At 39.9% G+C, this 144179-nt stretch overlaps 3 protein-coding genes across 7 annotated transcripts in view; 2 read left to right on the top strand and 1 right to left on the bottom strand.

The window, feature by feature from the left end:
- The window catches only part of arhgef9a (Cdc42 guanine nucleotide exchange factor (GEF) 9a), a 70173-nt gene extending 34724 nt beyond the window's left edge, over positions 1-35449 (top strand). For all 3 annotated transcript variants that reach the window (XM_018728605.2, XM_018728606.1, XM_018728607.2), the window contains 10 exons: positions 10716-10895; positions 11455-11544; positions 18518-18718; positions 20898-21077; positions 23355-23587; positions 24870-24999; positions 30773-30904; positions 31468-31711; positions 32138-32206; positions 34751-35449. In XM_018728605.2, the coding sequence (XP_018584121.2) occupies positions 10716-10895; positions 11455-11544; positions 18518-18718; positions 20898-21077; positions 23355-23587; positions 24870-24999; positions 30773-30904; positions 31468-31711; positions 32138-32206; positions 34751-34932 (1641 nt within the window). In that variant the 3' untranslated portion in view covers positions 34933-35449. The remainder of the gene's footprint in view (positions 1-10715; positions 10896-11454; positions 11545-18517; positions 18719-20897; positions 21078-23354; positions 23588-24869; positions 25000-30772; positions 30905-31467; positions 31712-32137; positions 32207-34750) is intronic.
- A 14402-nt stretch (positions 35450-49851) lies between these two features.
- On the bottom strand, positions 49852-91728 carry gab3 (GRB2 associated binding protein 3). Of its 2 annotated transcripts, none has more exons than XM_029257785.1 (10): positions 91637-91728; positions 68192-68495; positions 59348-59567; positions 58650-59017; positions 57819-57874; positions 57196-57457; positions 55348-55438; positions 53810-53894; positions 52888-53007; positions 49852-52586 (listed from the first exon to the last, which is right to left on the bottom strand). In XM_029257785.1, the coding sequence occupies exons 1-10, from the start codon at positions 91703-91705 to the stop codon at positions 52470-52472; spliced, it is 1692 nt and encodes a 563-aa protein (XP_029113618.1). In that variant the 5' UTR covers positions 91706-91728; the 3' UTR covers positions 49852-52469. The 2 variants fall into 2 exon arrangements, with proteins under 2 accessions (XP_029113618.1, XP_029113617.1); XM_029257784.1 differs by lacking the exon at positions 91637-91728 and adding an exon at positions 80294-80575.
- Positions 91729-91844: 116 nt separating this feature from the next.
- On the top strand, positions 91845-107224 carry smarca1 (SNF2 related chromatin remodeling ATPase 1). 2 transcript variants are annotated; one of them, XM_018728529.2, is made up of 25 exons: positions 91845-91881; positions 91982-92082; positions 94206-94289; positions 95010-95176; positions 95373-95473; positions 95719-95819; positions 95966-96145; positions 96862-97017; positions 97199-97330; positions 98999-99067; positions 99248-99357; positions 100753-100979; positions 101469-101590; positions 101856-102008; positions 102106-102238; positions 102544-102692; positions 102785-102913; positions 103038-103148; positions 103274-103387; positions 103997-104119; positions 104420-104552; positions 104723-104841; positions 105370-105582; positions 106175-106285; positions 106639-107224. In XM_018728529.2, exons 2-25 carry the CDS (start codon positions 92026-92028, stop codon positions 106705-106707), a joined length of 3063 nt encoding a protein of 1020 aa, XP_018584045.1. In that variant the 5' UTR covers positions 91845-91881; positions 91982-92025; the 3' UTR covers positions 106708-107224. The 2 variants fall into 2 exon arrangements, with proteins under 2 accessions (XP_018584045.1, XP_018584044.1); XM_018728528.2 differs by lacking the exon at positions 91845-91881 and having other exon boundaries at positions 91883-92082.
- The last annotated feature ends 36955 nt before the right edge of the window (positions 107225-144179 follow it).

Below are 144179 nucleotides of genomic sequence, written 5' to 3'. Positions count from 1 at the left end.
AGCACAGGAGGTACTGTGGACAGAGTGAGGGTAGAAGAGGTAGAAGAGAGAGGCCGGAAAGAGGTCTTACATGTCAGTCATTGTTATTGGGTGTGCAGCAATTAGCCGATGAACACGCTTTACGTTAGTTTTTAGTATGACAGCAATGTCAGTCAAAGGAGCAGACACCTGGAACACCAATGCTTACCCTTTTCTGTGATAAAAATGTCAGGGCCAATATGGTGTCAGTCTGCCGTTTGAGAATTATGACAAACAAAACGAGCATTTTTTTCCAGTATCACAGCAGAGTGAAATATTCAGTTTGATCCCCCTTTATTTACCAGCATACAGCTTTTTTTTCTTCTCAATTCTATCTTGATTATATCCTCATTAATTATTCAGGAATGTTTATTTCCATGCTAACAGGAAATGAAGCCAGCATTCCTGTCACAATTTAATTAAATAATTTCTTGGTTCTGTAACAACGGCAAAAACATCAAAGTATTCATTCCGGTCCTTGTTTTTTTTTGAACATCCATATCCAAAACACTAAGTCAGTGAGTCTCAACCAATTTAAATCCCTTGCCAATTGTTCTTTAAATCTTGCATGCAATTTGGATGTAGGTCAGTAACACTTGAATAGAATATATATTTTTTAATTTTTCAGATGATGGTATCATTTTTGAGCATGTGCAAGATGTATACAGGCAGTTCCTAGATAATATTAGGTATAACTTTAAACCGTTTTGAGATGTATTCCCTCAGCATTTGTTCCTGTATTTTTCATAATATGCTTAAATAGGAAACCAGCAGATCAGTTCCTGCCAGTCATCTTAGATATACAGTCAGAATGTTCTCTCAGTCTTCTTGACGTTAGCGTGTCTGGCAGAGGAGACCTCGGTGACTTTGAACTGGGTGTAATTGTTGATGCATGTTTGGTGGCTCTTGACGGTGACAAAGCTGGCGGAGTTTCTGAATTGTCACAGGAAATTATCTCAGACGTGATGTTTGCCTGGGAAGAAAATGAATACGGCACCATCTCAGGTGTGGCAAATGGTACCAGTATACGAAAGGCACGTAGTCAGATACGTTTGCTGAATGTATGAGTTCTAGTCTTTATTTTTGTCATTTCTTCTAGATGTAGTTGACAGCTGTTGGCACATAACATGACGGTAAGGGGGATACCACATCAGAGGTACACAGTCGCATGTTACATTGACCACAGGATAGGTGCAGTCAAGACAGTTGGTTGAAAAGTAAGTAGGAGTCATAATAGAGAAGAACCAGAAGATAGTTCATGCATGTTTCCTGCAAAAACTGAGAATTTTGTTTGGCCAGATTGTTATTTCACCAAAGTGACATGTAAGTTTAGATTTGTATACTGGACTGTTTCTTGTTTTTTTACCAATTTGTCCAATTTGTATAGCTGGGTAAAATTAATCGAGCAGTTCAGGGTATTCATCTCGTGCAAGAGTTCTGTAGTGGGAACCGGATCAAAACCTGGGTTCTTTGAGAGGAGCGCCACGCTACCCCTGGGATAGGCAGATGTGACCCATTTTAAGACAGTAGAAGAAAAGTACTCAATGAAGTTGTTTTTTGGCACCATCGATTGCACTGCGGGTTCATGAAGGCATGGTTCAGCATTTCCTAGGAGAGTTGCTTCATGCAAAGACATCGCTCTTCTCCAAGGGCTGCGTGCTCTCACTGCTGTTTTGAAGGGAGCACATGGACAATACCCGTAAACCATGGCCATTCTAAATAGAGAATGGCTTTTCCTGGATTATCTGCAGCAAGGCCGATGGCAGCTGAGCGCTGCGATCAATCCACAACAAACTGAAGGACATTGTGGGAGAGCAATGACACATTGCAAATAGAATTTCACAGGTTTTTCACATAAATGCTGCCATCTTCTATTTCACTAATTTACACAGATTGCAAACCAGAATGGCTTTGTGCAGTAAATGAAGTCTGACAACACCTGTTTCCGAAAAAAATTAGATTAGAAAGCTGTGTTCTCCACCCAAATCCAGTCTGATTTCTCATGTATCATTTTATTAGCTACATTTATTATCCTTGATTGATTGTAAGTTTTAAAGAGCTTACACTTTGGCTGTCTTAAGATTCCCGCATCTGAACGACAGTAAGACACACAAAGACACACAAAAAGTTCCGGTAACCTTTGCAGACCAAAACCTGTACAGAGCCATAACAGCTATATATGTAGTGTTCCTTGATGGATGATTTTCCTTGTACTGCTCGTTCTTAGAAGCCCTGTCTCGTCACTGCGTGTTTGTAGCCATGAATGACATCTCCAGTTTGAATAGGTGATTTGTATTCATGTTCAGATATTCTTCTGCTACTTACGATTGGCCCCATTTCAAATGTATGAGGCTCAATATACAGGAAAGGACTTCCTTGAAAAAAAAGATATTTAGTTAATTTTGTCCAGATGATTTTCTACTCATTCAGAGACAAATGTGCCTCATGTACTTCGAACTGAGAAGTGCCTCTTTTATTTTTTCTGATGTCATCAAAGTGCATATCTGTTAAGTCTTGCATTTTGAAGGATATAGAGATCAGTATTTATATTTTCAATTGTCAGTATTTCTGATACCATTATCAATGGCCACTCCATTCTTGTACAGGAGTCATAGTACTGTAGACTATATTTTGTGAATCCATGTGTTAAATAGTGCATATACTTGTAGTAAATCCACAGTAAACGTAGCCTCTCCACACTCATTTCTGGGGTGTAACCCTTACATGGATTCTTTGTGTTTTGAAAAGAAAAGAGCAGTCTAAATTGTATGAAACACCGACTGATAACTTCACAGACCTCTCAATTACCAGATGATGTGCTCATGCCAGGAAGAGCAGAATAGAACTGCACAGCTCATATTTACAAAAAACACAATTGTGGTTATTTGCTGTAGATTCCTACCACACTGAATTTGAAATACTGTTCGCTAGTTAAGTGAGTTTGAGTGAAATTCCCAAACTCAGTTACAATTTTAATGGAACCCTCCTTAGTTATGTTAATAATTTCAATACGCTATTAATCCATTTGCTTCTTCCGTAAAACACATAGTAGATTGGAGGTTAGGTATTTGTTGAAAATCATGGGAGAAACGTATATTTGTAGCAGAAGTGGAACATTTGCTTTTTTACAAACGTTTGTATATTGCATTTGCATTTAAGACCCAGTTTGTCTTGTGTAAAAATTGGATGGGGAAGCATGAACAGAAGGATCTGGAGACGGTGTACTATGCCAGTAATCGTTCCAGAACTGGGCATCTAACTTTTGATCCATATTTCATTGTCATTTCTGCAGTTACATTTACATTTTATAATCAAATTATCTTACTATCAAATGAATCAAATTACATCAAAATATTGTGTGAGGTGCACTGTATGGGATACAGGAACAGGTAGTAATTAGGTGAAACATACTGCGATAATGTTGGCCGGACAAGAGGACACCAAGTCAGGGTTCCGAATTCAGTAGTCCTTATTCTGAAACCCTTTGGCTGGATGAGGAAGGGAATCAGAAAAGTCTTGGTCTCTGGTCCTCCTCTGTCTCTTGCTCCATGAGAAGTTCCTGCTCACTGTCCAGCAGGGGCTTAAACAGGGGAGTCATGGCAAGAAGGTGTCAGCTAACACCAGCGATGTGTGTGTTAAGGTGGTATGCTTACCAGCATGGTAAGAAGGTGTAGGTGTTGGTCTGTGTAATGCTCCGTATATGGTTAACGGCAATGTGTTCTGCTCTATAGTGAAATATTCATGTGCTCTGTATATGTGTGTTCTGTATACTGTATAAGTGTGCATGCTCTGTCTTTCTGCTTGTGTTTTGTAGGCTGTGTATGTGTACGTGCTTTGCCATCCCGTGTGCCAAACACACATAAGAAACCCTCATGTTATACACTTTCACTGACACACTCACTTTCAGTTCTGCTTGTCCTTGTCAGGGTCATGGAGGTCCAGAGCCTATCCTGGAATTGGTGGGTGGGAGGCTAGGAGGGGTACACTTTGGATGGGATGTCAGTGGCTAAAATCGCAGTTTTTGCACAGTTAAAAAATCTTGTCCTGTTTTAATATGAAAAAGTATTCATATAAAGGGTCCTTTACTTCGTACGGTTTTTCGCCTACTATTGAAACGCTAACCAAAGAGATTGTCCAGCCCATGTTAAATTCAAATATTCACATATTAATACCTATGTTATTTGTCACGTGTTTTTTTTTGTCCCAGTTCAGGCTTATCCTCAGCCCATTACAGGATTTTCAAAGTGAAATAGTAATTTTGTGTTTTGCTGAATGTAGCTAAAGGGACAATCTGTGAGACCGGCACGGGGGACCAGTTCAAAGCCTTCTGTACATGCATAATGAGAGCAGGCAATTTCTTCAGAGGAACACCAAGTGTTTCTTCAACAGACCCCTCTAATGAGGCCTGACATCCCAAACGTCATGTCAGTGATGTGCGGCAAAGGCTCCCTTTTTCCTTTATGAGTTTTACAGACTTGGCATGTTTGCTGTGGATAATTTACAGTGCTTATAATTTCAGAGTTAAGTTTATCCTAGAGGCACACTCCCAAGCTGATGCTCCCCAAATCTTTTTCTAATGTGTCCAGATAATGGCCTCTGAATTGATGAGGGATAGCGCTTTCCTGGACGTCTCCCTACCATCTCCGCTGCACATAAGTTTAATTTGTTCTTCGACATTTAAGTGCTGTTGTTTGAGGATGCTGCTGAAAGGGCACAACACTGCTTAGGGGCCTCCAGAGTGGAATTACACCAGGTGGCAATGAGGTCACCGAACAGCCATTGGCGCATATACAGTTTCTTGTAGCATCATCAGGATTTCCTTACCGGACTTCATCTTCAGATTTTCTGCGACTTAGATGCGTGTTCTTGCTTTGACACCAAGATGCACGACTCCCATTCTTTCCTTGGTTCGGGCCCTGACTGTACGCCTCACTGCTCTACCCCGTTTCATTACCTTATTTATAAAGTTAGGTGCCTGAAAGCCTTAAATGGCATTTTTTACTCAGCGAGAGCAGTGGTGCAGATCATGGACCAGAATGGGCTTGCGAGGTAAATGCAGCGTCTGACATCTTGCACGAGATACACAGAGATCGCCCCGTTTATTCTTATCGCGCAGCTGTTTGGATGTTCAGCCTGAGGGAGAAAGCCAATGAGCACCCCTGGCTCGTCTGATACTGCTTGTCAGTGCGGCTCACAGCCACATATCTGATCACTGCGGTGAAAAACACATTTGTAGCTGTTTTGAGATATCATAGGGTCCTGGTTTAAATTCTGCTGCCTGGAACTCTATCACATGGTTTTCAGCAGTGATTACCCCATGGTCCTGTGGGAGGAAATGTTAGGTAGCAGCACATGTTCCACACATGATGCACACTGGAGAGGAGTAGCATTGCATGTGTTTTTAGATGCGATCGGTAATGATGTGGTCAATTCTCTGTCACACAAGAGGTGAAAAGAGGCATATGCACTATAGATTTGTAGTCATGAGATACTTTGATCGCTCAAGAAAGCTCAGAACCGGGGTAGAAGTGGAGTGGATGGATGTGAAGGCTACAAGTTCAAATCCTGCCTATTGCTGTAGTACCTTTGAGCAAGGCATCTACCCTGAATGACTCCACTAAAATTTCCTAGCTGTGTAGATAATGGTAAGTAGCTTTACCTTGTTAGTTGTTTTGGAGAAAAGCATCAGCTCGACGTATAAATATTTCACGGTATGTTCAGTGTTTCCCATGTGTTGCATTAATCATCATTAAAACTAATATTCAGGTCTCTTTGTGAATAATTTAGCATGTACAACGTGGTTTTCTGGATGGCACAGTGGTGTAACAGGTAGTGCTGGTGCCACACACGTTCTTGGCTCTGTGTTTGAATCTGACTTAGTCTGTTGGGAGTTTGCGTGTTGACATGTTTTGTCCATGTATTCCGTTTTCCTCTTTCACAGTCCAAACATGTGCTTCGGATGAAGGGGCGACACTAAACTGCCTGTAGCGCGTGTTGGTTTGGGTGAATGAGTGCACATGATTGACTTGTGATGGACTGGCGTCCCATCCAGGGTGCACCCTGCCTGATGCACTATGCTTCCAGGATGGGCTCTGGACTACCATGACCTAGTGCTGGACAAGTGCTTCTTGATGACGGATAGATGGAAATTTGTTTTCCATTATAGGGTGTGAACTAGAAAGTCTTTAACAGTAATATAACACAACACTCATTCAATCAAATCATTCCGGTCAGTAAATTCAGATACACTGATTAATAAACTGGGGGTGCGGTGGCGCAGTGGGTTGGACCACAGTCCTGCTCTCCGGTGGGTCTGGGGTTCGAGTCCCACTTGGGGTGCCTTGTGACGGACTGGCGTCCCGTCCTGGGTGTGTCCCCTCCCCCTCCAGCCTTACGCCCTGAGTTGCTGGCTTAGGCTCCGGTTCCCCACGACCCTGTATGGGACAAGCGGTTCTGAAAGTGTGAGTGTGTGTGTGATTAATAAACTGATATCTGTTTTCACAGTTCCTTTTGCCTTCTGAGAGGACATATACACTTCATTCTGAAGAGTGTGTTCATAGCTTCAGATTTGTGTACATGTGCATTAAATAAAAAAAATTTTACTTTTCAAAAAGAAAAAATCTATCTATATAAAATAGGAGTCTATTGATGTTTTTACACAAGTTAACTCCTGGTAATTCCAATGGCCATCTGATAATATTTTCCCAGATCTCTTTAGAATTTTCAACCTTTTCCGATAAATATGAACAAAGTGTAGATTTCAGAACTTCCTGTTTCACCAAGACATGTTCCTTGTCACATTTACGAGATAAAAATGTTGATGTCTTGGCATCACCCACACAGTACTGTGCTGGAATAGGGAGGATTTCTAGTTTGCAAAATGGAGAGCTTTGGTTGTTTACTGCTATGGTTGAGCACTAAATCAGCAATTCTGGATCCTTGACTCAAATATGTTTAATGGTGTTCAACAGCTAAGCAGCTAAATCATGTATCCTGTTGTGTCAGTACACTCTTACGAAACTATTTCTGTTGAATTCCTCTTTCAAAATGGAAATATAAGTGGACTTTTACTCATTAATTCATTATTATGTACAAATTAATTCAGTATCATTAATTTTATGATGAATATGTGTGTTTAGTAATGATAGCGATAATGTCAGGTGAATTTATATTTTAAAACCTCTTGATAAATGTCCTATATTTAGTAATCTACTGTCCTTTTAAAAGTGCAGACCTATTGTTCAAATATTAACCACCTATTAATATTAAGCTGGAATTAAGTATTTTTTAAGGTTTTTCCTCTTCCTTTAAATAATACATGCATTTGATGTGCATATTTGTGGAAACATCTGAAAAATTGAAAATGGAAAATGCTTTATCACACTGCAGTATATTTTTAAAAAAGGAATGTCAGTTTTGATGAGATAATTAGAAGTATTATACGTCTAAAGCCCAAGTTAGCAGCTTTGATCAATGTCCTCCTGAAGTGCTTGTTCACTTTTCCACTGTTCACCTGAGATTAGCAAATCCTGGAAACTGATAGGAGGCTGATAGATCTTTCAGTAGAAAATCAGTGCTGGATGTCAGTCAGTTCTGCCAGATCCTTCTGATTTCCCTGTCATTTCAGGTTTTGTGAATTTGCAAAATTTTCATCATGCCATTTTCTCAAGAAATGCATTACCCATAAGTATACAGTTTGTCCCTAGCTTATCTTAGCTCCTTCCCAACAACAGTCAGAGGTCATCATGTATCTACAGGCAGCCCCCGGGTTACGAACTTCCGACTCACATGCAACCAGTAGTTACAAACCACCCCCGTAAAGCCTATTAAATTAAAAATTCAAGATTCTGTACATGCAATGATTTGTAATAACAAAAGGGCACTACTTTGCGACGCGCATCGAAACTTGCACGTCTACAGTGGTTCGTTGGCTCGTGGTCGCATGAGCCCGAGGTAGGACAAAGACTTCATTCTTTTCAGTCAGACTGTCACGCCCACACACACAACCTCACTCCGACTGTCTGCACCTGCCCGAAATCAGAGCAGTGAGGTATAAAGAAGCCGCACCTGCACACCCTGGTTGCGGATTCTTGTTTGAGAAACCCGTCCCTATCGCGCTATCGAGTGAACCAATGACAACGTGCCCATCAAACTAAGTCCCTCTGTAGTCAATCACTCGTTCCCGCTCCCGACATCCATGGCTCCTGACACTTGTATTGCCTCCTTGACTACGACAACGGATTCTCCCCAAAAACTACATTTGTACATCGACCAAACCGTGCCTGTCCCCCCCGGCCATGAATCTCACCTGCTCCCCCTGCGTACCAACAATACAGATCCCGTGACTGGGTCCATACACACCTACCTCAGTCTCCTACCTGCTCAGTATGACAGGGACCACGTTGCTGTTAACAGTGTCTTGTGTGTGTTACTGTATTTGCCTTTAATTTTTTTGTTTTTACCCTCTTAACCATGGCACCAAAGTGTAAATGTGATGCAAGTGATGATGATGCATCAAAGAAAAGGAAAACGATCACGATTGAAACTAAAGTGGAAATAATAAAGTGATCCGAAAAAGGTGAAACGCCAACAAATGTTGGAAACACAAATATTACAGTTTGTTTGTGTTTTATACCTACACACACATTCTCTCTCTCCTCCTCCTCTTCTCTCTCTATTATAAATACTGTAGTAACATTTATTATTATCTCTTTCTATGTCTCTCTATTATAAATACTGTAGTTACATTTACTATTATTATCAGTATTATCATTACTTGATTACATTGTGTTATTGTTACTGTATTGCTATATTAAATATGTTTTAGTGTATCCGGAAGGGTTTCTTTATTTGTTTTATGCATAGAAGGGTACATGATATACTGTATGCTAAGACAAACATTTGACTAACTGACGTTAGACACAAACCGTACCGAACTATTCCGACTTTCGTAAAAATCCGATTTAAAGACAAACTTAGGAACGAAACTCGTTCGTAATCCGGGGACTGCCTGTACATGTTTCAGTGCCTGTCCACAAATGTAAGGATCTCTTACATTTCCCTACGGTAGCAGATTTGAAACTCTGACGTTTCCCTCTTGGAGTGTTAGGATGCAGACATCAGTGAGAAGTCGAGCATCCATATTATGCTTGCAGGATGTGCTCTGGTCAGTATCCTGGTCAGTATCAGCAGGACTGAATTTTTTCAACATTACAAAAAGAATATTTTTATTTCTTTTTGGACATGCACAATACTTCTTGTGGTTTTGTTTTTCATTAACATAGCCTCTGTATTTCCTTGGTCGTTCAGGTATGACTTGTGCTTAAGGCAGAGCTGAAAATGTTGGCACGTGAGGTCTGTTTATTACTTTAACTGCCCTGGTAATAATGGCTAGCCAGCTGGAACCAGTGACTTTGGCTTTTAGTGCCGTGTAGCTTGTACAAGCTATATTTCGTATTTTAATTCGACTGGTAGGATTTGTAGTGAGAACTTTTTTTCACAGAGATATGCAATTATATTTTCTCTATCATGCAGTTATATAAGTGGACCAAGATATTTTTTCTTTTTAACATGTTCCAATAGATAGGTTAACATTTAATCATTTACTGCACTTAATATTGACAGGGTGGCCACAATGTCTGTTGGTACATTTATTAATAAGGGAGTGAGTTTGAGAGGCTATAAGCCGGTGCCCCTAGTCATAGGGCAGAGTTACTTTACCTGTATTGATTATGCAACAGCTATACAATATTCATTAATTAATTTCACATTACAGAACTGCACAATGTAGTATGATCTTTAAGATCACAGCATAATGTATTAATGAATAATGTATATTAGCAGCCTATTATTTTATATGCCTGGGTGATATCTTACAGTTTGAAAAATAAGTGTAGCATATTTTTCTCATTTGAGAAGTCTAAATGGTTTCGTTAGAATTGTAAAAACTATGCCGGAAAACTAAAGTATAAACTGAATTAAACTAAACCATAAAAACTATGCCGGAACAGAGAACTATAATAATGTGAGGAATAAGTAAGTTCACAATTAAAGGAAAAAATATCCATTGTAGGAAGTGTCGTTCACTAGCATTTTTATAAACGAAACAAAACTTTTCGTTGTTCATAAATAGGAGTTTTATGTAGCTGGTGAGATGTGTGTTTAGATCATATTCATGATAAGCCTGGTTTTTGCTGAACCGCAAATTTACTGTGTTTTGTCGGCTATATGACGTTGTTTTGTTATGCCATTTTGTTCTTCTGCCATTCACAGTGATTGTCATGTATGACTTACTGTTACGATGAAGCATGGCCGTCCCACAGTTCACTGGGATTTAATTGAGCATGAAGAGTTCTTGTCTGTGTGCCCTTTAAAACTAAATGTAGATTTCTCATGCAAAGGAGCGTTTTCTCCATCTTAGACTAATCCACCATGTTAACCTTTTATAACATTCTTAGTCCAACTCAACAGACACCTCTATTGAGTGAGCACTACTGTAATTCCAGCAGCTTGTCCAGCATGGAAAAATGGTTTTTTGAGTTATCCCTCCCAGATAAGAGCAGCGATCTGTGCCGACATTAGCCAGCCTATGTTAGCGTTAGTGTTATAGCTGGGCATCGTGCAGGGGAGTAACGAAAGAAGTCTTAAAGACTTGTTAACCTCATAAGTGCTTTCTCTGTCTATGCTTTCTCACGCAGCTTACTAGTGGAGGTTCAATTGTCAACGCTGAGGCAGTATGGGACCACGTCACCATGGCCGACCGGGAGCTGGCATTTAAGGCAGGAGACGTCATCAAAGTCCTGGACGCCTCCAACAAGGACTGGTGGTGGGGACAAATTGATGATGAAGAGGGATGGTTTCCCGCCAGCTTCGTAAGGGTAAGCGCTATGTAGATGTACGTACATGACATCTTCACAGTCACTAGTACAAAATCATTCTCTGGGTACGACCAATGCCATCAGTCACTCTCATGTTCCACCGTCATATACCGGGATGATACCAGTTTTTAAAATTTTTTTTTTTTTTCAAACTGGGGTTAATTTGAATTACCTAGAGTTATTTTAATTATTACTTATTTATTTTTACATTAGGCAGAATGCAGTAGTCACAAAAGTGAAATTTAAAAAAAGAAAGAAAATCTACCAGTGGCCATCTTGGAAGTACAAAAGTAGCGATTCTTATAGTTCAACCAAAAATACTTTAAAACCATAAAAAATCATTTTTATAAACATTAGTGTACAAATATGACACTCTGCTTATGCTGGCTATTTTAAATGAATAGCGATGATAAAGTCATGGATATGTGTACAATTTTTTTTCTTTTTTAATGGGGTGTGGGTTGCAATTATCACTTACCATCTTCATTTAGAAAGTAGAACATATTTGGTCATATTACATGGACTCTAAACCACAGTGGTCTTGTTGTTCTTTTCCAAGGTTGAACCCCACCCTCCTCAACCCCAAACAAAACAAGTTTTCTATATCAACCCTATAGCAACTCCAGGGGTCCAAAACACAACTTCCAAGGTGCGTTTTAGCCCATAAATCATCAGCTCCACCAAGTCTGTCCAAGTCACCTCCCCACAGCAATCTCCACACATCTGCCATTTTTTCTTTCGAGTTGCACACGACCGCAGCCGCATCTACTTGGTCACATTTCATCTCAAATGCAACATCTAACTGTGGGAAATCTTGCAGCTCAATTAAGTGTTACATTTTCATCAATGCATATGGATGGCATGAGGGTGCAGCAGGTAATGCTGGTGCCTCACTGCTGTGGATTAAAATCGTGCTAGGACTTTGTAGAATTCCCATGTTTTACCCATGTTTTCGTGGATTTCCTCCAGGTGCTCAGCTTTCCTCCGCAGTTCAAAGATACGAACCGGTAACTTTAAATTGCCCTTATGGTGTGTGTGTGGAAATCAATGAGTAAGTGTGCATGATTCCCCTTAGTTGGACTATCTGGGAGGTACTGTGCCTCTTGGCCAATATGTGTAACTGGTAAAAGTGGTTACATTATTTACAGTACATGCAACATTTAACGGCACAATGAAACAGAACTTGTATTTATCCACCTTAGTTTAGAGATGAAGTCTGGATTTTCGTCTTTAGTTACAGCCATCCCAGGCTGCTAAAGTATATCCAATTTGAAGTCGTTCCTGTAACAGTCTACTTAAGCGATAGCAGGTGCATGTTGTGTAATAAAAAGTAATGTTGATTAATTTGAACTCAGAAGTAGAATACACTTTGGCTGTTCATCCTGCTCTGATTTTTCTGTTTTAGTTTTATTTCCTCGGAATGTCATTACGGAAAAAACTTGTAGAATTTAAACTAGGTATGTGGGAAAGTAGCATATTTTGATCTCACTTACAATTTTACTTAAATTATCAGAATTTTGTCGTGTTTAATATGAGTGGTCATTAATTCCCAGTGTTGCAAACAAAATATTTTTTGAGAGAAATGCTTATTTAATAATATTTTTATTTGCCAGTACAGCGTTATTCATCTCTTTGATGCTTGTGCCACTGCTGAGATTGTGAGCGGAGAAACACGGACTCTTGGCTGTCCGCCACACCGAAGATGCCAAGCGGGGTCTGAGGGGTGGCAGGAGGGAGGTGTGAAAGCTGTTATCACAAGGCCGTGGGGCCTTTCCCTGCTTCGTTGTCTTTATGGCTGACCTGTAAAACAATGGAGCCACTGGCTGGCTTTCCTGCGACACAATGCCAAGCAGATTAGAGAACAGATTGGGAGCCCACTCCTGTGTGGGACTGCCCGTGCCTTCGTGGCGGACTGCGCTGTAATGAAATTTATCTTCTTTGTGTGTGACTTTTATAGGTTGTGATTTAAAGGGGAAGAGTTCCCCTTGATACTTTTTCAGAAGCTAGATACAGACATTGCTATTCTTAATGTCTTAATGCCGTCAGTACAGTCAGTTCTTCTGTACCTGTACTCTGTGTCTATCTCAAAGCAAAATAATCCACAAACTTTATATTGAATCGCCTTTTTTCAATGCGCTGTTCATCACCCTGATATTCTTTCTGCACACAAACCTTTTGTCAGGCACTGTTTTCTAACGGTCTGGGAATAATGTTGAGCTTTCCTTTTACCTACATTTTTACTGTTATTTCGTTTTTTATGCTCTGGAAAAAGTGGCTATGGTGGAAGGGTTTACTCATGTAATTTGACTGTTGCAGTTGCATTTGTGTGTTTTAGTGTTAAACTGCAGATATTGTTTCATTTGGGTCATTCTTTTTCATTTTATCACATCATTTAAATATTTATATAGGTCCTATACACTGCCTGTTAAGACTGTTTTATTTTTTTTTTTTCTCTGTTTCATTTGAGATGGGGGTGCGGTGGCGCAGTGGGTTGGACCACAGTCCTGCTCTCCGGTGGGTCTGGGGTTCAAGTCCCGCTTGGGGTGCCTTGTGATGGACTGGCGTCCCGTCCTGGGTGTGTCCCCTCCCCCTCCGGCCTTACGCCCTGTGTTACCGGGTTGGCTCCGGTTCCCCGTGACCCCGTATGGGACAAGCGGTTCTGAAAATGTGTGTGTGTGTGTGTGTGTTTCATTTGATTTTATTCATGTCTGTGTAATCTGCAGCAAAAACTGATGACATGGACAGGCTGCAGATATTTTTGTTTTGAGAAATAAGTTGAGGTCACAAAGATGATTCTGTCTCATCTTTTTGTGCTAAGTGCTTTCTTTAGTACGACATGTGGAGTTATTCCCATATGGAGTAATTCCCGTGGAGGAGCTTTTGCTGCACTAGAACGAAAACTGCATGTTTTCAGAATGATGTACGGCCAACTGAGTGTCACGCTGATCTGTGTGACGTGTCTTTTGATTTCAGGTTGACCTGTGTCTTGGTTTCTGTATGGATTTTGTTGCAGCTTGTGGAGTAAATGGTTAGCTTGCCTGTGCTTTGTTGACATTCCAAGCCATTTTGGTGCTGGGCATCACCTCTCCCACTCTTGGAGTTTTTGAATTTAGATGTCAGTTATGAAACCACATCTGAGATGACATCGAGCAATGAGGCAGGACCTACTGAGAACAGGAAAGAGACGAGCAGGGCTGGATACATGCAGCATGGAGATAGCTTTAAAAATAACAATAATAAAATATATTAGGATCTTTTTTGCAAAAGAAAAGCTATTTAAAGTCCACTTTTATATTACTGCCAGCAGGCATTAAGTAAGTTGATTTTTGCAGGTCCAAGTGCTTTTCATGATTTGTTTTCTAATCCTATCAAATTATCAAAGAGCTTTATGTGAAACACTCTACTGCCCGAGACCTTAAAATAGTTGTTCATACTGTGTCTCTTATTCTTGATATGTATTCTGTCATACAGGATGACCAGGGTCATGAAAGAGCAATGGACAATTTCTGAAATTCAGCTTCTCAGTGTATCCATTTCATGTAATAATTAACTCAATTATTAATTCATTGATTTTATCTATATATTAGCATTTTAAATAAGAAAATGTTAGTAATCAGTTCTGCCTTACAGTTAGTGTTCTGCACTTTGCCATTGGCAAGTGTCTGCAGAATGTGATTTACTCGCACCTCTCTGACTTCCGTTTTGTTTTTGGATCTATATGGTTGCTTATTGGTTTGTTACACTTTAAAATCCCACGCTAGTATGTGCTTTGCTTTGTTATGCCTCACAATGTATGCTTTAAGCATCATCAGTGTTAACTGTATCAGTCATTTGCTTAGGTTTGAATAGAAATGAATAGGTCTTACGTTTGCTTCTCATTTTCTAACTTGCAGTTCAGATCACTGTGACCCTCACTGGATAAGCAGTTGATTAGACTGGATAGGTTAACACAACCATACTCTTTGAGTGTAACTAATTCTGAGACTTTTGTGGCTCCTTGCACAGAGCTGCTTGCAGGTTGAGCTCTTGAACTGTTGAGCCAAAACTGGCGCTCTTCGAGAGGCCAGGTGCTCGAGCTCAGCCCATAGCTCTGATCTGAGCTATGTCATCCACTGAGTATGAAAGGAAGCTGCACGTTGACAAGGGAGGGATAAGCCTGTCAGGATATCCTGGCTGGTCGCTGCTTAGGAAGCCCTGTGGATTCCGGCTGGTGCCTGTCGGTTTCAAGCGGCGGGAGAAGGCTATGCTCCAGTAATCGGCTGCGGTTCACATGGGATGACGGTGTCTGACCCAAAGAGCGTGCAAAAAAAGGCAGTCGTTCAACTTCAAAGCGTCTGGCTTGGCATTCAACGGACAGTGGAAGTTTTCAGAACCTCAGAACTGTGAAAAAAAGAACTGCGAGTAAAAACCAGAGGAATTTAAAACAAGGGAAGGAATAGGTCAAAGAACAGCTTTAATATTCAAAATTAATTTAATTAAAAATCACAAATTAATGAATAAATTCAATCAGTTGAAATTGTTCAGAATTTTTTTGGTTTCTCCACTGCTTAGAAAGTGGATTATTGTTGTGTTCTTGTGTGCTTAGTCGCCTCGCATCTAGACATTGAATGAAATGACAGGAACAGTTATCACTAGTCCTCCATCAGTAGACCCGAATTTTAATTTGTAATGAATGTCACATATCTCTCAGAAGCAGGCCTAAAAACAGTCATGAACAGATTTTAGATACAGCCCTAATGAACATAAGCAGCAGCTGTAGCCTTAGACACCAATAATAAGCATTTACTTAAATGCTTTATATTGTACAATTTCCAATGATATGCCAGATATCAACTTACTCTTGGTTGCTCACAAAGGCCTGATATTAACGAGGAAACTGAGGGCATCAGATGTGCGCTCCTCCAAGTCATGTGTTCATCTGCTACACCTTCCCCTCATGCTGCAAATGATCTGGTGTCGTACTGTGGGCTAAGCACTACTGGGAAGGGACACTCGCTAAATGGAAATATACTAGAAACCAGTGACTGGATGGAGCGGCATACTGCAGGCAGCCAAGGATGGCACCCCATCCGATTCCCTTCTGTCCCTCAGCTGAACTAGTCCAATTTATATATGACTTCAAAAATCTTAGGGAAGAAATAGCTTTGTGTAGATGGACAGCATCAGATAATGGTGAGGATGCGATTTTGAGTTATTTTTGCCCAGCCATGATGTCATGTATCAGTGCGGAAGGTGGAAGACTAATAAAAGGCACAAACTTGTAACATACAGGTTACCAGCTGAGTCCCAGTCTAAACTCAGGTAAGTCTTCCACTTAAGACAGAATTCCGTTACAACAACCTCATCATAAATCGACTTTGTCATTATTCATAAACCCCCTTATGCTGTCCTGCATAAACCATAAGGATGTGAAAACAATTAACATGCATGAATGCTACATTGTTTAATACAGCTTTGTTATATAGTTTACTTACTTCACAAACTATTCATGCTAAAAAAAAATACCGATATAGAATAATAATAATATAAATACAGTAATGTTGTATGTATATTCATGCAGCTCTATTATATTTGCTTTCATTTCTAAATATATTTTCTTTCACTTTTTATTTTTTGAACCACCAAAATAATCATGTTTTTGCTTGCTTCTTTTGTAACAAAGTAACTTGAATGGAATCACAAAAGAAACAAATAAAACAGTGTAAATGAAACAACAGTGATAGGCACACTGACTGAGTCAATAAAAACTGCGGGTGCCTTGTGGCAGTCTGCCCAGCTGATGCTATCGTACAGCAGATGGAGTGGTCCACGTTAGACATTATGTTCAAACATTGGCACTGATTTATGATAGAGTAGGGCTTATGGAGCGGCCATCAGAAGTTGGAGACCTTGTAGGTGGTACATCTTGTAAGTTGAGGACCACCTCTACTGTTCTAGTACCTTTGAATATAATACCTATTCTCAGTTGATACAGTATAAAAGTGTCCTCTAAATATGTAAAAACTGTAAGTTGCTTTGGTTAAAAAATAAAAAACACCTGCTGTATTAAGTGTAAACAACCTCACACACATTGTCTGAAATCGCTTGTCACAAGTTGGGGGAGGGCAGTGAGCCGGAGCCTAACCCAGCAACACAGGGTGTAAGGCTGGAAAGGGAGGGGACACACCCAGGATGGGATGCCAGTCTGTCACAAGGCATCCCAAGCAGGACTCGAACCCCAGACCCACCAGAGAGCAGGACCTGGCCAAACCTGCTGGACCACCACACTCCCCTTGTAAAGGGACCTGACTTTACAAAATGTTTCAGACTGTGTCTGCATAAAATTGAGAAAGGGGAACATATTTGCAATGACGACAGTGGACATATGGGTCTAGTGACAGGTCAGAGAGCATGCTGTTGAGCCTGAGCATATTCAGGGCAACAAAACTGTCAGAATGCCGTTGATCCAAGTTCGGTTTGGATTTCATGAAAATAAAAAAGTGTGATTGTTTGGATTTCGGAGACCACACCTACCCATCCTAGGAGTCGAAACAATGACCTCCGGCAGCAAACACCAAAATTAGTTCCGTTTTGAGGATTACACAAAGTGACAGTTTCATTTTCTCGGGCTGCCGTCACGCTTCATTGCATTAATGCATTTCCGGCTGTAGCATCTCTTCAGACTTGGGAAATGTCTTGGACTGTAATTACAGTACATGCTAAGAGGCTACCGTATCCATTATCGTTTGTTGTCTGTAAAATTTATTCATGGAAGGCCATTTAAAGGCTACAGACATGTCTGGAACCTCTCCTGCCTTTTTCAAATTCATAATTAAAATATTTAAATTGTAATTTGTTTGCTACTTGTTTGTTCCAAAATTTCCTGTTCCAAAATGTTTTTATGGTGTCCCTTTCTGTGTTACAAAGTTAGGCGTTGGCCTCTGGTTCACCTAATTTCAGTATTACAAGTGCGATGCATCAAAGTTAACTGCTCATATCTGCAGTTTCTCACACTAAGGCAAGACGTGATCAATGACATTTGGTGTTGATAATTGTAATGATGTGTTTCTTAACTTTTTTACATGTTGACTTATTAAGACAAAACTGCTGAGCAATAAGTCTTTTGTTCATATTTATTTGACAAGAACGTGACTTTTGATGTATTTGGAAAAGCATCAGTTTGGCACTCATTATTTATAATGTACCTGCGCTATTGTCCTTTTAGCTTCCATGCTTTTTGTGTGCTCCGACTTGATTTAACTAATATTTCGCTCCCTGTTTGTCTGCAGTTATATAGCCCATTTGACTGAAAGTACGTTGCTCTGGAATGTCGTATGTCAGTTTATCTTTAGTAAGAGGTAGTAGTGGTAAAATACAAGGCATAGCATTGTTATTTCTGGATAGGAAATGATTATATTATTTATTGTGAGAGCATCCTTACGTCTGATCCAGTCTAATTTAGATGATGCTGATTTAATTTGATAAGCAAATAATCAATCTTAATATGTAATTACTTTAGAGATTATCACTGGGCCAAGATGTGTAGCACATACCATTGCTCCTGACCTACGGGGGTAGTGATGACATCCACGGTGCTTTTGCAAGCGAGTCCCTACTCAGGTTCGATGTTCTGTTGCCACCAGCTATGGGCCAACCAGGAGGATGGCGCTGTGGAAGCGGTGGAGGGCTCCAACGAGGTACAGAATGGCCACCTGGACCCCAGCAATGACTGCCTGTGTCTGGGCCGCCCACTCCAGAACCGAGACCAGATGAGGGCCAACGTGATCAACGAAATCATGAGCACAGAGCGGCACTACATAAAGCACCTGAAGGACATTTGCGAGGTAGCTAAGCAGCTCTCTCATAATTAGCAAATACAGCTAATGGCTTTAACAGCATGTGCACTGGATATTTCTTAAAGTAAAACTATGCAGCCAGCTCTTACTTTTTTTGTGTGTTTTCTTGGCACCATCAGAACTGGAGTCCTCCATGCATTAATTTATTTTTAAAATCATATTTCATTTGTATTATTTTTAAACTTGATTCCTGTTATTTACAGTGTGTTTTTTTTGGGTGAGATTCCCACCTGGCACATTTGAAATTACTTTCCCAAGCATCCCCTTCAACCATGATGCTTAACTTCAATTCTTAGCCCTTGTCACCTAAGCAATTATCATGTTTGTTGTAAACTCCTGACTTGAGAAATGATTTGCTATAATAAGCAAATTATGAAAAACTACAGGGATTGAGGAGCTGCACACAGCTCACTTTCTTACGGCAGCATAGGTCCCACTGGGCATTTCACTTCAGACTGACTCACTCTCAGGAAAGTGTGGCTTTTCACACATTATAGTCACTGCAAGTGTACTCTCTTGTATGAGTATCCATTGCAAAGTTGAGATTCTTTTCAACATTTCTGTTCATCATCATGTCTAATGTTTAGTAGTAGTGCTTTTGTTACTAATGTAAATTATGTTATTATTAAGCATTATTATTGATATTCTTAAACATGTACATTTTGCTTAAATTGTTCTTTGGAATAAAGAAGTAGCTGAAATGTAGCCTAGCCACATCGTTACCACAAATAGCGTTGTGTATGTCTGTGTACAAAGAATGTTTATTCATAAAATTATGGACTGCATATTGACCACTTTATTTTGAATCACTGTTTCATCCAAGAAGCTCTTGATGCTCTCTAAGCAGCCAAAGCTACAGTCTTCGGAAGATTTATTTTTTAAAGTAATAATCTGTGATTCTGAGAAGGATGAACCTAAAGTGCAGAACCACTGCAGAAATAGCAACTTCTCCATCCCAACGGGTCTCAACTCAATAGATACTGTAACAGACACTGTGTTTTCAGTCTCTCCTGAGCTGTGCACACAGCAACGCACATGAAAATATACCTGAACATATTTCATAGATTTTTGTTTATTTCAGCATCTCCCCCCCTTTTCCCAGTTTCTATTTCAGTCCACCTTTGTATATGGACATAGTGTTCATGTCTGAACCCTCAGCCAAACACCAAGTGGTTAGCAAGCTTGTAGAAAAAACACATAATAAGCCTATCACAAATAAATACACCGTTAATATGACTGGAACTGTAAAAGGAGTGTGAAGTGTCCCATGAGTTATCCCGGTTTTTCTACAAGGTTTGGAGTTTTATTGTAGTGGTGAATTCCGACTGAGAAAATGAGCCACTAAGTGGCTAAGACTGCTGCATGGAGGACGTACGACGTGCAGATCCCCTGTAGACCAAGCAGTCCTCCAGCTGCAGAGCTGCTTCGTACTGGAGCAGCTGCTCAGATCATTTTTTTTTGGGAGATCATAGATGCTTCTGTGTTTGACTTAGTGGAAAATTTACAGTAAATAGTTATGCATACCAAGCAAACCATAGCATTGTGCTCTGTTACGTGACTGAAATGAGATAGCAGGCTTTGCTCCACAACTGCAGCAGAAATAGAGTTTTGCCCTTGAAGAGGTTCTCAATTTTTTGCAGTTTTACTTATTCTGTGTATATAGCAGCTGTTGGTGAATTACACACAACCACAGATACACACAAATTGAGAAACAAGCACAGAAGTTTTGGTTTTCATGTCTACCATTCATGAAATTTTAAGCACTCCTGAAACACTTTTCATTTTTAAAAAAAAACAACCGCTGTCAGAATTTATTAATACAAAGATACCTCTCAGTCTATCTCAATTTGCATAATCCCTCACTTTTTCAGTTTTATACTAGAATGTAATGTACAACAGATTTTCCATTACCAAAGACTTATTCACATGAAGCACCAGCTTCCACTTATTACTTGACTGAAACGCATTCTGTGACTCTCTACAAAAAACCTTTGCACACATATTTCAATAAGTGCTTGTGTCCATGTAGAAACTTAGAAAAAAAGAGAATATAATTCTAATTCCTGGAAACATTCTTCATTTTTGGAAAAATCTGTAAAAATGTATCTGTTAATCTGTGACATGGTGCCTTAGTTTGGTTTTATTGCTTTTGTTATTTTGATTTCAGGGTTATCTGAGACAGTGCAAGAAAAGAAGAGACATGTTTAATGACGACCAGCTCAAAGTCATATTCGGAAATATCGAAGACATCTACAGATTTCAGATGGGGTTCGTTCGAGACCTGGAAAAGCAGTACAACACAGAGGAACCGCATCTCAGTGAAATTGGCCCATGCTTCCTCGAGCATGTGAGTAGCAGTGCTCACTTACACTGTATGTCTCGTGTTAAAGGCAAGGTAATGTGAGATAAGCACATTAAATACAAGAGAATTTACTTGGTGTAATAGTCTTTAAGTCCTAGTCTGTCCTTATCTGACAATATTGTCAGTGTTGCTATGGTCGACATAAAATTTTTTCAGATGAACAGTTGAAAGCAGATACTTTTTTTCATCATTACAGCCAAAATTTAAATCTTAGCAACATTACTTTAGTCTTGTATCAAAAAATGTACTGGAAGTGACATGAAATGACTGTATTGTCATGACTGTATTAGCAGGGTTTAGCAGATTTTGAATTTCGTGCCTTTTTCGTACGTTACCCTTATTTTGGCCAACATAACACTACCCATACATGGAAAATGAATGATGTTTCAAAATTTCAGAGGTGACAAATAAACCCACAGTAACCTTCACAAGGTACTGGCAATGAATAATAAGTTTCCTGGGTTTGGGACAGATAGATCATGGACCAGGAAGCTTTCTGTTACAGGTGTTGTGAACACTGCTGTGGGGAGCGGTGCTGGTGCCGCTGATTTAGTTGCAATGCCTCTTGTGAGTCTTGGGTCAAATCTGGAAACAGTGAACTGGATGGCCGGCTCATAAAGACCCACGATTCTCACTGAACATTAGCAACAACTGGAAAATAGAGACTGCAGTGATGGGTTCCGCCATCATGTAATTTTATAGTTCATTTGAACCAAACCACACAGCCATGCTCATTCAGTTAACACTTTTTTTTAATCATTTCTTCTTTCACATAGCTCTAGCGGTATGTAGTCAAATGTGGCAAATAATTTGAAGCTATAATCTAATGCTAAATATAAGGGCTTTTTAAAAAGCAAATTTATGTGGCTTTTTAGCATCCAAATGAGGTCAGTTTTGAACATCTAAACAAGCGTATGAATAAATGTGAATTAATTTATGAAGTCATTCCAGCAAATGTTCCTGAAAATGTATGCTATTAAAAAGCATGCTATGGTGTTAATCACTAAAATAAAGGCCAGATTTGGTATTACACACATTTAACACAAAGTAAAGTCTAAAAGTATCGATCTCAATTTACAAATGACTTTTATGTAAACGAGAGCATAAATCTGTGCATTACTATCTCACCTACCTTGTCTTGACAGATACAGATTTGAAAGAGGGATGGGAAGTTTCCATGAGAAAATGTGTATTATTCAGTTTTATTCAATATAGGCTGCAGAAAACTGTGAGCCAGCTTCACTGTGTGGCCCACAAGTGGCACTTTGTGCGTAATTATTCATGAATTGATTTACAGGGGTTTTCACATTTTGCCACATAAAGATGATTGCACGGCTTGGAGGCTGCATGGTTAGATCAGTAATCTCTCGAATGTGTCTTTATTCAGAAGCTGACAAAATGCTAAGAGGGTTATTCAAAGCTCCAGCACCATGGCTCCCAACTAGCTGGTCTCATAAATTTAGTATCTGAGCCAAATTGTGATTAAGACCCAGTAAGAAAATTTGATTTGGAATTCTGACGCCTTGATGCATGAACGCCGGCCTTGGGGCCCGTGCTTTTGTTTGCTCATGTGAGACTTCAGTAAATGGAATCAGTTTGGGTTTACCTTACTGTTAGATGGGAAAGTGCCACATCAGCTGAAGAAATTGAGCTCAAGATGGACAAAATATTTTATGTTGTTGGTATTTATTTAGAGTTGTTAAATATTATTGATGTGTTTTTGTCAATTTTGTTTCTTTTTCAGTGATTCTCATTCTTAATTTTATTTCATGAAATAAGATTTGGCTTCTTTGAAAAATGTGCTTCTCATCGGTTGCAGGGAATAATTTATTCAAAAATACTAATTATAAAAAAATGAAATAAACCTATATTAAACAAGCATGCTCTAAAGAAGAGAATTAAGAACATGAGCATGCAAACTATTATCCACTTACAGTATACCAGTATTGACCTGCTCAGATTAATCAGTCATTTTCTATTTACGCATACATTATAATATACCTGCTTTTATTTGGTTTGTCTTTCTTTTTCCCTAAACATAGATTAGTCATCAGTTGACAGTAAATTAATTTTGAGTTTTTGTGTATACCCAAGTAATATAAAAATTCTTCATTCACTCTGTGACTCCATTTAATGAAAAGGTGATGGGTTGTGGTGTCCTGACACATGTTGAATTGCAGAAATTGTATACAAACATGGGGACATCTGGTCAGTGTCCGTAGTCATGCCGAGGGCAGCATTGTGCTGTATGTTGTTTTACAGCAAGATGGCTTTTGGATCTACTCTGAGTACTGCAACAATCACCTGGATGCATGCATGGAGCTGTCCAAGCTGATGAGGGATGGCCGATACCAGCACTTCTTCGAGGCTTGCCGCCTCCTACAGCAGATGATCGACATTGCCATCGACGGGTTTCTGCTCACACCTGTACAGAAGATCTGCAAGTACCCCCTGCAGCTGGCAGAGCTGCTGAAGTACACAGTCCAAGAGCACAGGTGGGACAGCCTCGAAGCTTCGCTGATGCCTGTTCGTATAAGCAAAATGTACAGTTATACATGCAAAATGGCAAGCGGAACGGCTGTTTGTGGCTTGAGGAGTAACGCATCTCTAAATTTTGACCTTTAGCCGCTGTAGGCTCACCTGACAAGTCCGTACATGTAGATGTCTTGGCCAACATAGTCAACCTTCCAACCCACGCCCCCTCCACCCCGTGATGTTACTGTATGATCCACCGTTGAGCCCTGATCAAAATCTGTACACTGTGTGGTTCCCAACTGAACCATGGACAGAGCTATATGGTTTGGCGTTCAAAATAGACCAGGTCAATATGAAGCTCTTTTCCCCTCATTTAAATCATGTCATTTGTGTTCTTGATTGAAAAAACTCAAATATAAATGTTCCAATTGCATGAAATGTACATAAATACAGTTATAAACTGATAGTCCTTTGATTGTAGTTCTCTTTGCCCTTTAAGGCTCCAGTGACAGGAGATTTTGTTTTGGACTCATGTTTGCAAGTCTCTGCTTTCTGTCTGCTCAAATGGATGCAGCAGGTTGTCGTCATGGTTACTGTACTTGATGAGTAATGCCAAAAATACCGGCACTGTTGACCCTGCTGGCTAGCGTCAGTGTAAATGTCATTTTGAAACAGTCATGCTTTTACAGACTTAAGAGCAAAATCACTAACAGTTGCATGCACCTGTTTCTACTCAGCACAAGTTACCGCGTTTCTGTGCCCAAGTACTAAATGTACAAATGTGTATTATTCTAATGGCAGCACTGCAGTCTTTCATGTGCATAAGGATACTGTGCTACATCTTTTTGCCTTAATCTGGTCTCATAAAATGAATCCTGAAGAGTATTCAAAATAGCTGGATGAGAACAAAGTGCATATTCAGTACGTCTCCACAGCATTTGAAGAAAAGCTGATGTAAATGAAAAGGACCGATGTTCAGTAGTAAAGGTAACAATTCAAGGCATGAAAATGAATGAACGCGTGACATTTTGAAGAGTCTTTGTAAATGTTCATTTTATTTTTCAATTTCTTTTAAGAAATACAATATTTATTGTGGGGCGGAGTGCATATAGAACCCAAATAAACCCACAACTGGTGACATTTTTAGCTCCTCTGGTTTGGCGGGTAAGATTGATTAAAAGTCTCACATACCAAGGAAACAGAATATACAGAAAGAAACTGGCGAGATGCAATGACATCACCCCCTCGGCAACCCCACCCCCGAAACTACTGGTTGACTCTCGGCCTGCGTGTCTCCTGCAGTGACTACCGCTACGTGGCCGCGGCTCTGGCTGTCATGAGGAATGTCACTCAGCAGATCAACGAGCGCAAGAGGCGGTTGGAGAACATTGACAAGATCGCGCAGTGGCAAGCCTCTGTCCTAGACTGGGAGGTAAGGGTGACACGTTGCCTGTGGGGGATGGGGAGGGGAGGGGGCTGTTGGTTCCAATCAATGGAAACGCACTTGCTTGTCTTCTGGCTGCCTGCTTTCTGTTGTCTGTCTATCATGGTAAATGTTCTCCAGCCCTGCTTGTTTATACACAGCCCGTAGCAGCAAGGAACAGGGCCGGCCTATAACCTTTGCCAGGTCTTTGTAAATGACATGTCAAACATTTGTACACGTAAATACCTAAATTTCCACCAGGCTGCAAGGTAGCACTGCAGCACTTTCATGAAACCTTCATATTCGCTGTGTCAACCCTTCACGAGCAACTCGTAAACATTCATAAATCATGCATACCAGATGAAACTGTAGCCTTTATTAAAATTCTACTTTTCTCCTCACATTATTAGCATCTTTCTAACAGCACATCATCAAATGATTCAGCAGTACAATATGAGACTCTAATACATGGATTATATCACTGGTGCTGATGTTATTCACCACCCATTGTCTGTGATTTAGATGACATCAGATGCCTAAATTAGAGACCTTAAGTAGTAACAGGTGCCTATAGTAAAGTGACACTGGTAAACGCAGTAAGGGCCCATTCCAAAGCTCAGTGTTTTGCTTATCTAGTATATATTATTTTTTTCAGTTTTGTTCAAGTTTCTCTGTTCAGTTCAATGTATAGAGCAATCTTGTGACCAGAGTGACAAAAATGAGGCTTGTTTAAAGATTTCAGTTAGAACTTCTGTAAAGGAAAATTAGAAAAGGTTAGGATCAAAGCAATGCACATTTAATGAGAATGAAAGAAAAATACAGACAGATATACCATTATACACCTCACCTGTGCTCAGGCTTTGCTTTGGGCCAAAGAATAGTATTGACCCTCTTTTGAGTTGGCAAAAGCATATGGCCAATCTCTTTGAAGATCAAAATAGATACTGGTTAGTCTTTACGATGGGCATTTTAATGAGCATTTTTGCCTGCAGCATCTTTCATGTCTTATTAGTCTCTGTGCCATGAAACCTGCTCCTCGTTTGCATCTAATTAGAATGTGGCACCATATGGTAAATTGTCTAGCCAGAGGTGACCTCAGTGTTTTTTAGCTGTTCCCAAAAAAGGTATTCCAGTGGTAATTAGGCAGTGGCCTTTTTTAAGTTTACACTTGCAGAAACATTGCATTCCAGAGGATGCATTTTATTATTATTATTATTTTTTTTTTAAAGCAAGGAGTATTTCTGTCAGCCAGGAGAGCTCTTGATGTTTGAGGTTCTGCATTCGTGACTTGCTGCAGGAACATCAAAGACTACAGTTGAAATGATGTGGAAGCTATGGCCTTGCTTTTTAATGGGAGTTAAACCTCAGGAAACTAGTATTGCATGAATATGTTTCTAAATTAAGACTGTAGTCTTTGAAAAAAAGACACTTAATGACAATTTTTTTTCTTCCGTTTGTACCCTTTCGTTTTTGTGTCAGAATCATTCTCAATTCGTGTGTACAGCAGGGTACGTTACTGGCCTTATACATAAGATACAGTAGGGTGTGTATCAGAAGCTGGTTTAGAAGACATAAAAGTGTCACAGAAGATAAACCAGGTGCCATGCTCATGCCCTAGTTGGTGTGATGATATTACAGGGTCATCTCTTTCAGTCCCATTTCTCTCCCAGTCTCCTGACAGCTGTGCAAATGAGTCCAACACCATCTGCTATGATCATCTACGTATTTGCTATTTGAGTGTCACTTCGATAGGCACCTACTTGAGTGATGTGAACCAGCAACATAGTGGTATCAGACAGACAAGCTGTGCTTTGATAACCGTGTTTCTGAATCCAAAGCTCATTAATGGCCTGTTGTAATATGAAAACTCGTGTTTACCTCAAGGTGATTTGTGGCTCTGGAGAATGGTGTCCCTCAAATGCATAAATGTGAATGCAAACGTGAAATTCTGAGTGTAAAAAGGTGTTAAAATCCAGTGCAGGAAACAATAGTGGTGGAACTGAACTCATGACTGTTGGTTTATGTCATTTCCCTCAGAATTTAACTGGAAAACAAATGACGGTTTTAGCATTGCTTTCATCAACAAATACATTTAATGCATTTAATACGATTAATTAAAATATTTCATTTTAATCTCAAAGTTGCCAGAACAGAACATTAGATTTTTTTTTAAGCTCTCAACTGAAAATGTCTAAAATTAGCACATCTTTGATGTAAGGAAATTATTCTGTGCACTGCAGCATGGCTTTGTGCTCAGATTCTAGTTGTCATTGAATCGGTATCCGGCTCTGGAGTAGCTGCCTGTTTCTCTGCTTTCTCAGCAAAAATAGACCCATTTGCATAGCAAGATCAAGCACGGTCTGCTTCCTACTGCTCTCCAGGCTCCTCTTTAATTCAAGGCACAGGGAAACAACTAGAGGTTACTTCCAGATTACAGAGCGGGGATGGGGCACAGTTACGCAATAATGTGTCAGAATTGCCAGAGGTCGCCTCCCATCATGCCGCATGCCTTTTCTTGCTGAGTTATTAAAGCGTCACCAGTGTTGCGTAATCGTAAAATACGTGAGGTGCGGAAGTTTTCTGACCGCTCCCGCTTTGGTCTTGCTTGTAGCATGAGGGTACGTGAGAATACCAAAACAGCAAATGTGACATTAAAGGTCACTTTTGTTATGGCTTTCTTTGCATTTGGCAAAAATGACTGCTTCCGAGTGATCCCAGTTAGGTAATTTCACCAAGTCCACAGTGCAACATTGACTGTAATATAAAAGAGGAAAGATACTCAACAGATCATGTCAAAGTGAAGACTACACGATGATGATGCAATAGATGATGACATGATGTTGCCCAGGGAGCCTTTTGTATTTTTCACTTCACCTTCAGCAGGATGAACAGCTGCAATGGTGCCTTTCATAGTCATGGAGTAGTTACAGGGCTTCTTTAAGTAATTCCAGGAGACAGATTTCAGATGAGCAGATGAAGCCAATCAATGAGCATCTCTTGAGTCCAGCGGCACAAGCAAGCAGTGAAGGTGACCTTTCTACAGTAATTAGTGGGGAGGGCCAAAGCCTTGTAGGAGAGGTCTTGATGACGGATAGCCTCATCAATCACTCCCAATCCCCGGCGAAACTGCGGCGCTTTCTCTGGTGCTAATGAGGGACCCAGGTCTTTGGAAAGATGAATGGAGTTCTGCAAAGCACACCGGAAAAAGATAGATGAGCGCATTCATCCACGAGTACTTGGTCTTAGAGCAATGGGTTGCACCGTGGTTGTTAGAGGAGCAGTCATAGCAGGTGCAAGGAGGCTTACAGATCACGAACAAAAGCTACTTCAGTGAAAGATGCTGCCTGCACCCTGACTGTGTAGTGAAAGCTGTTTATACAATGCTAGCGCTTTCCCTCCCAGTGTAACGTTAACAGGGTTGGACACAAGTTGACCTGAGGCCCTCAACATTTTCATTCCCACTTTCAGTCTTGTTTCCTCTCCTAAAACTATGGTCGTTTTTTTTTAAACTCCCAACCATTGCCGTTTTTATCAGAACTGCTTTTTCTTGCCTTTCATATTTGTTCAGGGCTTAGAGTTTCCTGTTGGGTAGGGCGCTATATCGGAACAAATTGAAAAATTGACACTTTGTCACCACCTGGTGTTCATGTGCTCTCACGTTTTAGCTAAACAGCTAATAATGTGGTCTTTTAACCGTAACATTTTAACTGTGCTGTCATATTTATCCACAGTGTGACATAACAGTTTATTTTTTTGGTGCTTTTCTATTTATTTATTTATTTATTAATTTATTCATTCATTCATTTATTTATTTATTTATTCATTTACTCACTTATTACTTATTGTTGTTGATTTGAGAGAACCTCTGCATTCTATGCTTTGAAAACATTGCTCTTTTTGGTTTGCCTGATAAATAGATCCTGACATATAGTTGACTGTGTGAGCAGTTTTAAAAATGGATGGGCAGAGAAATAGTTATCTATATACCAATTTAGTGTAGAAACTCTCCTTTTTAGAAGGTAGCCTTGTGGGGAATGGAAGGCAGTGGTTAGGGAGCACTGTGGTCTGTGATAATCAGTTCTGATTTGATTCTCTCAGGGAAAGAGCATTATTGTACTTTTCACTGTACAACCTTACCAAGGTACTTGTTTAACAGTGAAACATTTATTTTAATTGGTAAATGGTTAGAAGAACAAGCAGTGTGAACTGCTCCACACAGTTGACATAGTGTAGCATTGAATTTTTTGCTTAATTTTTAGTCTTTCTCACTGACTGTACCATAGTGGTGAAGAGAAAACTCACTTGAATGCTGAAACGAATTCCTCATGCATCTCGAGCAGCAGTTCTTAGCTTGCAGTCTGTGGATCGGGGGTCTGTGAAGCACAGGCTTGCTTCAGAAAGAGCACTAAAATATGACATCAGAGTAAAAATATGAGAAAAATATAACTGTTTTGTCATTATCTCTGACATAACTACGTAAAGATAGTAAATTATCAGTGGAATATCAGTGAAATATGTTTAGTGCAATGTTTTCTCTTAATTTCTTTGTGGACGTTTTTCTAAGAGGGGGGTCCTTTCACACACTATCATTAACCACTTGTACAAGTCAGGGTCGCACAGGTACGGAGCCTATCCCAGAAACATAGGGTGCACGGCTAATTAAGTACATGATGGACAGGACATCAGTCCCTCACAGGGTGTCCTTAGCTTTCATCACATTCTTAAAGGGGTTCGTGAGCTAAAAAAGGTTATGTAAAATTATGTTAGTTATGTAAATTTTCCCCAATACGTGTTGAAAACTTGCAACATGATCTGTCTACAAGTGTCGGGCCAAATCCATCAGACCCAAATCGCACATTCCTCCTAATGCACAGTGCAAAAAATATTGCACATCTGATATTATCTTTGATATTTAGTTCCTCTTAAAAAACTGCCTTGATTTAGACACCAGAATGTTTTACGAAGTTCCTCCGTAAAGAAATTAACACTCTAAATCTCATGTGCTCCCCCACATATTCCATCCATATCCGAAAATATTTGATTTAATAGAATTTTAATAATTAAATACGGTATAAATCATTCCAAAATCCTTGTCACCGGGCTGCTTGCGGAGAGCTCTGCGTCGGTCTAGGCTATAGAGTGACTGAAAACATAGGGAGGTTGAATCTGCTCAGGTGTAATGCACAATAAAGTTCAGGTGTAAAGCACAATAAGGCTGGACAATTAAGCAAAGCAGGAGCTTAGCCTCTGGCATTTGGCATGAATATTTTAAGCAAGCATAAAAACGCGTCACTGTCTCCTAACAATGATGAATTTCCCCAAGTCACGCGATCAGAATGAATCGCCCTGGCAAACCCATCTAAATCGTTTGTCACGCTTATCGGAGCCCACCTCTCGAACGTAGCGAATGTACAGTGCTATAATCGCCCCCTCGGGTCCTCGTTGTCCTCCTCTGTGCTAAAGCAGCATACAGCAGATAATGCCTCTGGAAGTATTCCTATGTTTGCACATTTTCATATTGAGGGTTTTGCAGAATCCGTGTAGAATTAATGCAGCTATTCTGTTGCTTCGCAGCTCGATAATAACTGGACGACGCAAAGTCCGTAGTTTGATTATTCCTGCATGTAATGGACAATTTCTAACCATAATTTTTTTTTCTTTCATTAGTTGTTTTTTATGCTTTTTCTGCTTGCTGCTGTGCTTGAATGAAGCTGTCTATTACATATGCACTTTTAACTGGGCCTTACTGACGAAAGGGCTGTTGCTCTTGTTTCGTCTGCAGGGTGATGACATTTTGGACAGGAGTTCAGAGCTGGTCTACACAGGCGAGATGTCGTGGATTTACCAGCCCTACGGCAGGAGTCAGCAGAGGGTCTTTTTTCTGTTCGATCACCAGATGGTCCTGTGCAAAAAGGCAAGCCACACAATATATAAAAAAAAACAAAATAAACACACATGAACAATGTGGCTTTCCTGTTTCTCCAAATATCTTTCTACTCCATAGCAATGCTTTGTAAATGTATTAATCGAAAGATTATACGCTATTCTACATGTCTTCAGTTTTGTTTCACAACTGACTTTCTGGCTTCGTGTAAACAGTATTAGATAGACAAAAGATTTTATATGGTACACTTAAAGCACTTTGAAAATACTAATAAGATTCAAATTTGTAGCTCAGCTTAATAAGCTTTGATTTTTTTTTTTATTGTAAAGTGTCAGGGAAGCTCTCTGTGCAGATTAATTATGGTTTCATGCACCTGAACTGGATTATTTAAAGCATTTGTAAATATTCTGAGCTTTTTATTATTCAAAATAAAGGAGTTAAGCAGCCTTAGAGAAGTACTTGGCGTAGAAAGGATACGGTATGAGAGAACTGCTAAGAGCAAACGCAATGCTTGCAGCATAATAGCCTGTATGTGTTTGTGAGTCATGATCTACTGGGTCAAGAGTTTGCACATTTGATTTGGTTTTCCGCAGGACTTGATACGCAGGGATGTGCTTTACTACAAGGGCCGCATCGATATGGACAGGTATGAGGTGATCGACACGGATGACGGCAGGGACGACGACTTCAACGTCAGCGTTAAGAACGCCTTCAAGTTGCACAACAAGGACACAGAGGAGATCCACCTCTTCCTGGCCAAGAAGCTGGAGGAGAAGATGCGATGGCTCAGAGCTTTCCATGAGGAGCGCAAAATGGTGCAAGAGGATGAAAAAATAGGTAATGAAATCCCTTTGAGACGTTGTCTGTGTGCGTTTGTGTTACTTCTCCTGAAGACTCCAGCTATTTCAATGGCGTTCTGCATTTCACTGCTGCAGCTTTGGAGAAAACCATATGTGGAAGCAGCAGTAATTATCTAATAAATAGCCTAATTAAGACAGTGAATAGTTTGTAAGGAAACCCAGTGAACATGTTCCTCAGGGGGTGCAACAACAAACAGTTTTTAAGATGTCATGTGTCGATCTTGTTACCTGAACTGGATCAAGACAGTGTGTGAGTTTATGTTTTGATTTTTTTTATTAATTTAGGTGTGAGGAATGTCCTTAGTAACAAGATATATAAACAAACGTCAAGTGAATAATGAAGCAGACTGCTAGCTGGCGTTCTTATCGTGTGCTTCTCCCTCTTTTTGCTTTTCGGTTTTAGGTTTTGAAATTTCAGAGTATCAAAAGCGGCAAGCTGCCATGACAGTGCGAAAAGTGACCAAACAGAAAGGTGAGGCAACAAAGAGACACCAGGTGATCCCTGACACTTTTTTCTTCTCTTAATCTTTCTTTAGAATCGCACCGCTCTGTCTCTCCATCGTTGCTCGTGGGCTGCGAAAAAAGGCACCTCTGCAGTCTGCTCAATTTTACGCTCTCAACAGGCAGCCGGCCAGATCTGGTCTGACTCCCGACTCGGAGCAAACGCCGCAGCCATTGTTTTTTGCAGTTCTTAATTGACACTGATCTAAGCTCTTTAATAAGAGGCCCGCACTGCGGACATATTGACAAGGCCTCATTAAAGATTAATAAAGCTGCATGAGGATGCTGCTTGGTGCCTGCTGTATATAGCACACTGATACAAAGTCTGGGTACAAAATTGATTTTGAGTAGGGCTCTATACATCTCTGATGCTTTTACATTAAGATCTTTGTTCATCCAGACTTTAATTTGGTTTATGTAACACTTGCGTTTGTTTCCCAAGGGCATTTGAAATACAGATTCTGTCACAGACAATTTGACGAACGGGACAAGCATGGGAGCTTGGACTGGTAAAAGTTTCGTGGAGCTGGTATTGGTGATGATCAAACTTTGCACTGTAACTGTATCAGAGCTTTATGAATTATAATGGTGCTTGTCGCGGACGAGAAGCTGTGCCTTACAAGGAGAATAACAAGAGAGCAATGATGTTAACGGCAGCCTGCGGTTTCAGCGGTACTCATTGTGGTATTAGAGCTGTCACACGGGTCCTCTGTGAACAGTGCATCATCACTGAAGCAGCAATGGAAAGACAGAGCAGGAAGTCTTTGTACTTGTTAACCTATATGCAAATGTCCAAGTGCAAGTGTTTAAAGCAGGGTGAAAGATTAATTATTCATGGCTACTGCCTGTTATCCAGTTACTTTCATGTTAAGCAGTAGTGTTATTAATGCAGACTGGTAGTCTGTCACTGCAGTGATATTTATCTGTATAAATACTAATATGCTGTGTGAGTTATAATACTATGCTTTCGTGTTTATAAATATGTACGTTTTTTAATGAAATTATTTGCACATTCGTACATGGGCACCTCAAGATGAAGTATTCTTTTGGATTTTCAGATTCATTTATAGATATCATCTTGAGAAAGATGGACATTTTATATGGACATGGTATGAAAATGATAAAGGTATATTCATTTAAAATGAGAGTATTATTATTACTAGAAGGGGTCGCCAGCATATCAGCAATGAGCTACCATGACTTTTAAAACATGTTCACCCCCTTACTTTGAAGTAAGGAAAAATATTCAGTTTTTGGGAAAAGAAAGTTTTTGTACCCATTTTTAACGAAAGACATAGATGCTTTTCAGTGTTTCGGAGGAATAATATTCAGTGTAAATTGGAGTAAGTGAACGATTCCATTTACTAGTTTACATAATATTTCTCGTTAATTGTATTTGTCATTTTATAATTTCTTTGCACAAATATTATCAGAACACAAATGTTATCAGACACATGTCATATGATGCCACAGGTGCAGGATACAGTGAGATACCCTACAAGAAGAGGAACAAATAAAAGAATTTAGGTTTTTTTTTTTTAAAACCAAATTCTACAGCTCGAAATAGTACTTTATGTACGCATTTGCCTGTTAATGTAACTTCTGCTCTGTGGTGTACCATTATGGTGATATAAATTAATCTCTGCACTCTCTGGGCCTAATAAGATCTCCCAATTGTTTCTATATCTATATTCTAACTATTAAATGCGATTACACATAGGCACTTACAGTGCTTTAGGCATCAGTGGTTCCCAGAGCAGTTGCTTGATCGGAAGTAGCTCTTAATAATGAAATGTTTGGCGACCCCTGATGTAGACTCTGAACTATTTTGACAAGATGCCATGGCAACTGCAGCTTTTTTCAATGCGCTGAGCAATGCATAAGCTTGCTTTTGAAAATATATTTCTAAAAATGACAGTAATGACTCAGTCTGGCCTTAGAGAGAAGAATACCTGGGGTTGTATTGTTTACACAGGGAATTTTCAGTACTTTACTGTTCTTTACTGTCCTCAAGAACATGCGTACAGTAAATCTGAAGTTTAGAAAACAGATCTATTGTACTGTGAAATAATACTTTTAATATAAAACTCATCACATGATGCCATGGCAACTTTTTAATATACATTTATGAATGAATTTTCAAACGCTTCTTTTAAATGGTTTTTTTTTTTATTTTTATGTTTGCTGACAAGTAGAAGTAGCTCAGCAGTGATTTTAAGTGATGTCAAGGAAATACTCAAAATACAGCAGGTAAAAATCATGTATTATAGCACTGCTTATTACTGTGTTTATAGAGATAGTGATCAGATGTAGGGTAACTTCTGTTTGATGGCAGCCAGTGCACTTGCACTTTATTTTGTGTTTTGCAAATCTGTTCCTGTGATGTTCGCTCTGAGCTGAATGGTTCCAGTGTTCCTTGTAGTAACAGTGCACTGTCCTTCTACCTCCTTCTTCCTCTTTCTGGTTCTCTTTCTGTCTCTTCTCCTGCGTGTCTGTATTTCTTTTTGCTATGTAGGTGTGAGCCAGAACAGGTCTTTGCCCCCATCCTACCCCCCACCTCTGGACCCCATGAATCCTGGACAGTACATGGTGGCAGACGGCTTAGCACAATCCGAGGTTTTTGAGTTTAGCGAGCCCAAAAGGAGCCCGTCTCCCTTCTGGCAAAACTTCAGCAGGTTAACACCATTCAAAAAATAGAGCAAGTAGGATCTTTTTTAGAAGGACTACCTTATTTTCGCTGAAGGACTATGCTACAATTAATTAAGGGGAAGTGGGAACAAAAACGGACCAAAGCTATTTGGTTGGAGAGTTGTTTGCAAGCATCAGATGACTGTACTACTGATTAACCACTACTGTTACCTGCATTACTGCTACCACAATGACTAAAATGAGTAGACCCTCCCGGAGCCTGTTGGAACCCTTGACCAAAACACTCGCATTTCTTCTATTTCGTGAGACTGTTTTTTTGTGTGAACTGTACCCTTTGGACATTAGAAAAAAAGGATACTTGAGAATTATTTTCTTGAACACGTAGCGTGAGATTCCAGCTGGAAGACACAAGAAGCACTAATCCTCCAAATGGTCGTACCATTCTGATTGTGCACTGTGAAACCGTCGGGCATTTTGCGTTGCTCCTCCGTTTGTTCTTGCTCTATGTTGGAAAGCATTACAACTTTCATTTTGTAAAGGCTGTTTCTGGCTGATAGGTTTTTGACTGGTGTTATTTTAAGTGTATATTGATATATTGATATTTTATTTATATATACAGTATATATATATTATATATATATATACACACACATATATATATAAAGGGATTATAGGATTATATATATAATGTTGAGTTTTAATCATCACAGCATAAAGAGGTCCAGTAATTCAAAAGTTCTGTATAAAAATCATATTCTTTAAATCATGTTCTTAGATTACAAAAAATCTGCATTGGTAACTCCCAATTTATTAAAGATATGTTTTAATATTGACAGTATTCCACTGAGGTATTTTAAGTAATTCAAAGTTTTTTAATTTACTTGGCACAAAGTTTTATCCAAAGTGATGTGCAGTGCTTACATTTGTGCTCCTGCCTTCACAGCGGCTTGCTTATTTTGAGCACTCCTGCAGTGTCCAGACTCAAGTCTTTTGGCACAGATCATGGGTCTGGACTCTTTCCCAAAGCCATCATAGCATTGTGATGACTGCTGTTCTGTGGAAAGTCAACAAACATAATGTCATTGTGCCAGAACGATGGTTTTGGGGAACAGAACCCAGATCCAGACTGCATCATTCACCAGTAGTGACTGCAAGACCACTGAGGTATTCTTGGCAATCACATTGGTTTGGTAACAAATGGTCAAATAGTATATGTTATGGCACCAGAATGAGTTTTGTTTTTTTTTGGGGGGGGGATTTTCTTTTTTTTTATAATCACACAAAGACAGAGGCTGTCATTTGTTGTCATCACTGAAAAGTCTTAATTTCTGTAAGAACCTTCCGGAACTATCATAATCCATGTTTAAGCATAATGCATTCATCTTTTTAATAAATAGTTTTAATTTGCTAGCTCTTCTAGGCTTATTTTCAAATTCATTTAAGTTCATTCATCATCATTCAGTTGCCACCAAGTTGATCTTTTTGAAAACTGTTACTTCTAAAAATATAGGGTTATACCCTCACTATCGCTGTTGCTATGGCACCACTTACCAATGCGTAGACGTCAAAGAATGAACTTATGAACTTAAAGTGGGTTCCCAGGTGAAACTAATAGAAGTATGTGTAGCTAATCTCCCCTACAATTCTTTAAAAGCAATATTGTACAGTATAATAGATACTGTATAATAGTGGTTTCTTAATATTTAGGTTGTCGCATATTATCTCTTATTTGTGTTTTCTTCAATTTTTTTTCTCTCACTTTGTTCATGGGAATTTTTGTAGGATTTAAATGTTCATTTTTTCTGTTAGTTTGTAAAACATCAGAACTCATGATGGAAATTAGTCTTTTCAATTTCTTATTCTGCCTTAATTTTCAAAATTCAGTCAAATTTTACAGTTCCATTCAATAAGGTCATGAGAGTTATATTTTCGCATAAATACATTGAGATTAAGTCAAAATTAGTGGGAAGACAGTTCTGTGCCCAGTATAGTATTGAAGAGAAATATCACCTCTTATTTTCATTGCACAGACAAAAACACTGATACCTTCTACAGTGCCTTCTGACTTTTTGCTTCTGAACCAAGTTTGTGGGCAACGCCAAAGCAATTGACACCAGATACTTAATGATCATCTGGCCGTATATGTTCCCAATTTTACGTTCTTTTTTGACTAAACTAAGACTATATTCAGTCAGCTACTGCAACCCGATCCCTTTAGGAACTTTGAGGGAAAGGGGCATTATGATGGTAAGTCAAAAAATATCTGCCATAATCTTTTTAAAGAAGGTAAAACATTATTGCAGAAACTTTTTGATTTTTCACACACTTGGTAGTACGATGAAAATCGGATTACTAGGAAATGGTTTTGTTTTGAGAAGCAGCTGTCACCCGATTTAATTTAATTCACGTCAATGCTAGAGACTATCAGTAAGGAGATTGATTGTGTCAAATGTAATATGTAATATCTTATCCACCAGTGTTTAATCAAATATTTCAAAAGCCTTTTTGTTTGTGCTTTAATATCAATTAAAAATTCAGCTCTGCATTTTTCAACATGTGGATTTAAGGAAATATATGATTTTATGTAAATTTTAACAAAGGTTGTAATATGCAGTTAGCATCCTACCCCTCCGTTTAGATGTTTGAAAATATGTTAAAAAAATGGTAAAATATGTATTTTCATTCGCTTCTAATTGTAGACATACACTGTAATAAAAGAACAAGATGTTTAATCTCAGTGACAGCACACTGAGTGTCAGTTATACACTGCAATAATATGGCTAAAATGGAGTGACTACATTGGATCATTGGGTCTGGGTTTAAGTCTCTTTTACTGTGCTTATTTATTAATGTCATCATGTTTTTCTATATTTGCAGTATATGTGCTGTTGCTTCATTTTTGTTTCAGGATCTTTTCCAATGACCTTTTCTTTTAAAATATTTTCTATTTTTTTCTGAATGATTAAATGTTGAGTTGAAGGTTAGTTAACCCCATAGTTGTTGCTGAATTTCCTTAAGTTGAAGGTAGAATTGTAGTTTTAACATATTTCATGCAGGTTAAACACATATGATAATACATACCAATCTTAGCTCCAAAGATGGATATTGCTGACATTCCTTGTTTGCGGTTTCACTTGTACGGTCTATCATTTACAAGTGTATTTGTGTTTGGGAGTTACTGAGCTGATATGTAAAGAATCACTTGAAAGCTAATTGTAATCACAGCTAAAACCTTTTACACACATCAGTTTTAAATTACAAAACAAAAATCAATGCATAAAGCATTCAAAGTTTATCAAACTGGAACTTTGAAATGTTATGTGAAAACAGATTTTCAGGTTTAAGTTTTATCCTTGGGTCACATTTTTGCTGCAGTGATATAATCTGCCACATTTATTTGTTATTTTTTACCATTTTGGAATATTGGTTGAAGTTTCTTCTTTGCCACGTTTTTCACTGCACTGAGACCTGAAATCTGTTTGTCTTTCGTTATATCAAATGCAACGTACTTTGCAGTTAGCGATATAAAGGGTATTTCGCTGCTGGCAACCTCAAAAGAATAACCTTTCTTTTGCTTCATAATGAATAATTAAGTCAGCCAGTCTGTTTTGAACTGGGTTAAGGAAAATCATGTTCTTATTTTTCAGCCAGTATCATACAAATATATCTAAGTTGGTCTTTGAAACAAAAGATAACTATCATGTGACCCACCCGTATTTTACTTTATTTAAATGCACCAGCTTATTCTACCAAATGAAATTTACAAACAGAGGTCAATGTACTATTTATTTATTTATGACATTTAGTTAGTCAATTACAGAATTGTCATTTTCAGTTGCATTGCATTACAAAATATTTTTAATCATTTTGGAGACATACACATGCCTCAGAGTCTGAAAGAAAAGTTTGGTACAATGTACATAGTCTTATATAGAACTCTATATGCTCTGTGCTTTAATGTTATGAAAAATATATATTTTTGTTTCTTTTCTTTTTTGGATTTCAGATATAGAAATTTGTAACTTGGTGAAATGTTAAGTGTTGTATACTAAAACGTCTCCATATTTTAGCCGGACACTGAGTTGACTAAAATAAATTATGCATTACTGAACTGTTTTTATTTTTGGTTTTTTAATCTACATACTGTATGACTCCTAAAAGTTTTGCTGTTATAACATTGTGTTATTGTGAACCTGTAGTTTTAGACATAAAACTGATAGGCCATATTTGAAACATTAAATAATTTTGAAGTTTTTGAAAATTCAGTCAAGTTGGATTATTTAGATACCACATCTAAAGCTGTTACTTTAAATTAATAAAGAATTACTACGTAAGGGAAATAGAAACAGATTAACTGGTTATTTAACATTGACTATTTAACTGTTAATTTACAGATAGCTTGGAAAGTGCATAAAAATGATTTAAACCTCAGGTTCATCTGCTTGGAAGCAACGAGTGTCAGTTAACACTATGTTATCAATGAACCCCAACTGTGATTGCTGATAAAGTATTAGCCAGTATAAAGTATTTGTTCCGATATGCAAAACAGATTATCTGAAGTTTAAATGTGGACATTATTTCACATATTCTCACTTGCCTTGTATGAGGGTTCAATGTGTTTGTATTTCCTCATGTCAATGCACAAAAAATAAATAAAAAATAGCTGAATAAACAACACAATTTAAGATTCATGTTTCTATAAAACATTACTCCTGTCATCTTGAGTAATGATTTATTATTTAATGATACAACATATGATTTATACTTTTAATGATTTAATTTCATTTAATTAAAAAGTCAGTAAAACCTTTACATATTATTTACAAAATCCAAATGTATTTATTTATGATGCTGTGTGAATCAAATACTGTATGTATGAATGTATTTATTTTTTTAATGATTTCTATTTTGATAGATCTATTTTCAGTTAAAGACTAATATTTTGAATGTTAGTATGTTAAATGAGGTCCCAGAATCACAGAGGACAAAATGTAACACAGATGTATCACTGATGGGATGAATGAAAGGTTTTACCAAACCTTTAATCGTGTCATTTTGGATACCGAATGAGTTCATTTGACTTGCCACAAAGAATATTCAATGTAACAGAATTGTTGTATACATATGAAGTTATACAAGATTGAACAATCAAATTTATTGCTATATTTTTAGAAATGTTTTAGTTCAGCAAAATAATCTTTTCATCATTATTTAGATATTGAGAATATGTCCATTTTTGTAATAGTCATTTTGCAGTGTACACACAACTGGACAGTGCTGAATAAATAAGTGGCCTTTTTACACATTTACACATTTCAGGTTTTAGCTGATAGTCACTGCAGCCCAAATTCAGCCAGTTCCAATGGCTTTTTAGTCAGTTGTCTTTGGAACAGTTATCAGCTGTGAATTTTTGAACAGTTTAATAATTTTTTTCTGTGACCACATGATTATATGATATGATATATATCTGTACAATTCATGCACACATTTCACAGTTATTATGGAGCATAGAGGCTGGGACATGAACACGTTCTTGATGTTACAGTGGTTTAGTACTTGTATTTTGACATTATTAAGAATGATTAATGTCCAGCTCTTTGTTTGTAAGAGGCAAGCTTGGTATGGATGTGTTTTTCTGTGAACCTTGGTCTTTTTCCCCTGCTTATTCTAAACAATTACAAGAGTAATAAAAAGCCCTAATATGGGAAAGGAACCTCAGGTCTTCATTATAGAGGTTTTATTTTCTTTTTAATTATATTTTGTCCTTCCATTTGCCTTGTTAAGACTAAAAAAGAGGTTACTCTCCATCTCATGTTCTAAACTCAAAGTTTCACATCAGAACAAAATGTTGCTTGAAGCATCTGTCATTTTAATATTTGTTGAACAAAGTAAAAATGTGGGGATAAGTTAACCATTTTCACTAACACATTTTTTTCATTTTCCTGGATTAAATTTTTTTCCCCTCTTTTCACTGCTTGACATCTCCTGTTAGTATGTTTTTTCTTCCATTATCTGTGTATGAGCATTTAAGATTAAGTGTATGTAAGCAGGCAAGCTGTAATTATATTTTATATATATTGTTCTTCTGTGGTTTATAATTTCAATTGTGTAAATATGAGTAATTTCAGATAGTTTCGGTGTTGATTTAAGTGATTCTCTAGTGGTTTTCAGGTATGTGTACATCTGAGTATGTAAGCAACTAAATTTCACGTTTGTTTTGTTTTGTAAATGTATTTAAATTGTTGCATTTACAATAAATTCCTGTTTGAACCAATGTTCTCTAAATGAACTTTTCTGCCCTCTCTCCAACAGAACATGTCAGAAATGTTTTCTATACTCAAAAGGTTATGTGCAACAAAAAGTCTTAAAATTTATGATGGGGTTATTCTTGTCTTTTGGGGTTAGAACATTTTTTCGAAGATGCACTGCAGACTGTTGACACTTAAGATTTTAAAAATGCACCAGCCACTTGAATGGAGAACAACTTTACTGATATATATCCCAGAATAAGGTGTAAATGATGCCCCTGTAAACTACCATATTATCAGTAACTGGAAATGCAGTAACGAGTAAACACAATGTGCAACTATTGTATACCAGCGCTGCTGATGAGGGATTTTAATTTCAGTATAGAGTATTGTTTTTGTTATCCAAGACACTTACCTTTAAGCTAGTTTTAGCACATACTGCAGTTGGATTATAATTCAGTACACCCAGCTGTATGTGCGTAGAAAATATGCTTTCATATTATTCTGAAGTAAAATTTAAAGGAAAAATATTTTCATCCGCCATACATTTTTTCTATAATTTAACTTTTCTCCTGTCAAAAAGTTTTTCAGTGCCGATAATAAGGTGCTCTACTAATCCCAGAAAAGAAGGGAGAGGAGAGTGCTGAGAACATTGCATGAACCTGGTAATCAAAAAAATCACAGCGAATGACAATTCTTACCTATATTTGCAGAAACTATTATATAATAAACTAAATTTGCAGAGGCATACTGAATACAATAAACTGAAAATGTGTTGCAAAGTGTTGCTTGCATTTGCCAAGGATGATACTCTGGCATTCAAAAGCTCAACCTCTAATTAAAAAATGTCATATAGAGAAGAGATGGCAGCTGTATGAGGGTTAAAGCAACTTAACTATGAAGCCAGTTAAAGAGCTAAAGCAAATCAGCCTGCAGGTCATGCTAGCTGTTAATTAGCTAGTTCACTCTATCGAAATGTACTTAAAGTTGAGATACACAAAGACAGAGCTGTCAGCTTTTGAAAATTGTCAAGTACGAGACATTCATTATTTTCTGGCCTCTATGGCTCGAACCCTGACCTCCCACACTGTAACTACTGCGAATCTCACTTTGAGCTCAGTGTGACGCTAAAACGTTGAAGCCAAAGTGAATTAACAAAGCAACTTGGAGACCCAGGTAAACCAGATTTAATGCTGGATTAATTTCATATTGTTAGGATTAAATTTAAAGCTACGTGGACGTGCACATGTCAAACTCCGTGAAAGCTGTGCTAAATTGTACAAGTAGGCTATCTTCTGCTGTGAAAATCTCCCTCTAGAAAAGTACCAGTTGTGATTTTCAAGTCCCCAGATTTAAATAAAATAGGAATAGGCAATACGTTTTCTACTGCACTTTTACATTTTATGTTAAAAGAGATTTTACAATTTCGGTCAGAAATGAGAACACGTGGCCTCACCAGGTGTTTGTAACATGCATGACCTCTGCTCTGATTTAATCGTACCAGCTGAAAAAAACGTGCTGGAATGTTCTGGCATGCCCCTTTTCAATAATACATACAAAACATGGCAGTCATTTTGAAATGCTGTTCAAAATCAGAAAGAACTGAACAACATAACCTTTGCCATCACCACAGATGTGTGTGCTAATATGTGTTTGACACAGGCGGTCAGAGAATGATCCCTCATCACACATTTCTCAGCCCCAAGGCATCACCAAGACTTAATATCCATTCGCAGCAACACACAGAAACTGGGATTGTGGTGTACTCAGGTGCAGAGTTATTTATTGTGACGCATGCAGCCAGGGACATGTGAGACATAAAGTATAAAGTCAAGGAAACTTGGTAACATGACAGGGTAGCAGGACAAAGATGCTGAAGATGATGCTGAAAGACTGGATGAGGACACATATATGGACCAGGACTTGGACATGGACTTACACTTGGATGAGCATGTATACAGGAAGTTGGACCAGGGCTTCCACTGCTCAAATTAAACTACATTACATATTAAAAGTGTAAGACAGTAATGAACTGTAATGTCCCACCACAAAGCATGCTGGGAGACCAGCAATCAACCTCATGTACCAATTCCTGCACAGCAGGTGACATGGTTTGCCACGCTTTTTATGCAGTCTTATTTTGTCAAAAATATATTATTAGTGATTTAGTCGGCTGGAGTTTCTCTCCCAGATAAATGTTGGCTTGTACGCCAAGCGACTTAGGATGATTTTCCTATTTATACAGTGTGGTTATTTTTAAGGGGCGTGCAGCGGAGCGGTGTGCTTGGCTGGGTCCTGCTCTCTGGTGGGTCTGGGGTTTGAGTCCCGCTTGGGGTGCCTTGCGATGGACTGGCACCCCGTCCTGGGTGTGTCCCCTCCCCCTCCAGCCTTACGCCCTGCGTTACCGGGTTAGGCTCTGGCTTGCCGCGGCCCAGCTTGGCACAAGTGGTTTTGGACATTGTGTGTGTGTGTGTGTGTGTGTGTGTGTAAGGGGGTTATTTTTAATGTATCAGTTCAGGGCCTGTTCAATACCCAGTTCAGTTCAGTTCTGTACTCTAAAGGGTGCTACACCAAAAAAAGCAGGATTCCAGCATTGTGCCCCCTTCACCCTGAACTGCAGTGTATTTTTTTCCAAGACCCGTGATGACGTAGCGTTCTGACAGTCTTCCCTGCGAGTGTCCAAATGGGTTAGTGTACAAACAAGGCACAAAAAGAGAACAGTGGGTTCATCCTCTACTGTGAGGTGGGGGGGGGATTCTTTTTCAAAGGCCTCGGCGGGAGACCGAGCTCTGAATCTGCTCTGGCTTTGATGACTCACTGCCAATGGATGTCTGACGCAAAAAAAGCAGTGCAGAACAAAATTCCACATTCTTTAGTTTTGTCTGACACATAAATTTATATTTGGCAGCATTTTCACCTGGGGTGAACTAACAAGTGTTTAAACAGCATGCCTTACTATAGTACTTTGTTTTTTGCTGCTGCAGTTAATTTTCATGCAGGTTTTCCATGGATGTGTGTGTCCTTTACTTACCATCCTTGCCCTCCTCTGTCCACTTTTCTCGGATTCTTAAGAACGTTAAATAAAATGGATGTTTGGAATATCGATGTTTGATATTATGGACGCAGACCAGATCAACGAAAAACTCCCAATCAGAGCCAAAGGGGAAAAAATAAAACTCTGGGGGTCCAAGTACCAGCAGTTGCCCACCCTTCCTTGGGATTGTACTATGGTGATAGATGACCCGTGTGGGTATGTCTTGTAAGTATAGCTGTCAAAACTAGGCTACAGTCCATTGAAGCTATATTTTGTGGTCAAAGCGCCAAATCACTGTACCTGTCGGTCAGCCAGCAGAGAATTACACTAAACTTCAGGAGTTAGGGTGCAGGTAAAAGAAAAGAAAAAGAGGAGAAATGCGTCTGAAGAAGAACACAGAGCCGTTCCTTCGCACGGCTGAACGTGTTCACAGGGAACGGGGGGGTGAAGGTGTGGGGCTGGGCAGAGGCGGGAGGGATGACTGGTGAGCGTGTGACAAATTACCCAGTGACTATTTTCAGTTTTCATTCCATTTCTGTATCTGTCTTTTTGTGTCTGTATGTGTCCTGTTTTAGGACTTCTTGACTTTGACTTGCGTTCCATTTTTCTCCCTGGTGTTCTATAAAAGCTCTTTTCTAAAATAAACCCTTGGTCCTCAGCCTTAGTTTGTGTACCATACTTCAACTCCCTGTCCCTGATTTCCAGCTGTGCCACATGAGACATACCGCACAGCCAGTGTCAGTTTCCGCGAGAAAATTTTGACATTTTGACAATTTTGACACGGTATTTATAACATGATGCTGTCTGAATTTAACGACTCTTTGAATAAAATGTACAGTAAATATTAACAAGCAATTTGATGCCAACTGACAAGCGGCACTTAACTTGAGCTACTGTATCATTAGCCACATGTTCATTACCAGTGCTTGTTATTCTGAATATATTTCTGTACGTAATGAACACTTTGTCAGTGGAAATTTAGGGGGATGGAGAGTTTCAACAACAGACAAACTGATGCAGCTGAATACTGGCATTTCCTTCTTTTTGCATACGCTCTAAGGAATATGCACATACATAGTACAAATATACACTTGTTGGCCTCATAATTAGACACACCTAGCTGGTGCCAGGCGGGGCCTCCCTTTGCCCCAAGAACAGAATATAAGTTACAATTTACGGTTCATTAAATCTTATTCTTATACAGTGTTCTATTTTGAAAAGAGACCCAAAATGTATTCGAAGGTTACAAATAGAGCAGATGAGAAACCATCACATACAGCACATTTGCAGAAGCCAACATCTATTAAAGTAAGAAGTACAACTGAAATAACAGGAACAATGTAAAAAATAAATGAATACGTACTTCAATATGCATAAGGAAATGGAGACTGGCATCCAAATCGAATGGGTGCAGGGCAAATGGAATCCCCCCGGAACCAAATTTAGTATATAAGTGTCTGATGCTACCTTCCGTCGTGTCTTGAGATCTCTTGTGTTCACAGCTGAGATTCCAAAAACCTCCCATGGCACATAGGCAGTGAGCAATGTGTGTAAATGGCCAGCTGTACCTAATAAAGTGGCCGGTGAGTGCCGGTTGCTCTCTAGATGAGGAGATGGCAGAATACCATTTGAAGGAAGGCTCAAAGAGACTTTTTTTTGCCATTGCGCTGGTCCCCGATGTGCTGCTCTTCGCTTTAAGAGCTGGACAGCTGAAGGAAGAATAAGAGCCTGCTGCAAACTACTGTCAAAGCTGACAGGAGAAATAAAAAGATCACACTGTATATTCCAGCACACCCCGGTATGTCAAGAAGTAGTCAGGATATTTTGTTCTACCTGGAACTTCAAAAGCGGTTGTGAACAAAACTTTATAATACCTTAAGAGAGCCTCTTAAATCTTAGTTAGGAACGAGGTCTTGGACAAGATCCTAAATGGAAGCAAGATTGTTTCATTTATACTCTATATTGACCTATTTGTTTTGCTGCTTGTCTCATTTGTGTACTTGTGCAACTTGTGTACCAAAATGTTAGAGCCTCTTTGTGCTCCGTTTTTAACTTTTTCTCAGTGTCAGACACACTGAGATCATCAAAATGCTGCAGCTACTGTGGCTCAGTGTTGTATCTTACTTTTTCTTATAAGAAAAATGACTTCTTACATTGCAGATGTGAAAATTAACTCAGATGCCTGTGTTCTTCCAATATAATCTGTGCCAACCAGCATTAGGTTCATTGGCAGGATCTGAATTTGAGATCTGCTCATCAGTGGGATCAGCCAGGCTTCTCAGAAGGACTATGTGTTCACATCAATAAAATATGGTTTATACTTTTAAGTTCAAGGGAAAAGATTCAAGATCTTGTATAAAATCATAGAATAAAGGTCTGTTTCCTGCGTCCGCTGTTAATAATGTCTGGGGTTTATTCATTATTCTTCTTCTGCACAATAAACTAAAATTCATGTGTTCAGGGCATGAAAGGGGTTCAAAGAAAGGTTGAAACTGTCCTGTTTTCCAGAGAAAAACCCACTATCACTAGGCAACAGAGTGATTTGAATCCCTTCTCCTGTTGTGGCGCACCTTCAGTATAGTACACACACACACACACACACACACACACACACACACACACACACACACACACACACACACACACTTTCAGAACCGCTCATCCCATACGGGGTCACGGGGAACCGGAGCCTACCTGGCAACACAGGGCGTAAGGCCGGAGGGGGAGGGGATGCTACTTACCCTAAAAACTTTTCCAGCAAAATTTAACCAAATAGGCAAATCACTGTAAGTAGCTTAACATTGTAAATTAGAGAGAAGCATCATCAAATGAATAAATGTAAATGTAAGAAATCCCACTTGAAGATATTGTTGGATCAAGGCCATCTTGGTGTATGACTTTCTACTTCCCATTTTATTGCAAAAATTGTGTGGGATCCAGTAACTTGATAAAAGCTCAATGTATCACGCAAGTGAGCAGAAATTACATTATTTTACAAGCCTACTGCACAAAGACACATGACACAGCTTCTGTGGATTACCCGCCAACTCACCTATTACATTTTATACAAAGAAATGAGTCAACAATCCATTAAAATTATTAAGAACATTTGTGAAAACTGTAGCATTTGTTAAGCCTTATTAAAATGCTAAAATTATGTTCAGTGAACAGTTTCGCTTCAAAGCATCAGCAAGCTGACCCTTAATGTTCACAGCTCTAATTATTCTGAGAGCACTTCAGCACTTCAGAACAGCAACCATGCATGGGTTTCTCTTCAGCAAGCTTACAATACTTAGTCGAAAGACAGATGACAAACCTGGAAGTTCTTTGGTAGTTTGGTAACATGCATTTCGACGAAGATAGACCACAATCCTTTCCCAGGACCTCATGACTAATCTCTCCAATTCATATTTATTCAAGGAAAATGAACCATGAATGTATTTCGGCCAAAGGCCTTCGTCAGCATTTTGACAGACATTAACAAAGCATATGGAAAGGGAACGTACAATCTCATGTGACTTTGTCCTGCTATGTAATGAACTCCCTATTCGGTAGCTTTGTCACTTGCCCAATCAGGTGTCTCAATGTCTATCAGTCTTGTCCAATAATTTCCGTTGTTAACGTAACATTGTGCGTCTCAAAAGATTGTGTCCTATTTATACGTCATATTTTTCACAACTTTTCTCTTGAAAATGCCATGGTACAGCAGCATACAGGTCTCCCTCTAATTGTATGATGCTTGTATCAATCCAGGATAGTCAACGAGTCCTTCAAACTTCCACCAATGCATGTGTCATCAGGCAATGGGTTCTCATCCCAAGCTGTACATGTAGACCCCAAACAATTGCTACCTCTGTGGCTTCCTTCTATGGTCTAAAACATATCATGTATTGATTATGAGCTCTTTGCATGAATGTAATGCTTTGGTGGCTGTTTAGCATCATAAACATTTAGGAAGATACCTTTGGTAGGGTCTTCAAAATCTCTCTAGGATGTGTAGGGTCCAAGATTACAAGGATTTCTGCGGTATTCCGTTTCACATTTAATTTAGTTGAAGACCAGGTTTAATTTCTGTCCAATAAACTTTACATTCTTGCTGCATCTTAGAAAAGACATCTTCTTATTTATTAGATTCTTTCTCCAATGAAGACTTCGTTAAAAGATTGAAAAGATATCGTTTCATTCTGAATTTCTACTTAACTGATGATGACTGTCAACAAACCAAATTGTGTACACCAGAATTTGACAAAGTTTACAGTTTATTGTTTTTTTTCCAAAAGAAAAATTATTAGAAAAAATGGGCAGTTGTTGCCAGTTGATGATTGAAACAACTTTCTGTATTCATTATAACATCATATAGACAGACGCATCATTCAACAATGGAAACTGAAACATTTTGCAGTCGATATGGTTTAAGAGTGAGAGTTTTATGGAGTGTGTATATCTGCGTGTGACAGAAAAAGAAAAGAAAGATGATCTGTATAGGCAATACAATTTCAGCACAGTATTATTAATTTTTGCCAGAGAGACTGCACATCTTAAATTATGATACCATTTTTATAGCTCCATACGTGTATAAGGTGAAAATGAGCAATGAATACAACTGAATACTTCCTTCTGATCCCTGCTGTATTTAGTTCATTGTCCTAACTTTTGCAACAGAACATTGCAGCACTTGTAGAAATAAAAATAAAAAAAAAAAACTGTTCAAAAGTCCTGAGGAACATTGTAAATGTAACAAGTAGAATAGTTTTAAAGCAAAAACAATTCAAACAGTAAATGATAAATAATGCTGACAATGGACTTTAAAAGCCCTCTTTCTCACCAGCCTAAGAGCAAGAGTAGACAAAATGAAGTTATTAAAAATAGAATAAAGCCTTCATCAACATCAGAAAGTGCACACATATCAGCTGTAGAATCCACTGAGTCCATTAAGGCCAGCAAACAGAAAGCGCTTTAACCATCTAAATGAAGTTCTTGAAGAACATTAGCATACCTCTGGTGTTCTGCAAGTGGTTCACCTTTCAGACGATTTAAAAGTAGCATTAGACGTCAGAAGTACCCAGCTCAGAGATCTGAGCTTCTCCACACTAACATGTTATAAGCAGACTTACCCCTCTGACCTTCATAATACGTTCTGCATTTAGAGGTTGCACACAAGTGACACATGTAAATTCTGTCTAATTACACTAATTATACAGGGATACAGCTATATAAGGTCAGATTTTAAATATCTGTAAAATCTATCACACTTGAAAAAATATAATTTACCAAATTTACATTTGCTACACAATGAATCTGAAAACATAGCATTTCATAATTTATAAAGTACTGTCATGGTTTAAAATATAACTTATGCAACTGCCGTCTGTAACATGTTACAGAATAATTTAATTAAGTGTAAAACAAACAAGTGTCTGTAAATAAAAATGGTATACTGACTGAGGCTTACTATGGCTAGAAGCATATCCTACGGGCATAAAATCCACATTTTGAATCACAGAAATGTTATATTCAAGTAGTCAGTGAAGAGAAAATACACATACCCTGAATATTTACCCTGAAATGTATACAGCCTCACATTTTGGACATTAATAACTGCCATTGTTCAGATGAATTCACAAATAAAGTAAAAATAAAGAAGAATAATATTCTGGTTAGTGTATAAGCAGTTTTTTTCTGAGCCTATAAATCAGTTAAATTAATCTAATTTAATCTTAATTAATTAATTCATTCATTAATTAATGAGTGCAATAATCATCTTTTAGGTATTGGCATTTTACATAAAAGTGACTAACCAGACTTTGTTCTTAATTCATGCAAGGAAACGAGGAATACCAACCATTTTGATCACTTTTGCATTCCTGTCACTTTTTTCGGGGAAAATAATTTTCCTCTGTTGAACATTTTGATGGTCACAGTACTAGGCCTTAGAATTACATGTAATCTCTCTTAATCAAACAATTTAAAAAATTTCAGGGCTTGCTTTGACTAATGACAGTCCCAGTTATAAAGTCCTAAAATCAATAAAACAAAGAGCATTATTTTAATATAAAGGAAAATCTGAAAAGGTTTAATTCAAATGAATTAACACTGTTCAACAGCATTGTCTATTTTTACTTGATGACTTTTCTGACCTGGACCTGTTGGACCACTGTGCATTCTGGTTATTTCCAGCTGAGCTTTCAATTATTTTTGATTGAGCTGTTGAATGACTTTCAGTGGGTTTCCTCCCACAGTCCAAAGACATGTGTTTCGGGTGAATCGGTGACTCTAAATCACGTGTGGAGTGTGTATGTGCGAGTAAATGAGTGTATGTAATTGCTCAGGGAGGGACTAGTGTACTGTCCAGGGTATACCCTGCCTCTCACCCTGCGTTTCTGAACCGACACAACTCTGCATCAAAAAAGCAGTTGCTGATAAATAGATAGATGAATGAATTAATGAATGATTTTGGGTTGATCTGGAAGTCTCTATAAAAGTGAAAAATAGCTAGACATTTCTAACATTTCCATAAAACAAATAACACAAGAGTTCATCATTTCAGTTAAACAGCCATTACAGCAATTTTTTTCTTTATCATTCTAAGCTTTTCAGCAACTTTATTATTAAATGATGTAAAGTTCAGTACTAATTTACTTGGTTTAATTATAAGAAATGAGAAAATAAAGAAAACCCATTTTACTGCTCAAATTATGCGTAGTACTGTATCGATGTCTTAGGATCAGTGTGTTGAATCATGTGATTCACTAAATCATCACCAACGACGTGTCCAAGTGCATCACAAGATGTGTGCAATAAAAAAGAAATAGTTCAGTCAGCTGATCCAATGAATATACAACGTTGTATAAACTGATTAGAGATGGAATAAACAAGGCTACACAGGGATCAGCAAGCTAAAAAAGCCAGCGACGATAAATCACAAGTGGGCAAAAAAGTGGTGATCGGCAGATAAAACCTTTGGGAAAAAGATTTCGAAATAAATATGCACAGTCACAGGTGTTGGTCAAAACATCTCTATGCTTGGCGGATATAAAGATGAGCTATAGAAGGAATGTAAACTAGATTAATTAAAGAAAAAACAAAAGCCTCTTCAATCTTCACATTGTCACAGCCCTGATTTCAAAGCATTTGAAACCCCATTACAGGTGAAATTTTCGAAAATATGCGAAGTACTCGATCTTATTGACTTTTGCCGCTCTGTGACCATACGCTACCCATAATGAGTTGAAGGGAACAGACAATGACTTTGTGGTCGGTGAGGCTGTAACACCGCATACTGCACTGTACTGTACTGTCACCTCCATGTTTACTTTTTTGTGCTACATACATATTGGTTTCAGTAAAGATCTGGGTGAAGATTTCATTCCTGGGTACCCTAAAAGTCCTCCCCAACTTATTAATCATCTCTCATTTGAATGTAAATCGCATGTGAGCGTGAAATAAGTCCTGTAATGCGTACTTCATTGTGAAGCGTAGTGAAGTGGATGTGATCACAGCATAGTGGCACCTGCGTGACACTGCTGGAGTCGAACCGTAATCGTTACGGCCGAAGGGCGGGAGTGGGCCGGATGGGACCTGGATCGGGATGGGATGGAAGACCTAGGGGCGGGTCGGCAGGGGCCCGGTGTGTGGCCCTCATGTGTAGCTGCATCTCAGCTCTGACAAACTGCCAGTCAGACAAAAGGAGTGTGACGGAGGTGACGGGGCTCATCCAAGCAGCACTCGCTGCGGGTTCCATGGGACGCTGGGCGCTGCTCTTCCTCACTCTTACTCATATGAAAAGGAAAAAATAAAGGTGGGTTTTCCAAGTACGTGTCACACACACCCCTCCCCCCACACTCAGCCACGCTCTTACTCCAGTGCTGTTCTTAAAGGCCAAAAACTGAAATCCAGCTGCTCCAATTACAATTACTTGTGACTTGTATATACATATCAAACTTTCTTCCATGTTTTTACACATATGACATCGAATGATGTGTTATAAAGTGCTATTGCCACAGGCAACAAGCCACACTGCTCATGCTATGAAATTCACTCGTGGATTTTATACATAGATCTGGAAAGTGCTTACGTACTGTATTAATTACTCATAGTATTTTATGTTTCCTTTTGAAGCTATTAACTATTTATTACTGTCTTTCAGCAAAATAATTGTATTGATTGTACAAAACGATTTTTGAGCTAAGCTTTTTTTTGGTCTGGTTCAGTATAACACAGCAAGGATTGATGCTGGGGACTTTTTTGGAGAAGCGAATTTTCTGTCGGGTTCGTGTTTTGTTCTCGCTTTTTCCCAGCATGCATTACACCTTGGACTGGCGAACGTCCTTCCACTCCATTTTAGTGTTCTGCAAAGCCTGTGTCTTCTGTTCGTCCACCAGAACGTAGTCCACTCGGTCTTCGTCGGAGAGAAAGGGCTTCTGCAACAGGCCACAAATTTATAAGCAGTGGGAAAGAACAATTAAAGGTTATTATTAATTATTATAATGTTAAGATATAGGTTCTGAATTTATATTTCAATTTCAACTTTTATTTAATTTATTCCTATAGTTAAAGTTTTTCTCTGTAGCGACCTACCTCTTAAATTTTATAACTTTCATAAATTCAGGGTAAATATATTGCTCAAGGCTACAACAGCAGCCTGAACCGCCTTCTGGCCATTACATAATTTCATACAAGGATGGCAAATGATTGCGCTTCTTGCACTGCGTGGACGCTCACCTTCTGGACGGGCGAGGGAGAGGCCGAGTTGAAGTCCAGCGACAGATAATCGAGGTTCGACCGTCTCGGCCAGAGAGACGCTGCGTTGCCATTTGGGGATAAGAAGAGCTGCTTTGACTCCTGATTTTAACAGAGGAGGGGATGGAATTAGCAGAGCCGAACTGCTGCGGCAAAGGAAGTAATGTCACCCGACTCTCTGACGTACCATCAGCACCCACACTTTGCTTAGCGGCTAAATCTAATTTCCCGGAGCGAGTCGGGCGGAGGGGCTGTGTATGGTGCTCCTTCTTAAAGTGTGAGGCAACTGTCAGAGTATTTAATCATTCATAAGGGCTCTGGGAAATTATTCCACATCAACAGTGCTCTTGACGTTCGGGCGTTTCACATTCCTGCCTTATTTAAATCAAATGGAGCTTCGCACCAGAATTCTCTGACGAATGACTTTTGTCTCATGAGGAAATGCAGGTCATTAGCGAACATTTCTGATCTTCTCCCAGATTTTACTCACTTCTTCATGTTGATTATTCTGGACTGGGCCTGGACTCCTTGTTCTCAGTTCATTTAACATGTCTACGTTAATAGCTAGTTGATATTAGTTATCGACCGATCGATCCATCCACCATCCATCCATCCATCCATGCAAGATCATGGTGGTCCAGAGCTTATCCCAGAAGAATAGGGTGTGAAACGGGACACCCTGGACAGGATGCTAGCCCCTCACAAGGCAAACACACACTCATTCAGTCACACATGCACACACTATGGGCAGTTAGAGTCCTGCCAATAGTTAATACTAGTTTTATCACCATTTTTAAAATTCTGGGCTAAATCCACTGATTTGCTCATCGTTCTCTTAGTTTGGTTTCTTCACGAAACACATTCTGAGTGTTTTTAATTTTAAATTGGCATTGAGGGCCATTACCATTAAGAAGCAGCTGTCTTCTTGGCCTCCTGGTAGTCCTCCAGTGAAAGGTTTCCTCTCCAGTTGCCAACAGTTTATTGAGGTACTATGAAAATCACAATTATAGCGATGAAATAAACACGCAAACAAGTAAATAAATAAATATTTAACATTAACCTTAAAATATAATATGTATGAGTGGTTTAATCATTTCATTTTTTTCTTTCCAACAGGACTTGGTCACCAAAAAAAGACTAGAAATGTCATATACTTGAGACTGTCATATACTTGAGCTACTGCTGCAATTCTACTCTGCAGTCATTGAGTCCGTCCTCTGCACCTCTATAACTGTCTGGTTCGGCTCAGCTACGAAGTCAGACATCAGAAGACTGCAGCGGATAGTTCGGACTGCCGGAAGAATCATCGGCACATCCCCCCCAGCTCTCCAAGAACTGCACTCGTCCAGAGTCAGTAAAAGGGCGAGCAAAATCATTCTAGACCCCTCACATCCAGGCCACTTCCTCTTCGAACCCTTGCCATCTGGCCGGCGCTACAGAGCACTGAGCACCAGGACAGCCAGGCACAAGAAAAGTTTCTTTCCTCAGGCCATCTACCTCATGAACACCTAAATCTCTCCCCTAGAGAGTAAACCGTGCAATACATAATGCTATTTATATTTATAACTATTTATCACATTTCTCTTACACTCCCTTGCATTTGTATCTAGCGACTATTTTTGTACTATTTTTGTATATTGGGTACTTTATATTTTTTAAATATTTTTTATCCCTTGCTCACATACTCTATCTTCTCATCTGTGTCTTGTCACTGTCATTCTGTCTGTGCTGTGGTAGTTCCTGTCACCAAGACAAATTCCTTGTGTGTGCGAGCATACTTGGCAATAAAGCTCGTTCTGATTCTGATTCTGATTCTGATTACATTGTGAGAAGAAAAAGGAAATCCGACAATGACAATGTGAAAGAAAAACAAGCGAATAAATAGATGCAAATAAATTAATTAAAATAATCACTTAAATATTAAACTGCTTTTGTCTCCTGGTGTGAGTCACTGAATAATGGAATTTTTATGACCATCGAGATTCATGCAATATTTGTTTAATTTACAGAAATAAATTGTCGGTCCCAAATGAAAAAAAGACGACAGGTGACATTATCGCAGCACGAGACTCCATGCAATTAGACTGCATTAAAGCTACGGCTTTAATCACAATCATCATCACAACATTAATGCAGTAAAAATCAACTAAGTGTGGAGTCAACGGGCAGCGGCACCAGAGCCACTTACTCATTCAGCTGATGCTTTTCTCTAAAGCAACTTACACTGGTAAGCTATTTACAGTTTTTTACCCATTTACAGAGCTGGGTAATTTTTAGTGTTTCATTTCAGGGTAAGTACCTTGATCAAAGGTACTAGAAGCTGGGATATTTTAGTGGAAGCGAGCAGCTCAAAACACTATGCCACCTGCTGCCCTGGTGACACCCGAGGGGACGCTGTCCGTGTAGGAGCTGAGGAAGGAGCAAGCGTGATCTGGCACTCACCCAGGTTCTGTATGAGTTCTTATGAGGGGCAGGTGGGTGGGATATTCTCTGATGGTGGACAGACCACGCAGGTCCAGAGGCGGAGGTCTCGCTGCAAACCAGGAATCAAGCAACACTGTAGATCATTCTCTATTTACTGACAGCATGGTATAACGTGAGGGAGGGGGCAGTATTCCAGCAAGTCTGCTGTCCCTTTCATTATTTATGTAGAACTGTTCCTTAGTTATAATGCTAATATTTTGAAGGACATAACAGACCATAGACCCTATAAAAAGGTTTTTTTTTTTTTTTTTTTTTCTGAAGGGGAGAAAAAGTGAAGTAGCTGGTAGCATTGTGGTTAGAAGTGCTGCCTTTGGATATTAAGGTTGCTGGTTCACATTTAACCCAAGGTATCCTTCAGCAAGGTAAAAATTACTCAGCTGTATGAAGTGGTGAATAATTGTAATTCGCTTCGTTGCATAAATATCTACTTTGCACCATTCGCTGTCTACGTCTGCTTCATTTATTTATTCCGGTGTTCCTCTCTATCTGCTGGTCCCCCAACACCTGACAAGGTGTTACACCCTGGAGCTTCAGGGTTCTTGAATTCTGCATGTTTTACATCTTATGCCAGTAAACCAACTTCTCACGGGCATTTAAAATTATTTTTATATCTAAAACCAATTAGAAGCAATACCAGGTACAGCTGCCAGAGAGAAGACTGTCATACACTGCGTCACGCCTTCCACCTCGGCAATGAGGAACACCTGCGGCTCAGAACGCTGCGGAACCACATTCGGCGTTACTGCTCACCAGCGCTTCTCGCATCGCCCTGTTCACCTTTCCTGACTTCCCCGTCCTAGCTCCCGTTCCTCGACCCTCTTCCTCCTGACCCTCCTCGTCTTCCTCGATCTTCCGGACGGAAACACGACACACCGATACATCCAAGAGCTATTTCCTTGGACTTGGACTACATTTACGCAAATTCACTCAGCTGAAGTTTTTCTTTACAGTGTTGAGCTACACAGCAACAGTGCTTTACACATTTATACAACTGGGTCGTTTTTACAGGAGCAATTCGGGGTAGGTATCTTGTTCAAGGGTCCTACGTGAAGCCGAAGGATTCAAACCCGGGACCTCCAAATCTGGAGTGGGGGGGGCAGCTCTAACCACCGTGACACCAGCTGCACCTCCATTGCAAAATGACTCCAAAGTTTTACCTTTATTATGTTGGCTGCTGCATAATCTGTACAGTATTTCCTTATGTTTCTCTTAATTTTCGTTTCAGGAAGTATAGTACAGGTACACTTTTGATCGTTGTAACTGACTGATTTATAAACATACTAAAGGCTAGTTCAGGCGTGTCCAACATGTGCCCCCCACTTCATGACATGCAGCTATCAAGAACATTTGTGAAATTATTACCATATGCTATACCAATTACAAATACAATAAATTTTACTGACTCACATGACAATACATTAATCAGACACATAGCTGAACACATACTACACCTAAATAAAATAAAATAAAATAAAATAAAAAGCTCGTTGTTCAGAACTATATTTTGGGAAATTTTTTTGGGGGGAAAACTGGAAAAGAGTTTCTCCCCGAACAGAACTGCAGTAATGGAGCAAAGGACCTCAAATGACAGGTCACATGTAGCCCTCAGTGGGACAGTCACGCGTCCAACACCCTGCTCTTTGTTCTCAGGTTATGAACCGATGACAGCAGCTATATTCTGTTTCTAGGCATCTTCTGAGTGATACGGCCTTTTCAAAGGACCAGATGGCAGAGGAACTGTCATATCGCCACTTTCCCGGAGCTGCTGCACCGCACGAATACAGCCTTTCCGACATCTGTCCTCACCTCTTCTGCGGGGTTTCAGGTCCCGGTTCACAGGTGGGGGCTCCAGGTCGCAGGGCATTCGTCGTGACGGGGGTACGGGCGGTGGAGCGTCAGCGTTGCCGTTCGACAACAGGAATTTGGCGGAGGAAGGGCTCATGGGAATGTAGCCGTCCGAGGAGCCGTCCAGCGTGGAGACAGGGGAGGACACGCGAGAGTCCATGGGCACGTACGAGTCTTCGTTGCAGGAACCCCAGCTGGGGCTGCCGATCATGACTGAGTGAGGCTGAAAGGCGAGAGCAAAACACACACAGCAAACCGATGACCATGATATGCCGCATGCTTGAAGACATCATCCATCCATTCATCCATCCATCCATCCATCCATCCATCCATTATCAATATGTGCTTGTCCAATGCAGTGTCATCAAGGTCCAGAGTCTTCCCAAGAAGTATAAGGCATGAGGCAAGGTACACTGTGGACAGGACACCAGTCCATCACAGGGCAATCACACACACACACACACACAAACACACACACACACACCATGCTGCCTAAAAATAATTGTGTTTGTTTAAAACATTGTTTATGAGATATGTATCTAAGCGTGAGAATCAACTCTGCGGCAATCTGAAGCCTTCCTCACCAAATTGAGGCTGAGCCGCTTGTTCCAGCTCCTTGCTGTCCTCCCCTCGAACTCCCCTGAAAGAAAGAGTCCTGCTGTCAATGCATTTTCCATTCTGGACATGAAAGAAAGTCCAGGAGTTTTATTCTTCGTTCTTATTAGAGGATCACTTTGTGGTGCTGTCAAAAGTACATATAGATGATTCAGCGTATTTTCTCCACCAATGCATATTAAAAGCAGTGGTGCTTTCCATTTGTAGTGCGACAGAATGGGAAAATAAAGTTGTGTGTGTGTGTGTGTCAGGGATATGTCAAGATTTTCCTGTTAAATCATTCCAATTGTAAGTAGATGCTCTGCGAAACAGGCGTCTCGGTGCTATCCGAGATACGCCTGCTGAACAGAATCGGAAGGAAACACCCAAACATCTGTCCAAATATCGACTGGATATTTACGTGTGCATGTTGGCAAATCAAATATTTAAATTAAATATTTATCTGTTGCTTTTCTCCAGTGACATTTACAGCATAGGTATTTATCGTTTCTCAATATCATTTATCGATTTTCCCATGATTTATACAGCGGGGTAACTTGTACTGTATAAATTTAGAGGAATTACTTTGCTTAAGGATGTTATAGCTGGAGCAGGGATTCCAACCTGGGACCTCTGAGCCCAGAGATGGCAGCGCTAACCACTACGCCACCTGCTGGAACAGCATAATTATTTTTTTAGAGCCTGTTCCTTTTTCCAGTCTAAGTTACTGAAATCTTCCGTATCCCGAAGTTGACAACAAATACGTCCAGGCGTTGCTGAGCCCCCAATTGTGAGCCCCTGTTTCCGTTGGGTCACTGTACCTCTCCGCACATGATCAAGTCCCGCCAGTGAGATCCTCCGTGGAATGGCAAGGTGGCAGCTATCATCGGGGCTGCGCTCGGTGAAGTGGCTGGGCTTGGGCGGCCGCGGTGGTGGCGTACAGCCGTCTGCACTCCCGTTCGGGAGCGAGCTGGAGGGTGGCTTGTCAAACTGGAACACCTCCGCCAGGGGGTGGTGGAGGTTCTGCGAGGAGATGGAGGACGAGGCGCTCAGGGGAGGGTCCGTGGGGCCCAGCGCTAGGAAGGGGGAGAATGGGTTGGGGCACAGGGGTGATGGGAACACGTCCTCGAAGGTGTTGTCTGAGGAGCTGTACTCCAAAGAGCGGTCCGAGTTCGAGCAGCTGTTGCACCTGCAGAAAAACAAACAAACAAAACAGTCACTCTCCATTATGATTTGCCCAATGCAAGTTTGCGGAGCTCAGAGCCTATTGCGGAAGCACAGGGCATGCGGTAGGGCACACTATGGATAGGACGCCACTCCACAGCAGGGAAAACAAAGAAATAAATAATAACAGTAACTAGAAATATTATTTCTTGCTTCATGGTCTTACCCAAAGAAACTACCAACTTAACTCAATGGTGCAATGGAAGGGCCTCCACTGAGACTGGAGCAGGACACCATCAGGTTACCCCTCGCATCAAGGCGGTGCCCTGGAAGGCGTTGAGAAAGTGAGCCTTGCCTGGTGACGCTGGCTGGCCCCGTCTCGCACTGCGACAGGAACAGGTAGTCCAGCGGCAGGCTGCGCTCCGACTCGCTGCGACTCCCCTCGGCGGCACCTCCGCCGGTAGGGGTGGGGGTGGGAGCGACGAGGGCGGGGGCGGTGACGGCAGTGGCGGCAGGCTCAGGGCTGGCTGCATCAGGAGACATGGCGGGAGAGGGCTGCTGGGACTCCACCGAGTCTGCGGGAAGGGCCAGAGGAGAAGCGCTTTTACCCTAGAGGCGGGCAGCAGCCGCAGTGCATCATACGGCAGGTTTGTGCTTAAAATTCACACTGAGGTTCAGAGCTCATCAGCAGGCAGGGGAACACGGGGGTCAGTGAGCCTTTCATTCCCAGCTCTCCATCTATACACACACACACACACACACACAGAGAGGAAGAGAGAGGGTGCAAAGGGTACATGGAGACATACAGTATATATACACACACAGAAAACAAAGTCAATAAGAATCTGGAACACATTTTTTTTGCAAGTTAAAACATTTTTGGTTTCATTTCATTTTTAAACGTTCAAACTTACATACACACATACATGAAACAGCATACACACCAATTCTCCACATGTTGTGGTGAGATATTTGCCTGGCATATCTGCTTAAAGACTAGCTCTGTTTTACATTAAGATGCGGTTCCCTGTATGTTTTACCACGGTGAAAATTTGCTGGAATTCTCCAGCAGGGGGTGCCTGACAACCGAGCTCCCTCTGGAATGGTAACTTTATTCTTAAGACAATCTTAGACATTTATGTAAATGTGTCTGTGTATGGGGGGGCGGGGGTGCGGTGGCGCAGCGGGTTTGGCCGGGTCCCGCTCGAGGTTCGAGTCCTGCTTGGGGTGCCTTGCGACAGACTGGCGTCCCGTCCTGGGTGTGTCCCCTCCCCCTCCAACCCTGCGCCCTGTGTTGCCAGGTTGGGCTTTGGATCACCACGACCCCGCTTGGGACAAGCGGCTTCAGCCAATGTGTGTGTGTGTGTGTGTCTGCGTATAAAGGAAATTAATTAAAATCGTACATTGTGAAATGCATAAAAAGCAACGGTACAGCTGTTACATAATCCCTACTTTAAGGATTTATTTTGCACATCATTCACTCACAGCCTTGGTGGTTCAGAGCCTATCCCAAAAGCAATGGGTGTGAGGTACGGTGCCCCCTAGATGGGAGAGCAGTCCATCAACGTGTCTTTGGAAACCCACACAAACATGAGGAGAACGTACAGACTCAAGACAGAGAGATGGAGTCAAACCCACGCCCGAACCTGCAGCCCAGGGACCGTGCAGCACACAGGCCGCACAGCATGCCACCCAACATGAAAACATGATTTACAAACGTCTTTGATTTTTTTTAAAAATCCATAATTAATCCATAATCAGTGTTCCTCTCCTGATTTTTTGTTCCTTTTCTTTAAACATTTGCATGTAGGCTTTGAAGTGCTATGTGATCGCATTAAGATGTGACCATCACCGTGTTGCACAAGTTGTTTACTTCCTTTTACATCAGTAAGTCAACCAGTGCATTCTGAGCAAAGGCAATAACACATTAATGATGAATGCAAGAACCCTCCCATTATTGCCCATAACTTCAGTCTGCAATTTACATTCAATAAGCAAAAATTATTACTCATCTCACAGATTATTGATGGATGCCTTTGAAAGATGCATGGCTTCAGTAGACTTTAGGCAAGTAGATAGACACTGTAACAGCATAACAGAGGAATTATGAGGCTCCTCGAGGCTGAGGTTAATATTAATATTATTACATTATTCTGAGCGAAATAAACTAGCTGCTTAATGGCAGGTGAGGCTGATGTAAACGTGCGTCCCCATGGCATCTGTATCTTTGGCAGCATACAGTCAAATTCACACAGTAGACTTCTATGCTGTATGTTCAGTGTTTTGCATGACATTTATTTATTTATCTATTTATTTCTTTATGTATCATTTGTACTGCAGTGAAGCACAACAGGGGAAGCAACATCTGCTCAAATGCCTTGCAGCATTAACTGTTGGTATTGCAACATGGGCTGCCAGAATTGTGGAAATATACTGGACGAAGCTGTGGTAGAGTTACCGAACCTCCTGATGTTGAAAGGGGGGCAGGAAGCGACGCTCTTGACAGCTCCGTTTGGCAATGTCGCTCGCTGTTATTCTGCAAATTCGCTCCTGTGCAGCGCACTTGTTCTTTTTTCCAGCATTTGCATTCTGTTTGAAAAGCGCAGTTTGGCCAGATAAGATTTATCTCGAAGAGCGCACGCTCCAGTCCTACCGGCGATAGCCACAAAGATAAGCCGAAGACACAGCAGTTCAATAAACACTCTGCCCCCTCCTGGAACCGCGTGGTTTTGAAAAAGCTGGCCTACCGTTGCCGGCCAACTTTTGCCACGATCGCATTTGCTTGATGGCTTTTGGAGAACGTCGATCACGACGTCAACATCGGGTCAAGGTCGCTACAAGCCTGCTTCGGCCTGTGCCAAATTTGTTTGCCAAATTAGACCCGGTAATACGCGAATCACCGTAGACAGCCTTTCAGCGTTGCCTGAAAAAGGATTAGAGTCTCCAGCCTCAGGAAAGCATGAAATTGTCATCAAAGAGATGAGCAAAGGACCTGCGTATGAGCATTCCGTGTCTAATACCTTGGAAAAGAACATGTTCTAAAATATTAACTTGCTCATAGTACTGAAGACGTGATATTGTACAGAAATAATTCTAATGATCAAACAGCAAACTGTTGTATTGCGCTATTATTACAGCAATAATAACTCAATAGGAAGTCAATACCGGTTCATGAATATAACGAAGTATTAGATACAACGGTGCCCTTTTCATAATTTTGCAATGTATTTCATAACAAAGGCTATTACTAATTACGAGGGAAATCGTCTTCCTCGCTCTGGTGTTTTTACTCCTCTAAACCAGCGCTTCTAATGGAAAATCATTCTCTTATCTGCATATCCATCCGTACTTTTCCATATTTTTAGTTAGTAGATTTTACGTTATACTCCGTGAGCCGGGTCGGTGAGTTCAGCTGACTAATTGGTTCACTTTGCCAGCATATTTCACTTTGCTAGCATATTGCAAGCAGCCAGATGGATTTCAGATCAAATGCTGTGGCCCAGTGCAGACCAAATACACCCGGTACGTGTAGGGAAGATACACAAAGAGTTGTAAACACTATTTTGCCTTTTATGTGTCTAGCATCAGGAAGGTGCTCATGTTTCGGTATATGAATTATATAATTATATATTCTTCAGCTCTTGTCTCGTCGGTTTTGTTTTCATTCACCAGCACACGGTTCCGTTTTCATTCTCGTAATTAGCACCGACTTGTCCCGTGGGCTTTCCCGCCCCGTCTCCTCCCGGTGTTCCGGCACCAGCGTCTTGGTTCCAAGTTGGCTCAGCTGAAACCCCAGGCTGCGTGCCTAATACCCTCCTTCCGCCCAGCTCTGTGGCACCTGTCCTTTCCTCTCTCGCTTTTCTCATTGTGAAATCCAGGCTCCGAGTAACTACCTCCATCTCTCGGCGTCCAGTTTGGCCGAACGCGGGCTGAAGACGAACTCCCGCCTCCTTCCCCAAAGGCCGCTCTAAGCGCGATCTAACTACGAGACTGTGAGCGGGACGATGACGATGAGCAGCTCCGTCCAGATGGCCACGAACTCCACATTCATTAAACTTCCCCGTCCAGATGGCCGGGCGGTTTCATCAATTACAGCTTTTGTTTCACTCTGCAAATATACCCTGCGAGACCGACACGCTGTATTGATTTCCTTCAGAGTTATGCGTCACACTTCATACTTCCCTGTCCACGTAGCTACGAGGAATTGGGTCAGTTAAAAGTCCTCGTCAACATAGCTAGGCAGATGAACCAACCTCGCTTTTCTAATCGCGACCCCCGGTGTCCCTATGCTGCCTCGTTGCTTTCGTTTAATTCATTATTTTTATCCTGTGGCTTGGCAGGCCCTTGGAAATGGATCAGAAACTAGTAGGAAGAATTCCCCAGCAAACTGAAAGTACAACAATTATCGTATTCCCCATCTCCCGAATTTTAGGTTGCCCCGTGTAATCAAGCAAACAAGCCTAAACCGCAATTATTGAAAAGCACAAACACCCGATGATAATTTGTTCCTTTGCCAGAAATCCATGTGATCTGTCAGCACCGTCCCACTGACACACCACTTTTATGCTTTTGCATGCCCTAATACGTAAGGGAATAGTGCAAATATTCTACAGTGTATGTTATGTTTAAGGTGTGTACTATATTAAAACATTGCAAACAATATAGGTGCCTGGGTGGGGCAAGAGAATGTGGATTCCATCCCCGCTCAGTCTGTGTGGAGTTCCCATGTTCTCCTTGTGTCTGTGTGGGTTTCCTATGGGTGCTCTGGTTTCCTCCCACAGTCCAAATACCTGGTGTTCAGGTTCCCCCATAGTGTGTGAGTGACAGAGAGAGTGTGTGTGTGTTCCACTGATGTATGGTTGAGTGACCCCTTGTAAGTAGTGTATCTGGCAGTGTAAGTCACCGTGATGAATAAGATCAGTGTGTGGGCTGATTACACTACATAGAGTTCATTGGAAGTGATTTTGGAGAAAAATGTCTGCTAAACATGTAACTGCAAGCACTATCTATGTGTCACATTGAGTAAAGAGAGGAAAAAACATTGATACACAGGGCTTCGGGAAGTTCCTGTGACATGAGTTGAAATTAAAGGTAATACATGGGATTGCTTACTGAATAATGTGAAAATGACAGCTTGTTTGTACATGTGGTATTTGAAAAAGCCACCTTTTCATCAGATATGTGGTCGGAGGCCTGTATATCATCCTCTGAAGTAATTTTAAAGATAACTGCCTGAGAAGCTCATTGAACAGTGTTTGAAACATCGAGCACATTTATTATGCATATCCTTGTGAAACCGATTTGAGAAAAAAGGCCCCTGAAAGTAACTGCTATAAATGCATGTGTAAATGCCTTCAGTGCCACCGATTTACAAATAAATGTGCGCTAATGTACACGCCAAATCACAAGACATGGAGTGAGAGCTAGCAACAATCTCAGAGCAGATCTACGACATGGTTTGTGGGGAGCCGTCAAAGCGCAATGCATGCTGGGCCTTTTGCTCTCGAAGCCGTGCAGAGTAAATCTACAACTGGAAATCAGCTAAAACATGGGAAAGTATTATGTCTGCTAAGACACAGCTACTATAAACTTTGGACTTAAGTGACTCTACAAGTGATTCATTATTGGTCCTCCTGAGACAGAAATTTGGAAACTGATGAGCACTTTAAGAGAACTAAAGGAAAAAATACTAAAATATGAAGAAATTGAATATATTAAAATAAAATAAAATACTGAGTTCTGAAATAAAAACAACCAAAATGAAAAGTATGACAGAGTGACTTGTTATCTTTCAAAAAAAACCTCTGCCGAAACCATTCACAGACGTCAGTGGATCATGCATTCATTGCTTTACCTTCCTGGCACTATTTGTCCCACATTTTGCAATGTTTCGCTCTTTTCTCAGAATATATATTTTCATATATAAACACATTTCATCAGAAAGTGAGATTAGCTTTCGGCTGAAATGTTACTCAATATGTTTTTGAGCCTGTAGACAGTGAGGTAAAACCTATCCTCTGCCACTGCTTCCTGCTGCGGAACCAGGCTCCACACTTCTTGTCTATGTCTCACACTTCAAGGCGTAATTTTGGTCTGAAGGGAATATAAATGAGACTACCCTTCAATATTATAAAACAATATGGAATAACAATATTTCTAAACAATAAACAATAAAATCAGCTCTAATGTTAACAGGCAGATTAAATATTGGACAAGCTAAACACTGGCTGTGTGTCTTATTTTATTTATATTTATATGAAATATTTATTTATATTTAATGACATTCTCTTCACTTATCTATTTTCTAAAATTAAAAATAATAAAAAAAATAAAACAAAAAAAAAATCTGTTTCAGATGAGAAGTGACCTGTATTTCTGGTCCTAGAGGTAGACGTCACTAAAACGTACGAAACCAGTATAACTGTGAGGGACCACCTTCATTCATCTCGCTTCTACGGTGTTTACAGATTGTGATTGGTGTTTGTGAGCCTTGGTGATTAGTGAAAATGCAAGGAATGCTGTTCAAATATATGGGATGACTCAGTCAACAACTGGCCTCAATAGTATGAGGAGATCATGTATTTCTACGTTCAGTCACTTTAATTTAGTTTTAATTTTATTCCAGTCTCAAATTAATAAAGATTAATCTTTTAAAAATATATATTATAGTTTTACCCCAGAATTTTACAGATCCTGACATGAACTTAGGCTACCTCTATTATATTAACCTGCTGACTTTATAGATAATTAAGAAAGGTGAAAATGCCCAGAGGCTGACAAACACTGCGCATTTTTATTGGATGATCAAAATAGATTTCGAACACTGTGGAAACTATGAATTTCTTCATGTAGTAATTTTTAATTTAAAAAAAAAAAAAAAATCTCATGTTTTACAGAGTTTATTTTTTCACTTAGCATAGGTTTATCTGAGGTTTTTACTGAAACAAAACAGCAAATAAGTTAAGGGATGCGCTAATTGGCTTCTTGGAGCTCTTTCTGCAGCGGTATTCCAGGGCACCGGGTCTCAGTTCATAAGGCCCCTATGGAGCACGAACGAACGCCTATAGAGTACTGAATAAGTGGTAAAAGTGACTTTGAATTTACAAACAAATCAATTTACAAATGGACTTCCAATCCCTGCTGTGTTCAGAAACTGAGGAACCAGTGTTCCGGCCATGGAGCAAACCCACATCTGTGTGTAAAGCTATGGCATAATAAATCACATATATTACATTAGTTTGTTTTATATTAAAATACTTTGTAGGCAGCTAGTTTTATATCTTGCACCTTATCATACAGCTGAAAAATCTCATCCATTCCAGTACCGAAACACTGTTATTCTGTTTTTCCATGCTTTCTCATGGTCTGCCATTTGGTGAAGGAAAATTAATTTGCAAACACGTTTGATATTCTCTTCAGACAAATATGCCTGAGGCGATTTCAGACCTTCAGTGTTATGAATAAATTTGTTTGCGTTCTCGGTGAGAACGTCAAGACTTGCTTGGAATGTTAAATGGCAAAGCACTTCAACCATGAAGTCAACTCTGACCATGAAAAGAGCAACACAATTATTTTTAAGTTCATATGTTTACATTTTCTATATGTACTAATATTAATATGAAAAAATACAATGCTACACTATCTCTGGTAATATGAAATGCTACAGCTAATTTTTACAAATATATCGTTTACTTGAGATTACGTAAAGAGAATGATTTCCCTCAAAATGTATCAACGCTTTTATTAGATCCTTTGACCCATTTTATTCACCTTTAAGCTCCAAGAACAAGGAAACCTTTCAGTGAACACAAACATGAAGTCATACAAATGATAAAAATTAGATTATAATATACACTAAATGCACAGGGGGTGCGGTGGTGTAGTGGGTTGGACCACAGTGCTGCACTCCGGTGGGTCTGGGGTTTGAGTCCCGCTTGGGGTGCCTTGTGGCGGACTGGCGTCCCGTCCTTGGTGTGTCTCCTCCCCCTCCGGCCTTCCACCCTGTGTTACCGGGTAGGCTCCGGTTCCCCGTGACCCCCGTATGGGACAAGCGGTTCTGAAAGTGTGTGTGTGTGTGTGTGTGTGTGTGTGTGTGTGTGTGTGTGTGTGTGTGTGTGTGTGTGTGTGTGTGTGTGTGTGTGTGTGTGTGTGTGTGTACTAAATGCAGGGGCGTGGGGGTGCGGTGGCGCAGTGGGTTGGACCGGGTCCTGCTCTCTGGTGGGTCTAGGGTTTGAGTCCCGCTTGGGGTGTCTTGCGATGGACTGGCATCCCGTCCTGGGTGTGCCCCCTTCAGCCTTACGCCCTGGGTTGTCGGGTTAGGCTCCAGCTCCCCATGACCCCGTATGGGACAAGTGGTTCAGACAGTATGTGTGTGTGTGTGTGTGTGTGTGTGTGTGTGTGTGTGTGTGTACTAAATGCATTTTAAGCATAAACTGTAAGCTTTAATTCACACACTAAGAACTGTGGGATATATACTGTATATATATATACCGTATATATGCTCACTCTGCTTTGTGACAGAAGTATGTAGCTGAGGCTGATCACTAAACTTATATACACACACACACACATCAGCCTAAGCTGCACATGTCACAAAGCAAAGAGAGGGTTTCCAGTAACCCTATGCAAAAGAGGTCTGAAAATACATCCAAGGAAACTGCAACATACCCAAATGTAAGATATAAGTATATAATGATGGGTATCAATATCAGTGGCAAAAGAAAATATCCATCTAGTGCTTCTCTCATATCATATACTGTATACAGAGAGGGTGTGAGAGACAAGGGGAGATAAACATACATTTAAAGACAACTTCCAGTTTCTAGAACAAGTCGGAGAGGGGCAGAAGCCCTTCATCGGCTTTACTGAGAAGTGTCGAAAATATGCTGTGAATACTATGCCAAACTGAATGCGATGTTGAAAGGTGCATACAGTATACCATGCCATTACATCGTAAAGTTCCACACCTGAGAAACTTGGAATTGGAGAATGTATACGTAGTACAAGTCTGTAATATATATTAGTTAATATGAGAAATAACATAATATGAATAATATATATTACATATAATATGTGTACGGTAATTTCTTGCATTTTCGACACATGCACAAAACACACAAACACACACTTCAAAACATACAAACACACACTAGTGTGTGGTGATGGAAGTCCTCAGCATGTTTTAAATGGTTCTACCTACCAGTACTGTCACTCATGAGGTCAAAGTGGCAGATCTGGCCGATGCTGCGCACCCAGCTGTTCATCTCCTCCTCCGTTTTGGCCACCAGGTAGAAGATGCGGGAGGAGGTCTTGACCAGGAACAGGTGCTGGTTCTGAAACTCGCGACGGATGAGGCGCACCTCCACGTGCACTTGGACCTCGCATTCCCGCAGGTCGATGGAGCGGATCGGCTTCCGGGAGCTCTTGCTGCGGTAGTACTCCAGCACGTCGGGGTCTCCGTTCATACGGCCCCTGCGGAGCACGAACCAACGCCTCCTCCAAGCCTGCAAGGCACCGGAAAGGACAGGTTAAGGACGGATCCTGTTCCTCATTTAAAAAACACTGTTACACGCTGACTTGAACACAAATTCTGCACATTAAACCTAAGTGCCGCAGTTGGATTAACAAATTCTGACCCAAAAATGCACTCAACTGCACAGAAACTTCAGTCCAAACTATTCAGTATCAGTGTGGGAAAATATTTTCCTGCATTTTGGTATGTGATCACGCGCTCGTATCTTCTTTAACATAAGGGAATGTTCTGAGGCCCCGGGATCCGACAGCATCTTCAAGATGTCATTTGGTGCATCTCCTGATTCTTGTTATAAATCTGATTTACATCAGAGGCATAAGAATATGACAGGTGTAATAATGACGATATGTCAATAAGAACATGTCAGGCTTTATATCAGAGGCATACTGCAACACTTATGTCAGGCTTAATAGTTAAACTTGTGGGTAACTACTTATATTAGTATATACTTTACGCAGAGCACATAAAGCAGGCATGAAACCTGACTGTGCATGGAATTCACCTAGAATTAAAATGAATGTATAAAAATTTTTGAGTGCTGTAGCTCTTAATTTTTTTTTTTTTTTTAAAAAAAGCACGTTATTGCAAAATTGGTTTCTACCAATAGCAGCAACTAAGTACATGAATTCTTTATTATAATCAATCATTAAATGTGTCTAAATTGCATTTCTGTGCACAGTCTGAAAAGCATTTAATCTGCCAGGGATTGACAGAAAAAAGAAAACACAATAAAACCATCAGAAATGCATGGTTCTTTTACACGGACCACACACAGTGCTGAGGAAGTCCTAAACAAAGCGGTTTATTCACTTACTTAGTTTGTATAATAATGTGAGCTGCAAGGGTTCGATTTACAGTATAGCCAGTGTCTACCAAGTGGTAAAATGCACTGAGTGAGTGACTATATAGGAGGATGATGATAATATTTAGATGTGGCTGTGTGCGAGATACGCTCTATGGGTGTCTGCTAATTGACTTAGTGGGTGATCAGGATGGTTAGGGGTTGGTCTGTGCGCTTGATGCCCCTTTACCTTTGAAGTCCATCTGTGCCTGAAACAGTCAAGCTGGTTCTACTTTTGCAGCATGCTGGTAGGGTGTTTGTGAACGTGGGCTGTTTGGATCTGCATGACGTTTCTGCCCTATTTTTTCGTTACCTTTGAAGAGCACTGATTCAAAGAATACACAATACTAAGTAAAATACTACGGATAAACTGATGAGTAAACTGGTAAACTCTGCTTTATTACGTTCTGTACTGCTGAGCTCTTCGCATACCACTTCGCCAAAAGAAAGTCCAAAAGCAGAGTAAAAATTACAGCGCCAGTGAAATATTTGAGTCAACCTGCGACAAACCAGTTCCTTTCCCACAAAGTATTTAGTTAAAAACTTTGACCAGGAGAAGAACCACCACGATCTCCTGGTTCCTCTGCAGCAGTTCCCAGAAATGTCGGACACCTGTGTGTTGCTTCGTGTTCGATCTTATGTTCAATTCCTCACATGCAAGTTCTGTTCATGTTGCCTGGGTGTGCTCAAACTTTTGACCTGCACTGAAACTAACCTCACATAATATTTCATTTTATTAAAAAGTATATCTGCCCATACTTTACTTTTTATGCTGTGTGTCTGGTGCAACACCCGAGGCATACCTTTTTGAACCATAATTTTAACCCCACTAAATAGGCTGACACTTATTGTTTATAAAGGAAGCAATAACATAATACAAATATAACTCTGGGGCTGCTTACATGACATTTCTGAGAGTAAGACACGGATGCACACAGTGCATAACCGTTTGCCCCCAGCACGGTCACAGCAAGCCAGAGCCTAAGCTGGCAACACACAGCACAAGACTGAGGGGACACACCCCAGATGGCACCCCAAGCAGGACTCGAACCCCAGACCCACCACATGACAGGCCCCCGCCAAACCCGCTGAGCAACCATGACCCCATTAAGACATACCTCAACATGATTTTTTTTAAACACTTCTCTCAGTTTAATTCTGTATGCAGACTGGTTGTTTAACTTATACAGCATCATCTCATTGGTCATGTTTAGTACAATTTGTAAAGTCAAGGATTCTCACTAATAATGAGTGAATGACACTTTTGTGCACTGAGCGGGAGAAAAGAGGGGATTTTTATTCTTGTTACGCATTAACATATGTAAATGTTTGAGAAGCACATGCTGTATGACGGGTAATGCAATGCAACATAGTTGGTTTCTCATTTGCATACATTGCTCATGAATGATCATAAACAGTTGCAGTGATGATTTCAGTTAAGACCTAACCCTAACCCTGGTCTAACAAGGAAGAAAATCCCTGGTAGGAAGGCATCAATGGGCAGAACTTATGATGACTCACTGCAAAGTGATCTAAACCGTGACTAAATTAAAACCACGTCAACAAAGTGAGGCTCCGTAGGGGGTATAGTGTAATCACCCCACCCTGGATTCCCCAACCTCAGTCAGGTGTTCCAGCCTTGACGGTCTGGCCGTGTTTATGCGAGACAGAAACGTTCAAAAGCGGTCAACTGCTCAACTTTCACCAATCATGGCGCATGGTGCTTAACCACATCTCTGAGTCGAAAGAGGACATTTGACTCTCCTCTGGGTTTTATTCTTAGTTGTCAAACATTCGTGAGTCTGTCACACCCAGTTGTTTGTTTTAATATACGCTTTTTTTAAGTTTGTGGTTAAAGAAATCGAGATCTAAAATAATTTAATAGCACAGATCCCAGAATGAGAACTTTCTTTTACAAGTTAACATGCAGCGAAATTCTATTATCATTATTACAATTATTATCTCCACAGAGGGAAGACAAAGTCCTGTAACACCACTTGAAATGTGTAAAACAGGGTCCCCACTGTAGCTAATTGCTTCGTGCTTTAAGTAGCTCATGGTTGCTGCCTGAAGGTAGTTCGTATCCACAAATACTCCGGTATTACTCATACAGTGGCACAAGCTTTCATGATTTTTGTACATGTGGGCCTCCGGGCTTCAGGTGTTGAGAATGAGGTTATTTTATTTCTTTATTTTTTGCTTTTGGTTTTATTGTGGGGAACTAAGTGCTACATTTCCCAGAAAGAACAAAAAGAGGAAGCCGGTAGTAAATAGCACCATACACGCAAAGTCGGCAACACGAAAAAGGTTGTTTTTTTTTTTTTTTTTTTTTTAGTTTAGTTTCATTTGTTTTTAAAATATTCCAACATCACTGTAATTTTCAGGCTCTGGATTTCAGTTCAACGAATATCATTATTCTGTACGCTCACGTAGTTGCATCTTGCTGATTTAAGGGAGAAATTTCCCCAGTTCCACTTTCCTTGATAAATGTTACGTTTTTATTTAATATACCTAACGTACATTAACCACGCACATTTCCTCTCTTGGGGGGGGGGGGGGGGGGGGGGGGGGGGGGGGGTGCAGCAGGCTTGGTCGGGTCCCGCTCTCTGGCAGGACTGGTGTCCCGTCCTGGGTGTGTCCCCTCCTCCTTTGGCCTTGTGCCCTGTGTTGCCGGGTTAGGCTCCGGTTCACCTTGGGACAAGCGGTTTCAGACACTCTGTGTGTGTGTGTGTGTGTGTGTGTGTGTGTATGGTTTCCTCTCTTAAGACACAATGATCTAAGACATGATGATCTTAAATAGCAGGAAATTTCCAGCCGAATGTGCAAGTTAGCAACCATCAGCAGCTGTATTTTCCACAAATTTCAGCAGTTCTGCATTCTGAGTATTGTGTGATATGTTGAGAGAGCAGAAATAGATTTTACACCCCATCACACTTCACATAGACTGCACTCCTATAAATTACTAATTACATGTTACAATTTTTTCTCCAGTTAAACACATACATATTCACTAGAGGAAAGATTTAAATGACCTGATGAGCAATCAGGCATAATGGATTTGTGAAAAACTAAGTAAAGAAAAATGTTTTCATTAATATTACATAAGTAGCACATATACAGCAAAAGTAAACATAAATATATACAGTGATCAGACAGAATATTATATATATTCTATATATTCTGTTTTACTGCCAGTCAGTCTCCATGATGTCAGCTGTGCTTGGATTTAATTTCCTTGACTGAGTTTTCATTATCTATGATTCTTTAGTTTAATATTAATATATTAACTAATATTTAATATTAGTTTATTATTAGTCGCAGGAGGGCATGGTGGCGCAGTGGGTTGGTCTGTCCCTGCTCTCCGGTGGGTCTGGGGTTCAAGTCCTGCTTGAGATGCCTTGCGGCGGACTGGCGTCCTGTCCTGGGTGTGGCCTCTCCAGCCTTATGCCCCGTGTTACCCAGTTAGGCTCTGGTTCCCCACAACCCCGAATGGGACAGGTGGTTCAGACAATGTGTGTGTATTAGTTGCAACAGAAATATTTAATTAATAAGAGCTATTTGCTATTCGGGGGGTGTGGTGGTGCGGTGTGTTTGACCAGGTCCTGCTCTCCGGTGGGTCTGGGCTTCGAGCCACGCTTGGGGTGCCTTGCAACAGACTGGCATCCTGTCCTGGGTGTGTCCCCTCTCCCCTCCAGCCTTGCACCCTGTGTTGCCGGGTTAGGCTCTGTATCGCCGTGACCCTGCTGGAGACAGGTGGTTTCAGACAATGTGTGTGTGTGTGTATTTGCTATTCATTTTATTTCTTGTATGATTTTTGTATGATTTTCAAGCACCACATAAAGGAAGAGTTGAAACCCTTTTACTGAAGTGGTTATGTGGGAGGTTTCTCTTTCGTTCTTTAATTGGTAAACCACAACATTGTTTTGACATGTTTGTTTAGAATCCCTTGTTGCCTGGGCTAGATCTTCAACCCATACTTCAAGGGCCTGCACAAAGTCGGCATGGAAAGCCATGTGTGAGATAAACCTTTTTTAGGAAAGAACAGGGAAAAAAAGATGTGTTTAATGCTTTTAAAGAGAAAGAGAAATTTTTAATGCTTTTCACAGAAATCCTTATCTTTTTTGTGTTTACAGTTATCAAACAGGTCTATATATATTGTTCTCAGAACAGCCACATGTCCTATAAATAGATTTGGATCTTCAATCACCTTTACTTCTCATATTATCTGTGATTAAATATAGCTCTATAATATTCTGTGCAAAGTCTGTTTCTTACAGAAATAAATTTTACATCACCGACTTTCCTCAAATGAATTACACTCCTTTACGTATTTTATTTTGGCTACACATACTTGAATTACACATACTTGAAAAAGTTTTATGAGAACATATGAAGTCTTCATATTGACAAACACAGTGATTGAAACCTCAACATATTATGTCACATTTGCACAGTAAGATTTACTCTCTCAAAGATAAAATATAAACCTACAAACAGAAAACCCCAACCCTGGACTTATTATGCTGCTGTGATGCGAGCTGAAAAGTTTGCTAGCTAGCTAGAGAATCAAATAAACAAAATTCATTTTTGTATTTAATGTACTGATGGAATATAGAAAAAAAAAGACAAGAACCAACAAAATACATTGTGGCGCAGTCACCTTTTGTCAGTTGAAAGTCTAGTGAAGCTACCATATACTGACAGTGAACCAAGTTACTAAGTTAGTAGTCTCATGTGAAAATCTGATTTATTATATCTGATGCATCAATTTGCTCATGATTGTTTGACAAAGATTGGTGGCTTATTTTTCTTCAGAAAGTGAGACAGAAGTGTGTTTACTTCAGGTTTGACTATCCTCTAATTAATATTTGGTTACTGACTCATAGTTGGGTCAGTTTTAAACATGGACACTATTAATAAAAACAGATGTTAGCTGTGTTGTATTTGCTTTTGTTTGCTTGCTACTTAGTGAGCTTTTGCAATAGAGGCGTAAGCAGTTTGACCATCAGGGTTATCAATACAATTGTTACTGTTATTCTACAGAACAGGTCACAGACAAGACCTCTGTATATAATAATAATTATGCTTTCTGGACAAATCATTTTAGGTATAAATCTTTATCCACGGTGATTGACTAACCGTTAAGATTCCAATGCTAATGATGCTACTGAATGATATTGTTGGAAGCAATGCCAACAAGGTCGTAAATATGTGTACAAAATGCATGATTCTGATGCAAAAGTTAACCTTCATGGTTTATTTGAGAGGGAAAAAAACAAAACCAATTTAAAAAAAAAAAAAAGAAAAAAAAAAGAAAAAAAGTCTTTCAGGAAAAGGAGATCCAGAAGCCCCAAAACTGGTTTCTGAATACAATCAAAAAATCTGTTATGTTTGGAAATTTTCAAGCAGTCTATTCTAGTTGGTTCTTTTACAAAAGGTATCATAAAATAATTGTAATGTCATAGTTAATTCACTGTACAAGACAAACATAATACCATAAAAAATATGCCTAGTGGTTTCCAGTAGATCCACAGATGCCCATGTAAAAACAATAATATTGTATTTATAAGACAACCCAAATATTTGTGTAAACATTTATAGTAATTTCACATTTATAGTAATTTTTGACAAGACCAAATGTTCACAAAGCAGGATAATTTGCAAATTAAGCTGTGTGGGCTTTGTTTCGATGTCCTTGACTCAGAGATGTCAAATTTCCTGTAAAAAGTCTGCTTTTAGCCTTCATTTTCTCATTATTTTCAGTTATTGCTCAGATGAAAATGAAACCTGATTTCCAACCAATCAAAAGGATATTCCAGTTAACAAAAATATTTTGGCAACACCTCTTAACGTAAATATTCACAAATGCTGCAGTTTCCATCTTGATCATATATTATTCTGCTCAGAAAGCTCCAGTAAAATTTATTTATTTGTATTCTGATGGTACAAATCAAATCAGTCTTACTGAATGCACTCCTGATTTGATGGTTAAAAAGTCACTTTTAGAGAAGGTTTGTAGCCTTAAACTGTGTAATACATGTCTATAGTATCTTCACTTGTATTTATTTTCTATAAACCTGACTGAAATGTATGAAGTAGCCAAGAATACCACAGTGCAATTGTGATAAACGTGGGAATTTACACTACCTATGGAAATTGCTCACACTGCCACCCCCCAAAATTTTCATGTATTAATGTTTGACAGCAATTAATTTAATTATGTTTTTTGGACACTGAGAGGCAGAAAAAAACTCAAAGAGAAAACACTTTTCCGCAGACCAGTTTTGAAATAATCACAAATATGTCCGACAGAGGAGAGAATATCTTGTGCAGGTGCCGTACACATTAAAAATTTAAATGTTATTTTTACCAAACACAACGCATTATAACTGTTGCTCATCGTGGAGCTCATTTAAGGTTTCTGCAGATGATGATCCTCGTTGTTTACGTCAACTACAACAATGACCGATAGTGTTTAAAAGGGAACCAAACAAAGCAAAGCTATAGCCACAGAAACAAGCTACTGCAGAGACCGACGCTACCAGTCAGAAGTTTGAGTACAGCCGGGAAACAATTGTAGGGTAGGAAATGGACAGAAGAGTCAGGCTTTACATTTAGCAGGTATAGCATTCTAAATTGTTGTACAGAGAAGAGTGCAGAACAACAGACAAAGCCTGGAGGGAATACCTTAGTCGCCAATATTAGATACTAGATACTAATGCTCCCATTATTTAAAAAGAAAAAAAAAAAGCAATAACGATTTCCCATTTATAGCAACGTCAAACTTATTGACCACACCTATTAGTTTATTTTCAAACTAATTTCCAGCAAGCGGACTCAGGCTTCTCACCTGTACAATACTTAACAAAGAACAATTACTAATGATGAAAGAAACAGTATGTATAAAGCACAAGCCACATATCAGTTACACCTTAAAACTCTTAAAATGCATAATTCTGTACTTCAGTGTTCATTGCACAAAAGACAGGAAGTACTGAGTTGGGCTACATTCCCTTCCGGAACCCAACTGTGACTCTGAAAACAAACCACATGCTGCGAGTGATAATTTCTTAATGGCTTCTGTCCTAACCAAGAGCAGTTTATGGAGCATAACAAAATAAAGTGGTAAAGCACTGCCAAAGCGGGGTGACAATGTGACCTATGACAATTCCTACAATGGAAACAGAGCTATTCCCAGCAAAACACCAAGGTACACCAATTATTTCTGATAAATAATTAAACGACAGAAACTGATGAATACCGAAGAATGTACGTACGTAACTTCAGTGAAAAGTGTAAATAATTAAATATCTCTGACTGAGATTAACCGCGCAACATGCTGTATATTCTGCCCTGCTGAACCCTGGGGACTGGAGCAGCGGGTAACACTGCGGTAAGGGTCGTCACCTTTCATTGTGAAGGTCCCCGCTTTGGATCGCAGCTTTAAGTGTAGTACCCTTGCTTGAGGTACATACCGCGAGTTGTTACAGTTGGAATAAGCTTTTTTACACACCGATAAATTATAGTAAGCAGCTTAGACTCGAACCCCAACTACGTAAACCTGCTTGAACAAAGCTGTCGGCCCAGTAAAAACAGAATACTGTGCCTTGTCCCGGGTTTGACTCAAGGACTTCGGTTGATTCTGTTACGGCGTTTCCATCTATTTTTTGACACTGGTAGTTGGTGTGCGCAGAACAGGGACATAACCCGAGACCCTGCCTACAGCTGAAACAGACATCACAATTTCCCTCACCCTGCTAAAAAAGAACCGCCGAACAGATTGCTCAACTCGGTTACCCTCTCCCTCCCAAGACCTTTCCCACACTTATTTTTAACTGTGCGCCTTTGTTATTACGAATGATACTTGCTGCACGTCATTCCGTATTATTGCACCATCACGCGTTACGCGACCGAGGCAAACATTTTTAAAGGGCACTGCTCAGAAAGAAATTTCACCGAGAGGAATACGATACTGCTGAACCGAACTGAATCTGTTAGGAGTTTTACCCAGACGAACATCAGAGATCACCACCACTGGAGTTGTCGAACACCGAGCACTAATGTCACTGCTAGTTCTGAGAAACATTTGCATGCGGTTTGGCAGCCTCTCATCCCCTTGAGTCATTGTTTCTGTAGCTACTGTGGTTCTGCCCCCAGCGGAACTGGGACGGGTGGCCTTCGCAGCCCACAGCAAGCAATGCGACCGGTGGCATTTCGCTCCCCGGAGCCCCGTGACCCATACATCTGGGACTCCTCACCTCTCACAAGCCCGCTCACTCACGCGGTGACTCACCGGCGGGCGATGGCATCACGCTCGCAGCACGCTCTGAACGGCAGCCAAGGATCCTAATTTTCCACGCCCTTTCGTCAGCTCACACGCGCCTTCACGAGCCATCATCAGATAATACGTTTCAGCGTAAGACCGCAAAACAACAAGTCAGATGTCCGGTGGCAAACAAAACCCTAAAAGCCTACAGAGATAAAATACTTGGAAAGGCCATTTCAAACGAACCAACCTAAACACGAGGCAAAGACGCGCAAAAGTTTTCCTTTTTTTTCGCTTTACGAGGCATGAACAGCTTTTCGAATGTTCTCGAGTATTTTCACTACACTTGTACTTATTTTGAGGTCAAAGGGTCAGATTATGTCACATGAAGGACAAATCTGTACGTAGAAACACAGGTTCTGAACCACTAGAGTGTCAGGGGAGACATGGGTGAGTAACAGAATCTTTAGTGGTAGAATAAATAGACAAATTACTGCAGTCTAGTTCTGGCATAGAAACCTGCTACTTACAGTAAAATGTTAACACTCCATATATGCTTTATATATATACAGTGTATGGAGTTTTTACATAGTGTATATAAATGAAAATATAAAATGTATGTATATATAGGGTGGCATGGTGGTGCAGGGAGTAGCATTCCTGGGTGATACCAGAGAACATGGGTTTGATCTCCACTTAGTCTGTGTGGAGTCTGCATGTTCTCACCGTGTCTGCATACGTTTCCTTTGAGTGCTCTGGTTTCCTCCCAAAGTCCAAAGACATGTACTTCAGGTGTACTGGTGACTATAAACTGCCCGTAGCGTGTAAATGGGATCGTGACTGTGTGTGCATGACTGCCCTGTGATGAACTAGCATCCTGTTTGGGGTGCCCTGCACCTAATGCTTCTGGGATAGGCTCCCATTCACTGGGACCCTGCTGAGGACAAGCATTATTGAAACTGGATGATTACACGTATAATACAGTGCTTAACCTGGATTCTCTTAGATGAATTCTATACTGAACTGAACAGTACAAATATGTATTATATAAGATTAGTATGTATAACAGAGAATATGCAAATTTCCAGATCAAATTTAATTGAGATACTTAGCTACTATACAAGAAGTTCATACCAAGCTTCCATCAGGCAGAATAAAATCTAGAAAAAACACATTTTAACATATTTCCCAAGGTTTTCTACTTGAATTGAATCACTCTGACCTTTGATATTCAGGAAACCACGTTCCACTAAATTTGAAAGTTAAAAGGAGCGTCATAGGTTACATTTTACAGTATGTTATCTTGTTGGACTGGTTTCCGTGTCTGGAACGACTGCCCCTGTAGGCAGCAGGCGGTGCGGTGGTTAGAGCCACTAACCTGAACTCGAAAGGCTAGGCTTTAGGCCCCTCCTGCCGCGGAACCCTTAGGAAAGGTACTCAGCCGTAATGAATACGGAAAAATGACCCAACTGTGTAAATATGCGAGTAATAAGCAGCGTAACGTTGTACGTCACCGTAGAGAGAAGCGTCAGCTAAATAAATACATGCCGATTTGCCGCGACCGCTCAGATTTGAAGGATCAGAGGACCTGCTCACTCATCGGTGTCTTTCGGTTCATCTTCACTTTGGCAGGAGAAGGACATTGTTTGGAGTCATCGTCCATAACGCTTTATCACCCCCGGCGATAATCAAACTATTTCATCGCGGCGTTGTGCCGAAAATACGGAAAAGGCGGCGTTGCCGAAGTAAACGGCGGCTGCCCACTTCCCCGAGCCCTTGCAGCGCGGCCTTCCCTCCAGCGCGACTCTCTGTGAAGGGAATGCCAAGCAGCACTTATCGGCGCGTCGGCTCCTGTCTGCCTGTTGATTGGTTTCAACCACTGCGCTCTGACACAGCTTCCTATGTTTTGCAATACACACCCCAATTTCAGAGAACAACAGGCTGACGGTTAGGACACACACACACACACACACACACACACACACACACACACACACCACACAGGCATGAGGGGCCACTCACCTTCTTCAAAAACACATACGCCTCCATGAGAAGAGGGATTCCCCTCAAGCCGCACTCCACGCGCACCGTCACGTAATTAGAACAATTACACAAATTACACGATGTTCTTCACGTATGACAGGTAGACAGTTTTTAAAAAGGAACTCCACACGCCCCGCTCTCCCCCCCCCCCCCGCCTCGGTTAAAACGAAAAGCTTTTCGATCAGGCCACAAACCGTCTCGGACACTTGGAGAAGAGCAGGCGTCTGAAACTAGTGATCCCCGAAGCCTGAAGGATCTCGGCGTGAAGGATCAAAACCCCCCTCATATGTAACAGGGGCACTGTATTCCCAACAATATTCCCAGCAATAAACATCCTCCCATTAGCCACTACTCCCCACAGGATAACACACACACACACACACACACACCACTGTTTTCCCAGAATATAAATGACCACAAGAGAAAGCCATGTTTTTGGTGTGTTTGTTTTCCTTGAGCATGGCTCCTGCTGGCTGTTTTTAAAGCGAAACCTGTTCTGTCGCGTATCGGCACATCGTTGTCATGCTGATGGATAAGAAGGAAGCATGCAGGCACTTGGCGCAGAAAACACTCCCGCCGAGCGCATTTTCTCATGACAGCCCTCAGCCGCGCTACTCACGTATCTCTTGAGCTTCTTCTCCGGGGGAGATTTGATGAGCCAGCCGGTGCAGACCACATCCCCCGCGCTCATCTCGCCAGCTGAGTGCCGGAACCCAGAGGATCCAGGGTGAAAGTGTGTATGTCTGGGTGAGAGTGTGTGTATGTATGCGTGCGCGCGCACCCGCTTCCACTGCTGCTGCTGTGAACTGAGTAGCGCCCGTCAGTTTCGGTGTTCTAGCGCGGAGCCCTGCCAAAGGAGGAAGTCAGGCATTGATCACACTGACAGGACAGAGAGCGAGCGAGGGAGAGAGAGGGAGGGAGAGGGAGAGAGAGAGAGAGAGAGAGAGAGAGAGAGAGAGAGAGAGAGAGAAGAGCTGTTCCCTCCCACTCAGCGAAACACGGTATGCCTGGACGTTGAGCACATGACCAGGATGTTTTACAAACACCGTGAGAAGCGTGTGGCCGAGCTGTGGCCGAGCAGCGCTGCGGAAGGACGTTTGTGGACCATCTGCCACTTAAGCCCTCCCTGCTCCTATCCGGCCACTCGCCGCCTTCCTGAGGCCCGAGCCTCTTGTTTTCAGCACCAACGCAAAGCCAAGCCAGCAGAATGGGGAAGATTTTAAAAAACAAAAGAACAACACATGGTAATCAGAATTTCATGTGTTGAACTAAGCTGAAAACATAGAACTAGAAGCAGCATGCATCACACAGCCAGCGGTACTCGGAATGTCGGACATAAAGGGATAATATGCTATACATAGACAGACCATGCTGTTAAAAAATCTATTTCAGAAAAATTAAAAACTGGGAATATGGGCATATCAGACCTAACTGAAAATTTAAAAGTGCAGCCTATAATTACAACAGATAAATAAGCATTTTGTTCAGAATACTGTATAATAGTTGTTATTATAAACTTTGCATTTTTAATAACAGAATATAAAATAAAAGCAAAATAAAGTACTTTATATCATTCACTGTAGTTTTTGGGGCACAGCTGAGGCACGCACACATTGTCTGAACCACTCGTCCCATTCAGGGTCATGGGGAGCCGGAGCCTAACCCGGCAACACAAGGCTTAAGGCTGGAGGGGGAGGGGACACACCCAGGACAGGACGCCAGTCCGTCACAAGGCACCCCAAGCGGGGCTCGAACCCCAGACAGCAGGCGGAGGCCATACCCATTGCGCCACCGCACCCCCCACAGTTGAGGCATCTTTCCCAAAATAAACAATTTCTATGTCCTATGAATATTTTTTTTTTCTCAATTTATACTAGCTCCTCAACTTACAAACAAAACTGAGTCTGTTCATAACTCGATTTGTCTGTAACTACCAGGTAACTTTTGCCACTAAATCATAGTGAATAAAAGCTACATAACAGAGGCATCGCACCGCTTATTATCCATGTAGGTTCTGTAAAGATGCCAGGTAAAGCTATAATAAATAAAATGATTCTGGAACACTTCCATCTATCCATCCATCAATCCATTCTCAATAACAGCTTTTCCAGTTCAAGGCTGCAGTGGTTCTGAGCCAATCCTGGAAGCATGGGGCATGAGGTAAAAACATGAGGTAAACGCTGAAAGGCACACCACTGAATCACAGTATAATTATTTTAGATTATTATTTTCTCTATTAATTTTAAACTAAATTAAAAATTCAAACTCATTTAACAATAGAATTAAAAAATATAGAATTTCCAAAACCCCAAATGAATTTCCTATTCAGTCCCAACTGCTGACTGTTTTATCACATAAGCACATCCAGTGTTTGTCAGCTTCTGGTCACTTTCATATTTCTTTATTTATACAATCAGGAAATGCTTGATGATGCAGGTAATCCTTGACTTACAACACACATGACTTCCAACGGCCTGTACATAGAATGGCTGTCCCATCAACCAGACTATATCAATTTCAAGTGCCCATGTTTGGTCATAATGTCTGGCAACGACCGCTCCATCTGCTGTACGATAATATCGGCTGGCTGCAATACCGTAAAGCTCCCATATTCCCGATACCTTGGATTTCAGTCGGTGCTCGGATGTCTAACAACAGCTGCATTTTGTTTACACAAACTTTGTTTTATTTACAAAACCTTTCCTTTGTGATTATATTTACAGTAAGTTACTTAGTTACTACGCAGCTTACTAATGAAACTGTGAATATTCCGGTGGTAGAAATAAGCAAAAATTAAAGAAAACAGATTTAGCAATGAAAACGAAAATAATACTGTAGCACAAAAATATAACACTGTACTGTATTTCTACTTATATTTGTATTATATATATTTATATTTAGTACTCTATATTAATATTATTTTAACATGGACAATACATGAAGTTAGCGGAAAAAAAATAACAATGCCCTACTATACAAGGTAGCATTTATGAATGTTAACTATTCATATATCGTTATGGTTTATGTAGTACAGAATAAGCACGTTTGAAACTTACGACGAAGCTGACTTACGACAAGGTCGCCATGATGACGTTCCATCGTAAATCGAGGACGAGCTGTACGGACATCCTTAGAGTTATTTGTGGATTCGCTTCTGTAAAAAAAAACTTTTATGTGGCTGTAACAAAGAAAATAAATGGTAAGACTTTTCAATTTAACATTTTTTTCTACTAGCTGCAATAAAAATACAACTAATTAAAGGTGCCTGAAAATACCTTCTTTCTGCAGACTCATACTCAACGCTGGTTGTTGACCACATCTTTACATTTTAACCAGAAGCTGGCTATAAGCACAGCTCTTTAGAACCCTACAGAGCCTCAGTCTCCACACATCACTTGACCTGTTGCTGAGCACAAATCAACCGTTCGGTTTGGTTACCTTTCCCGGTAGGAGACATCAGACCACTATAGCAGAAACCACCTACACATCCGAAGACTGGATTTCTCAGTTTGTTTGAGCTTTGAATACACCTAGCAGTTAATAGATTACTAGTAGCTACAAGCACTCCTCACCCGTCACCAATACACTCATAAAATATGTATTCCTAGGAAATGGTCAGAGCTAATTGTTTTCACTAGAAACATTTGCTTGATCCCAGCTGCCATATCCCCCCAAGTAAAATATGTCCTTGGAAGGCAAGTTATGCTGTTATTAATACTAGTATTATGGTTGCTGGTTGAGGAGCAGCAGGTGGCTCAGTGGTTCGAGCGGTTGCCTTGTTATCAAAGAACTAAGCTTCAAATCACAGCTCCTGCTGCAATACTGCTTAGCAAGGTACTTCACCTGAATTACTGCACTGAAACTTACCCAGCTGTACATGTAGGGTAAATAGGCTAATATTTGTAAGCAGCTTAGTGAACAAACAGCGACACTTCCCCGGAGCACTTCTGATTCACTATCTTTGTCAGACACTAAGGCATAGTCTACTGGGGGGGACTCGAACCAGCAACCATCAAACTACATGCTGATTTGCAGGCAACGTTGCTACGGCTCCCAGAGCAACTCCGGTAAGACGCGTGTTGTCGCTCTTGAACCTTAGAAGCAGCTGAGGCTTCTTTTCTGCACAGTTTCTCATTAACAAGCACAAGACCCCATGGCTCAAAGTCAGACAGACAAAGATACTTATGGGAAGTCAGTCAAGTCCCATCTGGCCCAGCAAACATACATGTAATAGTTCTCATACATGTGACTAAAGACAGTACAGTCTAAACAGGAAGTGGACACTTCCATATTCTCATAATCTAATTTTAACTTTGTTAACCTACCAAAATGTACTGAAAAAGATTGATGGTCATTCACTGTACTGTACTGTATTTTTCATAACATGAAGATCAATAATGTTACCTGGTATTATTAAGAGACAGAGAAAATGAATACCAAAAGAACGCGATGTGTTTCATAAACATGGCTATTAGAGCATAATTTCTCAGCGGCTCTGTGCTGCAGTTGGTGGGAGGCTATTACTGTGTGCAAACGCTGCCAATATTGCATAAGCTTGTTCCTCTGCATAACAAGACTGGAGGAAAGGAGTCGTGCGAAATTATGCTTCGATCGACCATATTTTGTGCTCACACTATTTTTTTTGTATTTTATTTTTTTAAAGCAAACTACTGCGTCAAGCTTGGGTGGTGCGGCAGGCTTGGCTAGGTCCTGCTCTCTGGTGGGTCTGGGGTTCGAGTCCTGCTTGGGGTGTCTTGTGATGCACTGGCATCCTGTCCTGGATGTGTCCCCTCCCCTCCAGCCTTACGCCCTGTGTTGCCGGGTTAGGCTCCGGTTCGCCGCAACCCCGCTCGAGACAACTGGTTTCAGACTGCGTGTGTGTGCTGTGTCAAGGACAGGTACACAGGGGTACCTAAGGGCACAGGCCACTTTCCCATGGCAGGCAGGGGCTGCTTCTGTTAGCCTGTTCTTACTAATTAAATGCATCATTTGTCACAGTCCAGTGGAAGTTTTACCTCTCAGCAGAGGGTGGCAGACAGCAGGAGTGTATGCTCTTCATCAGAACAGGACATTTTCGTTTAAACACTGACTTCTGAAATGACTGATCCCGGTCCGCAGTCAGACAGTAATAAGCGGATTTTGTGTTGACTTCTACCAGACTGGGTGAAAAGTAGCACTGCTCTCACACACTCCTTGTCATCTTCGCCAAAGCGCGAGGCACAGGCCTCTCCCCGCCAAGCTGGATTTCTACAGCGGTGTAAGAGCGGCCTCTTGGCAATGAAGAACCGAGAAAGAAGAAACAGAACAGAAATGATCGCTCTTAAAATACTTCTCTCAAATTTGTCTGAAGGACTGCTGCAATAATCCTTGGCCAATGAGCAGTGATTAAATTTGGCAGAAGCGTCACACTGACGCTGGACATTTCTCTGCATTCCAGTAAATATGACAAAGGACCAACCCAGTGAAGTAAAAGCAGAAAGACCAGAATGCTGGTTTGAGTTCACGTAAAATGTACATAACCTGAGATGGATGGATTAAGCACATCTACCCAAACTCTAACCCTAATGGTACTCCTAACCCTAACCCTAATGGTACCACTAACCGTAACCCTACTCCTACTCCTAACCCCTAACCCTAACCCTACTCCTACTCTTAACCCTAACTGTACCCCTAACCCCTAACCCTAACCCTAACCATGCTGCTACACCTAACCCTAATGGTACCACTAACCCTAACCCTACTCCCACTCCTAACCCTAACCCTAACTGTATGCCTAACCCTAACCCTACTCCTACTCTTAAACCTAATGGTACCCCTAACCCAACACCCAAGTGTAACCATTACCCTTCTTGAAAGAACCATCACTGCAACACATCTTTAATACTTCAAAAAAATTGACATCTGCATCGCACTGACAGCGACAGTATCGCTGTAAGAGGTGTGACTGCATATTAATTGAGTGGAAAATACAAATGCACAGTATTACATTTAACACTTCATAAGGGACACACGGTGCCCTGTGGAACAGCACATTTCGTGAAATATATTGGGACCGCGCTCTTGTCGATCCTTAAGTTAAAATAACCTACATCCAATTAATTACATTCTTTCCTAGTTAGAATTTTCATATTTGACATTAAACACACGTTCAAACGCAGGTAGGCCCTTCAAAGAAGAGCTATAGAGGTGCATGCATTAAACTTCATGAGGCAGCATTTTTGACTTTAAAATGTATAGAGCGTAGCTATTTTGCCCTTAAAAGCAGCGATAATACTAAAAGAATGGGACAAGTGTTGTGTCACGCATCGTACGTTCCTCAGATAACACACAATACAGGATGTTTTTGCCCTTTGATTTAGTGGGATATTCTTAAAAATTCCTTGCACAAGGTAAACCTGGAGAGAGAATAAGCCCTACAGGAGTAACATCACAAAAACTGTGTTGAATTGTCATTATGTTGAACAGAGAAACATAAATAATGCACTGAATTGTTCAGTTGTTGTTTATTTACATGAGAAATGGATTTTGCCTTACATTCAAATACAATATCTCATCCTAAATCATCATCTGGCATCATTTAGGCACCTTTTTTTCTCTGTATACACCTTTCCTTGTGAGCTGCTCTGGATAAAAGTGTCAAAACAAACAAAAAAGTAGTAGTAATAATAATAATAATAATAATAATGATGAGAAGAAGAAGGTTGAAACTGAAGTGACCTGGCACCCTACCCAGAGCATACCACCTTAGCCTTGCACCCCATGATTATAGATTACGCTCTGGACACCACCGAGTATTACTGGGGCGAGCAGTTAATGAAAATTTATGGATCAATAATCATAATAGGGGGTGTGGTGGTACAGCAGGTTTGGCTGGGGCCTACTCTCTGGTGGGTCTGGGGTTCGAGTCCCGCTTGGGGAGCCTTGCGACAGACAGGCGTCCCATCCTGGGTGTGTCCTCTCCCCCCCCCCCAGCCCTGCGCCCTGTGTTGTTGGGTTAGGCTCTGGTTCACCGCGACCCCACTTAGGAGAAGTGGTTTCGGACTCTGTGTGTGTGTGTGTAATAATCATCATCACCAATGCAGATTGAGAGCAAAAGCCACTGCTATAACTGTAATATTTGCTTTTACATGTTCTATCACATTAAAGAATAAAAATGCATTTTAGCAAACTGGGAGAAAAGGAGTTATGTAATGTTAGTAAAAACATTAAAAAAAGGTATCTGGTAGAAACTGTAAATGGTTCCTTCCGTGACAGAGCTATCATCAACCACAGTTGATGATACACTTGAACGGTATCATGGATCTCGTGAGCTTCTGATGTTTTTTGTTTGTGTTTCCGACCAATAGCCGCACACAGTTATGGCTGAAGCACTTAAAGCACAGTTAAAGAGCATGTTGTGCAGCACAGATGATGTTAGAGTACCTGTGGTAAGGTCACGCTCTTACTGGGGAATTCGAAAACTCTGCAGGGGTGTAAGCGCCTCTTATCTCAGATGAGTCAGCAGGCGCAAAGTTAAATTTCCCTGAACACATTGTGCTTTATAATGCTACTTTATTCACTGGAAACCTCAGGGTATTTCAGCATACAGTGTCTTAATTCCCTTCATCGAAACAAGGCGTCCACAGCACAAAAAAAAATCCCTTTAATACAGGGATTTTTAACCTGGAGTCCAGATCCCCTGGGAACCTGGATGGGGGGAAAATGTACATCTTTAAACAGAACATACAATAATAAAATTATATTGAAGCATAGAGTAACAGGAGGCAATAAAACATTCACTTCTGGCTTCCTCCAGTGGTTTGGGATGATAGCCCTTCTGTGCTTTACATTTTCATTCATTCATTCATTCATTCATTCACATTTATTCTTTTCTTCAAAGCGAAACACAACTCAAAAATACAGTGAGTGCATCAGATCAACAGAAGAAGAGATTTGGATGCAAACATGTGATTCTAGAGTCCAGTCATTTTAGAATACATCATCAAGTGTACTAAACTACACTTATTTATCTAATTATACAGCAGGGTACCCAATTCAGGGATACTGCTGAGGAGGAATCCAATGTAGGTCCAGTAATGTTGCTACCAAGGGGCCCGAAAACCTTAAGCAATAGGCACCGCTGGGATTTGAACCCAGGACCTCCTGCTTTCCAACAAGTACCTCTTTTGGGTGCTATTACCTGATCCTTCTGGCTAAAGCAGAAGCCCCACAAATAATACATTTATGTTGGAGAATATTTCAACTGAATGCCTTCATGTTTATGGAAATGCATTTCACCAAATCAGTACAACAAAACATACTGAACTACTTTAAAATATTACAAGAGTTAGTCAAAAATCACACGCAGTAAAGTTTTAACTTTTTAAAATTATTACTGCTGATACTTTCTGATTCACCCTCTTAAAATACTTATATTTGCAAAGATACTGCTTCATATAATATGGAGGAACACTTGAAATCTGAATGACAGGAATTATCATCCTTAATTCTGACCTCCTGTTTACTGAGGTGGAAGAACGGAAAATGAAGAAAATAATGTGCAAGATGGAAGTGCATTATCTATTTTTTTGCTCCTGCATAGCCATCTGCATTTCATTGTATGTTTCAAAGATTATTTTAAAGACACTTGAAGTCATTACTCTTGGCATATTTTAAAATCACCTAATTAGAATATTGTGGTTCCTATACCATACATTTTGTGTCATAGCACACGTTTCTTAATGGAAGTCATAATGATACTGAAAATTCACATTTAACATTTCCCCAATAACTCAATGATGCCAAAGGGAAAATAATTCTTTAAATGTTCCCAAGTACTCTAAAGTCCCCCAATAGCCAGCAGTTAGTTATGAAACCAATAAGCACCAGATAACTAATAATACTGCATCTCTATAGTCTTTGTTGGCTACATGTTTTCACATTTATTTAATTTGCTCAACTCTTTATTTCCAAAGTGACACTGATTTAACACACACACTTTCTGAACAGCTCATCCCATTCAGGGACACAGGGAGCCAGAGCCTAACCCGGCAACACAGGGCATAAGGCTGGAGGGGGAAGGGACACACCCACGACAGGACACCAGTCTGTTGCAAGGCACCCCAAGCGGGACTCGAACCCCAAACCCACCGGAGAGCAGGACCCAGTCCAACCCACTGTGCCACTGCACCACTGTGTCCCCTACACTGATTTAACTATTTGAGAAACTGGATAACTTTTACTGTATTCATTTAGGGTTAGTACCTTCATAAGTGGTACGGCAGCAGGAGGTGGGATTCAAACCTGCTCCGTATGAGTCCAAAGACAGCACCTCTAACCACTTCACTCGCAACACTTTCCATCCTTCGTTAGAAACATACAAAGACACTGCTAATCATTTTTGCTAATTCATTTAAAACATAGAAAAAAAAATCAAATAAACAGTAGCATTTACTGTTATTATACAAGGTCTGAATGTTGCCTTAAACTCCTCCACACTAGACTTAGGCACTAATGATATAATTCAGTCATTACTGTACGGATCTGTGACAAATGAGGGATCACTACTACACAAGTAACGACAAACTTCGGGGATATTCATATTTTGTACCATAAACGTGCATTTCAGTAGGTACACCCTATGCTTATGAAAAATACCAGGGATCGGATGGTGTAGTACTGGCTCAGTTGGCTCTCGGTGTAAACACTTACATTTCATTTACATTATTCACTTAGCAGACGCTTTTCTCCAAAGCGACTTACAATGGATACTATGTAGTTTTACTAGCAAACGCTACTGATAATACATTTCTGCGTATTTGTCGTATAAAAAACGGTCTCCCGCGTAGTCAAATCACGTAAACAATTACAATGGGCTTTTTTTTCAGACTATACTGACATCTGGTGGCCATTTCTTGCTTGTACCGCGCGTCACGCATAGGTACTCGAATGACTAGACTGTGTGTGGGGGAATTCCTTTTGTTTGTTTATTTATTTATTTGCACAGTTCCTACGTAAAATATCCTGTCCCAGGTTGCCAGTAATTGAAATGGTACCACAAAATTCCTACAGATGAACGTTCCAAGGATTTAAGACGCAAGAGCAGTGACTAACCAGCAGTTTCGTGTTACAGTACAGTGTTATGAAGATTTCTTTTGAGCTATACCGGCGTATACCATCTTCTTTTGGTTTAGATTTTAAGAAGTCGCATAAAATATCCTACTTCTAAATGATCGCATGCAGCTCTAGATTTTCATGAACGTCTCATCTTTATGAAAAAGTAACGCAACAAAACAAATCTTTTGTTCTACCAGAATTTTCTAGCCAATGTTTATGTGGACTCTCGCGATACTACCAACGCGAGAGGTCAAACGCGATATAAAGGGGAGAGAGAATAGATATGCTGTACAAAGATAGGCCATTCATAACAATAACGTGTGCGCCGCAACTGCAACGTTGTCCGCCATATTGGAAAAATTGTTTATGCTTCTAAACAAAAGGACAAGTAAAGCTTTGCGTGATTTGCTGCTCCATGGATATAATTCTGTCATTTTGTCATATGTAATTTTTGGTCAATAAACTTGACTGAATTGAACAGAATGGAGGATATCTGCAGGCCTATAAAGAAATGGAAAATATCTAGTATTAAAATGTACACTTAGTTTATTATACTACAAGTAATATCAGTTATTTCTAAATTGATTGAAGAATGTGACACAAAATTCTGTGGTTAATTCTTTGAAACTTGTTGCAAATTTAAAATCAAACTATGGAGTCTATAATGAAGCCACAGAAAGATCTTAACTTTCTCAGAATTTATACACATGATGAGCACTTATCATGCGCAAGACATACTGATACTAAGAGAAAACAGATTTTAAAAGTTGTTGCTTTGAATAAAAAAAGAAATACTTTGCCAAGTATTATTTGCCAAGAAATACTTTATTATAGACTTACAGTGAAAGGACACGACTGCATTTAACTTGTGCAATTACAACTTGGGGGGATTCCTTACAAACTTCAGTGAAAAGAGACTCATTCTCATTTTCAAAAAATGGCCTTATGATTGGAAGCTGCTGTATGTAGCTCAAATCTTGAAGAAAAAAAAAAAAAAAAACATGGTATGCTGACCTTCAATGATATCAATACATGTTATTATTGCTGATTTTATATATCTAAACGTAGCCACGTTCATATACAAAAGTAAACTTATGACAAATACAGATATTCCATCCTTATATACATCATCAAAAATGTCAAAAAAAATGTGGAATTTAGAAAATTTAAACAGAATGGAATGAACTTCGAGGAAAACTGTTCCCCCTTTAAACGCAGAGCAGTAAGGAAAATGGTTTTAATTACATTGATTTCAATATGTGTTTGTAATATTTAGATGTAAATGCACTAGTCTAGTATAATAATTAGTTCCACCTTTTGATTCCGTAAACTAAGCTTCATTTGACAATAATATCGTAACCGTTATCGTATGTAGTACTTGAGGAAATAAATGGGAGTGAACTATTGTTATTACAAATGTTACTATTTGTTTGTACAAGTCTTTCCCTCATTACAATCAATATTATCCTTTTAAACTTTATAGTCTCGTAATTGTGTCGAACATGAATGTGTTCGCATTCGGCACAGACAGAGTCATTTTCAACAGCTCACTAGTAAACCCCTGACATAAGTGATTCATGATTGTGATCGATCGTGAAACGAAGCTACGAAACTGTCCCACCTAATGATGATGAGCTTACTTAAATATCTTAACATTTGTTTGCTGATCCAGAATGCACTACAGTAAGTAAGTAAGTAAGTAAGTAACTGCACGAATCATGCAGGAATCATTTCATGAATCAAATGTCACTGTGTGGACTTGGCAGTGACTTGGTCTTGACACTTGGCTTGTTCTTGTGTTTACTCGTTTGCTAGGAACATAAATTCCTCTTAAGACTTTTACACCAGAAGAAAGTGAAGTACTCACTTGTGAAATGACAAGTCTTTCGCCTTGATGTATTCGTTTCGGTAATAGGTTAAACGCATAGCATAGCATTGCGTGCTCCTGCGGACCGCATTTTTCCAAGATGGCGGTCTGACGAAGCCATCCTACGTGAAGCCATGACCCATCTTTCGATATCCGTAGGAGAGGGTACGCGCACGGATCGCTCTCGGAACTCTCGCGATAGTGCAGCGCCCCGATGAGGCGGGATTTATAGCCAACGGTAAAAGGTAAGGGGGGCGTATGCTGGAGGTTGTACGGTCTGGGCGGCTGGTGACGTACTAGTGTTTTTGTAGCTTTTTGGTGTTTTTCTTTAATATTAATTTACAGCGCAAGGCGACAGCGACACATGTAGCGGCGCCGCGTGCGATACGATGTCGGACGAAGAGGGACCGTCCACGTCCAGGGAGCGCGAGGACGAGGAGCACGAGGTGACGCCGGCGCTCGTGCACGGACGGAGCTGTGTTGTTACACAGACAGACTGATACTAGTCCGACAGATTTGGGGCGGCGGCGAAAGACACGAAGAAGAGCGAGTTTCCACCCCCCACTCTCATCATTTATGCAATTATTTTCAGAACAATTTTAAATACCTGTTTATTTATTTAGTGGGAAGAGTATCAGTATGGCGGGAAGGACTTCTCTGCATACAGATGTTCTGGCCGCCGCTTTTGCTCGTCACACACGAGTCGGTGTTAATCATCATGTAATGCGTTACTGAACTGAACACACGACGAACAGGAGAGCATGAATCAGAATGTGTGAGTGGAGCGTTGTGCACAGTTCCTGTGTAAGCCGGCTGCCGTGTTCAGACAGTGAAATCAGTGTATTAGTAGTGGCACACACAGTAACCTGGTTGGTAACCGAGCCGTCACTCACTGTGTGTCCGCGGACAAACTAGCGCTCGGACTCGGTTGTCCGGCGGCGGATGTTACTTTTCTTCGTGTTAAAAAAAAAAAAAAAAAAAAAAAAAACACGCACAGCACTTTGTTTTCCGCTCCACTTTCACACACTTTGACTTGCGCCGATTTTCTCCAAGTTCAGGACAGTGATAGTGTGAGTAAACAACTTAATTTAACAAGTAAATACGTAAGTGGTCAGTGAAGTAAAGCGGTCAGTCGCCCACTCACCACTGCCACTGCTGAGCTGCTTCATTCACTTCTCATTCATTCACTTCCCTAACAACTTCTCCACTGCACTAAGTTGGTTAACTGGTAATTTACCACTCTAACAGTTAGTTAACTGCTAACTGACCCACTGCAGCGTCTCACTTTCAGTGCTGCAGTGATAGTACACTGGTAACTTTTACACTGCTGCAGGAGGTAGTTAAATAAATGGTAAGTTAACCGACTGCAGGAAGTTAACATTGACCTGTATCATTTAGGAGACACTAAAGGGACTTCCAATGAATGAACTCTATGTAGTGTTATGAGCCCACATACCTTATTCACCACGGTGACTTACACTCCTTACAATGGGTCACTCATCCATATATCAGTGGAACACACTCTCTCTGCCGCTCACACACTATGGGTGGACCTGAACAGCACAGACATGGGGAGAAGATGCAAACTCCACGCAGACTGAATGGGGATCGAACCCATGTCCTCTCACACCACCCAGGTGCTGTGAGACAGCAGCACTACTCGCTGTGCTATCAAGCCACCAAAAATATAAAGGTAACTAGAGACCATAGTGTTTAATAATTCTGTAGAGATCCTAAACAAACTAGACACTATGGTCAGCTCTCTGGTCACTTATGAGTTTTTTTGAGATTAATTTAGATGTTAATATGCAGTTAGTTAAAAAGTAGAGGGAATGGTGAGGTGGTGTGCAGGTGATGGAAATACCTGTGTGTCACATCATGTATGTCTGTGTGTGCTCATAAATGTTTGGTCACGACACAGAATACGTGAGTTACCCCTGAAGCACGCAGACCGCCCCCCCCCCCATCACATGTGGTTAGACACGAGTCTGGTGGACGTGTTCTGCGTTTAATGAGTAGTTACTGCAGTGGTGGGACTGGGTACCGCACTTTCTCCACTGCGCCCTGTCTCCCTGCTGGCTGCATGGTTCACACACACCTTATCCCAGCGCTGTTTACACACACAAAGCACAACATGGCTTCTTTGATGAAATCTGCTCTGATAGCAACCAGTAATCAATAGCAAGCAGTTAATTATGTAAAAGATAACAAGTGCTGTTTGAAATGTTTAAAAATGTATGTGTTGGTTATCCAAAGTGGCTTAGTGGAAGCAAATATTGGACTAATTTATACTGCAGGGTTTTTTAAGGTACCAATATAGGGAAAGTACCAGGATCAAGGCTTTTATACCAGGAGCGAGGAATGGGACTCAAACAACCTCAAGGTTACAAGCTCATGTCTTTCACCACTGTTCCACCAGTCATGCGAATGTTTACTGAGAATGCACCGTTCAACACTGGTGAACACACACATTCTTCAGCACCACAGCTGTCAAGTCTCGGTGTGAATGATGGCACGTCCACAGAACCGGCAGCCACGTGATCGAGACACATGTTTCGTTTACGTGTAGAAAGATCCGCCGTTCCTGCTGAAGTCGCCCCCTAAGCCTGCTGCAAAGATAGAAGAAGTGGATCCTGAGTATGAAGAAAAAAGGGTGAGTTTTTTTTTTTTTTTAAAATTTATTTTTGTGTTCATTTATCAGTTGATATTTTTGCTGAATTTAACATTTTTTTTAAAAAATTTTACCTTGGGGGGCAGCTGCTGCTGTCAGACCTGAATGTTGCAGGTTCAGATCTCGCCTAATGCTTCACTACAAAGTACTAACCCTAAGTTTCTCCAGTAAAAATGATCCAATAGTTTAACATTGCTGGTCGCTTTGGAGAAAATTGTTAGTTAATGATTAAATATAAGTGTACCTAAGACATGTTACCCATTATACAGCTGGGTAATTTTCACTGTATGAATTCAGGGTAAATACCTTGTCTAAAGATACTACAGCAGGAGTAGTGGTTCAGACGTGGGGCCTTCAGATTGTAAGGTGATGGCTATAACCACTTTACCAGCTTCTGCCACTAATTAGGAACATTTCAGTGCAGTAGCCCGAAACAAGCACGGTAAGAAAGTAATGCTGTAATATTGGTGTATCTACCGTTATCTGTGCTGTTCTAGGGAAAGATGCATCTTTTTTTGGTCTCTAGACTTGTTATTCGGTTGTTTTAAAGTTGATGGTTGGTGTTGTTTGGGCGCCCCCTGGAGACAACTCAAAAGTACAGCATTTTTCCATTTCCACAGTCAGGGACTGTTTTGTCTCAAGTTGCTCATACACGGTAGTTTGTCAGTGATATCTTTCTTTTCCTTTATGCTTCCCCTGTAGAAAGCTGATCGGGCAAACAGGTTTGAATATCTGTTGAAGCAGACGGAGCTCTTTGCACACTTCATCCAGCCGGCCTCACAGAAGTCTCCCACATCTCCCCTGAAAGTAAAGCTGGGCCGGCCCCGTGTGAAACAGGACGAGAAGCAAAATCTGCTGTCTGTCGGAGAGTAAGTCCAGTATGAAAAGTAACACAACAACTATTTATTTATTTATTTCTTTATTTATTTATTTATGGGACAAGCAGTTCTGAAAATGTCTGTGTGTGTGTGTGTATTTATTTATTGCTGGCAGGGTACTTTTGTTTTATGAATTTTTGCTCTAATAGAAAAGTTCTTATCGTTACATTGTGTCATCTTTTTCTAGCAACCGCCACCGACGCACAGAACAAGAGGAGGATGAGGAGCTGTTGTCTGAAAGCAGGAGAGCTTCCAACATTTTGGTTCGGTTCGAGGAGTCTCCATCATGTGAGAGGTTTCTCTCGAAATAAGCATTCAAAACCACTGTGATGCAGGAATGTTGTTGTTTTTTTCGCAAGCTTAATTTATAAATGCATAAAATGCCAGGCAGAAGTATGTATTATTTTTTAAGGATGACTGAGTTATTTAACTTTAACGCTAAGCTCCTTATGTGCAAGATTAGGAAAGCATTTAATACCTGTTTCACCACCTGTGTTCAAATAGTGGCCTGAGCAAACGTGTTTGACTTTCAGATGTGAAAAATGGGGCATTGAGAGATTACCAAATCCGAGGTCTCAACTGGTTGATATCCCTTTATGAGAATGGCATAAATGGAATTCTGGCTGACGAAATGGTATGAATGAAAATTAGTCATATTTAAAGCTTCTGGCAGCTGTGTTGTATTTTGCTCACTTGCCTCATCAGCATACTTTTACTTACTTGGTAATACTTAATTTTTGTGTGTGTGTGTGTGTGTGTGTGTGTGTGTGTGGTTCTCAGGGTTTAGGGAAGACACTGCAGACCATTGCCTTGCTGGGGTACCTGAAACACTACAGAAACATTCCTGGACCTCACATGGTGCTCGTGCCCAAGTCCACGCTTCACAACTGGATGAACGAGTTCAAGCGATGGGTTCCGTCTCTGAAAGCGGTCTGCCTCATTGGAGATAAAGACGCACGAGTAAGAATGTCACCTTATATCTCTTTTTCAGTTGACCTGTTTTTTCCTCTACGTGCAGTTCTTACTGTAAAAATATAGCGTATTGGTTGCTTAGGCAATAGTGTTTTAACATTTATTTTTTTTCATATGTAGTTAATGAAAGTTTGTCTTGACCTCCTGAAATTCCATAAATGGCAAAGGATAAGTCTTTTACATGTTTTTGTGTTTCAAGTCAATGATAATCTTAGATATGTTTTGGTTTATAATACCAATAGTGATTTGAAAGTAAAATATTTCAAATACTATAACATTAATAAATGCAATCTTCAGTAATATGTGTAAAATAAATTCATATATATTTTGTATATAATTTACTTGTGTGTATCTAGTGTGTGTGTGTGTGTGTGTATGCATTTATGGACATACAGTTATTTTTTTAATGAGGTTACACGGTGCAAAATCACTTGAAAACAAACAATATTAACTTTGTACCCTAAGATACTTAGTTATTTTCCTGTTTGCACAGCTGGGTATTTTTTTTTTTATTATTAACTGTATCAGTTCAGAGTAAGTAACTTGGTCAGGATTTAAACCTGGGACATTTGAGTAGAAGACAGCAGCTCTACCTGCTATACCACCCATTGGCCTAATTTTCCCCATCTTCACATCAGTTGATGTGCTTTATTAAAAACGTTTAACAAGACCTGTAACTTTGCAACATTTGTTATGCCATTTAGGCTGCCTTCATCCGGGACGTCATGATGCCTGGAGAATGGGATGTTTGTGTTACATCTTATGAAATGGTCATAAGAGAGAAATCGGTCTTCAAAAAGTTCAACTGGCGCTACTTGGTCATAGATGAAGCTCACAGGATCAAAAATGAAAAATCCAAGGTCAGGTGTACAGATAAAACAGACGCACATAGTTAATGTGTTTTTCTATGTACTGTTCTGTTTTTATTTAATTTTAAACCGTCATTATAATTATATTTGGAAATTCTTAATTTGTTATTCAGTTAAAAAAAGCTGGTACTTTTATACTGAAGATAACTTCTTTTTTTTTTTATGTCTGTAGTTATCAGAAATTGTGCGGGAGTTCAAGACCACCAATCGCCTTTTGCTGACAGGAACGCCACTGCAGAACAACCTCCATGAACTGTGGTCGCTTCTCAACTTTCTGTTACCTGATGTCTTCAATTCTGCAAACGTACGTCCCTGTTTTCTCACCGTCACCTGTTGTTCTCTCCCCGTTCAGCTACAGTATACTTATTATATACTTATCAGCTTCAGTTGTATACTTAACACCTTCATATTAATAACGACGATGATAACTACACCGGGAAGGAGAGGCGATGTATTGCGCGTTGCGGTTTCCCTAGGTGAGCGGGACATGTGGCTCAGACCTCACACCCCCATGCATTTAGTACAGAAATGCATCGCTTAACAACGGGGATATATTCTGAGAAATGTCATTAGACGATTTCGTCATTGTGCGAACGTCATAGAGTTGTACTTAAATAAACCTAGATGGTATAGCCTCGATGCAGTCAAGAGCTGTGGTAAACACGACATTTGACACTGCAAACTCTTTTTTTTTTAATAAATAGAAAGTACACTGTGTGTACACACACACTGCCTGAAACTGCTTGTCCCGAGCGGGGTTGCGGCAAACCGGAGCCTAACCTGGGAACACGGCGTAAGGCTGGAGGGGGAGGGGACACACTCTGGTAGGGATGCTAGTCCGCCATAAGGCACCCCAAGCAGGACTCGAACACCAGACCCGCCAGAGAGTGGGACCCGGCCAAACCCACTGCGCCCCCCTGAGTACAGTGTAGAATAACTATAAAAAGCAAATACATAAACCAGTAACATAGGTGATTATCGTCATTATCAAGTGTTATGTACTGTACATAATTGTATGTGCTATACTTTTATACAACTGGTAGCGCAGTATGTTTGTTTACAGCGGCACCACCACGAACATGAGTAACACGTTACGCTACAACGTTGCTAGTCCATAAGAATTTTTCAGCTCCCATTATGCAGTCAGTCATAATGCAAAACGTCATTAAGCGGCGCATGACTGTATATTGCAGAAGTAAAATATGTTTCTTTAATAATTTAGCAAAACTGAATAAATTAGTATAGAATCTAATTTGGATGAGTCAGTCCCTTAGTTGCTTAACTGGTGAGAGGCCAGGTATTAATCATTGTAAAAAATTTTCCAATGAGATAAGGACCGTATAGTAGTAATATAGTATTTATTTTAAGGGAGAAAATTAAGAAATGTGTGTGTGTGTGTGTTTTTTTTCTTTTCTCTCCCCTGATCTTTGCACTTCTGTAGGTGTTCTGAAAAAAACAAAACTTTGGTCTGCTGCAGTTCAAAAAAAATCTAAAAACAAGTTAACTGAAAGTGCTTAACAGTTGACTTTGAGGATCTTTGAAAAACATTGAACAGCATGTCATATGTGATGTTATAAAGAGTTCCATCTCATGTCGGTGTGAATTCCCCCACCAGTCGCTTGCATCCACTTCCAGAACTTCTTTCTCTTTCAGTCAGTAATTTTATTCCCTTAGTCTCAGTCAGCTCCAGGTGTAGTGTTTCTGCCTTTTTTGTTATGCTATTATCCAAAAAGTTGCCAACGGCTACGAGCCTCCCCTCTGGCATGTCTCTTTGCTGTGGCGGGTTTGATTTTTGCTTACATTAGATATTAGATGTCTCCTTTCCCAAGGCTGTTGCTGATCAGATGCCCCATAACTCAGACTCAACCAGTCCTGGATAAGACCTCCCTCCACCAGCTGTAATTCTGTGGGGGCTTCAATGATAAACCAGGGTGCTGAAAAACAGAAATGAATCTTTTAAATTCCCTCTCAGGACTTTGACTCATGGTTTGACACCAACAACTGCCTGGGTGATCAAAAGCTTGTGGAGCGTCTGCACGCGGTAAGCGTCGCTCGTTTGCAACATGCTGCTATCTTTTCTAGGGACTTTGTTTAGTTTTTCCATTGTGAATTATTGCAACAAAAAAATAATCTGAAGGAAATAAATAGAGCAAGAAAAATAAGTGATCATATTGCCACATTTTCTTGAAATGGCGTTTAATTTTAAAATTTGTTTGACAAGGTTCTGCGGCCATTCCTGCTGCGCCGAATAAAGGCAGAAGTGGAGAAAAGCTTGCCGCCTAAACAAGAGGTCAAAATATACCTGGGGCTCAGTAAAATGCAAAGGGAATGGTAAGTGATGGATTCACATGTTAATGCTGTTTATTTACGCGGGTGTACTGTATATCCTGACAATTTTATTTTGGCATTTTTTCCCCCCAAGATACCACTACATCAATTTTCAGTCCCTTCAATTCCTCCCCTGAATCCCAGAGCAAAAACATTTAAAATGAAGTCAAAGGACATTAGAGTGAGTGAAGAGGGCATATCTGTTTTGTCACTTCCTGAAAACAAGAATTACTGCTAGTCAAATTTATCTTTTCAGTTTTCATCGTGGTTATTGAAATCTTTTAACTTCTACCTTTTGTATATTTTCTAATCTACTGCTTGATTTTTGTGTTTCATTGATTAAATAAATGCTATTATCATTTGTTTGGATCTAATCCTTTCTTGATCATGGTGTGCAGGGTTGGGTTGGTCAAACCTGGTGTAACTTGGTGTGGTTAATGGGTCACAATAGCAGTAAAGTGGACAGCAGGTAAGCAGTGATGGGGAGGCTATTAAAGGTCTGTGCAAAAACAAGGAAGACTTAATTGTCTATAGCATACACACAGACATTGTTCAGGCAGAGAAACTGATATTGCATTTGTTTAAATATATAGTATGCCTCCTGAAAGTTCAATCCAGATTTCATGTACAATACCACAAGAACAAACTGTTAAATAAAATTCCTTTAAATCACTTTTGCTTACAATAACTTTACATGAATTAGTTTAAAACCAGAAGATATGCAAGACAAAAGTGGCTGATCCACTGTCTTCTCCCGACAGTTAAAGTGTTGTACTTATTTTCTCATAAATATTCATGATACTCTCGAAGTTGAGAGGCAGAACTCAAACCCTGAATTTACCCTCACAGCAGTAAGTGTATGTGTGGTGTTGACTCCTATGGTAAAAGCACAATATATTTACAGTATGAAACCATTTGAAAAACATACAGGTATATCAAAAAACTGACACTGAAAGAATTAATGTTTATGTAAATTAGTAATTTGATAAAACCTCCACAGTAGTGTCAGTAAAACCACACACAAAAAAAAAAAATCTTCAATAGTGGCTGTTTCAAAGAGCTATAGTTATTTCTTTTGTTTAGGTTTCAGCTACCAAAAAACAAATGCGTGTAAAAGTCACACCTTCAGTTGAAAAAATAAGTGACTTGGTGGCAGTTGCATTATAATAATCTCTGACTCGGACAGCTACTGTTTTATAACGGTTAGCTAATACTCCCATATGTACACATTCTCATACAGAGGTGTTAATGGAAGATTTTTAATATGCGAACAGTGTGCCAAGGAGCTTCTATTTCAGGCATAACCCATTGATTTTTTTTTTCAAAGGTACCGTAGTGTATAAAATGGGAAAGAGCACCGGAGTAAATTTTAATTTCTTTTCTGCTTTGTTAATTCAGGTACACAAAAATATTGATGAAGGACATTGACATTCTCAACTCTGCGGGGAAGATGGACAAGATGCGGCTGCTGAACATCCTGATGCAGCTGCGGAAATGCTGCAACCACCCATACCTGTTTGATGGTGCTGAGCCGGGTCCCCCTTATACTACTGACACCCACCTGGTTACCAACAGCGGCAAAATGGTCGTCCTGGACAAGCTGCTCCCCAAAGTTCAGGAGCAAGGTGAGCGCACAAGGTGTTTCAGTTGAGCAATTCTAGTTGTTCTTATTCGTTTAGCTGACACTTCCTGCTAAGCAGCTTACAGAGGTAAGTTTGAATACTAAGCTTCTAATGGTTGTTTACCCTGTTAAACAGCTGGATAATTTTTACCGGAGCAATCCTGGGTAAGTAACTTGATCAAGGGTACTACGGAAAAAGGGGGGATTTGAACCTGGGTTGTTCATCCATGAGGTGACTGGTCTAAGCACTGTATTTCAGTTCTGTATTTTGGATCCAGCCTTCAGTCCATTTAGGTGAAGAATTTGAATGGTTAACTTCCTTAATGGTTCAGTAATATCATCTGACACTTCTGAGGAAGTTTCCATATGTCTGGTTATATGAATATGTAGCAGCTTCCACTGGCATCTCTTTTTTCTCCAACAGTGTAGTAATTACGATAAGGCTCCTTAAGTTATCCTTCATGTCGTCTGACTGCTTTTGCTTGGTCGTTAGGCTCCAGAGTCCTCATCTTCAGTCAGATGACCCGTGTCCTTGACATCCTGGAAGATTACTGCATGTGGAGGGGCTATGAGTACTGCCGACTTGATGGGAAGACGCCGCATGAATTAAGAGAGGTTCGTAATGCTGCACTACTTCTTGCCGACTCATTTATATTAGCATGCATCGCAAAGCGGTGTAGGAAATAAACTTTGCATTCTCTTTCATGAACTCAAAGAATCTTTCTGAGATGACATTCCACTGTTAAAATATCATTTTTAATGCTTTCATTGCAGCGAATGGTTCCCATTTTCTCAGTGTAAATTTCTAGGTAAATAGATTACATATTCCATCTGGAGAGCATCTTGTGAGTGTCTGTGTTTCTTCTGTGGATGCTGCTAGCAAGCAATAGAAGCATACAACGCCCCCAGCAGCACCAAATTTATATTCATGCTCAGCACCCGGGCAGGGGGGCTTGGCATAAACCTAGCAACGGCGGACGTTGTCATCCTGTATGACTCGGACTGGAACCCCCAAGTGGACCTACAGGCCATGGTGGGTGCTGTCAAAATGGACCCATTTTGTAGGTGTTAGTACTTCTGGCCTGTGTGGTGCGCTGGACATGATGGGTGACATCTGGTTCTTGCTCCAGGACCGTGCCCACCGAATTGGTCAGAAGAAACCAGTACGCGTGTTCCGCCTCATCACGGAAAACACAGTTGAGGAGAGAATCGTAGAGCGAGCGGAGATGAAGCTACGGCTGGATTCCATTGTCATACAGCAAGGTATTCAGCCTTGCTCAGATGAGTGATGAAACTCGCAGACCAATATTTTAACACCGCTAAAAGGAAAACATTAATGCGGGAACATTTTCCTAGCTGTTTACAGCATGTCTCTTTTACAACATTAACTTCTTGATATGTTGAGGATATATTAAAAATTACATGCATGATATATGTCAAAATATAAGATGTCATTAAGTAATGAGCATAAAATTAAGCATCAGGCTGTTATTTGGATTACTTATTTTGCTGTTTTTATTCACATGTTTGGGATCTATTGTGCACTGTATGGCCATCTCTGTGTCCAGGGAGACTGATCGACCAGCAGTCAAACAAACTGGCCAAGGATGAGATGCTGCAGATGATCCGCCACGGAGCCACGCATGTTTTTGCCTCCAAAGACAGCGAGCTGACCGATGAGGACATCAACACCATCCTGGAGAGGGGTGCAAAGAAGGTAGGGTCGTCACACCTTCAACATGATCCTAGCACCTCAGGTCCTATCTGCACACTTGCTGAATGTCCTCCGGACCTTGACTGTGCCTATAGACGGCGGAGATGAATGAACGGCTGCAGAAACTTGGTGAGAATTCCCTCAGAAACTTCACCGTGGACACGGGTAGCGGAGAAACCAGCCTGTACAACTTCGAAGGCGAGGACTATAGAGAGAAACAAAAGGTATTTGTTTGTTGAAAGTGTCTTTTGACTTAGTGAATGGCATTTTTTTTTTTTTTGCACATTTTCAGAGTATCTTGTGGGTGAAGTGTCCTTTTCTAAGAAGTCAAGCTGTCTTTTCTTTCAGCTCAGTATGATGGAGTGGATTGAACCTCCTAAAAGAGAAAGGAAAGCTAATTATGCTGTGGATGCTTATTTCAGAGAGGCTCTAAGAGTCAGCGAACCCCGGGCACCAAAGGTACATTGTCTTTCATATACAAGCTGAATCTTTGTAAAAGAGCTGAGACCTCATTAGAGCTCAGTGCCACAGCACCCGTTGACCTGGGGGGATGTCTGTACAGACTTCTCTTTGAATCCATGCAGGCCCCACGGCCCCCAAAGCAGCCCAACATACAAGACTTCCAGTTCTTTCCGCCACGCTTATTTGAGCTGCTGGAGATGGAAATCCTGCACTACAGGAAGACAATTGGATACAAGGTAAATTTGCCTTGTATGTGAGAAATTGTGTAAAGAATTAAAAGTTGCATTTTGAGTCTAAATTACCTAAATGGACTGTGCTAGGAGTCAAGATGTCCAAAAGTTACTGAAGTGTGGAAATTATTCTTGTTGGAAGATGGTTTGCCGATGCCTCAAGATGCCAGACCAGGGCCCAGGGCAATTTCATGTTTTCCTTGCCAATCATGATCTTAGCAGCAGAGATAATGGCAGTCAACCTTTAGTATGCACGTTAGGATGTTGTATGTTAAAATAAATTAATTAATACTTTTCCCTTCCTTTCTATATCCAACACCCAATGCAAAATAAAAACAGGAAACCCATATTTCATCTTTCCTTGCAGAGAGGATTAAAGCACTTACATTTTTTCTTGTTGCGAAGTGTTTCTTCAGATGTCATATACATATTTCCTGCAGTTTTTGAACACCTGAAAGTGGTACTTTTCAAAAGCTGTTTGATTTTCATGCTCCTCCTTGATGGGAAAACATTTCCCGACAGGTTCGACTCAGTATGGTTTGGAATAAACCCTGTAATATTGCTAAGTGTGTTTGGTACAGAAAAGTTCTAGTGTTTCATTGGTCTTATCTGCAGGTTCCCAGAAACCCAGACATTCCCAACGCGGCCCAGGTGCAGAAGGAAGAGCAGAGGAAAATCGACGAAGCAGAACCCTTGTCCCCAGAGGAGGCAGAAGAGAAGGAGAAACTCCTTACACAGGTTGGTTGATCTTCAGGGTTAACTGAAAAATGACAGTCGTAGAGAGGTTACTGGAATACATTGTACTATTATTTACTAGCTATAATAATAGCTAATGTTTTCCAAACATAAAGAAGTACTCCCTCCATCCAACGATTTCCTAAACCAGTTGAGTCATGAATTAATTTTTTTTATTTAAAATTTAACGTAAAACATATTAACGTATTTTAGATTGTCTACAGCTATATGTGTATGCAGGAGAGTATGTAGAGCACAGTATGTAAATCTGAAAAATATGCATCCTTTCAATGTCGTCTGTAGGGCTTCACAAGCTGGAACAAGAGAGACTTCAACCAGTTCATCAAAGCAAATGAGAAATATGGCCGAGATGACATTGACAACATCGCCCGGGAAGTGGAGGGAAAAACCCCAGAAGAGGTCATTGAATATTCTGGTACGAGCTAATGATTAATGTGCCATTATTAATTATTATTCATGACTACTGTTATTTATCTTGGCAGATGTCTGTCTGCCAAGTAAATATTTGTTCTGATTTATCACTGATGGATACCCCTTTTCCTCATTGTCTGTGTGATGCTCTTACACTGTTGCCGTGTTCTGAAGCTGTTTTTTGGGAGCGCTGCAATGAGCTGCAGGATATCGAAAAGATCATGGCCCAGATTGAACGTGGTGAGGCCCGCATTCAAAGAAGAATCAGTATCAAGAAAGCCTTGGATGTAAAGGTATGTTTTCTGAAGTTTGTGTAGGTGTGTGTACACACACACATACACATATAAATGTTGTCGTATGTATAGTTACACATCTATATATTGTTTTATATTTTGTTTATATTTCATATAGGTCAGCTGGTAGCATGGTGGTTGGAGTTGTTCCCTTTCGACTCAAAGGTTGCAGGCTCGAATCCCACCTGCAGCTGTAGTATCATTAAGCAATGCACTTACCCTAAATTGCCCCGGTAAAAATTACTGAGCTGTATAAATGGGTAAATAATTGTAATCTACTTTAGAGAAAAGCTCAGCTAAATTAATGTGTAAATGTAATGTAAACATACTGTATGTGTGTGTATTCTACATAGATACAGTAAGTATAAATATCTTCCAGTTTTGTTCTTCCTTCTTCTTCCTTTGAAATGGGATCTTTTCTGCAGTTATTATTTATGTTAGTCTGAACTAAGCTTTTTTGAAGCAGGTGTTTTATATTATTTCCTGAATTTATCTACAGTATTTCAATTACAAATGGTGTTTTTTCAGATTGCTAGGTACAAGGCCCCTTTCCACCAGCTGAGGATACAGTATGGCACAAACAAAGGGAAGAACTACACAGAAGAGGAGGACCGGTTCCTCATCTGCATGCTCCACAAGATGGGCTTTGACAAAGAGAATGTGTACGAGGAGCTCCGGCAGTGTGTCCGAAACGCACCCCAGTTCAGATTTGACTGGTTCATCAAGTCCCGCACGGCCATGGTATGCCTAGTACCACGGGAAGTAAAATACAAAACAAATTCAGCGTGTGATTTTACAGCGTGTCAGCTGTACATGTCTTGCACACGTCTTGATCATCTAGTCATTCTTCATCTGAGTTACTGTTAAAGGAACAAAATGATGGTTTCTGTGAATCACTGATCTTGCCACAAAAATGTAAGTCTGACAGTTAAAAATGGAGGAGGCTGAGGGAAAGTTATGAACAGGATATTATAGTAATGTAGGTGCATTTTCATTGTTTTTTTATGTGCTGTAATACTAAATCTTACAGACAAGGTTATGAAGTTAAAATGTGGATTTTTGAATATGGGTAAATACGTTGCAAAGCTATAAAAGCATCGCTGCATATTTTTCTTTATTCCTATAAACACCACCTTTATATATTATGACTAATGGTATGAATGCTAATAATAATTTTGCCATTTGAAGAAACCAAATGAGAAAGGGAAAACAGGCAGTCTGAGATAAAGAGGAAAAGTAATTATGATCCAGCAGCTGAAAATATGTAGTGGGTTTGAATTTGAAGTTTATGGTTTCTTATGAAATGAATGAATAACCTCTTCTCTTCCTCCAGGAACTCCAAAGACGATGCAATACTCTTATCTCCCTCATAGAGAAAGAGAATATGGAGATTGAAGAGAAGGAACGCGCCGAGAAGAAGAAAAGGGCTCCCAAATCGCAAAGCGTAATAGTCTTACATACCATTGTGTTCTATGATCCATTTTACAATCAGTCCATGCAAACAGCTTCTGCATTTGTAAAAGCTATCAGAGTTTATTTTGTTGTTAGGTACCTGCTGATTTTAACTGCAACACAACACAATGTTCTTTTGATAGCGTTAGTGATGTTTATAATGTATAGTCCATTATTAATAATTTATACCTAATTTTTTTAGATGCATAAAAGAAAGGCAGGCGTAACGTTTTGTTGTTAGATACCTGCTGATTTAACCATAACTCAAAACGATGTTCTTTTGATAGTTGTAGTAATGTTTGTAATATGTAATCTGTTGTTAATTATTTATACCTCATTTTTTAGGTGCATAAAAGAAAGGCAGATGTACCATCTGACCCAGCGGGGCGTAAAGAAAAAAAAGTCAAAACCTGAACGTCGTACCTTTCGCATTTCCAGTGAACATCCAGCATTCAAGGCCTGGGGGATTTTGAACTGCATTTATTATAAAAGGCTGGTGCACATTGTTGTTGAAGTGATTTGCTTCTTACAGTATATTTCTTCAGTATAATCCCATTTTCCTTCATTCTGTCCTTCTGCAAAAGTTAAATGCACTTTGATACGCTACCGTTTTAGTATGTTAAAATGTCTTCGCTGTTTTATGCACTTAGCATGCAAAATGAAGGGCTTTTCTATGCTTGTGTTTTTACAATATTTTGATGTATGGAAAGAAAAATGTTTTTATGCTACAAGGCTGGAAGTTGCCAGGGGTACATGGTTTGGTTTTCATTGCTGATTGTGATAAACAGTATATTACCCATTTCCTTGCACATGTCTTTAGCACTTCCTTTTTTTTACGTTTTGTTGCATTTAACAGATCTCAAACCAATCTGCAGATTAGACATTTTGAAGTCTAAAACATCTTATCAGTTGTGTACTTCATTTCATTTTGAGGTCAGTATTAATAAAAACAGTTAAAATAAATGCGGTCCTCTTGATTTAAGTGTGTTTTACATTGATAAACATAATTTATGTTCCCCCCAAGAGATCTAAACCAGTTGTCTTTAATAGCACTTTTTACCGTCCAATAAGTTAAAAAAGAGGAAAAAAGTATTAGTGTAATTGATTTGAGTGTGTGTATGTGTTTATATGCAATAGAAAAGACTAATATGTCCATGGGCACAAAGTACAGCTGCGGTTGCTCTCCGGAGGACCAGTGATATAACCACCAGTTCTGCAGTAATTAGAGGCAATAACCACGCGTTCATTCTGAATGCTTCCATTTGAAGAAAGAAAAACAAAGCAAAAATAGTAGCGTTTGTTAACACGCTGCCAGATTTTCAGCCTGAGCAATAACCTGTATGTTCAACACATCTGGACAGGCGTTTCCGCAAACACAAGCCTCTGCTGCGAAAGTGTAATTGATTTAAAAATGCTCACACTGCATGAGCTTTTCAATGCAGTCATTACTAATATCTGTAAACATTCAGGAGTGTTACTGAATTTGATGGCAACTGTGGTGAAGAGAAGGGAATCCAACAGTTTTTGTGGACCTTTTTGTGTGTGTGTCTTTAATAAAAAATACTGAGCATAAATACCTGGATTTGGCTGTATACATTTGCATTGTATACTGCCATTCTTTTAACATTTAAAAATTCATACTTGCAGTCCAAGATAAATTGTTTTTGTATTATTTTCCTCTATGTCTTAGATATATGGCACTGTGAGGCTCAGGTACTGCAACATGAGTAAACTTCTAAATTTTTATATTTTTGTAGTATTGTATGATTTATGGCAATGGTACAAAGGCTGCTGTGCCAAAATTTGCTCACAATATTATGGTGTGTGTTTCGGTTTCATACGGGTCCAGAGTCAACACCACCTGTGTGTTTGCTGTTTGAATTGTTCATCACTGAATTCAACATGAACTGCATGAGCATAAAGAAGACAGAGTGTCCACATGGTGGCAGGTTAACACTGTCCTAATGCGCATTCACATGCGTCTCCTCTCCCTGACGATGGCAAGAACAGGAGTGGTCCATGTAGTCCACGTAGCTATCATGGCTCATTGTCCAGACAGGAACATTGCACCCACTTGGTAAAAAGGGAAAGGATTTGCATCTGTGAGATATTCCCATGAATCAATGGTTCTGGGTGAATTCTAACCTTTTCTGGATGTTTTCAAGCCATCAAATAAAAGCTATTAAATATGCTGCAGTGAAAACCAGAAAAATTGTCTACATGGGTAGAAACAAGTTTTTTTTTTTTTTTGTTTTCTAAAAGATTTTCCAGAGCTCAAGCGCACTTTAAGACAAAACACATAGCCAAAAAACTGTATTCTAATACATTTTACTTATACTGATTGAGTAAGGCTTAGATTAAATGTTCATTCATTTCTTCATTTATTCATTCATTGCCATTAACCTCTTTAGGTTCAGTTTAGGGTCGGTGTTTTCCAGAGTCTATCTTGGATGCCACGGGAGTGAGGCAGGGTGGAAAACCAGTGCATAACAGGGTAATCTTACACACATGCATGCACACAGATTACAAGGGTTATTTCGAATCACCAATTCACCTGAAACATGTCTTTGGACTGAGAGCACCTGGAAAAAACCCAGCAAACAAGTGAACAGCATTCAAACTCCACTCCAACTGAACCAGATCCAAAGCCACAGCTGTGCCATATTGTTTGTATTTATTTTGTAATTCAATGCACTGTGATAAATTTATTCATTTACTATTTGGGGGATATCCTGTATGATTGTGAAACTTGTCTTGAGAGACTTTAAATGAAGATACTGCAAGTTACGAAAGGTTTTCTGTGTTTCAGTAAAAATCCTGTTTGGGTCTATTTTAGCATTCTGCATCTCAGACATGCCGGGATCCACAGGAACACATGCTACAGGCTTCAATCACAGCAAAGTACTCCAGGACAACTGAAGGGAATGGTGTCACGTGAATTTATAGACTCATAAAACTTGTGTCCTTAACAGCTGTTAAACAACGAAGCGTCTAGAGGAAGGAAATAATGAGGCCCACAGAGATTGCCATCGCTTGATTAGATGAAAGGGGGAGAAGTGTGGATAAAGGCAGGCTTCCGTCTGTCTTCAGCCTGCCTTTGCTTCTGCACTGTGCCCTTCATTTCTAATCCCTCCCTTGGAAGCCGAAGAGCTGGTTCACATTCCGTTCTAAGTGCTGGAATGAAATGGTTCACGGACACTTAAAAAAATAATACCAACGTTATGTTAATTGTAAGGGTCACATGTTTGTCAAATAGACCTTTTGCGGGGGTACTGCTGAGCCTATAAGTCTGTACGACTGATCAGTTGCCGTGTGATGGTCTACAATAAAACTTTCCTTTTGTGTACTGGATATTCGAGTCCAAACTACTGGCTGTCCCTCGAAGACAAAGCCACTTTAGACATCCATCTTTTGTTTTCGTAAGATACACTGGCAGCGGTGTAGTACAGCCATAAATCGGAGGCTATTATTTAAAAGTTATTAAGTTAAATGATGCATGGCATCCTCAGCTGAGAGCTGAAATGTCATATAAAGTTTTTTTTGGCTGTAAATTTTTAAGTAAGGTTCATAAAGGTGGAGGCTTATAGTATATCATGAAAATGACCATATTAATCGCTTTGATATGTGAACCAGTAGATGTTATCCAAGAAACGAAGGGAAAGAAGAGGAGTATTTAAAGCAATACCTCTGGCTGGCTGAACCACCAGATAGAGCTGCAAGTAATGAGATAAAGTTAACATACTTTAAGTAGTCTTCCCTCTTCCTTGCAAAGATGAAGCTATGCTTATAACCAATCCATCCATCCATCCATCCATCCATCCATCCATCCAATTTCAATTAATGTCCTGTGAAGGGTCACAGTGAACCTGAATCTTTCAATCCTTATAAACCTTTTGCAAAATTTTTATGCCTTTCTGAACCCCAAAATGGGCACCCATTAGTGACAATAACACAACAAAAGTTTCCCTCCATTAATTAATTTATGTTGTATAATATTCTACCTGCACTTGCAACTGTTTTGTGACTGAACAAACACACAAAACATACATTCATATTCTGATGGCACTGGGGTTTAAACTGTGTTTGTTCCCATATGATGCCTTGTGCTAAGACTGGGTTTTGAATTGTGTTCACTAGTCCTGTAATGTTCTAATAAGTTCTTACTGGTGTTTATTGTAGGCATGCCTCACTGTGCATTGCAGGATATCTGAAGAGGTGGATATCTATGGAAGGGAGTTGTTTGGTTGGAAGTGACTTGAATTGGGTTCAGTCCTGTTTTGTGTGAGTTTTTGTACTGCCTTTGCCAAGTCTTGTTGAAGACTTCATGCAGTATCAATAGAGAGAATTTTTAAAGATCCCTTTTCTTAGATTCATTCTGGAGTACTGCCCCTTTAATGCAAAGAAGAGAATAATAAAGACAATAGAAATTAATGAAAACAATGCAAATGAATCTGCAGTCACTGATCAAGCTGATTGCCCAGATATGTTCCATGATTACCTAGATAAGCGAAATCCAGATTTGGCCCGTGTAAATGCGAAAAATGCATCGAAAGCTAAAGTAAAGCCACATTCTCATAGCTGAAATAGGGGTATCTCAAGATATAAGTATAATGCTTTACAAAAGTATTATTACCACCCGTGTTACTGAGAGTTTGGGCAGGAAAACGGGTCTATTGTAAATAGTTGGATTGTGGGTAAGATGCAAATAAAGTATTCAACAGCTGGGGGGACATCTGGGGAATATAATGGCTCTTTCTCAGTATTTCCCAATATTTTGCTCCATCCATTCTTCTGTTTTAACAGGATGCTCAGTGTAGGCTGATGAAAAGCAGCCCCACAACATTATGCTGCCACCAGCATAGTTCACTGTAGGGATGGTGTTTTTTGAGGTATGGGCAGTGTACATTTATGGGTATGGTATAGATACATTTAATTTACATTTATATTACTTTATTTAGCTGACACCTTTGTTAAGATACTTACAGTATTTAGACATGTAAATGTACTGCATGAATATACATACTATTGCTTGCCTTAGACAAGTAAACAAAACAACACAGCAGGTTCAGCTATAAGATACAGCAGCTGTACTAGTAGCTGTCCTTTTGAGACATACTGTTTGAATACTTTCTTTGCAAATGCATTTTCCTAACATTTATCATGCACAAGCCCCCTCCCCCCCCCCACACGGAAAACAATTATGCAAGAACGTTCTCTCATCATCTAATTATCATTTACATATTTTAGGAATGTTCCAGGGCATAAGGGTTATTCTTTTATATGAGCAAGTTTAGTTCATACTGTGTCTTAAGTTGCTCCAAAGGTCTGTGAGTGGCTCCAAACAACACCACCAAATTCCAGCTGTAAGACAGAGCACCAAACACAGCTTCTCTTTTTTTTCCCCATAGCAATCTGTTAATCTCAGTTAATTGTGTTTACGTTTCTAATTATGTAATGCACATGCTTCATCAGGTATTATGAGAAGAAGGAACATGGTCACAACAACATTTGCATACACTACTGTGTTACTGAGCATCTGGGAGTTCTCGGATGGTGATTTCAGATGATCATTTTTATTTGAAGATAATACTCATGTCAAAACGGGGGGAATGATGCTTGTAGAGCTTTACCTTTGAAACTGAGAAACAACACAGCTGGGGTGTGAGAGAAAAATAGGATCTATTTTTGAATCTGCCTGCCGAATCCTTCTAGTCGCTACTACCCGTATTGGGAAGTAGAGCAGCATCTGCTTTTTCAACTGTAGAATTGACTGCCTTCTAGAGAGGCCTCCTGGTTACCGAACTACCAGCTACAGATGCAGACCGCTGATAGGAGCACAAACTAGGTTGATGGGAATTATGCATGTGACAAGACAGTGGTTCTTCATAAGCTGTCACGCAGTGAGGCAGGAGGAGTGCAATGGAACCACTGGTAAACAAAAGACAAAAAACTGGGACACTTTACTTGGGGAGTTGAGCTGCAGGAAATTTCAAACCAGATAGACCTGTTCCGTAAGAGAGTAGTAATGCAGCAAGAATGAATGCAGGACCCCCGATTTTCTTCCACATCTGGAAGAGGTGCTTGAATTAACCTCTCTGCTCTGCCGCACGATAATTCCACTTCCTGGGGCAAGTCAGTGCCCAGACTCCTCATTAGAAACCAAATTACTCTCAATGCAAGAGCCAGAATAATATTCCTAAGTGTTTTGTCTGTTAAATGAGCCATAAATCCAATCTCACTGGGTTATTTTTTAGGATGGTATCAAAACCTGAATTTCATTCTTGGAGGTTTATGAGTCATATTGATCAGACTGGATGGAAAGAATGATGTGTTAAAATTGAAGACAGAAGAAACACAGGCTGTGCCATTTCATTACCAGTGTAAATGTTCAGTACATGGCAAAGATGTAAGTCTATAATGAATAAAAGGAATTACTACTTCAGAAACCTGTGTCCTGAATTATCTTTTGTCATGAATCCATTCAGTTTTAATATTTAAACATGTTTAAAACAGCCTTGGATGCCCTTTGTGTGTTTTACATAGAATATGCCTCTTACAATACAGTAATTTTCTGATTTGCAGGCCTATGCATTCCGGTTGGAGTTCATTTCTATTCAGAGACGAGGCTTTAGAATGTAATATTCTTTCCCGAGCCAAGGGTGCACCGGGTTCCTGTTCTCTGGTGCAGAGCAAGTCGCCTGTGACCATCAATAAGCAGGCGGAGGAGAGACCGCGAATTAGTTCTCAGCAGAATATGACCCGCTGCGGCGGGAAGCAGCCCAGCCAGAATTTACTATTCAAAGCAAGTGCTCACTCCGATTTTAAAGAGCTAGCCGATCTGCAACTAGCAACGACGGCGGCAGTTATGATGTCTGTTAAATGAACCATGCATCCAATCTACCCGTGTTGTTTTGAACTAAATTGAAGCAGGAGGAAATAAAGTATCGCCGCACACTGTTGCATCCACCCAGAGATTTTTGCATGCGATGCACGAGGAAGGAGGAAGCAACTGGCGGGAGGATTATAAATATGGCTGGAAGAGAGATTTACAGCGAGGGGATGGGTCCTTATGCAGTGACAGCCATTAGGAAATACTTTCTTTACAGATACTGACAGTGACAGTGGATGATGCACATTTTAAAGGTTCCTCAGCCTGAAAATACCCAGTTGGATTGTATTTGGCGTTGTTTTTTTTTCCTCCAAATTTGGCCTTGTTCTCATTATTGAATCATCTGAAACACACAAGTCCAAATCTTTTCGAAGGCACTGCAGCATGGCAGGGTTTCCCAAAGTTGGGTGGTACATCACCAGAAAAACCTTCCTGCTGTTGGAGTGACTTTACCTGTTAATTAGACATAATTTATTAAATTAAAGCCTTTTCTGACTCACTGTGTGTGGCCCTGTTCTAGCAATTGCCCTTTCTTCCCTTTGCAATGACTAGAGAGGATAGGATAGGATAGGTACTTTATTTATTCCTGCAGGGAATTTCACAAACAGTACTTAACACATGACAGGCAACAACAAGGTGCACGTAACACATGAGGTAACTCAGTTATACCCACCAGAATAAACAATTACTAATTACAGTTTCTCTAGATAGTTAAACAAGTGCAACGACTTTAAGGTCTCAGGGCTCTTCCTGGGTTCTCTGTATTGAGGACCTCACAGGCCCTTGGGTGGTATTATAGAGATGGATAGCTGTCAGTAAGACAGACCACCAAAAATCCTTCTTTCTGCACTGTAGCTAAATAATTAAGGGAGGGCATGTGAGCCGTTGCCCACAATGGATACTAGCTTTATATTTGACACTGTCCGTAAACTTGATTCTATAGGAAGTGTGCATCAAGGCAGCTTCTCTCGTCCCTCAAATCAGTTCACCTGGGAAATTCAGAGATGAGTTTTATGCAGGCTAACTCTATAGAGCTGTGGGTAGTGTTGAATGAGTTCAGGTGTGGGCTTGAGTCCAGCTTAGTCAACGTGAAGATTGCATGTTCTATCTGTGTTCATGTAGGTTTCCTCTGGGTGCTCTCGTTTCCTCCCACAGGCTTAACACATGAGTTTCAGGTGAGCTAATGACTCTAAATTTTCCATTAATGCATGCATGTGTGTGAGATTGTCCTGCAGTGGGATGGTGTCCAGACCAGGTGGTACTCTGTGTCATGCGCAATGCTTAGTACATAGTTTCCTGACCACCGTAACCCTACACTGGACAAAGAGTTATTGATAAAAGATGGAAATTTATACATTTTAAGAAAGGTTCAAGCAACTCAAACGACCTAGAGAGATCTCCATTAAGACCTCCTTAGTACATTGCCATGCTTGCGTCACATTTGCGTCAGTGTCTGGTGAAATTGAATGTTAGGAAGAACAGATATAGACAGTTGCTACACATGATGACATTTAGATAGCAGTATGGACAGTAGCACAGGAAGCTAAACCAAAAAAGTAATAAGCAGTGCAAAACATGTGTAGCATCAGTAAAAATAATTTTTTTAGATATATCATTATGTAATTGTATCTCCTGCAGTTCACCTGGTAAAAGATATATTGGTGTGTGTGTGTGTGTGTGTGTGTTCAATTTCAAGTTCAAGTTCAGGTTTAGTTTATTGTCATAGGTACAAGTATAATGTACAAGTATCATGAAATTCTTCCTGAATGCTTCTCCACAGACTATGGACAAAGACAGAGACAATAGAAATACTGCACGAACAACACACACACACACACACACACACACACACACACACACAAACCACCATTTCTTGATTTTCTTCTATTCTTGGAACAATGGAATCGCTAACATCATGTGCATGAAGTAGCCTGTGGAGATTATAGGGCAGGATTAGATCCTGAAAATAAGTATATACCTGAGCATTTTAAGGCCTTATGCTAGAAGCAGTCATTTGTAATCAGCTATGTGCAGATCTTTAATAGCTAGCCAGTGGATCCATGCTGAGACTAGGGGTGATATGTTATTCTTTTATACTTCTAGTTTGGTCTGTACAGTAGGATCACCGTTTTTGTACCCATTGTGGAGGAACAGACCCAGCCTGGTGAAAGATGGCATTTCAGCAAAAAGAAAAAGTTCCTAACATTAAAAAGAGGAAAATGTGAACCGTTGGTTTATTCTGAGGTATATAAATGGCTAGCCTCATTAACACTTCGTATTGGTTTTTGACAACAGATCAATAATTTGTACAGGTACACATTTAAATAAATAGATACATGTTAAGAAGAAGAACACCTAACTTATGAAGGAATTCTTTGTACTGGATGGCATATGTTAAATAGTTCCTCTGAACTATTCGGGATTATCTGATCATTTGAAATCTCCCAAAGCCAGGCACCTCTTTTTTTCTTTCTTCTCTCACAGTGAATGCATATTTCATATTTATGATCAAACAGACGGCGATTGACAACCCTGTGAAAAAAATACTCCCACGCTCCCAAGATGCCAGACAGCCCTCCTCTGCTTTAATGATTATGTGTTTACACATTAAGGATATTATTCTCCCCCATCAGTGGATACTACATCCCAAAAGGTTGTTGCTACCTGAAGAGGTACTAAAAAGATGATGAGACACACGTCAAAAAAGTGCACATTAACATTTTGAAATATTTGACTTAACTTTCAACTCTCATTTACTTATGCACTTTAACTACATCTGAGCTAGGATCACAGAAAAAAAGAAGTTTGCATAAGAAAGTTAAAACACCAAATAGTATGGACACCATGAGCAAATCAAATCAAAAGAATGATTCTCATTAATAAATAAATGATCCATTTAAATGCTGCAAGGCTAAAGAGGGTCATTAAAAAAAGCACAGGCTGATGATTTTAGCTCCTATTAGCACACTGGTTGTTACATTATATTACGTACAAACATGACTTTGATCTAATGTATATATTACAGGAAAAGTGAAATCTATCCGTTCATTATCGATAATTGCCTCTCCAGTGCAGGGTCATGGAGGTCTAGGGCTCGTCCTGGTACCATAGGGGGTGAAGCAGGGTAGACCCTGGTTTGGATACACACACACATACACACACTAAAAACACTATAGAATCACCGGTTCACCTGAAACACATGTCTTTGAACTGTGGGAGGAAACCAGAGCACCTGGCTGAAACTCATGCGGACACAGGGAGAACGTTTAAACTCTGCAAAAACAGCTGAATCTGAACACACATCTGAACCCACAGACTCGGAGGCACCGGTGCTATCTGCTGAACCCCCATGCTGCCTCAGAAAAGGGAAATATATACAAAAAAAAAAATAAAAAATCAAAAATTAAGCGCTCATCTTTACTGAACACCCCAACACCCAGCATTTTGCAGCCCGAGAAGATGTCACAGTGGAGCAAAAAATGAAGACAATGTTGGTCTGAATTTCTCACTGTGGCACAACCTTAAAGAGGATCTGTTGTTTTGGTGTCCAACTGAGCTTGCTGCTAGAACTGGTACGCAGGGTGCTGAACACGGACAGCATTGTTTTTCCCACAATGCAAACCCTGTGGACCTATAATTACACCAGGTGTTTTATTCATCCAACTTGAGTCCCCCGTGAAGGTTTGTTCAGGCTGTCGGTCCATGCTGGGATGTGCTGCTCCATCGCCATGCTTTCCCGTCTTTTCAGTCATTATCTATAAATGTATGTTATTTCTTTAATTAGAAATAGCAATTTATCAGGATATGACCTTCTCTGCTAGTTGGGTTATGACTGCCGTATCAATTGGTGATACCTAAAAATGAACATCAGCTCTCTATTAAGTCTAAACATAGCTGCAGTGGACACTGAGAAGTGTGCCAAGCCCTCAATTACATGGTTTCTTACACTTTTTTCATCCCGCTGAGAATTTCTGGGTCTTTCCAGGACCCACTTTGTCAAAATCTTGCACAACCACATGTGTGAATTTTATTGCACAAATACAGCTTTGTGTGAATGGGGTAGCGGTTGAGACAGTCACACTCAGCTGCAAGACATGTAAGCTGTAGAAACTGTATTTTTAGACATCATCAGTGCATAAATACATTAAAGAAACACATTTTACCTCTAAGTAATATACAAATTCTAAATGATATTTTCCTTAGTAGCAGTAAATGGTCCTGATGATAAGAGCAAAAGCACATGCCATTTCTCGTGAACGTTAATATTAAAACACAGAAAAAATATTCTTCCTTATTAACAATAATAATATAGACACTGAGTCAAACATTTTCTCTGTCAATATCAGCGAATAAAGCAGAGCATGGTATTATTTCAGTGAAACACTACAAACGGTGCTGAAATGATAATGTTCATCAGTTAGATTATGAACTGTAGTTTTTCATATCTACATTTTATAACTTTGACAGAACATTTGACAAAGCCACTGTGGATTTTTTTAAGATAAAAAAGGATGTTTTTAAGAATTAATTTCATTATTTAGCTGACCACAATATAACAGGTCGTCATTCACCTGACTGGCTAGCTGAAGGTAACTCATGTATGCTTTTAAAGACTGAAACCTGAGATTCTAAAGATTCCCTTTGCCTACAGAAATAACAGAATGTCTGTGGACAAAACTCAAAAACAATATGGAAACTGAGAATGTGGATTAAAATAGACCTGCTATGAATTCATAATCCATCATAACTGTTACTCTCCCAGTTTGTGACCTATTGCTGAATTGTACACTTTGGGTCATGATTCATAGTATAATAAGCACTTCTATAGAGGATACTACAGAGGCCTGTCTACCCATGATGCATTGGGCCTTATTAAATTTTGGAGAAATGTAAAATAATGACATGAAAGAATTGCCTTGTAATTTGGAAGTTTTTGCATTTGAATCCCACAATTCACCTCAAATTGCTCCAGTAAGAATACTTTGCAAATACCTTGCTGTATAAATAGTTTAATAATTATAAGTTGTTTGGGTTAATGTCAGCTAAACAGAAATAAAGCTCCTCAAGTGCAACTTTTAGAACTGGATGATTGTTTACCATTTACTGTTGATGCAAAATAGTAAATTATCTGCAGGATGGTACTGTTTAGAAAATGAATAAATTACAAATATGAATGAATAACAAATTATATATAATATATGTATACCCAGCTCCTGTGGGTGGACGGAATATGAGCACATTGACATTCCATTGAATATGTATTGATTTTGCAATGTTGTCTGCAGTAATTCTGTAACACACCAGCATAGTGAACAAAAGTGCAATGTGCATGGGGCAAAAATGTCTACCAGGCAAAGTTTAAAGCTTAAAGATAAGACAACATCTCTGATATCAGTGCCAGTTGGTATTGGTTATTACTGATATTTGGTCTTTAAAAAAAAAAAAAAAAGCTATGTTACTGACAATAATCTTAAACCTCTGTTTTTAAAAACTGAAATTACAAATCACCTAAAACTAAACTAAATACAACAGTTGTTTTGACTGTAAGTACCTGTTCAAACCTACCATTGTAAGTCAAGCTGGCAAAAATTTTTTATTACGTTATCTTTTTATAGGAGACAGCTGGTCTTTGTTTTCTGGGAGTGTTTGCACAGCCTTCGAACCGGAACATTAAGCAATAAATTTGTGTGTCTCTTGCTGTCTTAATATAATGTATTAAAGTAATACAACTTACAAAGACAGGGTGGAAATAACGGTTCAGAGTATTCACACTTATTACAATGAATTGTGTATTATTATGACTTCACCAACTGAATATAATTAAGTTAATGAATTATATTAACATTTAATAATAGCTCAATATTAATCCACCGATTCTCAACAACCTCTTGTCCCAAGGGGGGTTGCAGCAAGCCTAACCCTAACCCTAAGCCTAAGTCAGAAACACAGGACGCGAGGGCGAAGGACACCCCAAGCAGGGCTCGAACCCCAGACCCACCACACAGCAGGCACCACGCTCCCGCCTCAAAATTAATACATACATCAAGTTCTAAAATAACCATACTAATTTTTAATCTGCCTTTAAGAACTTTTAAGGAATTACAGATGGAGTCCTGCATGATACACGTCCATAATGCTATACATTTGCCACACCATGTATGTGTAATTATGTTGGTTAATTGCTTAGTGTCTTTTCTGTTTACTCTTTCTTTCTGTGCAACAGCAAACCACTAAATGCTGAAACATATCCAGACAGCAAAAATGACTCTGGTCCACAACTGGGGCAGATCCCTTTCAACACTGAACCTGAATGGCAGAAAAAAAACTGGCTGCTGGGTCTCGTGGCACAGCAAATCAATGGCCTTCCAAGTCCCCACAAAGCCAGTACCAATCCAATTCTTCATCAAGCCAATACCCATCTGGGTCCAACTAGAAAGAGGCTGCAAAACAAAAGCAGAACCATCCCAGTTCCTTTCTTGCACCTGGTGGTTTCTTCCCTGACCTACAGCTCATGCAAAATGCAGAACCACAATGGGAACCCAATGATCTCGCAAAGGAGGCTGTCAATTTCTATTAACCAAGTAAAAACCATTAAACTTAATGGTTAACATATATATAACAGACCATTTGTTTATGTATGTATGTATCTAGGCACATACAGTGTCTCGCATTCTGGTGTTTTTTAAAATTATGCTGCCTATGTAAACCCTAACTGAGCTCAGCTGGAGTCGGCTGAATAGTTCAAATTGTAAATTTTCCGCTATAATTACAAGGTTAGTTTAACATTCTGAACACCTTTTTGCTATTTAGAAAGAAAAGAATTGTCTGTGAAAGGCTGGTTGAAATTAAGTAGTGTGACAGCAGTCGTTTACAATTAAGTAACGAAAAGACTGGATGGAACTAATAGCGCAGACTGTTGAATAAATATTCTGAAACATTATTTTAATGTTATGAGATACAGAAACAGCAATGTTTTTATCATTTTAAAACGTGCACCTCAGTAAGTAAGCATGTATGCAGACGCCACAGTAACAGTTTACTTGTCTTTGCATAATCTGCTCTAATGAAACAAGTTGAATTTTCAAACTGTTTTTTTTTTTTCCTTTTTTAAAAGTCTTTGTTGAGTCCAACAATAGCTATACAGTAAAAGCAAAAAATTGGAAGATGGACATCAGCATTATTTTGGTGGATTTTGAGTGCATTCATCATAGTTTCATTGTAGAATCTGTATTTCACACATTTTAATTTTCCTAACATGGACACAACAAAATTCGTCGCACCATTTTAACAATGTTCCATCATAATATTTGCCCATTTTGTTATTTTGCATCCTTCCTGTAAATGTGTTAAAATGTGTTTATACACATAACTAGAATATTAATAATGGCACAGGAAACATCATATTGGCAACATGTTGGTATTTGTTATAGTTTTAATTAATGTGAAAAAAATTGATGTTTTGTTAAGACATCCTGCAAATGTGGGCTACAGATTGAACAGATTCAACCCATTAAATCCCAACCCTCATCACTCACGCACACACACACACACACACACACACACACACACACACACACACACACACACACACACACATTAAAAAACAAACTCATCAAATGAATGATTATGATTTACAGACCTTATTCTTCATACCTACTTGGTTTAACCAATGCAACTTGGGCTTCCCTTACACACCTATTATGTGAGATGTGAATAACCATTTCATAGTAAAACTAAGGGACAGAAGGGGCTCACATACTTTCAGGCAGTGGTATACAGTATATGTATTATTAATATTATGTATGTGCACACACATGTTGGCTGAAGTCGCTCATCCCGAGTAGGGTTGTGGCGAACCAGAGCCTAACCCGGCAACTCAGGGCGCAGGGCTGGTTGGGGGAAGGGAGATACCCAGGACAGGACGCCGGTCCATCGCAAGGCACCCCAAGTAGGACTCGAACCCCAGACCCACCAGAGAGCAGGCCTTGGCCAAACCCGCTGTGCCACTGTGCCCCCCCTAATATTATGTATAGTATATTATTATTATTATATGTATATATTTATGTATAAAATTATTATTATTTATGCACATTTGGTGATTTGCCTCATTGAATGTTCTGTCACCCAAAAGAATGATCTATTGCAAACTTTGTTTCTTAGCAACAGGTCTCAGAAAGGCACAGACAGCAGTATCTTAGTCTTGGCAGGAGGTGTGAATATCATGAAACAATCCTGTGTGGAAGAAATAAGAAAAAACCTTTTGTTTTAGTCAGGTTTCAGTCTGTCTCGTGGGAGTATAGATGTTTCAGCTTCACCCAGGGTCCCTATTGTCATATTCTTGGCTTTGTGCACCAATATGGAGATGCTGCAGTGTGGACAGCATTAATTTTTTGTTAACACTGTCACCAGTGGGACTCCCTTGTGGGGAGGCAATCTTCCCAGGCACAATCTGAGTATTCGAGCCTGTACTGTGGTTTGGGTCTTAGCTGTACCATCTGTCCATGGTGTCTGAGGGTTCCATGTAACTGGTGTCTGTTCTGTCTCTTTCCGATCTCCCAGACAAGGGTTTTCCCATCAACCTGTCTGGTGCCGTCAGTGGAATTCACCATGCTGACCCTTTGGTCCAGCTGCCCCTTGTGCCACCACCCTAGTGACGGGTAAAACCACATAAACACAGCCACACCGCAACCAGTGACGACAGTTTATTGGAGTGAACTGTGCTCCCTTTATTTCACTGTTCGTGTCATATGGAATTTATGAGGGGGAATTTCTTGCTGTTTTTGCCTTAAGGGCGGTTTTCAGCTATCAAATATAAAAACAGCATTAACACCGCGGATGGAAAAAAGTGAGGTTTTTCTGAGACGCATATTCGAGTTCTTTTTTCTCAGTGCATTGCAGGGATTCCTCTCTTTCTTAGGAGTAACTAGAAGTTACTTTTGATTTTATCCTGCTTTGTGCTCCAGCCAATGAAATCATCTCCCAGCAGCACACCCAAGAAAATAAAAATAGGAGATTTGGTCGCTCATCCTTACTGCTGAAGAAAGAAAACTTTTTCAAGGGTGCAAAAGCAGGGAGGAGTATAATTAACAATGATGGTAACTATTGAAGTATGGTGTACCTCATGTTATTGCATAATTATGTACAGCATAAATTATCTACTGGTAAATTAAGGCTTAAAGCAAAACAAAACTTCGGAATGTTATAATGCATATAGAGAAAAGAAAAAAATGAATTCTGTGCACTGGAACATAATGAATGACATTACAGCATTAATTCCATTACACTTACATATTTTGCTCAACTGTAGCCAGTGGAAAATTTCAAGCTGCCTAACATTAAAGAAAGTAGCTCACTAAACCATATTCATTGTATGTACAAAACAGTTTTTTTTTTTTTAAATAATATTCTGCTAAGTAGATATAAAAAAGAATTTACATAAAGAGTAGTCATCTGATGTACAATAAAGCAATCGCAGGACAAAATGTGAAAAGGTTAATTTTTTTCCTCTATAACACAGAAACTGTCGCAGACAATTTACTTTTCCCACTGGCATCAGTTCAAGAAAAGGCAAGGAGATCAGAAAGTAATTATATGCACAGTTTGACAATCAGAAAACAACACCAAAAGCCAAAAAAGAAGAAAAAGAGCAAAGGGAAAATAAGGGACATAAAATAGACGGTGCACGCAGCTGCCAGGGCACAGGGAGCGGAGAAGGGAAAGGCAGCGCTGCGAGATGGTCGGCCGAGGATGCTCATCGAGCCCCGCAGCAGGAGACACGGCGGGCCGACCCTGATGCTCTGAGCCAATTAGGCTGGGATTGGCCTACACATTATCCCTGCTCATCCACTTGAGAACCATTAAGAGACATGAAACCGGAGCATCGAAGGGACAATAACATGCATTAAGAGACACAAACACGGTCACCATGGGACAGTAAAGATGCTTTTTATTCCCCGAGGAGAGGAATTAGTCTTTACCACGCCAACTTTTTTTTTTTTTTAACAGTGACCTGTAAATTACAAAATCACCCTAATTTAATCAAATATTTACACCCACTATGAAAAGAGCTCTCTCTCTCTCTCTCTCTCTCTCTCTCTCTCTCTCTCTCTCTCTCTCTCTCTCACTCACACACACACACACACACAAACACAAACACAGACACACACACACACACACACACACACACACACACACACACACCGCACCGCTGGCCCATTGCCAAAGAAGACACACTGCAATCACTGACAAGGATTATTCAAGGTTAAATTATTGGTGCAGTTTGGTAATAAAAGAGCAGCCTGCCATAAATATCCACTGAAAAGCCAGTACAATAATAAACTGTGGTCACAGAGTGTCCCCAGAGGCAGATCATCTTGCAATTCATGCTGCTTATTTGGGGAAGCACAGACCTACAATAAAATAGTCAATAAACAGTAATCTTACGATTGCTTGTATGTTTCACCTTCTCTTACTATTCATTTAGATGTAGCCTGTCAACACAACTGTGAGGGGATTATAAATGTTAATAATTTATTTTGTATCAGCTCCTATAACGAAAATGATTCTTTGCAATTATTCATTCCTGTATCCATCCATGATGAGTGACTGCTTGCGGTGGTCCGGATCCAATGGTCTGTTTAGTCACTACAGGCAATGTAGGGTCACTATGTTATCTGTTATTATGTTATAAATATCAGACAGTTGCTCATTTAGCTGATGCTTTTCCTGAAGGCATTTTCCAGTGTTAATCTGCTTAAAGCGATTTGCCCGTTTATTCAGCAGGATAATTTCTACTGCTTCACTTCAGGGTAAGTACCTTGCTCAAGGGTACTATAGCAGGAGGTTGGTTTCAAACCCATCTCCTCCAAGTCCAAAGGTGGCAGCTCTAAATACTATGCCTTCTGCTGGTCGTCATTTATACATAATGATTGTTTGGAATATGACCAACTGATTCTAAGTAGTATTATATGATAAACAGTATTATTTTGAATATCTGCTTTTCATACTTACATATCTTATATTTTCCACTTATATAATTTACACAACGTATAACAACAAGAAAAATAAGATTGAAAAAAGTCAGTATGGATCAATATATGTGTTTAACAGTGTTTAATTAAGGTAACATAGAAAGTTAGAAGATACAAGTCACTGTCATATGCAACGGAAGATTATATTGTGTGTTCCTCAGGTGTCACTTTTAGGCAGAGGCTGCTCTTATGTCTCAGATAATGACAGATGGAGCCAATTCATTTAATGAGGTTCAAATTAATTATTACATAATGACATGCACTATTTAACACAGCGAGGCAGGGGTACTAACCTAATTACGTGACATTTAAAAAAGAAAAAAAAGCTATTATACTGCTGTAAACGAATTTGGGGGAATTTTGTAAATAGGAGTTCAAACTGTGGCCTTTGAGTAATATCTTTTGATTGTAGATCATTCAGGTGAGATGATGTATTTCATCAGGTGTGTTTGGAATCCATACGGTGCACTGGAATGGGGTGAATTCTCCACATGAATTATCAGAGGAGTCGGAGGAACGAGTTCCACTAATAGTTTGCCATATGATTCTTAGTAAAACTTATGAAAACCAACACTACCCAATCAAAGGACTATAAACATCCTCAGAATAATATTAGTACCTCTTTCACATGCTGTTTCCCAGATTCATTTTACTGCTTTTACATGTTTATTAAATCAAATGTTAAATGCAGCAAATAAGAGTTCATTAAAACAAATAATTAAAAAGTGCTAAAATCTCAACAGTTTAATTAAAATATATCACTTCACAGGATGTTGAGACAGATCATGATAACTGTCATGATACTCATGACATAATTTGCTGGTCAGAAAAATATTATTGTGAGAGCATATTGGTTAATACTAAGGTATATAAGTTGTTATAGGACATAGGCTGACGGAGTGCTTTGAATGGTTATGATTGTATGTGATAACATTATATTATGACATTTATTATTGCTAATGCTGTTGACATTACATTTATCTCACACTTTTTCTCCAAAGCAGCTTACAATGTTAAGATAACAGTTATTACAAGCATATAATTATTTACCCATTTATACAGCTGGGTAATTTTACTGGGGCAATTTAGGGTAAGGACCTTGCTTAAGGGTACTGCAGCCTGAGCTGGGGATCAAACCTGCGATCTTTGGAGCCAGCGGTCATAGCACTAACCACTATGCTAAAAGTTGTCCCCAAAATGCCAAATGCCACATTGAAATAATGGCCTCAAATAGTGTTGTCTCAGAAAGTGGATTTAGAATAACAATTTACTTTTTATTTGAATAGAAAACACACTTTGTGTTTTGGAAAACAACTCAAATTAATCTACAAGTTTATTTGTGGGCTTATCTTTTTAGTCGAATAATGTTTCCACTGAAATACACATAAAACCGGCAGTATTTCAGCCCGAGTGGATTTACTGTCTCGTTCAAAATATGAAACAATGCTCTTTAAAGCAAGTTGGCTCAGACTGCCTGGGGTGAAATCTTATTCTAGCATACTTTCATATCATAATTTTTCCTCAGCAAAGTGAGAATTGCTGAAATATCTTTGAACAATTACATTAAAGAGTGTCTCACAGTATTCTTCTTTAATGTTTGAGACTTAATGAAATGCACTGCTTTCAATTTAAACAGAAAGAACTTGTGTGAAGTCAGAGAAACTTAAAGAAAAACTAAGTAATTACTTTTAATTGATAAAGTAGCAATTATTTTAATGGGCAATAGAGACTCTTATTGTGAATTGTTAACTGTCAAATATTTGTTAGAGCATGGCATCAGTTATAGAAGCTGAAATAATAAGAATTATTTTAAAGCATCTAATCACGTTAAAGTCCAATAAAAAATTAAATAATTTTTTAATGGCTTTTTTCATTTAATACAAAAACATTATCGATAATCCAAGTCGTTTAATTGGTAAAGCTATTATATCAGATTTTTGTGATTTAAGTAACTGTGTGATTACTATATCAAAAAGTAATTTCAAGTGTTTTTCTTCCTCTGACTGTTGATATTTTTAATACAATTTCAGTTAAATATAAAAATAAATAAATTTCTACTGTTAATATTTGTACCACCAAAGCAGAAAAAAGTGCCTCAAATTATATTCAGAATATTGTATTTTTAGCTTTAAATGCATATTGCTTCTTGTTTGTATTTTCATGCTTACATCTTATTTATTTATTTATTTTATTTTTTTTAATTTATTTATTTAGACAAATTCTGGGGCAGCCACTTCATTACTCTCAGGATTTTGGGTTTTGTCAAAGAGTGAAAGCACTGGGTTCAGCATCAAATGACTTTACAAATATGTTCATATTTTTCATTACCACAGAATTTTAATTGGAGAAATTTGAGAAATTTGTGGACAGTCTCTATTTAACAGTTTGTCAAACAAATGCACCATTTCATTAATTAAATTATTTTGTTTACAATTACTGTAACAACTATTGTCACTGTCTGAAACTAACCCATTTAATCCAAGTGTAATAATGCTACTAATTACTTAAATTAGTTTATTTGTAAACATAGTGCAAACAAAACCTATTCCCTTCATTAGTTGTAGCTACATGCTGTCACCATCATTTCCATTTTTACTGTAGGTCCTACTGTATATCTGTTACTCTGTGAGAAGCCAATGATCTCTTAATAATGAAAGGTCACTTTTAAGAATTCACTTCTCTGTGTTCAGCTTTTAAAGACACTTTAAAGTAAAAATGTTTGAAGAACTGTACTCGACATGCACAGTTAAATAAAGAAAAATAAATCTGTGTTTGTTTTTCATCAACACACACACATTTTCCGCTGTTGTTCCTTAACCCCAAGGCCTGTAACTGTAATGATTTCTGCAACTATACTTGAACAGAAGCTAATTAGCAGTAAACTTGCATAAGGCGTATTTATGGAGGTTTCTCTGTATACCCCCCACCCACCCCTGGATGGAAGAAGGGCTCCAAATTTGTCTTTATAAGGGTTCTGTCGGGATGATGAATATCAGGTGCCGACTTTCAAACTGCCAGTCGAAAATGAATCACTTTAGGATTGATTTGCTGATTGCTTTCTTGTTTTAATGGTGCAGACTTGACGGAGGGTCAGAAAAGATCTTTGAACGGGAAAATAAGATCTGTCTATGCAAGACAGAAGGGGAGACAAAAGCAAAATAGATGTCTTTGAGCCTAGGAAGGGTCAATACTTTTCTATGTTGTTGCTTTGTCGATCCGCAGGAGCCCTGCGAATGAGCACTTCAATTTAAAATACAGCACCTTAAAAGGCAAATAGTAGCACATTTCCTGGGTTTTGTAAATTCATGCAAATTCACTCCACATAGCTCACAAAAAGGGCATGATCAGTTAGGTAAATAAATAAATACTACTACTACTACCCCTAATTATAAAACAATTATAATCAAAATTCTAAGTGTTCCAAATTTTTCAACTTTTGTTGAATACTAATTTGAAAAGACAAATAAAGGACTGTTTCAGTGTAGTCAAGCAGTATAAAGAGTACAGCAGTCAAACAGTATAAACTAATAACATAATATCCTGAGACCCAGCCATTCATTTTTTGTCCACGCAAAAGGACATATATTTTTAATTCCATCTCCCAAACTGTACATGGTACAGTGCTAATTCCTAATGCACCTTACATAGGACATTTTATGCTTTTAAATTATACCACATGGGGATGGTTTTGGACAGTATGAGGATAAGTTTTGGACAACTTTCTCATATTCGTAGAAATAGCCCCAAAGCCCTTTTTTTTACTTTGCCTCTGGAGGATATTGCAATGAAGAGGCTATGGCAGGATGGTAGAGGAAGCGATGGGCAAAATAAAGTCGTTGCAAATGGCTTTATTTAAAAAATGGCACTCCACATGAAGTTATGTGGAGTTTGAGAGGATTGCTGCTGACTGCCCGTGGTATGCAAGCTTGGGGAAAAGGAGCCCCAGCAGCTATACTGGTCAGTTACATCTGTAGCACCTCAGGCTGCGTTTATTTGATGGAGCAGATGGCGCTGATGCCTCAGAGCACCTGGGCATTTGGACGTAGGTTGGAACCTGGCTCAATCTGTGTGGAGTTTACATATTGTCAGCAATTTCACAAGGGGCTCTGCCTCCGGTTTCCTTCCAAAGAAATGCAAAGCAGAAGAAGAAAATTAAGAAGTCTAAGGTTTAAGGTTCGCTTCAGTTTCATAATATAGTTTCTCCTGTGCTATGGTACAAGAAAGCACTTGCATGATGTTACAAAACAACACAGAACGACATGGTAAAAGCTACATTTGTGTAAAATTAAATTGAGATGCTAGTTTATAAGAAAAGTAAAGTAAGTAGACAAATTAATAGATAAATACATAGATATTTACACTTGATGCAAATAATAATAAGCCAATAGGCAAATGCCAATAACTATTATAAATTACACAAGTCCCAGGTACAGGCCTGTTTGGGGAAGGAGGACAACTTTAAACCAGTTCTGAATCCTCCCTTACCATTAAAATGATCTATCTATCTATCTATCTATCTATCTATCTATCTATCTATCTATCTATCTTATTGACTTAAGTCCAGTTTTTATAACAAGCAAACATCAGCTTATTCTGCTGCTTCGCCTAATTTCCTTTACGTTCAGCTCTATGTTTGGAGTTTCCCATTAAAGGCGGCGGTCAAATACATCAGGCCAATTGAAGTCATCTCTATTTATGCCTGTCGCCCTTCCAGCTGTCACCAGTAAGAGCTCTGAAAGGGACATAAATGAGCTCAGCCAAGGTAATAAGCTGAGTCAGGTAGTGCACTGTCTGGCTAACACAAAAACCTCCTAATCTCAGTTATCCACCACAGGAACTGAAGTCAAAGTCATAAACCTAGATGGATAAATGTATGCTAGGTGGTCTCTTTGCACAAGTGCCAACTTTGACTTTTCAACGATGTATTAGCTCTGGCCACAACTAAGCAAGTATATACGTATGTAATAATGCTGACTGATCAGCAGTTGCAGTTTGACTGAAGAAAATTCATTTGTCTAGTTAGCATGTACAGTACCTTTTATCAGTGAATATAATGAATTTAATGCTGCATTAATGTGAAATCTGGATGCTGAAAAATCAGGAGAGGAATACAGGGACTCTTTTGAGTTGTATTGCTGGAAGAAACTTTAAGAGAAGGATGGCTGAGAAAGCAAATAGATGAATCTTAGATGATATCAAAGCAGAACTCTCACTGTAAGCAAAAATGATGAGGCAGAGCTTATCATCCTTTGTATACATCATGTAGGATGGGAAGGAAACAAAGGTTTCATTCTCTCAAAAAAGAAAGAAAAAAAAAAAAACAGCAGCCAGAGGGATGGTCATAGTTATAGCCATAGACATAGTGACTATGGACTCATATATTTAAATCTTAAGGATGTGAATACTGGGCGGAACATTCTGGAACAAATCTATATATGTAGCCGAGAGCTGAGTCTGACTTGCTGGCAATGACATATGACAATGCTATCCAACTGAAAAAGAAGAATTGTATACCTCTAGTCTGTAGCATAAAGTGGAAAAACATATTGGCCTCTGAATACCATTTTTTTCCTGTTTAAAAAATTGTGTCTCTTGCACTATTTCCTTCTGCATGTGTATTTCTGAGAAATCCATCCATAAAAAACAGATCATTAACTCTGTTGTGATGACAGAGTCGTGAACTTCAGTGCACGTGGTTGTCTAAAACCAGAGGAGCGAATAATTACAACAACCTCTTTCAAAAAATGTGGCCTACTGACCAGCAGTTCATTAAGAGCGATGATGAGCGACGCTGTTCTATTTATTAGGATTGCATGAAATGCTATCTGTCATGGTTTATGACAACTATTAAACCCAACACTGGTAGAGTCTGCTGCTTATATGCAGGCTCCTATTGGGCCATATCTGTTGCCATGGAGACAAGCTGCCCTTTTTGCACATTTTCCCAGACATGGTTTCCCCACATCAAGCGAGAAGTTGGCGTCAACGAGAATTTGGCTTGATGTGAAAAAGTGTGAAAAATATAAAATGAACACTTATTGTTAAATTCATAAACCCATTGAGTAACATGAAAAAGTAATTTGCTAAACAGAGGAAGAGTTTGTTACTGCATTAATAAACAGAGTATTTTATGTGTCATTCAATGAAAAATGCTGCCTATGTGGTTCAAGAATAAGAAAAGTTGTGGAACCTTTAAGCACTTGTTTTAAGAGTTGTTACACAATTTGCAATGCTGTAACAGCAAAATGTTTATTTCTTTTATTACTAATTACACTGTCGCAGTCCCTGTGAGGACTAACAGCCACACCTGAGAAAGGCCCATGGGCAGGAAACAAGCACCAGGTGTGGCCAGTTCTGAATAAAGAGACCTTTAAATTAAGACTGAAGATTAAATTCAGGCTGGGACTTTTCATTTAATTTTTTCATTCATTTAGTTTTTTGTTTTTTTGAGTGAGACTGGAGAGAAAATCCTATGAGTAGAATTTAGAATTCTGAAGGATTGTATTTAAAGAGTGTGGGGGTGCAGTGGTGCAGTGGGTTGGACCGGGTCCTGCTCTCCGGTGGGTCTGGGGTTCGAGTCCCACTTGGGGTGCCTTGCGACGGACTGGCGTCCCGTCCTGGGTGTGTCCCCTCCCCCTTCGGCCTTATGCCCTGTGTTGCCGGGTAGGCTCCGGTTTCCCGCGACCCTGTATGGGACAAGTGGTTCCGAAAATATGTGTGTGTATTTAAACAAAGGAATTGGAGAATTTAAAAACTTTACGTTAAACATTTAAATCATGTTTATTGCTCCTTTACTGGAATGTCAATAGCTGTTTACCAAGGAAGAGTCGTTTGAGTTCAGTTGTTTGGTTACTATTATTTAACAATTATGGGGTAAAGAAATAATTCCTCCACTGCTCCTTGCCTGGTCACTCCATGAACTTGACATGCTCTGGTGTGTTATGCAAACTGTATGGAAGTCTGATTTACATCCTCATCATCCTTACCCTGACAGTGAAAATATAATTTTATAAATTAATATTAATGATAAATTTGTTTGCCTTTTCTACATGTTGCTTAGATTTGGATTTGTTAATGTAACTATCATAAACTGGTTTCATGTGCTACCTGTGTCCAAAGGAAAATGTTTAAATTTAAATAATGTAAAATATTATTTATGCTCACTTCCTTGTAATGCGCCAATAATACTGCACAGCTGACAGTTAAGAGTGCAAAGTAATGAAATCCGTGGGTTCGACTCCAAAGTGAAAGTCACTGAATAAATATGGTGTTTTCTCCACACTTTGCCTCGGTGTGCTGGTTTGAAATTATACGACCCTTTTGACGTCTCTTAAATGAGATTCAAACTTCTCCAGCTTTTTGCTTTTAAAAGAAACGGCTCATCAAGGGGTAGTTTTCACGCACGTCTCACAAGGTACTGCCAGAAGTAAATCCCTTTCATCCCTTGTGATCATAGGTAGGGGTAAAGGTGCAAAAGGAAGCAGCGCTTTGAATTACTGTTGGGGTGGGGGCATAGAAACACAGGCTGAGAGGTGAAAGAAATTCACTTGTTTAAACAACTGTGGTTTAAAATAATACCTTTCCATAATGTGACATTTAATGTGACCCTGATTATCATGTGAAACAGTTTTTCTCCCCAATTTTATCTGTATTTGGGGCTTCCAAGGATACATATACCGTGGATGATAAAGATGAAAAAATAGAAACACATGTCACTAAAAAATTGCCAGTTAGATGAGTTTCTTCATCAATAAAAGACAGGCTTGAAAGGGAGCCCTTTGGGTCCAGAGACATGACATCCAATTAAAACTGGCTCTATTTCTGACAGAGAGAAACACCCCCAACATGGCTATCTGGGCCATGCAATAGCTACTGTATTAAAAGTAAAGGGGCCTTCACAGATCCGACATTCGAGCATCTGTGTGTAATGACAGCACTTCTGTGATGCTGCTGTGTATGTGTGTCATTGTGTGTACCCTGCAGTGGGAAGACTTCTAACTCCTTGTTCCAGAAGGACCAGTTCCTTATGGTTGTGCCAATTTCCCAACATGGCCTTGGTCTCTTTGATGGAACAATAAAACATAATTGCGTGAAGTTCACGAGACCTGCACACGGAGCTTAAATCCGTAATAACGCAGTAGGTAATAGGTACTTTGGGTACCCTAACAATACAAAGGAAATTATCACCAATATTACTGTAATGTTTTTTAGCCAGTGTTATTTCTAGTGTCTAAGAAAGTTTAGTGAATTCTAGACTTTTCCTCTGGTTGATGTAGAAAGTAGAAGGAACGAGTGTAACATCTCACTACACAACCTGACATGGTGCCTCCGTACACTAAATTTATTCCGTCTGTAAGACATGAGACTTGAGGGTTTCATTGTTCCCGTGTTTGGAGGACCTGCCAACAGCCTGCCCCTGGCACTTTGCATGCTGGCGAGTGTGGCGGGCACGGCTGGCATGGGTGGTACGGCTCACTCCTCGAGGCTTTAGCTGCGAGCCAAGCTGCAGAAGATGGAAGTGACTTGGGAGCCATTCATGCATTGTGGTGTTACCTTTCTGACAAAGTCTCAGCCTTCAAAGAAATAATATTTATATTTAGATGTGATTATGTAAAGATACTCCATTTTTTGGAAACTTTGTAGAACAATGTTGCTGATTAAATTTAATTTATTTATTTTTAAACAACCTTGGCATTTAAAGCAGCGAAGCAATTGCAGATGTTTTCATTTAAAAAAAAAAAAGATAAAAACATTGTAAAAGTTTTTTTTATTCTGTCAAGGCCATCACTATGTTTCTGGCTTGTTCTCTAAAATGCAGTCTGGTTTCTTTTATACTCTGAAAAGCGTTTCTTTTTTCTGCTTCCAAAGAAAGGCATTTGGCTTGCCAGTTAAGAGGAACTAAACTGATGGTCTTAACCAAAGTCTCATCTTGTCTGAGGTATTTGAGGACTGAAAACACCCATATTATCAATGAAATCTTGAGTCAAAGTGGACCATGAAAGAAATTACATGGGGATTAATAGTGGATGCTTGATTATTCCTTAAATCATACATGTTTAAATAAAGTCTTGAATGTAGGGGTACGAAGTTCTTTAAATGTACACACCAAATATGTAATGCATTAAAAAAAACCTGTGACTGAAAATCCAGAGTGAATGTTTCCTGTCTTAGAAGGCTTCTCCCCAATGTACAAAACAAATGTCCAAATTGTGAAATAAGAAAAGCAAGAATTATAATGAAAACAAATACACCTCTCGACTTTGTTCACAGATTTGAAGCAAAGTTTTGAAATTATTGCTTTGTTCCTTTTAACTGAATTTAAATTAATTGGTTATTCTAAAGCAGTGCTGAACAAGAGTAAGCATAAGATTCACAGTTTTATGTTTTTACATTTATTTATTTGACACATTTCTCCAAAGCAACACATACACAATGTCGACAACCACTTATACCGAGCGGGGTCGTGGCACACTGGAGCCTAACCCGGCAGCACAGGGTGCAACACCAAAGGAGGAAGGGACACACCATGGAGGGGACACCAGTCCGCCACAGGGTACCCCAAGCAGGACTCGAACCCCAGACCCGCCACACAGCGGGCCCCCTCCAAAGCAACATGGAATGTTATGTTACATACAGCAATTTACCCATTTATAGAGCTGTGTAATTTTTACCAGAGCAACTCAGGACAAGTACCTTGATTACAGGTGCTAAAGCAGAAAGTGGGATTTAAACCTTTGAGGCCAAAGCTTGCGACTCTTTCCTCTAATTCACTGGCTGCAACAACATCTTACATTATCAATGCCAGAACTTACAAATGTTTTCTCCTATTTAAATCTAAAAATTACAGGAAATGGTAAGAATCAAAAGTGTGAGTACACATGCTGGAAATGATCTCCCTCCAAGGCATTTGGTTAACAACTTTGATAAAACATCGAGGGATCATGTCCTCCCATCTCTTCTGCTGTAGTTCCTAGCCATTGTTAGCTATCTGTTGCTTTGCTTTCACTCTTCTCCCCAGTTTGTTCCATACAGGTAAGTTACCCAGATGCACTTTAAATTTATGTGCCTATTGCATACATATTTGCAGCATTAGAAATTGAGCAGAGATACTCCCTCAGTGCTGGTCTAGATGCATTTACAAATAATCGTTTGGAGAGACCACATCAAATCGATGATTTACTAAGAGATTCACTAGAATGTTTATCTCACCCAGCAGACTTTCAGATGCAACTACCTCCCTTTTATCTGATGTGGTGTGGAACTTAAGAAATTGGCTGCAGTTGGATTTCATTGGTCTTACCTCTGAGTTTACTGTACTCTCTTTGAGGGCCTCTGGGAGACATTTTTTGACTTTCTTACTTCTGTGATTTTAAAATATTTACATAGACCAAAGTTTTCAAGCCTTGGGCAGACTTACACCCCAGGCTGATTTATGGCTGTCACGAAGGGTATCAAACCAACCTGACAGCACAAACCATGTAAGAAATGGTGCACATTTGTGTGGTTAAGAGCATACAAGAAAGCAGATATAGCTCAAGTGCTCCAGCAACCCAAGCTCAAACCCATACCCTCATCATCCACAAAGGATATGATGCCTCGGCAAGCAATAAGGACCTGAAACCAAAGCTAAAAAAAAAGTCACAAAAGTCTTGCTGTGACTCAAGGGTTGACCAGCAGAAATGACAAACCTTGTGTGGTGTGTTATTTTGATTTGGGCCAGTAGGACCGCTGCTGCAAAAATAACAGCATAGTTGTTGAAACTGGTTTCTGCTGCAACATCAGCTATGTGGCGCATCAGGGGGAGTCAGGCACAATCACTTGTCCGTTGTCAAGCATAGTCACTCGCTCGTCAATTTACAGGACTATCTGAACTTGGCTATCCAAACAACTGCAGTCTTCAAACTATGACTGGTGCCAGTAGATATCATTTCAAAAATTCTGTGGAAATTTGCAGCAAAAAAACCCCTTATGTTACATAGGCACAGGCAGTTTAAGGGTCTTCATCTCTCATCATTGATTTTTGCAGCAGTGACCCCGACCTCATTGCACAGTTAAGGTTGCCATTATTTTTCCAGCCAGTAAGCTTACTCCTCCACTTTCTATGTCTGCTGCAGGTGGAGAATCCAAATGTCAACTGACCTGTTGGATGATCACATGTATTGTTGTGGAAATTTAAGGTAAGTATAGGGAGCCATTTTCCTAAACGTAATTTTGTAGTGCAACCATACTGGAAGCAGAATTTAAAATGGGCAAATAATGACAATACCCAAACCTGCAGATGAAGGGACAAGAAAGACATTTTCCTCATTAGAACCATCATTAGTGCAGCACCTGTGCAAGTCAAGCTCGTTGGAACAGTTTTGCAGACAACATTAAAAATAAATGGCTGTTGTGGACCATTTAAATGAGTCCTTATAATTTTCAGTCTGGGGCTTCCTTGAACTAAAGCTTGAATTGTTTTTGTTTACTCCAGTGTACATGCGATCAGACACCTTAAGAAAGCTGCGAATAACGGTTGCTGAAGAAGAGATTGAAGAGGTGGACCTTTGGGACAGGAAGTGAATATGCGCCAACAATTGAGTGGTGAACTCGGAGGAGAATCAGAGCCGTGCGGTGCACATTCAGCTCCATCAAAGAAGTTCTCACAGCAGGTGTCGACAAGGCAACATGTGCAAACCTAATTCCATGGACCCACCATCCATGTTGTACAACAACGAAACATGGGCATTAACAAAAAAAGAGGAGCGAAGGTTGGAACGCAGAATGGTCGGCATGACACGCCTAGACCACGTAACCAACAAAGTACTGCGGGAAAGCAATGAAGTAAAGGACATTCTGGCAGAATACAGGCAGAATAAAATGATATGGGCAAGACACAGCGCGGATAGCGGACAACCAATGGACCACACTCCTAGCTGAGTGGTACTCAAGAGAATGAAAACGACTGCCTGGACGACCTCCAAGGAGATGGGAAGACAATCTTGTCAGATGGGAAGGCCGTCTGAGGGGGAGAAAAGCAAGGAGAAGGGACAAATGGAGAGCGTGTTGTGATTGGAGCTGTCTAAACAACAGTTGATGGACTGATCGATCCAGGGATCCAGGGGATTTGTTCCAGCACAATATTCATATTAGTCAAGTGCTTTAATGGAGTACTAAGTTCAAAAAATTAATCAAGTATGGTAGGCATCACACAATATTGTAGATTATGGGTATAAATAGTACTGTGCCTCTACTGCCCAAAGAGTGTATTCAAGAGCTGTAATAGTTTCACAGCTGGCAAAGGTCTGCTATAAATGTATTAATTTATGAATTTAGTTATGATTCAGGGGGAGTGCGGTGGCGCAGTGGGTTGGACCACAGTCCTGCTCTCCGGTGGGTCTGGGGTTCGAGTCCCGCTTGGGGTGCCTTGCGACGGACTGGCGTCCCGTCCTGGGTGTGTCCCCTCCCCCTCCGGCCTTATGCCCTGTGTTACCGGGTTGGCTCCGGTTCCCCGCGACCCCGTATGGGACAAGCGGTTCTGCGAATGTGTGTGTGTAGGTATGATTTACTTATTTATCAGGCTATTGCCTGAAACTCAAAGCATGTTAAAATGGGCAAATAACGACAACACTCAAGCCTGCAGATGAAGTAGATTTAAATGCCAGTTAATATTTATACAACTAAAGAGTCATTCAATAAAAAAAAGACTTCTAATAATATGATTTAAATTGTTTGCACTTATTTTCACCTATGCTGCATAGTGGTATTAAAGCATTATTTTGGAAACCAGAGAGAGAAAAGACTGCAAATCCCCCCATCATCTCCTCTATTTCAGTTGCCATGGTTTTCCTTATATGCTTCCTTTTACAATGCCCTCATAAGAAGTGGAGGGTGTGTTATCGTGCAGCACAGACTGCTGTCAGGCAGCAGCTCTTGGGCTCAAAGTGGCCTGCGCTATGCCATGCTGGAGATGTTCCACCAAAGAAAAGGTGGTGTGTGTCTCAGGTCAGGCTGCTGGACACCTGAAAGCATCCTGCACATCACAGAAAGCAGTAAACTGGGCCCACCTGACCAGCCAAAGTCCTCCAAACCTCAGCAGAATGAAAATAGTTTTGATCTGTTCCCCCAAATGCTGAAGGAATGAATATCATCTACACTTAGGAACCTCAGGGTTACAAAAGAAACAAGGTCCAGCTCCAGAACAGTGTAGTGGTCATGCTCTTTTGGCTTCAGCCGACACTTCTGTTTTGAAAGCGCTATGTAGCCAATGGCTTCGGGTTGGGTTACCACGATCGGTGTTATTCATTCTGTGCAGAATCAGCATAATGAGCACCCAGTGCCAAAAATCCTAGAAAGACTGAAAAGACACTTTTATTCAGTGCCTTGGAAATGTACGGAGGTACACTATTACATACAGCAGGTGCAGAAAATATTCACCCCTCTTAAGATTGGGACGAAGGTCTACTCTGTTACAGCCAGAAGCCATTTGAATTGTATTTTTCTCATTTGAATTGTATTTTTTCAGGGTTAACAAAACATAACATTTTGAGGGGCTGCAATAACTTAAACACATAACTGAAAATTCCAGCTTTGAAAACTGTACACCCCTTTTTGTCCTTAAGCTTTTAATATCTGGTAGTTGCCACCACCTAGGCAACCTGTGGTATACGACTAAAGAGTAAACTGAACTGAAGGGTGAAAGCAAAGCACATCAGAAGTGTTCTACATCTCTGTGAACTGCTGCACAAGATCTGGGAAGACACAGCAATTTATCTCCTGATCAAACTTGTTAACCAAATGCCCCATGAAGAGTTTCCAGCAAATGGACTCAAACGATTGACTGGGACTGTATAGCTTGTGGTGCTCACTGGTTAGACTCTCACCCTGCAGTGCACAAGTCTTGATTTAAATCTGTTGGCAGAAATATGAACAAGCCTAATGTGGTTTCCAGGTCTATGCTGAATACCAGCAGATCCCCTTGAACAAAGGCGACCAGGGTTAATCAATGGTTTCTACTTGTAGCAGGGAAACCACGGAGTCCCTGGGGTTCAGTAGTTATTGTAGCTGCTAGAGCAGCTGTCTTGCAATTGCTAAAATTAGGTTTTGTAGTAAGTACTTTGTTTAACGAAAAAATAAAAATATTTGTTATGAGTGTTCTATATATATAGAATACTCATAACTAACTATATATATATCAATAACAATATATATGGAATGCATATATACACACATATATGCAGATATATCTATATCTATATATATAAATATATATATACACACACACACACACACACACACACACACACACACACACACATTTTCGGAACCGCTTGCCCCATACGGCGAAAGGCTGAAGGGGGAGGGGACACACCCAGGACGGGCCGCCAGTCTGTCGCAAGGCACCCCAAGTGGGACTCAAACCCCAGACCCACCGTGCACCACCATGCCCCCCTATATGTATATAGCATCTATGGTGGCACAGGGAGTAGCACTGCTGTCTCACAGCACCTGGGTGGTGTGAGAGGATGTGGGTTCAATCCCTGCTCAGTTTGTGTGGTGTTTGCATGTTCTCCCTGTATCTTTGTGGGTTTCTCTGGGTGGTCTGGTTTCCTCCCACAATCCAAAGACATGCTGTTCAGGTTCCCCCATAGTGTGTGAGTGTCACGGAGTGAGTGTGTTTCACTGATTCATGGATGAGTAACCCCTTGTAAGTAGTGTATCCAGCAGTGTAAGTCACCATGGTGAATAAGGTGTGTGGGCTGATAACACTACATAGAGTTCATTGGAAGTTGCTTTGGAAAAAAGTGTCTACTCAATAAATACATATAATTATGTATAAGCTTATATATACCTAAGCTTTCCATTCTTCTTGTTTGACATGATGAATGGCATAACCGTAGAACTACTGTGTCACTCGTTTTGTCAACTTCCAGCGCAAACTTTACACATGCACGGACCTTGCTGGTTTGAATGGTGGTGAAAGGGTTATTCATTTGATGCAATTTATTTTCATTAATTGTTGTAATTATTTTCTTTACACATTGGAACTGCATTGTTCAGTCAGTTTTGTTCCTGAGATTACAGTCTCATCCTAGTTTAGTGATGCACTCACAAAGAGAAGCAAGAGGCTTAATTGGCACTAGAAGGTTTGTTCTTTGCGTCGAGCATCTGGCCATTTTCTTTTTTAAGATGTTAAAAGTAAATGCTTCTGAGACCTGTGAGGTCTGCATTTTAATGACTTCATTAGACTATTTTATATGCTCATTAGAGTGCACCTCTTGCCAGACAGGGATTATAATATGCTTATAAATGGCTGTTTGTTAAAACTAAATACATAAAATAATTGCATTTTTCCTACATTTTACTTTTATAAGTGTTGCGACGTTATTTTAAAAAATAAAAAAAAAAAAAAACAGGACACATGAAGATTTAATTGGATTCAAAAAGCAAAATATTTCCAGTGCTTATGTAATATGCATGAGTAAATAGTTCAGACACTTTTACAGACTTTACATTGCATGCTTCACCGCCACTCTTAAACATTATCAGTTTCCATAGTTCGGATTTATAGAAATCAGACAGCAACCAAAGGTTTTTGTACGCCTCTCCCAAGGTAGTGAAGGCAGTGAGGTCTTGCAAAACTGTGAACAAGGAATTATACGCTATATCTTCAATTACGCCCATGAAAGAGAAATCGTTTCCAGTGTTGAGAGACAAGAGGTACCTGTTGAGAAGGAGACTCTTAGCTGGAATCTGTTTAATACGAGTCCATACCCCCTGAGCCGCATCTCACCATGAGAACCTCTTGACAGTGATTCGGAAAGTTAAAAAAAACACAAAAAAGATGTATACTATTGGCCTGGAGTACTTGAGGAAAGTAGCCTGCAAAGTCAATAGCAGTATTGTAAATAGGGTTGTGTTCCACTGGAAAATGAAACAAATCAATTTCAATTTAGTCCCTCAGCAGACACGATTATTAGAGCTGATTGGCATTAGTTAGCCTCATAAGTTCTTGGGTCGTTAGGGATCGCTTTGACTGATTTCTACTTGATTAAATAATTAGGTAGAAACCAAAATGATGTTCCCATCCATTTTAACAAGACTTCTTTTTTTCTACTAGAATATGTAATATTGTGCGGAATCAGTTTTTATCGTGGTGTTACTAAGAGATAAGTTTCTAGTCGGCACTATCTGTGTTTGCCTGAACAGAGCACCTGCATAAGAGAGATTATTTTCTCCACAAGTGATCACTTTAATTAACTGTTCCAGAGTACTGGAACGGAACAAAAATGGCACTGTCTGAGTGCCATGCTCTGCACTACCAGCTGTAAGTAAGGGTGGCACTGTGGCCCAGCAGGTAGCACTGATGCCTTAGAGCTCCTGGGCTGCAGACTTGAGCATAGGTTCAAATATGTTCCCGTCTGTGTGGGGTCTCTATGTTCTCCCCATGTTCACATGAGTTTCCTTTGGGTGCTCTGGTTTCCTTCCACAGTGCAAAGACATGTGACAAATGTGCTGGTTTATGGGGCAAAGTGACACTGACATAGGGTTTCTGGATTCGGACGACTTCATTGTGGAGCTCTTAGGCTGGGCGAGGTGTCGAAGAGAAAGGAACCAGAACAGTCTGGGAAGTTCTTTGTCCTTTGCTCCAGGGCAAGTCCTTCCTCACTGTCAAGCAGGGGCTTAGAGGGGAGTCATGGCAGCCTGGTGTTAATGGAATCTAGGTGTATGTGTTGCCAGCATGGTACATATGTTTGGTGTGTATGTGTGTGATGTGATCTGTGTTATGTTCTTGACTTGTGGATGTTTGATATGCTTTTTGCTTTCTGTACTGTATGTATGTATGTGTATTCCTTCTTGCTAAATGCATTCTCCAGATGTGTTTCAGGTGTACTGGTGATTTTTAATTTAATTTTCTGTGTGTATGTGTGTGATGTATGATCCAGTGTGATCCAGTGTGTATTCTACTTCACATCCATTCTAGGATAGGCTCTGGACCACAGTGGCCCTGCAATGGACAAATGATTATTGATAATGTATATACATATTTATTTATACATAAATAAACATGTTGAATTTTTCTTAAAAGTGAAAAAAATTAGAAATGTGTACTATCCCATTTTTCTGTTAAAACATTCACAAGCATATATCTCAGCGAAAATGAACACAGATGAGGAAAAAGACCTCTAATAAAATCAAGAAGGAAGACAGTATTGTTATGAGTAACAAAATAATTCTATATTTATGTTTTAATTTGAAATTTTTATTGATGACATTTTTCGGCAATTACCGTACACTGTTAGTGGACTCCATAAATCTTAGTAGCTGCTATGCTGACAAGTTTCAAGAGAAACACTTTCTCGAACCACGACTGAAGGCAGAACTGAACGCTTGGCAGGGGAACGCCGTCATTCTCCAGGCACAGGTGAATAAATACACAGCTGACAAGAAACACAGCACGGCGGTGTGCGTTTAAGATAACATTCGTGCGCAGCAGAAACCACAGAATTCCGCATGCGTGCTTCCCAAATGACATATAAGTTTTAGAGATGCAGATCCTTTGATGTATCAACATGTGGATTCTGGTTTTAAAACACACAAAAAGATCCTGACAAACACTCAACCTTTCCTGATGTTGCACATCAGCATTTGTTGCTCTGTCTAAGTAACAACCACCAAAACCAAGTTTTTAAAACCCTTGTTGCACTACCTGTGTTCTGAATTATTTGTTAAATATACATGGCGAATACACAGCTCACACCATGCTGTTTTTTTTCTTTTTTTTTTTTTTAAAGTTTTTTTAAATTTTTTTATTTTTTACAAAACTACTTGGATGGGAAGGACACGCTGTACAGTTGGCAAGCACCACGAAATTGAAAAGGGAGATGAATCGATCTGTCTGCCTCCCAAAGTGCCGCTGTTAGTATTGAGAAGACAAAGACCAGGAAACTGTATGAAACAAATTCCCAGAGTCTTAGCACAAGAAAAGGCCTTATTGACTCAGTTTTATACTAAAGCAATAACGATGATGGAAGTGGATCATGCTTCTTTCACAATTATGAATATAAAAGATCAGGGTATGCTGTTTGAAAACAGACAGCTCTTCTCTTTCAGAGCTTTGCTGACATATTCCATTTATTAAAAAAAAAAAGCGTAGTCAATTAAGTGATAGTTTTGTGAAAGTGCTTTGGAAGTGGGTGGCATGCTGACTCACAGCTCTATGGTTCGTAGGTCTGGAACAGGCCTCGGCTCCGTCTGTGTGGAGTGTGCATTTTGCGCATTTTCTTTTTCACTTTGCATGGACTTCTGCTTGCTAGTCCCATTTCCTCCCACGGAAGTTCTACTTTGCAATTTTGCTTCGTCTTACCACAAAACTTGTTTTTCCTTTCACTTGTTTACACTCTCTTTTTTCCAGTTTTCGATTTCTGCTTTGTGCTGTGAACAGTATATTGAGTACATTGTCAAAACACCTATCAAACTATCTTGTCGATCTATTGAAGCCTCTGTAGACCAATGCATTTTTTCATACCCATAATTTTACATTGTTGCTTTGGAAAATGGCTTCTGTTAGGTCAATAAATGTGATTAATGTAAATTTATCAATGTAATACAAAACTGTTGATTGCCGTTTTTTTTTTCTTCTTTTTTTTTTGACTTTTTATGTTCTGCACACCCAAATTATACATTTTTATACAAAATGAACCGTGAAATGCAAAACTATAGTGTGGTAATAGTGAAGGCTTTACAGTGCAAACACCTTAAATCCAAATAATTAGCCAACAAGTGCATTATACATTACTTCATTAGGGCAACATGGTGACACTGCAAGTAGTTCTGTCACTTCACAACACCTGGTGGTGCAAGAGGACATGGGTTCGATTCCCTGCTCAGTCTGTGTGGAGTTTGCACGTTCTACCCATGTCTGCACGGGTTACCTCCTCGTCCTCTGTTTTCCTCACAAAGACATGCAATTGAGGCGAACTGGTGTCTGTAAATTGGCTTAAGTGAGAGAGTGGCTACTCTGCAATGGATTGTTGCCTGTCCAAGGTATATCTCCCTCAGCCTTTCGCCCAGCGCTTCCAGGATAGGCTCTGGATCACCCCAACCTTCTTCAGGACAAGCGGTTATTTAAATTGGATCAGGGGATAACTTTGTTAGGTATATTATTTCTTATTCTGAAATATCTAATACACACACACACACACACACACACACACACACACACACACACACACACACACACACACACACATTTTCGGAACCGCTTGTCCCATACGGGGTCACGGGGAACCGGAGCCTACCCGGTAACACAGGGTGTAAGGCTGGAAGGGGAGGGGACAGACCCAGGACGGGACGCCAGTCCGCCGCAAGGCACCCCAAGCGGGACTCGAACCCCAGACCCACCAGAGAGCAGGACCCGGTCCAACCCACTGTGCCACCGCGCCCCCCAAATATCTAATATATATATTAAATTTAAGGGGGGTGCGGTGGCGCAGTGGGTTGGACCGCAGTCCTGCTCTCCGGTGGGTCTGGGGTTTGAGTCCCGCTTGGGGTGCCTTGTGACGGACTGGCGTCCCGTCCTGGGTGTGTCCCCTTCCCCCTCCGGCCTTACGCCCTGTGTTGCCGGGTAGGCTCTGGTTCCCCGTGACCCCGTACGGGACAAGCGGTTCTGAAAATGTGTGTGTGTGTGTGTGTGTGTATATTAAATTTAAAAGTAGTGTTTGGGTTACCATAAGATAGAATGCCACACCTACTATTAATAGTATTTTAACAAATTGGTCTGCAGATAAGTTAATGTGTTGTGCCACAGGGGAACAAATGATGACACTTTCAAGTGCCTGCTCCAACAGGAGTGAATAAAAAGTAAAAGATATATTTTAACTCTAGAGGCTACAGTATATTGGATGCTTATACACTACCTATTGAAGGAAAACAAACAATAACAACAAGATAATTGTACTGAAACTGCAGCCTGTTAATGATCTGGC

This window comes from Scleropages formosus, chromosome 14 (assembly GCF_900964775.1).
Source record: "Scleropages formosus chromosome 14, fSclFor1.1, whole genome shotgun sequence".
Lineage (NCBI taxonomy): Eukaryota > Metazoa > Chordata > Actinopteri > Osteoglossiformes > Osteoglossidae > Scleropages > Scleropages formosus.
This window is presented reverse-complemented; position numbering and strand designations above follow the sequence as displayed.

Excerpts from the sequence above, each read along its gene's own strand:
- gab3 (XM_029257784.1), bottom strand. The coding sequence starts at position 80,365 with ATGAGCGCGGGGGATGTGGTCTGCACCGGCTGGCTCATCAAATCTCCC. Across the intron at positions 57,458-57,818 it reads AGCGGCTCAGCCTCAATTTG|CCTCACTCAGTCATGATCGG; the intron begins GTGAGGAAGGCT and ends CTCGCCTTTCAG. Across the intron at positions 55,439-57,195 it reads CCTGAAACCCCGCAGAAGAG|CGAGACCTCCGCCTCTGGAC; the intron begins GTGAGGACAGAT and ends CCTGGTTTGCAG.
- smarca1 (XM_018728529.2), top strand. The coding sequence starts at position 92,026 with ATGTCGGACGAAGAGGGACCGTCCACGTCCAGGGAGCGCGAGGACGAG. Across the intron at positions 100,980-101,468 it reads CCCCAAAGTTCAGGAGCAAG|GCTCCAGAGTCCTCATCTTC; the intron begins GTGAGCGCACAA and ends CTTGGTCGTTAG. Across the intron at positions 106,286-106,638 it reads GGGCTCCCAAATCGCAAAGC|GTGCATAAAAGAAAGGCAGA; the intron begins GTAATAGTCTTA and ends CTCATTTTTTAG.